This window comes from Podarcis liolepis, assembly GCF_965112155.1.
Source record: "Podarcis liolepis genome assembly, chromosome: 2".
Lineage (NCBI taxonomy): Eukaryota > Metazoa > Chordata > Lepidosauria > Squamata > Lacertidae > Podarcis > Podarcis liolepis.
The window spans coordinates 45372221-45494116 of NC_139555.1; the positions used below are offsets into that span (position 1 = coordinate 45372221).

At 41.5% G+C, this 121896-nt stretch overlaps 1 protein-coding gene and 2 long non-coding RNA genes across 7 annotated transcripts in view; all 3 read left to right on the plus strand.

Annotated features, from left to right (window-relative positions):
- Positions 1-26098, plus strand: part of GABRG2 (gamma-aminobutyric acid type A receptor subunit gamma2) — a 161989-nt gene extending 135891 nt beyond the window's left edge. For 3 of the 4 annotated variants that reach the window (XM_083482382.1, XM_083482381.1, XM_083482379.1), the window contains 4 exons: positions 19318-19470; positions 20474-20679; positions 22413-22436; positions 23883-26098. In XM_083482382.1, coding sequence (XP_083338508.1) covers positions 19318-19470; positions 20474-20679; positions 22413-22436; positions 23883-24158 — 659 coding nt within the window. In that variant the 3' untranslated portion in view covers positions 24159-26098. The remainder of the gene's footprint in view (positions 1-19317; positions 19471-20473; positions 20680-22412; positions 22437-23882) is intronic. The other variant, XM_083482380.1, reaches the window with a different exon arrangement.
- Positions 26099-57672: 31574 nt separating this feature from the next.
- Positions 57673-66354, plus strand: LOC310699216. The gene is made up of 3 exons (XR_014522006.1): positions 57673-57978; positions 63512-63638; positions 64889-66354. It is a non-coding gene; the product is annotated as an uncharacterized lncRNA (long non-coding RNA).
- A 17578-nt stretch (positions 66355-83932) lies between these two features.
- LOC310697072 lies at positions 83933-116538 on the plus strand. Of its 2 annotated transcripts, none has more exons than XR_014520916.1 (3): positions 83933-84281; positions 84783-84862; positions 116490-116538. It is a non-coding gene; the product is annotated as an uncharacterized lncRNA (long non-coding RNA). The 2 variants fall into 2 exon arrangements; XR_014520917.1 differs by lacking the exon at positions 116490-116538 and adding an exon at positions 97345-97570.
- Positions 116539-121896: the final 5358 nt, after the last annotated feature.

Consider the following 121896-nt stretch of genomic DNA (forward strand, 5'->3'; position numbering starts at 1 on the left):
ATAATATGCTTTCCAGAGACAATTTAGTCCTGACGAATTTAGCCTGCTAGGGATGTACTTGAAGCCTCAGAAGAACTGTGCAGAGTGCACATCTTTCTCCTCTCTCTCTCTCTCTCTCTCTCTCTCTCTCTGTGTGTGTGTGTGTGTGTGAAAATGGACACTTCAGCTTTGCACAGGCTCAAAGGACCCTGCATATAAACTTCAAATGGATATCACCAAGTGCAAAGGGTAGTCACTTCTTAGCTCTCTGTGCAACTCAAGTGCTCTCTGTGGTCAAAGAGAACACAGAGGGAACAAGTGTTCTGTTGTCATAATTTGGAACTGTTTCAGGTGGCACTTTACAAATCTGAGGAGCCAGAGGATCTGGAATTGGCTCAGTTTGGTGCTGCAACTGTGCCCTGAAATGAGTAGCTCTGCAGACTGCCGTATGAGCACTGAACTGACTTAAAAACAAGCACTCCGACTGCATTGCTTTATGGACTAAACTGGTCTGTGTCACTCCCTAATACTGCAACTTTTATAAAATAGCTAACGGGGGATATTTCATCCCACATTCAATTTTCCTAGGGATCTGCACAAACTGGTCTGTTTCTGGTCCATATAGCATTTGTATGTTTTCACCCGTAAGTCTAGCCAATCCTGTTTCCATATTTATTCCATAGCTTAAACTGAATATCCATTTTCAATGTATTTGAATGTGTTTGGTTGTTGTTTTTAAGCAGAGAACTTATCAGAATATTTGCTATGTGTGAAATATAGCTATATGCTTGAAAGACATTAATTATATACATTTTTATCCTGCCAAAAAATGCTCCCTGAGTGACTCACAAATGGCAATAACATTACCTTCAGGCTTACAATGGGAAGACGTGAAATAAAACAGGCATAGGCAAACTCTGCCCTCCAGATGTTTTGGAACTACAACTCCCATCATCACTGACCACTGGTCCTGTTAGCTATGGGTGATGGGAGCTGTAGTCCCAAAACATCTGGAGGGCAGAGTTTGCCTATGCCTGGAATAAAAGGAAAAAGTCTTTGGAGGGAGGAGGGGAGAAAAAAGCAAACTCAGGTGAGGCAACTGCCTCAAGTGGCAAGAGCCACAGGGTCAGGAGGATTGTGGGTTTGAGCCCCACGTTGGGCAAAATATTCCTGCATTGCAGGGGGTTGGACTAGATAACCCTCCTGGTCCCTTCCAACTCTACAGCTCTATGATTGCTTTCATTCTGCCTCATCTTCTGTTTCATGTATGTAGAGTGTATCAAATCTGCACATGGTTCTCCTTTGAATGTATATTTAGCTTCCATTTTGTGGCCAAGCTCCTACTGCTGAGATCCTCAAGATGTTTGTGTAATAGTACACATTATTTTCCTAATTCGTATAGCCCAACGATCAACTAGAGTTTCACCTGATCGTTTCAGTAGTTAATGAGTCTGCAATGATGGGTTATTTGACCCAACTTTGCGTCCTCCCTCCAGTTAGCTGAATTGATAAATGACTGCACTGACCAGGGAGAGCATTATAGCTGAAAAGGTAAACAGGCTGCAGTTAAAAACAACAACCAAAAAAACCCCAAAACACAAGGCTGCAATCCTATGCATACTTGACCTGGAGGTAAACTCCACTGAACATAATGAGACTGAACCTCTGACTAAATATGCAGAGGATTGCCACGTGAGTTTGTGGGTCACTTCTCTAGAAAATTGTAAAGATATTTATAGCGCATGCTGAAAAAATCATGACCATGTCCTCATTTTGGATGCTCCTGACATACTTAGAGGGTCCAGGCATTCAATCCCGTATTTAAAGCTGCATGCAAATATAGTGTGGTAAGAAGGTTAATGTATTAGAGTAGGAAACCTTTGACAGGAGAAAAAACATCATTTGAAGCTTTCTGTCACAAATGTTGCTTTAGTTTGGTCATTTTCATTTCTTGCAATAAAATGTTCACCAATGTCGCATTATGAACAGTAAGATATATTTATTTCCTGGAGAGTATGTGGATTCTTTGCATCTTGTGGTCTTTTGTCGGGAGTATTCTCATATAATTGATCACATACCAGTATGTGTATCCATGTAGTCAAAATATAGGGTGTTAGTCAACTACGTTTTAACCTTGAAATGAATGACCCTAACTTAGTCATGTTCATTAATTTCAGTGGATCTGCTCTGAGTGAAACATTGTTGAATTCCACACATAATATTGAAATAGAATAATGGAATAAAATCCAGTAAATCCTGGGTAGGACCCAATAGGTATTCTTCCACTGAGAGAAAGCATTTATTAGTGGAATGAGAGTCTTTCTCATGAAATGGCTGCTATATGGGCATAATGCAAAATGGCTGACACAATTGAAAGAGCAGAAGAGAGATAGGACCACAAAATGGTGTAGGCATGCCTCCCTGTATCAGTCACTCCCACCAATGAAGAAAAAAGGATCTACGTCAGCCACCACTAAGCCAACTCACAGAAATAAGCTCTTTGTACCTCTCCTCCATTCAGAACAGAAGGGGGGATGGGTGCAGAATCATGACATCCAAAGAAATATGACATATTGCATTTTAATACTACTGAGTGATAGCAATAGACTGAATTGTTTGATACTATTGCTTTTGTGAATTTGCATTTTGAATTTGGTTTAACGTGATTCTTACTCTGTGAGCCATCATGAGAGAAATAAATGGGAAGAACCATCTCCCTTGAATTATGGGAATAGTTATATCTAGAGGAGCAGTTAATTTTACCTATCCACTGCAGTCCACTGCACGTATTCTACCAAATGAGTCAACATCTTTCTATATTTTGCTGACAAAATAGAGAAGGTGACTCTGCAAATGCTCTTAATGAAGTTAATGTCACAGGGACAGAAACGTGTCTGGGTAACTATTATTATGTGCATTTGTCATATAGGAAAGTGAGGCATGAAGGAACACATTATTGAAAGTAATATAGGTAGCTATAAGTGGAACAGACATCAAACCAGATATCGGCAAATCAGCGGGCTGTGCTTCCAGTCATAAAATAAGAATTAATTCCCCTTTGTTGAGCTAGCTGTTCTGAATGGGTTCTACTTCCACTTCTTGCTCTTATTTCTCTTTTAGTTCTTTTCAGGGAATGAACAGGGTAGAGTGACTGAGTGGAAGGGAGAAGTTTGTGGTGACAAATCCCCATCCCCATCCCCATCCTGCTGACCTCCATGTTCTTGGTGGAAGGTCAAAAGAAAGTCTTCACATTAACAACTTGAATGTGCACAGCCTTCTTTTCTTTTCACATGATCGGGGACTCTGATCTGTTCTGACCTTCTGCAGAAGGTCAGGGATGGGTCCTGCCATTGCAAGTTCTCTTCCTACAGTCCCTATTTTAAATCCAAACACTATTAAATATCTCTTATTCGCATATATCACAAAGATAAATTGAAAGTGCAAACTAATGCACAGCAGGTCTTGCTGTGTTCGGGGGGGGGGGATTACTCCTCAGTAACTTCTTTCTTTCTTTCTTTCTTTCTTTCTTTCTTTCTTTCTTCCCTCTGCATAACTATAAATCCCCTCCTAATCAACCAGCAACTTGAGTAGATTAAAGATAAATGTGGGGTAGGGGTGGAGAGGGGATCCAATATCTCTAGTATATAATAACAGTCCACAAATCCATGAAAATAAAGTATCCTGTAGCTGGATTATTTACGGTACGTACTAAGACTCCATGGCCAAGCTATATTCATGCTAGCTACCTTGACAATTAAATTACAAGATTAGTAGTTCAATTACCAGATTGTAATAATGCCTAATACCTGCCTCCAAATGAGGTGAGGGCTTCTCCTAAGGCTGAAACACCCTCACATAGTACCATTTCTCTGGCAGGCTGGTACAGACAGTGGTAAAGTTCACTCAGTAGGGATAAGGGAGAAATTTGGTTTGGCAACTGAACTTCCTGCAAAATATGTATGCAAATTGAAACCCAACTTCTCTTAATTTTGTGTTGTCGATTTTCCATGGAAAAACTGTACAAAATGCACATATTAGGCATAGTGTTCATGAAAATACAATATTAATAAAAATAACATACAAAGCTGCATTATATTATGCAATTATGTAAAATTGCCTGCAAATATGTGCATATTGGGAGAAATGTTCACTAAAATACTGATGGATTTTTTAGGGAAGTATTAAAATGTATTAATTTTATTTAAAATGAATGCTGAAATATAGCCAACTGTACTTAGGGCAGGGAGAATGAGAAGCTGAAATTGACATATTTGTCCATCTCTATTACTTGGGTAATTACTCAGAAAGCTTTGGTGGCCATAGTTTAACATGGGCTCTACTAAGGTCAAGTGAGAATATAACAGATCAGCATTATGACTATGTATCTGATAAAGCTGTCAGATTTTGTAAACATTTTCCTTTCTTTCCAATGCAAGTGTATTTATGAAATACAGTTAGTGAAGACCACCAATGTTTCTCCCTAGTTAATGCACTTTTCTGCAGTACAGAAAAGGACTTCATGGCTGGAGTGGGAAAATTTACAAAAATCATTTAAAGAGTCAAAATATAATTTAGTGTCACACAAGCAAAAAGAAGACATTTGAGCTATAACAAAATACAGAGCTATAAGCATTTCTGTATTGACTGCTTTATCCTTTAATTTGTATTTTTAAAGCAATTTTCAAGCTGAGCATGCATTAAGAATATCTTACCCTAAAGCAAGGAACTGTTATAAGTACTAATGACACTTTGTGACACATTCATCAAATTACATGTTGTGCAAATTGCATTTCTCACGGCCCACACTCCTGTTTTTATTGAAATCACTGAATCTAATGATCTATTTTCATTAAACTGTTGTGATATCAGGAAAGAAATACATTGTAATTTCATTACCAAAGTCTGCAACTGGAGATAGATGTAATAAAAACAAATTTTGATAAAAAACATTTTTCCTAAAAAGATTAGAAAGTTAAAACATGCACATCTACAACAATAATGCTACAATCCACTGATGGAGATCAGTGGGACTTATTCCCAGGTAAGGGTTTGCTTTCAAAAGTGCTATTGCACAGCCTCTGCAAGACCCACCAATCAGCTGACCATTTGGTCTCATGTAGCCCAATGCTCAGGGCTTTGCTGGCACCACCGATCAGCTGATTGGTGGTGCCTGCAAACCTCCTTTCAGCTGAGCCAGGTCTTGGCCTGTCCCTCATTGGATCTCATATAGGGCAGGTGGACACAGCTTGGCCAAAATGGCCTCACAGGCCAAATAGGGAGGACCAGCATGCACACTTTATTTTCATGGACCAGAGGTTCCCCACTGCTGACTTAATCATGTGAGGGAGAGTAGGGGTGTGCTGGCAAGCTCTTCTGCCCTTGGCATATCAGCTCTCTTGTTTTTCAGTTCTCATTGAATCACAGAAGTGTAGGACTGAAGGGTGTATTTATGGAGAGTCCCTACATGATCTAAAACTTTGGCCATGCAGGTTCTCTATTGCAGAGGGAGCTTCAGTGAGCAGCTTCTCTGTTTTAGAGGACTTCACTCGAACTCATGGAGGGATTAAAAAAGGGAACTGAAGATTACGCAGCAGATGGGACAGGCCTTACCAGCTCCCTCATGTGATTTTGATTGCCCCAAGAAAGAGAGCATCTAAATAAGTCTTTCCTTATTTTGGGTAACACAGTGTGTAACCAACTCGTGAGAGGTGAGGGCAAGCCACAGGGCACCCCTACCCCTTACTTGACAGCCTGGATGGAGCACCCCCTCCACCATTTGTACATCTGAACACAGGGAATCTGTCCAGACATTAAAAGTTTCTGAGCAGAATTGGGTTTTCCTGTGTGCATTAATTGAATATGCTTTGAACAGCTGGACAGGGCTCAGGTCGGAACCAAAATGTCACATTTTGATTTGGAACAGAAAATCAGCTGGAATACTTCTAGGCAGTTCAGGGTGAAGAGATACTGCTGGAATGAAGGTGGGGGGGGGCAGAAAGAGAGAGAGATTGGCTTCTGGCATATATATGTCCTCAATAATAAACACAGATGCCTCCAAGGCTGTTCTTGCCCAATTAAATCCTTTCACAATGTAACTGCAGTTGCCGGCTTCTCAACTTCATGTTGTTACATAGCATTTTGGTAACCTACTTAGCTAATACGCCAAGGCCCTTCTTGCTGCCCATCAACTGTAATGAGGAGCTTTAATTGAGAACAAGGCTGAATGGGAAGCAGAGGAATAGGATCCTCAGTTACATGAACAACCTAGTCTACAATCTAGTTAAATCAATGGTGTGTGTGTGTGTGTGTGTGCGCGCGCGCAAGGGTGATCTAGTCCAAGACCCTGCAATGCAGTACAGTGGTCCCTCGGGTTAAGTACTTAATTCATTCCGGAGGTCCGTTCTTAACCTGAAACTGTTCTTAACCTGAAGCACCACTTTAGCTAATGTGGCCTCCTGCTGCCGCTGTGCTGCCGGAGAACGATTTCTCTTCTCATCCTGAAGCAAAGTTCTTAACCCGAGGTACTATTTCTGGGTTAGCGGAGTCTGTAACCTGATGCATATGTAACTTGAAGTGTATGTAACCCGAGGTACCATTGTAATCTTTTGCCCAACATAGTACTTGAATCCATAACTCAGAGATTATGAGGATTATGCTCTACCAACTGAGCTATCCGAGATTCAGTTTATTTAAGGGACTAGAACCAAAACGTTTTCAGTACTTTTACACTGGCATAACTAGGTTGCAGGTTGAGCTGTCACTATTAATATTATCATCATTATTACTAGTTCAGGCCACGTATATGACTGGATGAAACAGAATGCTGTGAAAAATCTGTTGTCAGGTGAACTAGGGCTATTGAAAGACCCAGACTATAAATTACTGAATGTTAAATGGGCTTCATGAGGGAGGGGAGCTGCAGAAGGGTTAATTGAAACCCAAATAGGTATGTAGTGTGCAGACAGACTATATCCCCAGGTGCTTGCTTTCCCTTTAGGTCTGCCCCTGCTTGTGCTGTTACCTTCCATTCTTGGGAGATGTGTTGCAAAATTCCGCACAGCAGCTGGCTTTGCTTTTGGAACATTTTAATTTCCAGACTTAAAAAAGAGAATGCCATGCAGTAGACACCCCTTGCAATAAGATTTTTGCGTGCTCTATTCTCAACTTACATTTAGGAGATGGTTCTTCTTGCTTTGGTTAAATGAATTATTTGCAGCACATGGCACTTTCCCTAAAGTGATCGTAAAAAGGCTTTTTCATATTTTGATATCTTTAAATCTGCTATATAAGATGTGAACCATTAGATAATGTGTTTTCTTATCATTCCAGGCAAAGAGCATCACAGTTAGAGTCAAATGGCAGCTATATAGGATTGTTATAAAGTCCTTGAGGGGTTTTACATATTAATAACATTTTACCTGTTTGAGTTAAGCTGAAATACTACCGCTTGTGTCACAAAGGGAGCATAAGAAGCTGTCTTATGCTGCCTAGCCTAGAGAAACTAGTTGGATGGGATGGAGGATAGAACTGCTACACTACTTCACAGCAGGTATTTTTGGCCTCCTCAATATTTGTTGGAAGGAGCCTGCCCCCCTAAGTGATGATGAAGATAGTGGTGATATTGACAAGACAGGTGGGGGAAACCCATGATGCGATGAGTGTCACAGCTTCAGTGGCCAGCTCCTCCAGAATGCTTGACTTCCTCCAGATCACATGATGTCTTGCATGCATCGCATGCAAGACATCACACACACATATGACATGTGCTGGGCCTCCTCAGTTTTGGGGGCAACCTGGTACCTCTCCACACTTAGTTGAAGCATTCCATTTCTTCTTTTCATTTGTGTCTTTATCACATCTACATTAAATATCTACTGATAAACTATGTAAAAGGCTTGATGTGATTGTACACATGATTTCCATCAATATTCTCTTTGTGCAATGTTTTACTGGTGTACCCCAGGGCTGTATTTACTTATTACGGGTAGAGGATATAAAAGAGCCTCGTTTGTATCTAATTCAGACGTAAGAAATACAAATAAAATGAATTAAAAGTAATTTCTATTTCTATTAATTCAGATAACATAGTATTAATATTACTGAAATTATAAAATTATTTCTTTCGGAATTATTTTGTATCTGTTTTAAGATTTGCACTGCACTGTATTTCTTGGCAGTTTTTGAAAGCTGAAACACTGCATCAAAGTTCGCGTGGGAATGGGGAAGACATTTGGCCAGCTCTAAAACTGACAGGGAAGTTGTCCTCCACTTTGCACCAGCAATGCATTTGTCTCATTTATACCCATAAGTCTCCCATCATCTGATTAGTGCTCTTCTACATCCCCCACCTCAGAACCTTTCTCCCTGTTCCTTGCCCCTATATCAACTTTCTTGGAAATACGGTACCAGTCTTATGAGCAAAGGAACACAACGAAGAAGAGTTTTCTTTTTAAAAGCATAAAAGCACTATATTTAACAAGAGACCTAAGATTGGTTCCCTATTTCCAGTCTTTTCAAAACATGGCAGGTCAGATACCCAAAGGAAGTACTAGAATCCCTAAAATTGTCATGCATTTGAATGCAAAACTCCAAAGTTACACACGTTGTAAGTTCAAAGAACATTTCAAAGGATTATAAGCAGACTAATTAATGATCTTTGGACCCCAGAATCCTAGTTCGGAGAATTTTAAAGGTGTTATTTTTTCCTAGTCTTTGACATGGATGACTCTTGTCTTAGCTTCTTGAAACATGGCAAGTGTTATGCCCCTATGGAGTAATATAATGTGTTCAATTTTCATGGTAGTTGAGCACAGAACTCCAAAGTTACAGGCAGCATTAATCTGGTTTAGACTCCATTGAATGTAATAGAAAGCTTATTGGAAGTCTCCCCATTTTAAATTGCACCTCAAATGGAGACTCTTTATCTAATCTCTCTTTAAAAAATTGCAGGTGTGATGCCCTGAAGTAATCTAAATCCTTCAAATGTAGCTTTGAAATGCCATGAATAAAAAAAAATGCTGTGTGTGTGTTCCCTTGAAAATAATGATGTCCAAAAAATGAATTCCAAATTAGCTAAATACAAGTGAAAGCTTTACAAAAGGAACAAATTTAAAATAATAATTTTAAAGCCAAAATCACAAAAGGAAAACAATCATTTCCCCCAGTACACATCTTTAAGATATATATGCAGGTTTGCATCGATAAAACAACGCCAAATCCAGTCCTGATGTGTTTGTATGTATAGTTCAGTCAATATGGATTTTGTTTGAGCACTTGTGTGCATTCCTAAAACAAAACACAAACTTCATAGTTGTGCGTATGGCCACATGAGCATTGCAGGGTAGCTTTCTAAAAAATGAACGTCTACGTGCATATTAGCAACAGTGGGGAATGCAAATGCCTGAAATAACTTAGATGAATTGTTCATGCTTCCATTCTGAAATTAGTTATATATATTATCTTAATGGAATAAGAATTCAAGAGCAGCGGAGCACATGGCAGAGACCACACATAGTAAAGGGATAGAACTGGGAAAATCTGCTCATCTCTTGGTAGGACATCCCTCCTGTTAAACTACTCTAAATCAGGTGTCTTCTCCTCAAAGCTCGTCTTCGAGTCAAAATGTTGTTCCATTACCTTCTAGTTAACAGAATATTCTGGATATTTGGAATTCCACAAAATAGTTGGCTGTTTTGTGCAACTCTATCTTCTGTAATAGAGAATGAAAAATGGTGCTCTGCATTCATAAGGCCATTTGCTAGTTTGACAAAATGAACAAAATAATGTAAAATGTAAGCATTAACTATGATTTGCAGCTGAGAGTACAGACAATATGTAATCATTTACTGTCTGAAATGGTATTTTGGAATGAGCTGGGATTACGCTTTTGTAAAATGCAAGATGTTTTCTAGCTTCATTAGAGCTCTGTGAGATTAACTAACTAGTTCACCAGATGCATCCCAGAAAATCTCTATGGGCTGTGCCCTATATTTGTAAGCTATTATGTGAAAACTATTATTAGGCTGGTTATTGGCAGAGTTATTATGAGAATGGAGATGGTTAGGGAATGCGGCTTCAAAACAGAGTGAACATATAGGCTAAGTATCCAGTTTGGTACATCATACCCCAAATGGAACCCATAATCAATGCAGGCAGTTTGTAGAGGAGAAATATGCAGCTTTACTTACTTACTTACTTACTTACTTACTTACTTACTTACTGCAGAGACTCCAGGGAGCTGCCCTGAAAGTTGTGTTTCTGTTGCAGCGATTTGCACAGCAAATTACGTTATCTAAGGATAGTTAGAAAGTACCTTCCCAATCTCACAAGCCCATTCCTGTGATGATCAGAAGACAGTGGGCAATAGTCAGCTTTGTTTTACCTGGTGTAGAACTACTGAAATGAATGGACCTAGCTTAGTCAAGGTTCATTCATTTCAAAGGGTCAACTCTGAATAAAAGTTAGCTGACTAGCATCCACTTTCTACACAACCTGGTGCAGGAGGAAGAAATTCATAGGACTTTCAGGGGCACTTTGTGGGGTGGGAGAGTAATGGTTTTAACTGTGGGAAGTGGGAGAGTAATGGAGTCAGCTGTGGTGACTTCTCTGCATTTTTCATTTTTAAACAAACAAACTTTTTTATAATTAAAGTTAATGCTTTTCCAGACAGGTAGCCTTGGTAGTCTTTTGCAGTAAAAGCAACAAAGAATATTGTGGCAATTAAATTGCAAAACAGCCCAACTCAAAGCCATCTATGGCTGCAATTCTAACCATACCTACTCAGAAGTAAGTCCCATGTAAGTGGTGTTAGACTTGCAGCCAAGCTTGATTTCACAGTTTAGTATAAACTTGTTATCCTGCCTTAGGCATCAGGGTGGGACAATTTAGGACCCTGAAGATACTTTGCTCTTTGTTTCCTGGATTGTATTGCTTACTCCTTCACTCAGCTGTAATGCTACTTAACCACATATAAGTCCTTTTTATTGTAACATTTTATTTCACAAATGCATATTCCATACAAAAAAAATAGACATCTGTATCTGTCTACTGAAACATAATACTCAAGCAAATGTGTGTTTCAAATGTGAAGATTTGGCTGGGAATGGGGCAAAACTTTTAAAGCAAATATTCAGGGGGTGGATGGTGAAAACTGAGCAGTCAAATTCAGATGTTTCTCTCTCCTTTCTCCCCCAAGAGCCTTGGACTTTAATGGAGGAGCACAGATAAAGTCTACAGATTACAAAAGAGATTGCTTCTTCTAATGTGATAAGAAACACGATACAGTAAAGATACATTTCATGGGTTTTTAAAATTCGCAAAAAGAAATGTATTAAGTCTCCAAAACATGTTTGTTCGTTTTTTAAGCTTTTTGTTGCAGAGCACTTGTATTTCTCTAAGACCTGTCCAGGGTCCTGAAATATCTATCGCTGACTGCTCTCATTCTCTGACTTGTTAAGTTGCTAAACAGTCACTGCCGGCCCTTGTTGTTTGCTTGGACTGCTGCCCAGGGGCTCAGCCACATCAGTCAGTACAGGATAGTTGCTTATTTGTGCATGAAGCAAGAGGCAAGTTTATTTGGTGGCCCAAATGTTAGCCGTACCTGAAATAAGCAAGAGGGAAAATGTTCTCCAATAATTTTTATCATGTATATGGGGTGCTTCCCCTACCTATCTGTGTATATAATTAGTAAAATAATCAAGACATGTCTCTGTATCCTGAACACCAGAATGGGACTGGGAGACCATAGGGAGGCTTATTTTTGCACAGTCATTGGGTTTGTCTGCTTTCCATTTATAGACTTTCATTCTGCAGTTAGATTGGGTCTAGTTTAGGTTCCGAAAGTTCGTGTATTTTCTTTTATTAGTATAACATGCAATGTAAGGCTGTGGTACCCAATTATAGCTGCTTTCCTCCAGCTGCACACCAGCAAGCATCTGCTAGACCTTAAAGGAGCTGCAAATGGCTTGCCTGGAATTACTCCAGTTCAGCAAAGCTGTATCTTGCTGCATTTGTGCTTTTCTCTTGAAGGGACATTGTGCATAGTCACCTCCTTTCCAGCCTCCACCCACCCAAACACCCCATCTCTCTATAGTTGGTCTGAAATGCCACTTCTTTTGAAGCTGAACTGCCCTGAAATACATATGCCATTAGCCTGACTGATCATACTGAGCTTCCAAGAGAGTCTGCTTTTGATCTGCACTGCTTTTGTTTTGCCCTCCAGAATCTTGTAGTGAGATAAGTTTTTCTCGTTGCTTACTTGCTTAGATCACTTTCCTAAGGGGAATTTAAAACAAAATGTTCCAGCAAAAATGGTGATGCAGTCTTCTGAAATATTTAAAGGATGGAAGTTGAAAAAACATGGAATTTGTGTGTGTGTGTGTGTGTGTGTGTTTGTGAGGGGGAAGAACTTGAGCAATAAAACAGCTTTTCATCTTGTCTGCATCCCAGAATCCCTCTGGCTTTTTCCTTATGAGACCTTCTTACCAGCTTGATGGCAGTGTACTTTCTAATGGCACTTCCTTGTAGAAGTATTTCTCCTGGTGTGGGTTCAGGCAGAATGAATCTGTTAACATCTGTAGCCTCTCCGAGGATCAGTGCCCTGAGCTAGAAGGGTTTTGTTCCAGTTTTATTATGCAGCACTGTCCCTTGACTTTGAAAGTAGCTGGAAATATAAGCATCAAAGATTAAATGCATAGGAGCCTTGCCTTTCCCAACTCCCTGGGAATGGAAGGCTTTTAGAGGAGTGTTGAGCTGGCTTTTATCCTACCTCTGGCAATCTAAAGAGACTTGAAAGAGAGTTGACGAAGTAGAATCCTAAGCATTAACCTGCTTCTGTAATTTGTGTCTGTGCCATTGGCCTTTTACATGGCTCTTCTCACTCTGTGGTGACATTAATTCTAGGGATCTTTGCTGCCACAAGCTGTGAGTTGGGCAGAAGCTGGAGCTCATGGGTTTCTCCCACCAGTCTTGCCAATAAAATCTTCATCAAATATCTTTAGTACATTTGATTTGACACTCCATTTTGCCAGGGAGTTCAAAAGTGTGTTTGGTCAAATAGGTCTTCTGTACTCTGTGTATCCCACAATTAGCAAATTGACATGAAGAACGAAAAAGAAATGGGGACAAACTTACACTGCCTCCCTGATAAGCAGGCATGGTACTCTTAGGATTGAAGGAGAGCTGAAAAACCAAAGGCAGTTCTTCCACCTCATTCAGAGCTGCCAGGGTGGAACAGCAGGTGGAGGGGAGCTCTTACACTATTAAGAGAAGAGGAAAAGGTGGAGGAATATAACAAAAAGGGGGAAACCCCAGGCAATGGGGGTAGGAGTGGGAGCAAGGAGCAACATGACAGAGTAAGAGCTTAACATCCAAGGCACTTGGGACCTCTCTGGTCTTCCATCAGGGAGTTTCAATACAGAATGTTCAACCTCTTATTCTACTGTTTCCTCTTTCCTTCCACTGAGTACAAGAGACTTAACTTCTGTATTTGAAATTCTCTGATGGAGGATCTGAGAGGCCAAAAACACACTGGATATTTCCCTCCCTTTACCCCTTTGCTCTTTCTTTCTTTCTTTCTTTCTTTCTTTCTTTCTTTCTCAAGCAGCAACAAATCTGCCTCCCACTGGGCACAAAGGGAATAAGCTACAGCAGCTCTTGTAGTTCTCTCTCTCTCTCTCTCTCTCTCTCTCTCTGTGTGTGTGTGTGTGTGTGTGTGTGTGTTTAAGGCATTGGATCTTTCAGGTTCATTTGCCAGAATGATCCATTTTCAGCCTTACCAGTGTTTATGCTCCAGCATCAGTAGGACAAGGGCCATAAATTTTCTACAGTAGTGGAGAGGTGGAATCTGATTTTGGATTACTCTTTCCAAGATGCATCCCATGGTACTAATCCTAATGGACCACAGAAGTGAAAGTCCAATGAGAGGATATGGAGGGTGTGGGAGTCAGATGGAGTACATGCTTTTCCAGAGCATTTACAAGATACAAGAACTGAGAGTTTGAACTGTCAGAACTTTGGCTCCAGTTTTGGAAGACGTTTTTGCATCCTAGGTTGCATGCAGAGGAAATGCTTCTGTTCTAAAATCTCATTTATTCACAACCGCAGAGCAATTTCCTTGAATATTATTGGTATAATAGTGAACTCTGCAGGTTAATTGGAAAGCCAATCTTTCAACCAGTCTGAACAGCTCAAATGAAAAAACATATTGCTCTCCTCCACAGTGGTAGCTTACTGAGGAGGAAATAAAAGGAAAAGGAAGCAGATGCATCTTCATTTGCAGATTATTTACACTTTGGTGTGTAATGGTACCTCCTGAGGTACTTCAGTCTACTCCATCAGTGCTTTTTCCTCACATAGATGCTAATCCCAAATACCAAACATCTTCCTGACAAGTCTCTGCTAATCCCCAGATAGGCACTGTGCTACTTTTCTAAATGACAACGGCTTACTTATTTTAATTATGTCCCAGTTAACTACATTATATGCTAAAAGTTTTGGTAAAATATAAAAGCTGTATTTTGCATAGCAGCCATTTTATAAGCCTTTCAGAACTAAAATGACAAAAACATTTAAAGAGTGCGTGCACACACACTCACACCCACACACCCCTACACCCCTACACCTACTCTTGGGAATTGTGTGTATGTATGTTTACTGTTCACATTTACATTACAAAGATTCACAAGTGGTGTCTTACATAGGCATATATAGAAAGCTAAAGTGAGCAAGTCTCCCAGTACACTTTCATATATTCCCTTCCAAGGATCATGTGCAAAGAGAAAACATTAATTCACTCATTGAAGTGGATTTAGAAGATATGCTGAGATGTCCTAGACCTTGTGAACATGTAAAGAGCTGCTGACTGTATTGTACTCTTTGGTAATAGATGTAAGGTTGCATTTTAACTGTAGGTCTCTAGCTGTCAGCTTACGTCTAAAGGATAACTAGAGGTGAGTTATAACTTGCTAAAGAATGGTACCAGCATAATGTCAGAACAGATAGCATTTACTTTTGGAATAAAATGCACAGACATACATTGCTCCTTAATTTCAATAGGATGGAGCTACAAACAATGGTGAAATGCCAAATGCTTAATTGCACTTAAGCAGTAAAAGTCACACTAATTTTAAAAAATGAAATGTCATTTCATATCAGAGTGATTCTCTGGAATAACCCCTGCCCACCAAGTCTTATGTACAAAGCATTGCACTGCCCCCATTGGATTCCACAGCAATTTGATTTGTGATTCTGTGACCATAGGATGAACCAAGATTGGGACATGCACTTCCCACTCATGAATTGAACATGTTTGATCATCTCTGACTCATTCACTAGCACGATACACATACAGAATTAGTCATAAAATATAGTTGGGATTTCTGGGTTCCTAGCAGGTAGCTTGATCCCAAAGAGAATCTGACATAAATGAACTCTGGAGCAAGCGTTGTTAAAGATGCAATTGTGCTTGACTTCATTATGTAGTGAAACTCTAATTGTGGCATGGAAATGAATGTTTGGAAAGGACAGAGTAAATAGAGCTAATTCATGATGCTATACATGGGGCCTGTGCTAACTGTGGGCAGATTTCTTACTTATACAGCTGATAAGATGTGCCATCACTTGCCAGTTGTACAATTTCAGAGGCGCTGTGTGCCTTACTATTATCGAGTGTTTATATAAAGCACCACAGCAGGTTCAAATACTGAAGATGCATCATTTGAAATATAGACTTGCTCAAATTCTTAGCAGATACTGCAAGATACAGTAATGAAAGAGGAAAGGATACTAATCCTGCACCCCCCTAAATAAGAATAATTTGCCACAACACATTTAATTCAGCCAATCCTGAATTTAAGCAGAATGTCCACTCTAAATCATTCCCTTTTCGTCCCTGTAAAGAGCATGGTTTGTTAGGACAGCTGGTGTATATCTGGGTTTCTACATGCCATGTGGCCATTGTCAACTGTGCCAATAACATTGTGTCTACTAGTTATCATCTAAACAGTGACCCATGTTTACTCCAGCTGTTAAACATTTGATCAGTCCTTAAGGAACAGTTGATAAACCACACGGGAAACTTTGAACCAATTTAGGTCATGCATCACAGATTTCTCTTCATTCCTTTCCCCATCCATCTGTTGTCCTGGCACCATTTATTCCTGAAGCAAACAAGGGAAACTCCTAACCCATGAAAAGCAGTTTGTGCTGCGCAAACTCCTGTTGCCTTTGAACAGAGCCCATCTAAATAGCTTGATTCCAGATTTTTATTCATGTTTGTACACATTAGCTAAATTAACATTTAAGATGCTAGTCTTGCTATTAGAAGCAAAATTCATTGGTTAACTCTAATTGGTTATTTTCTTTTAACAGTGGAGGTGGTGGTTTGATGCCCATAAATTTTTGATGTGTATTTTTCTTCCAGGGTTGCAGATATATGGGCATTGCTGTGCAGCAGCCTCTCAGGGCTACATCTATACTACACTCAGCCTTCCACCACAAAGCCCCCTTTAGATAGTGGGAGCTTCTGGTAGGAGCTCCTAGGACTGTTTCTCTCTCAGGGCCCTTCAAGGAATCACTGGGAGAGAATGGCCACTTCCTCCTTCTCCCGGGGGGCCGACTGTTGCAGCCCCTCATGGATTGGCCACTGTCCCTGGCAGCTGTCACACACAATCTCAACCAGCCATTGGGAATTTCCTCAGCTGGCTGAACTGCAGGGCAGGACTGCCTGCCAAAATTCTGTATTTAAATGAGCCAGTCAGGATCATCCCACTAGTGGGCGGAGCCTTGTGAGTTGGTTTCTCCTGCTCTGGTCCACCAGTGACACTGACTCCTTCAGCACAATCATCAGAAGAGCAAACCCTCCCATGCTCCTGTAATTTTACCCTTTTACCCTTTTTGTTACATTCTAGGTCATTTGTTTTATCATGTATATTCACTATAACTTGCTTCTCAGGTTTCTGGTTTAACCATATTGGTTTCCTAGGTTTCTTGTTTAACCATGTTTTTGCCTCCTTGTACCATCTGACTTTGCTCTGGTTGCTAATGGTTGCCATATCTGGAGCCAGGAAGGAATTTGCCTGCAGAGAGATTGGCCTAGCTGGAGGTTTTGCCTTCTCCAAAGCAAAATGTCACAACTTTTGGTGGTTAAGGCATTGGGTGGAATCCTAGTCATCAAGCTTTTGGGTGAAGTGGTGCATCACCCAGACCTTATCCAGTGGCGTATTCAGTGTACCCCATTAGAGGAGTCTTGATGCAAATCCCTGTCCAGAAGCCAAATGTGGGGTAGATGGGCCATAGAGCTTCCAGTGGCAGCCTGAGGATGGCCACGTCCATAGACTGCTATTTTGGGGAGCCCATAATCCTTGGCACAACACTGTTAAAAGCTTCAGCCCTCTGGCAGGAGGCTGGAATGGATATTCACCCAATGCCTGAGCAAAAATCCACCTACAATTGGAATCAATAAGGTTGTGGCCATTTTTAATCCAGATTGTTGTCCGCTTGAGTTTGTTCAATAACACCATAGCTATAGCCACTCCATGGATGGCACTGGGACCACAATGTCCTGTGACTCTCCCATCTTGGGTTCTGCAGAATATCCCAGATTTTTTTACACAGTCTGCATGTGCTAATGACACATCTTCGGATGTCATATACCTGTGCCGTAATGTATATGAGTATAAGAAAGCACACACACATCCCCACACACATACAAAATCAGTCTGGGGGAGGGACCTTTAACACTAAAAAGCAAAGAAGTCTGACGTGAAGAAGGCACAGCAGTTTGTTAAGAAGTATGCCAGCACTGCCAAATTATGGGGGGTCTTGGGGGGGCATTAAAAACCTTGGGGACATATCGATATATATATATATATATCCATAGAGCCACTTTAGCACAAGTACTGAAAGGGGTTACAACCTGGAACTAATACCACATCAGGTGGCCAAAGGGAGACATTTAGAGATAGCATTCTGAAATAGGTCTCAATATCACCATATAAAGTGGTAACTAAGTCCCATTGAAATCCACAAGAAAAATTAATGTGAGTTAATTGAATTAACCTTAAGTGTGACTCACATTCTCTGTATTGCACTATGCTCTATCTTGGGGGTTGGCAGATTTCAGGCTTGTGGGATCTACTTCATGTTTTACTAGAGCCTTAAGATCCACCAATGGCAGCCAGGTTGGGGAGGGGGGAGAAGAAAGATACACAGACTTAGAATGAATCCCTGGGTTCTGAACTTTCTGAGTACCAAAAAATAATTTGAGTTTACATGGCTCCCACATATTTTTGTTTAGTCCTGGTTACTCTCCCCATCCTGCATTTCTTTGTGCCTTTCTTTATATCTATTCCCTACCTATCTCCATTTTCTTCATTTAAACATTTCATCCACTTAGAGTCAGAAATTCCCGTCAATCTACTTCAGACCACCCAGAGAGCTATTAGTAGATCCCAATCAACCTTTGGGCAACCCCCTACTCAGTCTCTTTCCCTTTCACTCATATATCCATGAATTAACTGTGTAATCCTCTAAATGTTGGCTTAAATATAAGTTTAGTAGACTTCCTCAGAGTCCTTTGGGAAAAGCCCAGTGGTGGAAAGCAACGGCAGAACATTTTTAAGTAAACAAAAATCAAGCAGTGGCATGCACTGAACAAAGTTAAATGCAAATATTTTGTTGTAGTAAATTTGGACTATGATTGCTTATGGTGGTATGCAATTATCTGGGTTGCTTCTATAGTCGAACAATAGGCACGCCAAATGTCAGTGCTCAAAGCCGGGAAGTTTATTATTAAAATAATTCTAATGAATTAACATTTGCTGTGTGTTCTGACATGAGGCAAGCATGTTGCTTTATTGTGCTGTGCTGTGTTGTATTGTACCAAGCACAGCACAGTAACCTCAAAGAAGTTTCACTGCATTCCTTCCAGGCAATAAAGCACTACCTTTAGTTTTAAAGAGACACCTGTTCAATTCTTTGCCTTGAAGAAAGCATGAGTTGTGAATCTTTTCTGTGGTGTTCAACAGTAGGGTCTTTCCTGGGGTGAGCAGAGGAACAGTCTAGTGCCTTATTTACTGACCTTTAGACGGCAGATTAAGATTGAACACCTTTGCAGATTTAATTGGGAATAACCCTCACTGAACACAATGGGTGGCATTAAACCAGGCTATACTCCATTGGATTTAATGAACATGATTAATTAGGTTCATCAATTTCGATATGTTTACTCTGAATAAAACTTAATTGAATACCATCCAGCGAAAATTACAGAAAAATTATGACTGAGGAATGACTATTACACCTTAAGCCCTATCACCTTGCATAACATATATTTTACAGGAGATTATGTGGTCATGGCAGTCTACTTTGATCTAAGCAGAAGGATGGGCTACTTCACCATTCAGACTTACATCCCTTGCACACTCATAGTAGTGCTATCTTGGGTCTCTTTCTGGATTAATAAGGATGCCGTCCCAGCCAGAACATCTTTGGGTAGGTCATGGCTTCTCTTTATTCTGATTGTTTGTGTTCCTATACTGAATTATGACCATTCCCTGTGCACATGGATCCAAACTGTCAGGATCTGGGGCCAATTCATACATAAATTGGGCATCCCACTGTGTGACTGGAATGCCTGCTTTATTTCATGTTATTGTAGTGAACAAAATTATTTCCATGGTGTTTCAGTAGAATTAAAATGACCTTTAGAGAATCCCAGAGTGTTTCTAGGCCTAGTTTTTCCATTCATGAAATTGGGCCCTCTGCTTTGTCTATGGATACGTTAGCTCCGTGTCATGAAAACACAGCCAACATTTGATACTTAGCAGGAGTAATGGAACAGTTGAAGCTGATGTAACTACATCCTTCTGTGCAACTGAAATGGAAAAATCCAGCACTTTTAGTTCAATCACTGCTATGCGCAAATGCTACCCAGTGTGATAAACATTGCCATTCACAATATTGTGACACTCCTTATCCCTTGAAGCACACTCGAGTGAGATGTTTACATGGACTAGTGGTCCTACATAGATCTTAAGTGAAAGAGGCCTATTTGTAAGCTCAGTTAATCAATATCTGTAAACACTTTGGAGATGCCCGAGGAGAGAGGCAGCATGCAACCCAAGGGTATTATTATGATGCATTGCTCACCCCATCCTGAAGCACTGAGACCTTTGCTTGCATTTCTCAGGGGAACCTCACAGTTTATTGGTTTATATAAGCACATTTCTGACCATATTGAGGCAAGCTGATTGTTCTAATCCCACAGAAACCAGGAGCATTCCATAGGGACTCACAATGAGGGAGCTGAATGTTAATGTGGAGTTAAGCAGTACAAGGAATGCCTCATGTGTTGAAGCATATGGGAGAGGATTGTGGTGTTGTGCATTCAGCAGCAGTGTGAAAGGGCCTTCTGCTCATGCCAGCATATGCCGCACAGCTCCTCTACGCAAGGGAGAACCCTGAAGTAGTACTGTATTTTCTCTTCCCTTCCTAGGTATCACAACTGTCCTGACAATGACCACCCTCAGCACGATCGCTCGCAAATCCCTCCCCAAGGTCTCTTATGTGACAGCAATGGATCTTTTTGTATCAGTTTGCTTTATTTTTGTTTTTTCTGCCCTGGTGGAGTATGGGACTCTTCACTATTTTGTCAGTAACAGAAAGCCAAGCAAGGATAAAGACAAAAAGAAGAAAAACCCTGTATGTATTTTTATTACTACACCAACTGATAACCCACATTTTAATTATGTTTCCCAGAAATGAGCATTTTGTTGTCCTGTAGGTGTATTAGAAGTGGAAACCATAGAAGGTTTGCTTGATGACCAGGGAAGGGAAAGAAAGGAAATGACTGATCAGGTTCACATGATCCTTTTTTATACCGGGGTTGGCTTTGATAGCCAGATTCCAGAAGAGTACCAGAATACCAGAGTACCAGATTCCAGAAGAGTATCAAGACTGAGTGACAAAATCTGACAAATAGCTATACATCAAATCTCACAGTTAAAGGAAACTTAACAGTTAGTGACAGGAAAATTGACCACTTTTATTTGGTCCATTTTCTGTTCATATGCATATCTTCTATTGTGTTTAATTGCTGTAACCACGGGAACAAACTAAATCCTAGGTACACTTTGTGGGAGCAAGCTGCATTGAATTCCAGCACAGGATTGGGCTGCATGTAACATTTAAAATTAATCTGCCTGGAATTATGGTCCCTCTCTTTTGGAGCATGTATTTTCATCAACTAGCTCATTTGGTGATGGCTTGTGAACTCTGAGGCTGTGGTCAAACTGCTTCGTAGCCCAGGCACAGAGAACAGTTCTGGTTGATTGAAAATAACAGGGCAAATCAAGACTATAGATGTGTGTTTGTATTGTTCCAGTTCCCACCAAGGCACACCACAGTTTCTGATAGGAGTAGCCTTTTGGAATTGTGTTTACAGTTATTTGGGTGGTAGAGGTTAGAAGGCAGGCCTGTAACGTGGGGCATCTGAGAAATGTGACCCACTGCCTTTATGGGTGTCCTTGGACTCCTTGCTAATATTGAAAGATGGCAGCAGGGAAGTTACCTCAAGATGATCTACCTGTACCCATAGAAGTCTCCTCGCTGATCCTATAAACCTGTTGAGTCCTAGAAGCATTGTATTAAGGACAGAAGGAAGGTTGAGAGTATGGACATTACTAATCTAATTTCAAAATATGAATGATTTCTTCTTGTATCTCTTCCCCCTGCCACTTTATTCCCATCTCTTTTCTTTTCACTGCCTGTATTTTCTCCCTTCTCTCTTTTCTACCACTTACTATTATAAGTTATTTATTTTATAGGGTGTTCTATTAGCACAGTGCTGTCCCTCCTCCCTTTTAATGCTGTTGTATTAATTTGTGTAATCTGCATTGAAATCATTGATAAAAAGGCAATATATAAATCTCTTAAACAAATAGTTTAAGAACCAAGAGATACTTCTACAATCTGCAATCCTTGTTCACCATATTGTGAACAAGGAAGGTAAAAGGGTAGAAACTAATGCCTATAGACCTTGAGGAAGAACATTATCTACTCAAGACTAGTGGGTCTTTCCCCTTAGTTAGAGAAGCAGAAAAGAAAATGGTAGTATTTGATTGTCTTACTCACAGTATGTTTGCCTATCCATAGAAATAACTCAGAACAAACCACAGAACCCTGAACTGTCAATCTATTTTAAATTGGATTTCCAAGTTTTGTTAACTCAGATCCTTCTTTACATGTTAATCGCTTTTAAAGTTCTTATAGAAAATTCTATCTTAAATCCTTTTTCTATTTCTATTTCTTTTGACTTGCTATAGTTTAGAAAAGTAACTTTAATTTATGCTACTTTTTGTCTCCTTTCCCCCCTCTCTACCTTTCTTTAATTTAAAAACCTCTGATTCTTTCTTTTTCTGTCTACAAAACCAAAGCTTCTTCGGATGTTTTCATTCAAGGTATAATATTTTTGGTATAGAAATCCACTGCATGTGACTGCTGAATTGAACAACTATAGCTTCAGTAAAGGCTTGTTAGATATTTATGCATTCTACTTGAAGCAACCTTGCAGTGAAGTAGAATGGCTAATATGTAGATATTAACATGAAGTTGATTCAGCAGCCCAAACACTAATTCACTACTGTTTTGAACTTATGATAAGTTCAATGGATTTTAACATGTTTGGATCGCATGCATGAAGAGAGCCTAGTAGTAAAACCAAAGCATTTGTGCTGCTCTCTTTTTTAGTTTTCATGGGATCCAATCCACTAGCTACACCAAGAATCCACAAAAACCCTTTTAGAACTCAGTTGTGACTCTTAATGATCTCATTTAAAGATATGCAAGCTTCAAATCTCTCAAAGATCTGCAATGAACAATCAGATGCTATTGGAATGGTGCCAATATTGTTCTTACACAAACTCTCAGAGTTTTGAAAGGGTATAAATTGCTTACATTCGATGCTGTCCCCAGCTCTTCAGATCGTTTGCTATCCAAAATGGCAAATATAGGTAGCTGTATAACAACTTCAAATATCCCTCATTCTGAAATGCAGATACTTAGTTCTTCTGGGAGATTCCACCCCCCCCAAAAAAAAAGCAGGTGGGAGCCAAAATCAGAGCTTTATTAAAATTATAATTTTACTTTGTTTCAAACAATTTTTCTGACTCCAGCCTTAATTTTAACAATTCACTCTTTTTGATCATTTGTGTGCCAGCTGCTGCTTTTTGTGCAGTATGTTCACCAAAGGATCAAAAGAGATTGTCAGTAAAACATGATTCAAGTGATTCTACATGTACAGCTGCTGTATACCGTGTTGACATTATGAAGCTTTTAGTCAATGGACCATTGTTAATCAAGAGCTGCATGTTGTCAGGAGTGCTTCATAGCAGAGATCATTATAGAGCCCCACCTAACCTATATTCAAATAATTCTTATGTGGCATCCTCTTCCCCTTAACCAAATTAAGTTACCTAGCCATGCAGGAACATAATGCATTCTTTTTCAAGAATTCTGCATTTAAATTATCTCTCACCCCCCCCCAAACTTAATAGTGATATGGGGTGGGGGAGGGAGAATTGTGATTGCCTTCTTATATGAAGCAGTCACTTAAACAAATCTCAGCACTTTTTATTCTGCATTCCTATTTGGAATTAAACCCTACCAAACTGATGCTGTTAAGTAAAATGGGAATTTAAAGACTAAGTGTTGAATTGCTGCTTTGAGAAAGTTCCAGATTAAAGGTTCATCATTGTAACATATCTAAGCATCATGGCTCCCTCATTCTGACATTATGTAGAGCAACCGAGTTTGATGGATCAAATGTTAGTTGAAACAGAACATTGTAGCAACGAGCAAATCACTCATTCTCCTCTCTGCCCTTTCTTGCTGCTCGTTTGTCCTAGGCACCTACAATCGATATCCGCCCCAGGTCAGCTACTATCCAAATGAACAATGCCACACACCTCCAAGAACGGGACGAAGAATATGGATATGAATGTCTTGATGGCAAGGACTGCGCAAGTTTCTTCTGCTGCTTTGAGGATTGCCGAACGGGAGCCTGGCGGCATGGCAGAATACACATCCGCATTGCCAAAATGGACTCATACGCCCGTATATTTTTCCCAACTGCATTCTGTTTGTTTAATCTGGTCTACTGGGTGTCCTACCTTTACCTTTAAACAAGTAGAAAAGAAATAGGGTGAGAAGAGCCTTACTCCTGGAATTTATTAGAGAGATGGGTAACCTGTATAAATCCAAGCTGACGCCCCGCTCCAATGGCTGTAGTGCACTTGAGGGGAATTTTTAACATACTCGTGGGCTTTCCTGCAAGTAGAAGCATCCCATTCTCTTCAGTGCCTGGGAATACTCTACGCACGCTCCTTCATGCACACAGAGCATTCCCTGACATGTGCAGGAGGTGGATCAGCCCTGCGTCACTTAGGAATCCATTGCACATCATGGAACTCTGAACTTCTAAAGTGGTCTGAATTCTTTAGTGCCATAGCCCAGTAAATATCATATCATATATATTGTCTAAGGCTACCATGAAATTGTTGTAGTTTGAATGCTATCAGTCAACGTTTTAAGAAATTCGATAAGCAAAAAAAGAAACAAGTATTACATACGATACCAATGAATCTGAGAGGCACCGTAGGGAGAGGACCCACAGACCATTAAATTTTGGGCATTATGCAGTGGCAGCAGTTCAAAGGTAAAAATACCATTCAGTTTGTGAGCATTCACTATAAATATGTGATATCTTTGTCCTCTGTGGGCTTTTCCTTTTGGAAGAGTCATCTCTCACTTCAGATCGATGTAACTAGTCTAGGGGGAAATAGCTTTTCTTTATATCCAAATAAAAATAGAACTTTTGGGTGACCTCCCTAAAAGCACATGTACAAATGTTGTAAATATTTCACTACCTTGTAGTACTTGGGTCTAGTGCATGGAGAATTATTATTTTTTGGGGGGGGGGAATAAATGGAGCGAAGATACCATATACAATATTGTATTTTATTTCATATCCCTGGCTTTGCTGTTATAGCAGAAAAAAACATGGATTAAAATCATCCTTTTCTTTCCTGGCAGAAATGCCTTCTCCCTCATGCATGGAAGATTTGAACAGACAGCACTTTCTGTAAGAAGTTAGACAAGCCTTAAGACGTTGAACAGAACATGATCCATAGACAGAGCACATCAGTAAGACCAATATAAATAATACCTTAGTCTATAGATTAGCTCCAGGTGTTTGCTGCTGTTTTATTCCTCATTTCTCCATAGCAACTGAAACTACAATTATTATGTACTACAAGATTGGCTGCGGTATTCTGAAGCATTTGTTTGCAGTCAACTGATCATTCCCTACTCTGAATGCCGATCATTTGCACCTAGAATATTTTGCTGAGATGCATGATCCATCTGAAGAAACCAGAGCCAAATATAGCTCTTGCTATATTTGCTTTTTCACAAATGCAGCAAACATTTGTTTTCCAAGCAGATGTTGGGACATTTTCATTTTTGCCAGTATATAGTCCCACTGTTCACCATGCATTTGTGTGGCGTCAGTGGTATTCCTCTACCCCAGTTGGTTGATGATGATATAGAGTATATCCACAGCTAAAACATGATTTAGAGGTAAATGAACAGCAAAAACACAAAGGTGGTGATGGTGGGAGTGAGAGAGAGGGTGTCTTTAATAAACCATATCTGTGTAGCACATGTGTATTCAAATAACAACCAAACCCACTTGGGTCAATCTTGAAATTCATTTAGCAGTAGCTAATGGTTTTAAAACACCTGTACAATGGTCAATTATGCAACGTTAAGCACATGTTAATATAACCAACTTTTTTTTATTGTCACAAACTGAAAACACCAGTTCATATCAAATAGGTTTGCAACTGGGAATGAGGAATATAAAATCACTGCAGAATTAACAATAACCAATACAGAGACCTAAGGACAATTTTCCAATGTCTGTATAGTTTTGGAAATAAACATGTATAGAAAGCTATAACTAACTCCTGATCATCAATTGCTCCTTGTCTAATGTGTTTTAAAGAAAGAAATGCACATACCCATAGTTTTTTTTCCAATAAAATGGCTGCACTCAACCTCACAGTAGTTTTTAGTTCCTGACTTCATTAAAAGTGTTTTAGTGTGTGTGAGAGAGAGAGCAATGGTGTTTCTGAATTCAAAGTACTTGTAAAAAGCTATATTTTTTTAGTTAGGCAACTCCCCCATTAAGTTATGTATATCCACTTTTGTTCAGCGCATACCAAAACTTATGCATGCACAAATTGCCATTTAATTCACAGCAGAGCTCTTTAGGTGCAGGAGTGTTTGTGAGACTAAATGCCCTGCAAACGCCATTGCCCAGTGGAGGGTCATAGTGAAAACAGAGTGCTTGTCATAACAGGTAGTGTCTGTAAAGGAAATATGGAAGAACCCAACCAAGTTCTAAAGGGAATGAGTGTGAAGTGACTTCAGTATGTGGTTTTACCTTATCTCCATCACATGCCACTATTTACATATGGTTGATGGTTTCATAGCCACTAAAGATAAATGGACACCTTAGCTAGTGCTCTAATATCATGTATGGCATACAAATGCATTGTCATTCCTCTCTCTCCTATGTTTCGTTGAATCTCTTGTGCTCTCCCTGCCTCAAAAGAATGATTTTCAGACTTTTTTTTTCAAAGCAACAGTGCTTCTTGGAAACCTAACAGTGATTCTTAACAAGATCATTAATGCTGGACAGCTTCCCTAAGGGAAATTACCAAATCTTCCCCTGCAATGTGCACAGGAAATGGCAATGTCATATCCTAGACTGTATTCTCAGTTTGTGAAAGGCAACACCAGAACCCAACAGATTTTGCTATTTCCTCAAGGTACCAGAGAATGCTCCCTCAGAGTCTTCTGTGCAATGCACAGAAGTTTAATGGCCAACTCACATTGGTGCAGGCATATCAAGAGGGAGAGCTCACTGAAGATCAGAAGTTTGATGGGCAGCAAACCAATGGGAAACTTGGAAAGGTGAATTTCCACCATGACAGTTCAGCTTCTCCATTGGAGGGAAGGAAATGTTTGGAACTAGCCATACCAGCACACTTCAGTCCATTTAAAAAGGAATCTGCAACACTTGCCTTCCTAACAACATTTCCCTTTAACTACATAATCCAGGTGCATTTATGAGTATGGTGCAGTATTTTCTTTGATAACTCCCTCCTAGAAAGAATCTGACTGTGAAACATCTCATTGCTGGCCAACACACATTCACCATTGAGTCCCCTCCTGTTGCATTTATGTAATATATTGATGGCAGCCTACATATACAAATTATATGAAGGGGAAAAGCCAGTCCCCTTCCAATGAATTTCTAAAATCTGCAAGACCCTTAGACTAACTTAACAGCCACGACCATTTTCTTATTTAACAAAATCTATGTGTTAGAACTATGATTAGCCACAAATGGGTTCACACCAATTTGTTGAATGGGATGTAACACAACAACAATCTTCACATTTAGAAAGAGAGAAAGATCATCTCAAGGTGTTACCATGTCTGTGATGTCAACAAGTTGCAACACTTACATGTTCTCTACAACAGCAAAATTTGGAACAGGGAACCATCAAGGAACTAAGAACTATCAGGGAGATCTGGAAAACGTAGCTGTATAATCAGAAAATGCTGCAAGTTTCAGAAAATCCAAGGCAAGGTCAAAGAAGGGCAAGTGAGTGAAAGAGAAGTAATGTGTGCGTATAGAACAGTCAAAAGCATGGATTATGGAAGAACAGAGTCCACAGCGTTTGGAGACAGATACTTTTTTGGCATCTTGAGTTCCAGAGCCTTTTGAATGTGCCTAACCCACCAGAAACTGCCACTCAGAGGAGATTTCAGTGGATGTTATTAATATGACAGAAGGCTGAACCTAGACTGAGTTCCTTCAAGACACCCAGCAGAATTGAACATAATCTGTAGAGGCACCCAACATTAAATATTCCACTTTTTCAGTGGTTCACCTGGATTTCAGATGTCTTTCCTCTGAGACATCCCCTGTTTTTAGAAACCCCACTGCTCAAATCTGGAACTTTAATGTGCTTTTCCTGCTGACAAGTATGATCTATTATGTGTCAGATCAATTATTCCTATAGCTCATTCTATCAAAACTTGTAGGCAGCTGTTTCTAAGACTTCCCAGCACACCCACTGACCCTTCATAATATGACTGAATATGGGTCTTCCTACATACAAAACATGCTCCCTACCACTCCAGATTCAATTTTCTTTCTTCCCTCGAGTACAGCTCCACTTGGGCTGAAAGTAGGTTATTTGTTATTTTAATCTGTAGACAAAGTACAAGGTATGGTTATGATCCCACACTTTTGCAGAGCTCCTGCTGTTCTTTTGTTCCTGCTGTTGCACACAGCCTGCTCTCTAACTCTGTGCAGAAAATAATCTAGGGAGGATGAACTATCTAGGAGAACATGCACTTTCTGGCCTTGCGTATGGTCTTTGCACACTGATCTGGCCTTCTGTACAGAGGGTACTTCTACAAATGCATGTTCTAGTCCCTCCACCCTCCATTATTTCAAGAGACTGCATAGAGAGTGCTGACATGAGTTCCACCTATATAGATGTAGGCTACGTGCAGAGGTTTGAATAAATGTGTGGCACAGGGCAAATGGGCAGCATGACAATCCATCTATGTTTGTTGCTAGAATGTATGGGGGCTTCTGGATTTTCATTGTCATACATAGCTCAGTTGGTAGAGCAAGGGACTTTTAATCTCAAAGCCATGGGTTTGAGACCCACATTGGGCAAAAGATCCCTGCATTGCACAGTGATGACCCTCATGATCCCTTCCAACTCTTGAATTCTATGACCCTATGCTTTGATGGAGGAGAATTTCATTTAGTCCACATTACAAAGTGGTCCAGACTAATTTTCCAAGTGTGGATTAGAACACAGTTAACAATGGGACTGTTGAAACTGCAGTGCAGTTTTGGTTAAAAAGTGAATGCAAGTGTGCATATTGTACAGGGAAAATGAGTGCAGAATGCATACAAAATTGTGTTTTAGGGGGGGAATTGATAGAAAAATATACAAAATGTGCATTTTAAACGAAAAAAATGCATATCATTTAAATGAATTTGCTTTGTGTGTGTGTTTTAAAAAATAAAACAAAAATCTGCAGGATATGGGCCAGAACAGACTTATGATTAGACACACGTAAAACTGAAATGAAAGAGAAATATTCTCAGCTATCTACCCTAGTTGAGGCTGGATTATGACAACAGAAATTCCTGTTGCATCTGACAGTATGTACTGGCCCTAAGGCTCAACTACCTACCACATGTAGCCTAATTTGTTATTGGAACAACCTTTTCTATGGCAATGGAATTTTCATTGTGCCATTTTCCCATTCTTTTCCTTTCCCGTCTCACTCAGGGAAGCCCATTGTTCAGCTTGTTATCTATATCCTTATCTGTCCTTTTTCATATCTGCCCATTGTCTGCTAGCAAAACCAGCTCTTTTGAAAATCACTACCCTGACTAGAATTCAGAATCTTTTTCTTGTTCCCATTCTGAGGGGGAAAGCAATTATTGTGGAGAAACTTAAAGGAACAAATGGGCTTTCAGAGTTGCAGGTTTCTATACCTTTGTAGGAGCATGTACAGCTTATAAAGCCATACTAGGCTCAGATGCTACAATGTCTGGCACCGATAGATGTGAAATCTGCTCTTCCTCCTAGGTTTGCAAATGCCATAACATGGCTTCAGATGTACCCCTCTAGCTTGGTCTTGTGAGAATGTGTTTCTTTCTACAAAGGAACAGCACATGTTTATATGCCAAAAATCCTAAACTGATTTCTTGTTATGGGGCTGGGAGGGACTCCCTATCTTAAACCCCAGAGCACCAGTGTCAGTAACAATAGAGAGCTAGATGGAGACATGTTCTGACTCTGTTGAAGACAACTTTCTACAATATTTGTTGTTTCGTTAATAAAGTACACATGATGACCAAGGCCAGCATGCAGTAAACTCATCTTGAAATAGGATTAGAATCATGAGCTGGAAGTGGCCTCTAAGGTAATATTTGTCTTCCAATGTAGGAAACCCACTGTCAACAACATTTTGTCATCTTCTCTCATTTAAGTAGGCTGTTCACACCACAAAGTCTCTTAGGAGGCGGCAGGGGTTCTTTGGTAGGCATTCATTAGAACAGACTGTGCTTCTAAGACTCTCTAGGGACTTTAGTTTGTTAGCATATCGTTAAAAGGTAGAAGTTCAGTCATCTGACAGGTAATAGAAAGCAATGTAAGTAACAAAACCTTTGCTAAACTGGCCTTCCACTCAGCCTAAGGTAATGAGGGTTTGCTTAAAATGTGGATTTGTGACAAAACCCTCAGGATATAAAATGAATCTTATTAATGGGCACACAATCATACATTGCTCAGCAAAGTGGTACTTTCCCCCACTTTTTTACCAAGTTTGTATTAGAGGTGCACACAAACAAGGTTTAGTTTGGATCAGGATTTGGGCTTTGGAAAAAGGCTGTCTCAGTCTGTGGTGCAGCCCATTTCAACTTCAGACCATCCTACTCTATTTCATCCCTCCATTCACTATTGGAAATAAAAAAAAAATGTCAAGAATTCCCCCCACCTTTTGACAGATGTGAACGAAATGTATAGGAAAAATACATTGATGAAGCCTGCCAAATTACAGGATTTTTTTGCTGGTGACATTTAAAATGTAGGCTTTGTTATTTTAAAGTCCATGGCTTTATTTTATTTGGGGGCATGACTGAATGAAATTTGCAGGCATCTCTCCTTCTTAGGACATGAATCATGTCAAATTCCAGAAGGATAGCTGCTGTAGTTTTGCGCACAAGAGTAGCTATTAGAATTTTAAGATGGATAAGAAAATCACTTAATCTCCGAGCACAATTCAAAGTGTTGGTGCTGACTTTTAAAGCCCTAAATGGCCTTGGCCCAGTATACCTGAAGGAGTGTCTCCACCTCCATCATTCAGCCCGGACACTGACATCCAGCGCCGTGTGCCTTCTGGCAGTTCCCTCTTTGTGAGAAGTGAGGTTGCAGGGAAACAGGCAGAGGGCCTTCTCAGTAGTGGCACCTGCCCTGTGGCACACCCTCCCGTCAGATGTCAAGGAAATAAACAACTATCTGACTTTTAGAAGACATCTGAAGGCAGCCCTGTTTAGGGAGGTTTTTAATGTTTGGTGCTTTATTATGCTTTTAATTCTGTTGGGAGCCGCCCAGAGTGGCTGGGGAAACCTAGCCAGATGGTCTGGGTATAAATAATTTTATTATTATTATTATTATTTTATATGCCTTTATTTTAAAAATTGCATCAAGTAGGAATGAACTCCACACATCAAAAGAGTAATTCTATAAAAGGGCAAAACAAGAATAACAACTGGCAGGGTGGTAAAAATTAATAGCTCAAGTACTTTAAAAATATTTCCAGTTTAATAAGGCTGCATTCTTATGTGTATTTACTTGGATTCAGAGGCATTTGCATCTGAACACAAAAGCTTTAGATTCTTACTAAGAGTTGCCAACTTCTTACAAACTGCTGTTCATGTGCCTTTGACAACAGCTTCTTTGGCGCACATTAACACAACCCTCACCATCTTGGTGCCATCCATACATTTTGAATGAAAACTCTAATAGTTGGCCATTCTGGCTGCAACTGATGGGATTGGAGGTCACAGGTTGGGAAAGTCTACACTAGTGGGTAATGATTGTCATCTACATGTAACATGCCATAAAAAGTTTCCCCAGTTGATTCTTGAAGTTCAAGGTGCTCTAAAAGGCAAAGGAGCAGGACAGTTCAAAGTCATTTGGCAACACTGCGGTGCTTGAGGTCTTGAAAAACCTCTTAGCATAAATGATTGTAGGAAACCCCACTACAGTATTATCTCCACTCCAATAGCAATATTATGTATGATTTATCAAGCTTGTTCACATAGAATGGCAGCTTATAGTTGTATGGCTTAGAAAATATATGTTCTTCCATAACACTTTGCAGAACCCATTCAGATTCTTACTATTTTTCAGTTATGTCAAATAAAAAAAGTACTATAAACATTTATAGGGCTATTTACTAGTTTATGAGACAATACTACTAGTATATAGCAGCTATTCTGTTCATAATGATAAATCAGAATTCATGGGCAGCTGAATTATGCTTGAGTTATGAGGCAACATTAACACAAGAATGCCATAAATAACTGTGCTATATAAACAAAATGCACGATATAGATTGCATCTCATTTGCTATTGTGTTTCTCATTCAGCTAGTTGAGAGGGGTCCTCTTTATGGTCTGCTTGGGTTTTTACCATTCTGAAAAACATAGCGTTCCTCCACAAAGTTGTCTAACTTAGTGCTCATCCCTGACTCCAAATCACTTATTAATAAATCATCCTTGGGAGACACTTACTTCCCTCCATTATGAAGTTGAAAATAAAGGAGGGCATCAAATGAAATAGATTGTGAATTCAGGTGAATTCTCCTGCAATCCCTGTTTTCTCCCTCCTGTCCTCTTCCTTCAGGTTATTTTGATTTCTTTTTCTTGGTTATCTGCCTACCTGACCTCTACTGTTGCAATGTCTTGTTAAATAAAGAGAAAGGAATCTTTTGTGACAGACAGAGGTGAAGAATGTTGGGATGCTCTGTTGTACATTTATACACACACACATACACACTGGTATTTCTAAATTGACTAGGACATGAACAAATATCAACACAATCCAGTGTTATTCTCATCAGTGAGGTTTCTTCAGTCCTCTGCAGCATTCTTATTTAGGAGATGATGATGAGAAAAGTCTAAAAATAGAGGGTGGATTGCTGAAGGGAGCAACTAGCTTGCTCTATTTAGTTAAACCTTATTTGCAAGGCAGACTCTGAAGGCTCCTTATAGAACCCTTCCTTTAATACGTTACAGAAGGCACCTCTTTTCTGTATAGATGCCGGGTCATTTCTTCTTATAGCAAACGTAGGGTGGGTCTGCTGCCTACCATTTTAGTATTGAAATGGAGCCATCCCAAAATAAGATAGCAGTCTCTATTCCACCCCCCTTCCATCTACTATTTAGAAAATAGGCATCTCCCCACAAATGCAGAAATATAGAAATTTGTAAATTAGAAGGAAAAGAATTGCTAGGTTGTTTTAATAACAACAACAACAAAAAACCGCATAAGAAGGACCTTGACGAAAAGCCAGGATTTAAAAAAACTTGAAGGCAGTTGAGGTAAGAAATAGTTTACACCTTGGATAGATTATACAACCAAAGTCAGCTACCTGAGGCACGCTGCCTAATGGTAGAGCCAGACCTCACAACAGAGAAATGCCTCATGGGTGGAAAGAACAAAATAGTGCCTACCCTCCAAGATTTCTCCAATGAAATGGGGACTTCCCATTTCATAATGATAGTTTTACTATTTATAGCCCACACATTTTATTGGGTTGCCCCAGCACTCTGGGCAGCTTCCAACGTATATAAAAACATAATAAAACATTAAACATTTGAAAAACTTCCCTATACAGGATTGCCTTCAGACAGCTTGGGGGGGGGGGAGTCAGATAACTCCATAACCTCTTACCTTTCTTCAATGAAAATAGGGACATCCTAAGGAAAAGCGGGACGTTCTGGCATCAAATCAGAAACTGGGACGGCTTCTCTAAATCAGAGATGTCCCTGGAAAATAGGGGCACTAGGAGGGTCTGAAAGTGGCCTGGCCCACACTTTCTTTTCTTTTTTTTGACACACACACACACACACACACGGCCTGAACAAGGCTTCCAGCTAGCTAGAAGAATTATTCATATGGGGTGGACATGCACTATAAAAATGTTGCTTGTTGCAGGTTTTTTTTTTGTGTGTGTGCATGCACAAGTACAAACAAATACACACACAAACATGTTTGTGTGCATGCATACTTGTGTCCATGCTTATCAGTTGATTAAGAGCTTTGAGAGTATTTATTGTGAGAAAAGCTTTGCAATTATGCCAAGACATAGCACAACCAAACTAGTTCCATACCGTCCACTTACGCTGACAACAGCTGTCAAGGGTCTCCAGTCCTGCCACTTGAGAGCCTTTCTTGAACCATCTGCATAGAACCTTTGTGGTGTAATGGTTACAGTGTTTGACTAGGACCTGGGAGAGCAGGGTTCCAATCCCTGCTCAGCAATCCAACTCACTAGGTGACCTTGGGACAGCCAATCACTCTCAGCCTAACCTACTTCACAGGGGTTTTGTGAGGATAAAATGGTGAGAAAGAGAACTATGCACACCACCCTTGAGCTCCTTGGAGGAATGCTAAGATATAAATGCAATAAACAAATAAACAAACACCCAGCACAAGTACAAAATAAAGAATATAGGTTCCACGTTGCCCACTGATGCATCAGGAATGTGCCATTCATTACTTGACTTTCCAGAATAACCAGGGTCTATTTGACATGTTTGTTTATTTCACGTTGCATGCATTGCTCCCTCGCACCATATGATACCCTTGATTGTGGGTTGCTTTGTACATTTTGATCAAACTTCTACAACAATTTAATAAGCTGAAGCTGAGTCATTTTTGTTCAATCTCCATTCTTGACAGAAATGACATAATTTGATTTCTTAATGAAAACAGCTCAATGTGCAGACCCAAAGATGTGTTCTTTAATGGAGAATAAAGAACAGGCATTATGGCAATGTAGACAGGGACTTAATTTTTTAAAAAAATAATGTAATGTTCTCAAGGCTCATTTCCTTCCATGACTGGATCTTCGAATCCTTTCAGTTGGCTCTTATGCCCTAATTAAATGAATTAGTCTTAACTATGGTTTAAAGTTTATTTTTTTATTAACACATCTGCTGAAGAAACACTCAGAAAACATCAGTAAAGTTATCACTACAAAGCAACAAAAGCAGCAGCAGCAGCAGCGTCTTCAATTAGAGCTACCATATAATGCTACCCTTACAAATCAAACAATAGATATTAAGACCACAGCAGACAGCAAGGTGTGGAATGGCTTCAGTCCATTTAAAACCAATGAATTATCCACAAACACCATGTTACCATAAGCATCAGGCAATCTCTCTGAGACCACAGAATCACAGAGCTGGAAGGGACCACAAGGGTTATCTAGTCCAACCCGCTGCAATGCAGGAATGGTTTTGCCCAATGTGGGGCTCGAACCCATGACTCTGAGTTCTACCAACTGAACTATCCTTTGTACAGATGAGTACTGAATTCCAAGTGAAGCCTCCTCATGCTTCATGTTGTTGTTGTTTAGTCATTTAGTCGTGCTGGTACCTTCAAGAACACCGTCCAACCATCTTGTCCTCTGTCGTCCCCTTCTCCTTGTGCCCTCCATCTTTCCCAGCATCAGAGTCTTTTCCAGGGAGTCTTCTCTTCTCATTAGGTGGCCAAAGTATTGGAGCCTCAGCTTCAGAATCTGTCCTTCCACTGAGCACTCAGGGCTGATTTCCTTAAGAATGGAGAGGTTTGATCTTCTTGCAGTCCATGGGACTCTCAAGAGTCTCCTCCAGCACCATAATTCAAAAGCATCAATTCTTTGGCAATCAGCCTTCTTTATGGTCCAACTTTATGGTCCATGCTTCATGCCAAGGCTAAACAGGAGTAGACTCACAAGTGGCAAGTGCTGAATATTTCAGTGTGAGGCCCAAGAAAGCCTGGCCTTGGTAAAAATTCTAGCTGTGTCAGAGTATGCTAGAGCCCCATCTGAACTATACTTTCAGAGCATTTCCAACATGGCTTCCATAAAAGAATCTTGGGGCCTGTCGTTTGTTGAGGGTGCTGAGAGTCATTAGGAGGCCCCTATTCCCCTTCAGAGCTACAATTCCCAGAGTGCTTTAAAAATCATTCCCTCTGCGAGGGAACTCTGGAAATTGTAGATCAGTGGTGTGAGCAGGGGTCTCTTAACTCTCAGCCTCCTAAACACTCTACAGTCCCCACAATTCTTTAGGGGAAGCCATGACTGTTTCAGGAGGCATGACACTGCTTTAGGTGTACAGATGGAGCCTAGGAAGAAGGGTTGGGGTAATGAGGGTTTCTGGTGGATCCAACCTAGCTCATTGGTACAGGCTTGTGTCCCTGGGAACCAATACTAAAAGTTAAAAGGAGAGTGAGGGACCACTGGAAAGTTTTTTAAGCTGGGAAGATGAGAAGAGCTCCACCTAGCAACCTTTTACAGTTTGAGGTCTTTATTCCCATCTGAGCAACTTTCTGAGAGCCACATGCCATTTTGGGGGTGGGGGGAGGTAGAGGCAAAAGCAGGCAGAACATTAAACATATATTTCATCTTTGTATAGCAGGCTAGTTTTGACACAAAACCCTCTTTTCCATCCACACAACCAAGAAGCATTGTCAGATGTCAAGGCCATATTCCAGTCAGGCAAAAACACTCTGGATGCAAAGCATGGCCAGTGAGGGATGTGCCCCTGGGCAGAGGGCATGTGGCAATCTGTGGAGAGTTCCAAGGGCCAGATAGAGAGACATTGAGTACCATATTTGGCCTCTGGTCAGGGCCTGAAGTTCCTCATCTCCTAAGGTTGCCACCAAGGTTCATCTAATACACGATTTGAAGCAGACTCTGTGACTCTGCTAATGTCCAATTGTGTTGTGAAATGCAGTCCCTTGTAGATTGCAAAGTCGCCAGAAATATTTCACACAAATATGTTTGTTCTCATTAGTCATCTATCTCTGCTGAGCAGAGGGTTCATTTGCTCAATGTAATGGCATCTACCACATAGCCTCATTATTTTATTGCTACCAGACCTTTGTTTCTATATCAACGTGGAACCTATTCTTTCTGAGAGAAAGGACAGTCACTAGATACCTCACATTCTTAATAAATCAAATGACTGGCTTCAGTTGAAAGAATGCCCTTTTTCATAGTGTCAGGATGATTTAAAGCAGCTTGTCGGATGCCCATGAATGAACTCTGCTACCCTCAGAAAAGAAGATGATCCTATTAAGACCAAAATGAAGTGTGTGGGGAGGGGAGGGGGAAGCAGTCTGGAAGGAATAGGTTCAGTTTTGTACAATGGTTATTGTATGAAAATGGCAATGCAATCTCCCCTTTTCAATGGGTAGGAGACAGCCACCTTTCCATCTCTATGCCAGATTCCTTTATATCAGGCATAGGCAAACTTGGCCCTCCACATGTTTCGGGACTACAACTCCCACCATCCCTAGCTAACAGGACCAGTGGTCAGGGATGATGGGAATTGTAGTCCCAAAACATCTGGAGGGCCGAGTTTGGGGATGCTTGCTTTATATTATGTCACTGCAGCTAAACCATGCATGCCAAGCCTGGCTTACTGAGCACAAGGTATATCTGCTGTGTAGAAGGGCCCTTCAATGGCAAAAAATGGAACAGTAGCTATGATGTCACTTGTTATTGTCAAGTGTTACACAGCCTGCAAAGGGGTGTGATGGAAAAGTCTGAGCTGCTCAAGTAAAAAACCAAAACCTGTTGTCCTCTAGTGTCCTTAACCCTAAGCAAGGTTCTTTGGGACACCACCAGTGTAGCTCACAGCTGTCTCTGACTCTTCCAGTAGCAGACTTAGTGCTCTCAAATTTCAGTGGCACCCTGTGCCAGCCAAAATTTGACACTCCCCTACCTTTCGCCTTCTGCTCTACATCGTTGTTTTGGCACCCTCTTGGTATGGTGCCCAGTGTGGGTGAACCAGTTGTGCTCCACTAAAAATGCCTCGGGACGCGGGTGGCGCTGTGGTCTAAACCACTGAGCCTAGGACTTGCCAGTCAGAAGGTCGGCGGTTCGAATCCCCAAAACGGGGTGAGCTCCCGTTGCTCTGTCCCAGCTCCAGCCAACCTAGCAGTTCGAAAGCACGTCAAAGTGCAAGTAGATAAATAGGTACCGCTCCAGCGGGAAAGTAAACGCGTTTCCGTGCGCTGCTCTGGTTCACCAGAAGCGGCTTAGTCATGCTGGCCACATGACCCGGAAGCTGTACACCGGCTCCCTCGGCCAGTAAAGCGAGATGAGCGCCGCAACCCCAGAATCGGTCACGACTGGACCTAATGGTCAGGGGTCCCTTTACCTTTACCTTTTAAAAATGCCTCTGTCTCTTTCCATTTGTACTTTGTAGTCATAGCCACAAAGGAAGTTTCTGGTGAAGTAGGTGAGAAAACATAGCTCTCTCTTACCATAGCAAATAGTAGTGCTTTTTTCAGGGGGTACCCAAGGGTACACAGTACCAGCACCTTTGGGGGGAGGGGGGAAATGTGACACTTACTGTAACAACTTCTCAGTGAGTACCATCACCTATTTTTTCTAGGAAAAAAGAAAGCACTGGTAAATAGTAGGCGACCATGCACAAAAAATTGGGTCACAATTCAAAATAGCAAAACAAGGCATGTTGCCTAACTCAAATCATCCCAAAGGCCATTGGACTGAGAGAGGAATAAATACCGTATGTCTTGTATCTTAGATAATAGTTGGTTTAACTCTAAGGTGGGGAAACCTCAGTTTTCCGGTCAGATGCACATCCAAATTTCATGCAACCCTCTGGATTCTTTCCCAACTATCCTGTGGGAAAGAAAAGGGGCTTTGATCTTGTTAAACATCCATTGCATCTACTTCCTGTGTAAGACAATCAGCTAAAAGCAGAAAGGTAATTGTCTCGGCAGGCTTGCGTTCCTTGCAAAAACTAGTTCATGCATTTTGCAATTAAATGCATGCAAGTTTCAGGGTGAAATTGCATTTTGAAGTCTGAGAATTAAATAGCCGTAAGGCAGGCTCTGCATTTCAGCTGTGCATTGACTTAAGTCTGGGTGCTTCTTCTGGGACTACTGAGCTCTTTTTGCCTCCCCCCCCCCCCCAGTCAGAACAGATAAAACAGAGTTTGAAGAAAATAGAGGTTGAGATATAAGATTGTGTATGGGTCTGCCCACACCCACTTTGGGATTTGACCTTCCCCATGGCTGGAATGTCATTGAGCCCATGGATTTGACATTAATGGCTTGCACTTCCTGCTTCCTTTTTGGTCAGCTCACATTCTGGAACCTCCTATTTTGAAAATTAAATCCAGCCTACGGAGTACAGACATGCCTAGTCTGATTCTCACAAAAATTCAGTGTCATGCTCTCCTACAGCATGTTCAGTAATCTAAATTCACGTCTGTAAAGAATGCTTTTCTTGGTCAGGGATGAATCTTCTCACCTTTCAATTCAACTTCACACCTCCCTCTATATGCTGTGTTCTTGATGCCATTCACCAAAGCTTTTGGGAAGAATGGCTTGGAAGAATCTCATCTGGACTGCAACTTCAAGCGACACTGTCTCGAAACCAAACAAAACCCATCATCAAATATTTGTCATATTTTCTCTTCGTACCCCCTCAGCAGATTCTGACAGTCTGCCAGGCTAAATCTCAGAATGCGTCAAATGAAATATAAATTAATACTCCTTGACTATTGCCATTCAGAGAGCAAGGAGAAATTCAGGCAGGTGATGCCAGCTTGTCAGTTATTCCTTCAGAAAGTGTGGAGCTAGAGATACACGCTTGGGGTTTCAGTTTGCCTGTGTATCCTCTTGTCAGTGTGTAGCTGTGTGGAAAAAGCCTTTTGGGTGTTTGGGGTGTGTGGAGGCGGGGGACGCTCCAGCTCTCCTAATGCTAGAAACAAGCTAGGGCTGCACATCATTAAGACCTTCACATGTTCCTTTGGGGAACATATACTGAGGATCTTTTTAAGAAATCTTACTGGCATTCCCCATATAGCTGCTCTTCACACATCCTAGGTATCCAGGCTTTGTTAGTTTGGGAAATGCACATTAAGGTTAGGAAACCGCACTCAAAAGATGCACATGACCCCTTTTTGTTCCCTGCACCTTTTTGCATGCAATACATCACTGCACATTTGGTCATCTGGCTGTGGCCAAAATGGCCTTGATTTCAGCAACTGCCCATAGAATGTTCTAGAACAAAAATTCTCCAATTAATAATCCACAGCGCTGGCCGCCACCATCCCTTACTCCTAACCAACATGGAAAAGCTGAAAGATTCTTCAGATCCCCTTTATCCAGCCTCTGAAGGAGACCTATGACCCATGAGGATGGCAGTAGCGTATTCACATCCTGAGAGCTTGCTCCCTATGAAATGAAAATGTTTCAAGTGAACAGTAGAGATTGTGGGTCTAATTGGTCCTCAAATACTTCTATCACACAGGGAAATAAAGCCATACAGTAGTACCTTGGGTTACATGCGCTTCAGGTTACATACACTGCAGGTTACAGACTCCGCTAACCCAGAAATAGTACCTCGGGTTAAGAACTTTGCTTCAGAATGAGAACAGAAATCGGGCTCCAGCGGCGCGGCGGCAGCAGGAGGCCCCATTAGCTAAAGTGGTGCTTCAGGTTAAGAACAGTTTCAGGTTAAGAACGGACCTCCGGAACAAATTAAGTACTTAACGCGGAGGTACCACTGTAATATGTTTTCCATACAGATGTACTGTGGATGGCCAGGGTTATCAATTGTATATTACCAGCCCACTCCAGAACAGCTGCTTACGAATTGTCATTAACACTGAGCTTCTGCTATCCTGGCATCAAAAGGCATCATAGAAAAGCTACAGACATATGGTTCTACCCTTATTTTAGAGAACCTTTTCTAATTTCTACCAACTTAGTTTAGTTTAGGTTTTTTTGGAGGGGGTGTTGATTCCTATTCAACCAGGTGCATAACAATATGAGACATTACATTCAATGTAATTTATTCATGCTCATTCAGGCATTCCGCAGTGTTTTGTTCCTTCGTTCAGGTGCCGGTTGGGTTCTTTTCAGGATCACAAAGCATTTTTTATCTTTCTCGTTATACAGCTCAAAATTGGATTACAAATGAAGAGCCATTGACCAATCTCAGCCCTTTATTAATGTTTGTGAATATCTATTTTTTCTGAGCAGCAAGCTGTAAAATGAAAACTTATTCAGCGTGTGAGCCCACCTGCCAGGTCAGGGCCTGTTGGCACCAAATCCCATACCTCTCTCATGCTTACTGTGACTAGATTATGCAAATGAAGCAGTGTTTGCTATTGAATTAAAATCAGATTCATTCAGTTAACAACTCTGTACCTCAGCAAGAGTTGTGGATTTAATGTTTCCAGGCTTTTGAATAGTCTCTGGAACTGTCTCTGCATGTTCAAGTTTAAGAGCTTTCTTCAACTTGGATCTCCATAAGTACACCTGGAGATTTACTTCCTTCATCTTTTCAGCATCACTGCCACCATTACAGTGGTCACAGAATTGTAGAATTGATGATTGGTAGAAAAGAAATGTGAAAAAAGCAACCCACAGGAAAACATGAAAAAGTTATGGATTCTCAACACTTGCATGTTTGTCTCTTTGTTTTACTCATTCCTTCTGTCTCCCCCCCCCCCCCCCAGGAGCAAAGGTTCACATTGCATCCATTGGTTGCCATTAGCTTCACTATGGCCCAAGCTTGTATTTAATGTCTTCATTTAGAGTTAACAAAAAGCTATGTTCCCTAAATTCCACTACATCTTCTGTCTGGCAGACAGAGAGAATAACTTGATTCCTAACCCAAACCTACTGCCTTGTGTTAAAGATATAAGTTTAATTTGCATAAAATGTAATGTTTGTACACACTGAAGTTTGGGGGGGAAAAAACTTTGTAAAGGGTAGCATTTACAAAGGGAGAGAAGTTTGCATTAGGCAGGGAACAGACCTAGCTCAGAGTGTTGGCAGAAAGAACTCCCAGCACGCTGGAGGAGAGACTAGGCTCCATGTTGAGTATCAAGCAAGATGCTTTCATAGGATCTCTCTCTGGGATCAGAGAGAGGAAAGACACTGAACCATTTTAAGGACTTAAATAAGACAGGACTGCATTGCTTTCTTGTTTAAGAGCAATGTGTTAACTTCGTATTTTTGCAGTTTATTTGTAACTAATTTATTTATTATTATTTTTTATAAGATTTTTATTAAGATTTTTACATTACAAAAAAAGGGATAAAACAAACAGAAAAGAAAAAAAGAAAAAATACAGCCATTATTTTTCGTTTACTTGTTTCTTGGACCCCCTCATACCTCTCTTTTTTGTATTCCAATTCAGTTTATTAGCTCAGCAATTTGTTTCCCTCTTTATCCTACCCAAATCTTTATTCTTAAATTTTTATGATCTTGAAATTTTACTTCTATAAACCCATTTTTTCATACTCTTTTATATTTGTAACTAATTTAAAACCATTTCCTGCAAAGCTTTGAAACTCATTCTTATGATGGAGAGCAAATTCATATCTACTCTGCACAAGGTCTGGATCAGGGATTCTGCTTGCAGCAACTCTTAACACTTTGGACTAGGGATTAAACACTTGGAAATCTTCCAAGGGTCATATGCCAATGATGGGTGGGACCAAAAGTGAAAGTGGGCAGAGAAATGGATGTGGCCTTTACGTTTGTATAGTAGACTTCACATTCCAGCTATGCAAAAACCAGAGGTTTCTACATGCACAAACATTTCCCTATCCTACAGCCTTCCAAACAAGCAAGAGAGATTATCACAATTCAAAGACACGTTCCAGTCAGACATAAGCCTTTGAGGGCATGGAGTGGGGTCAGTGAGACATGTGGTCTGGGTAGAGAGCTGTGATCAGGAGAGGGGATGTGAACCAGACAGAGTCTCAAGTACCAGAGAGAGAGAGAGAGGAGCTTGAGGAGATACATTAGGTCCCTGGAACACCCCCACTGTATAAGATGACTTCCTATGTTCTCATGTTACCTTCACCTTACAAAGAGCTAACCGAATGGATGCCCAGTTCATTTACCAGCCTAAGTTGCTGTTGGACTCTAGTTTCCACCAGCAACATTTCAGCAGCGACTAAGTCCTCTTTGGCACAACATAACTTCCACACTGTACAATAAATGTAACAGCTAAGGATGCACTTCTAATACATTCATGTCCAGCCAATGGAAGGTAATTATTTCATTTAAAATAGATGAGAATCATTAGGATGAAGCTGAATCCAGACAAGACAGAAATGAGTTTTGTGGGGAATCCAACTGTTTTGGGACAAGTGATTTATGGAGTAAATGTGACCCTATTGGATTAGGTGTGCAATCTGGACATGCTTCTTGGTCTGACTATGCTGCTTGAGAAAAAAGGTGTTTGGGGTGGGGTCAATGTTGCCATTGTCCAGCTAAGCAGTATTATTATAACAACAACAACAACAACAACAACAACAACAACAACAACAACAACAACAACAATTTATTTATACCCCGCCCATCTAGCTGGGTTTCCCCAGTTTGTGCTGAGCCAGTGTGATGTAGGGGACTACCAGATTAGGATCAGGGAAACCACTGTTATTGAAATAAATGACCTTGGGCCTGTCATGATCTTTCAGCCTAACATAGACACCTGGGTTGTTGAGAGGTCAAGAATGGAGAGCATAGTTATTCTACTTTGAGTTCCTTGCACAAATAAAAAGAAATGCAGGTTAGGTGTACAATAAGTAAGACTAAATTTATAAACTATCATAAAAGCAGAGCCCATAATAAAATCATAGAGCTGGAAGAGACCACAAGGGTCATCTAGTCCAACTCCCTGCAATGCAGGAATCTTTTGCCCAATGTGCTCAAACCCACAACCCTGAGATTGAGAATCTTGAGCTCTTCCAACTGAGCTAAACCAATGGGATTGATTGATGTGGTCAGTCTTTGATACTTTTCAATACGGCTTGTGAAATTTAGCTGGGCCTGGTTCCTGATTGCTACTTCCTGGTTGGGGCACAGAGATTGAATCATACTCTGCCATTGCTGTGAAAACCACACTGGCTTCACATTAGTTGCCAGCCCAATTAAAGGAGACAGTCTTAAACTCCAGTGGTCCTTATAACAGGCACTTTTCTATATTTTATTGGATTAGATCCAGTTTTCCCATTACTCAGGATGCCCTCACTGAAAAAAGTGCTCATTTTTTTCCTGATTCCTCCTACCTGTGCCAAATGAATATCTGCTCTGGATAATTGTGAGCAGAGTGTGGAAGGGGGGCAAAAAAGGCAAAAAAAAATGGCTTCCTCCTTTTGTTTGTACATAGGCAGCTCAGTGCACAACCCAACAGGAAATTTTAGGTTAAAACATTTTGCAAATGTTGTACAGAGTGGGCGATTCCTGTGCAACACATACCCTCACTTGGCAGAAAGAGGGTTCTTTCATATATAATGCAGCCATGATACAGTCAATTATGAAGATATACTAATTTATATGTTAATATATACTGCCATATAATCTGTTCCTACTATTGCAAATGTGACTTTGCCAGAGTTGTTGAATCCTTGGACAGTTAATAATAGACTTTAGCCATACACCATTACAAATCCATCTCCGATGTCAAAAAGAAAATTAAACAATGCAAAATTATAGTAGATAAAAATATATACATAAAACATAACTAGCTTCAGTCCTATCCGTCAAACTGTACAAAAATACACAATAAAAAACATAAACAGTCTCTACATCAGCATCTCAGAAACATTAAAAATTAATTTAGAACAACATTAGCTTCCACAAACTGTTGCCTGCTTCTGCCAGCGGCGCAAGTACTGGATCCTGCAGCCTGAGGAGGAAGCTGGTGTAAGGCTAAGCATGTTTATTCAGTCTACCAAGTTCAGCAGGACTTACCCTCTGGTAAGGAATGCAGCATCAGTATATTTGTCTACTAGCAAATAATTCAGTAAGTGGGGATATTTAAAAATTATAGTACTGTGGCTGCCCTAATCTTAGGAAGAGTGTCTTAACATATAAGGCAGGAATTTGATGTTCATCAGCAAACACGGGGTTCAAAGTTCTGTGCTTGCCTCTAATGTGTGGAGCAGAGCAGGAGAACGGGTTGGCCCAGGGCTTCCCAATGTGACACCTACGATTGCCACAGCACCACAGAGGTCTTTCCCTGGTCCACCTGTGACTCCCTCCACTCAGTGCCTCCTTGGTCATCAGTTGGTGAGGGTGGCTATCTCTTGAAAAATGCACCCATGGTTAATGACCCATGGGTTAATCAGTTCCTCCCCCCTAACACACACACAAATGGTTTCCCACAATGATCCATGCATTGGGAACATCAAGAGTAAGTTATTGCAATGAGCTCCATGTGGGGCTACACTTGGGCCTCGTCTGGAGGCTCCAGGTGGTTCAAAATGCTGTAGCTAGGTGGTTGGTGGGGACAGCCTATCACCTGCTGGCGCTCAAAAACCTGCACAGGCTACTCATATGCTACTGGGCCATATCCAAGGTTCTTGTATTACTTTACAATGCCCTTCACAATTTGGATCAAGGGTACCTCAAGGACTGCCAAATTCTTTGCAGGGGTTCCAACATGAACAATTGTTGGAGGGGGAGAACAGAAAAGTCCCTCCCGCATAATCAATCACATTACGTAGTTCATGCACACCATTTGAATAGCAATGCCCATTATCTGGGGTGTCCCCTCAAATATTTTATTTGGGGAATGAAGACCCTTCAGCCCCTAGGAGTTGGCTCCTATGATCCTTTAAAGCCCTGCCCTTTAAAGCCCTGCCCTGCCACTTCAGGGGAGTTGCTATTAGTGGTCTCCCATGACTTATGTCCACCAGGTGCCATGCATTTAGTATGGTGGACCTAATTTTGTGGAGTCCCATTCCAACCCGATCCAGCACTTACTATAGACTTTTTTTAAAAAAATTCCAGCTGGCATTTTAATTGAAGTTTGATTTTATAGTTTTTATTTTTATTTTATTTTTTAGTTTTTGAACTGTATCTTTATAAACTGCTTAGAGACTATTGCAGTGAAGTGGTATGTAAATCATTTAAATAAGAAATATTCTATTTAATGATCACAATAATACCAGAATCACGGGGAACAGTTAGGAAAAAGAGTTGACACTGGCAACTAATGCCAGATTTAAGGCAGGGAGCACCCCAGTTTTGGGCTGCGTTCACAAGTAAATAACCCCCAGGTGCATTTTAAACTGCTGCTGCAGCAGTTCATGGTTCTGTAGAGATCAATTTACTGTGAAACACAAGCCAAAGCACTTCCCACAGCAAAACTAGCAGTGACTATTTGGCAGCAATCTCTCCTAGCTACAAATCAGTTCGGATGCTATTGTGCTGATCACTGTACAATGCCATCCAGAACAGATCTCATACCTCAGGTTCTGGATAGCATCACAAGGCAGACCAGGGCTTTCTTCCACCGCTGAGAGCATGCTATAAATGGGAAATAGCTTTATTCACTTACAAGCTCTGCACCAAGCACAAATCTGCTAAAAACATGCTCACAATCCTTCATTGCAGACCTTTCAGCTGAGAGCCGGGAATATACCTGTCCAATTGTTTAGTAGTTGGTTTTCAGAGCCAAACCCCCTATAAAGTAGCATACAAAGAGAAACAGAACTGCAGAATCTCAGGGTATGGGGCACTGAGGCCAAATCTCAAACATCATTGGGTTGACCCAGGATTTGGCTGGAGCAAGTTCAGGCAGCTCTGAGTTGGATCAAGTCCACCCAGCACTCTCCAGAACTGTCAAGCAGCAGGGGTGATGGTGACTGTCCATTAGCAAGGAGTGGAGGAGAGAGAAAAAGACACTGGCAACCTGCCTACATCTCCTCCTTCCTCCCTTTCCAAACATATATTTAACTAAGATTTAAAATTCTCATTAAACACTGGGCAAGTCCCTCCATACAGTTTGGGCCACAGATCTGGGTCAGATTCGTCCCCCAAATCCAATTGGGAGCAGGGTATCAGCTCATTCCTAATGGATATATACTAGGGCTATGCAAGCAATTTGACAAAGGCCTGAACTGAATCGGATCAAAGAAACTTCAAATCAGTCTGAACCAAATCAGATGGATCCTCATTGCTCTAGGAAGTATAATACCCACACTCTTGTTTCCCTCTTTTCTACTCCATTTCTCTTTCTGTCTCTCTAATTCTCAAGCAAGGTAGGCATGTCGTTGCTTGCCAGAGCTCTTTGTGTTTTATCTCCCCTCTCAAACCTATTTGGAATCAGCGTCTTCTTTTGTCTATGGTCTCCTGACGTTAATTCATTGCTCCTGGTCTGATTTAAATACTGCTTATATTGTTAATAGTTTGCTTTTACAGCGACTTGTCCATTGATAATATTTTCTGGTTTTGTAAGGCATTTTATTCTTAGCTTTGGTTTGCTGCCTAATTCTCCTTGGTACAAGTGCAACTTGTGCACTGTGACTCTGAGCTCCAGACCCCAAAATGCGATGGATCCACGTGTGCATGGACATCTGTGCACATAGGGCGAAAATGATATAAAGTGATGCTATGAATGAGAGGCGTGAACCTCCTCTACAGGTGGAGGGAAGCGTGTGCCCTGACAGATCACTTGTAGTTGTCTGCCCTTGTAGCAAAATCATAATGGTATCTTTTAGCAAAAACAGGAGAATGGCCTCCCTCTTGAATGCTACATTCAAGGATGAAAAGAGAGGCAAATTGCTGGCTCAGATAACGTATTGCTGGCTGGGACCAGCGCCGCGTATTGAAAGGGAATCGAGCTTTGCTGGTGGAAGGCAGCAGGCTATCTTCGGCTTCCAGCTGCTAAGACAGGTTACCACTGTGATCACTCCCTGCATTCTCCTGGGAGGCGCTTCTGTGCTTCAGTTAAATCACACAAGAGAGAAGAATACCAAGGCTAATCCCCAGAGCTGCCTATCCAGGATGACAACCCTGGCATCCTACCCTTCTCTTTCCACAGTGTGTAAGCATGTCGTGCTTGCCTTTCCCCAAAGGACAGCACAGGCAGCTGTGAGGAGGGAAGAGTGAAAGCAAGAAGTCCTTCTTTGTTGGCAAGCAGGAATAATTAACTACTAGGTAAAGGTAAAGGAGCCCTGGATGGTTGAGTCCAGTCAAAGGCAACTATGGGGTGTGGAGCTCATCTTGCTTCAGGCCAAGGGATCTGGCATTAGTCTGCAGGCAGCTTTCCAGGTCGTGTGGCCAGCATCACTAAACTGCTTCTGGTGCAACGGGACACCGTGATAAGTGCCAGAGCACATGGAAACACTGTTTGCCTTCCTGCCACAGCGGTACCTATTTATCTACTCTCACAAGTATGCTTTCGAACTGCCACTGCATTGACTTGCAAAACAGTACTGGAGTAAGAATCGACAAGTGTGGTGCTAACGCAGATTTAACTATTGCTGGTGCCCCTGTAACCTTAGAGATGCTAAATGCTGACCCCTTTCCACATATTATCATAAAGCAGGAGGAGGCAGTTGCTTCCCTGTTGCTTCTTTCCAGAGATCTGATTTAGGGATACACAAGAAATTTGGACTTTGTGAATTCGGATACAAAGAGAACAGCTACAGACTCTTCTTTCCCTGTTGCTGTGCCAGCTTACAATCTGTTTTACATGAAAGGCAAATACATTTATTTAGATAAGCACTCACAAATACAGTATGTTCCACATGGAGTGTACAAATAGTTCATTGGCTATTTAACCATCCATGAACATTGATATTTGTCAGAGTGCCAGGCAGCCAGGCATCTCCAATCCCAGGTAGTGAGAATGGATTTGGTATAACACAGGGCTAATAAATGCCACCATTTGGGAAGCATTAATTATTGTCAGAGGCAATAGAAAGTACAACTGTGTGGAACAAAACAACTTGAAGGAGAAGTAGCAATTGTGGAGAGATACCAATTCAAAAATCACTGGCTTTTTTCCTTTTAAAGTTCTTGACTATCGCCATACGTCCAGAAGCAATTTTTCAGAACTGTAGCTTCTCTTTTATTTTGCAGAGGAGATAAATAATTTTTCTAATCACAGCCATGAAATAAAGAGGTGTGACACATTTGTTTAGGTAACACATAGGGCCATGTTTATTTAAATTCATGTAAATTAACTGCAGTGTGACTGTGTGGAAACCTGTTAACAAATCAGACGAGACCCACCTTGCCACGTAAAAGGGCATGGCTCAATCTCCACACTCTTCTGTCAGTCCCATCACCTTCCTGACTCACCCCCTGTTGGGGTTCCACAACTGAGCCACAAGTCAGCCCCATAGGTGAGCCTTACTCTGACAACAGGTCCCACAAACCCAAAAGGTACGCCTTGGGTGTCACTTTAAAACATGGCCAAATTAACCTGGGAAGCAAAGCCAACCCGACAGACTAGAAACCAAATTAACAATGACAAATAAACACTGAGTGAAACAGTGCAGAGGGGGCCTAGGGTGTGTGAGTGTGTGAAGCCAACCACCCAAAAAGAATGGGCAAAATCTTTTAGGGCGGAGGTCATTCTTGGCTCCCAGAGATGGTCAGATGACCCTGCACTGCATGCAAGGTAGAGTGGGCAGGCACCAAGAAGAACTAAAGAGGTCAGCCTGGGAGGTGGAGTGAGCTTAAATAGCCATTGCTTAGCCCCGTCCCTCTGCACTGATGCGGTATACGTTGGCACAGTGTGCATCAGTACCCTGCATGGTTGAAGCCATGACCATGAAGACCCATTGCCGCCAGATCGCTTTGAGCCCAGCAGCTGATCAGGGACAGGAGAGGGGAGGGGGGTTAGCAGTGCTGTTGTTTGCAATTAGGTTGCAGAAAGGTTCAGCATGTTGTGAAGCTGAAGATATACAAGGCAGATTAATCAAATCTGACCTACTGGTTTTTGCTAAAAAGCTCTGCTAGCTTGCAGTTCCAATTCCTGGTTGATCCCTCGCCCAGTTTCACTCCATCAGGAGATTGTAAAAAGTCACTCCACTGACTGTTAGGGCCATTTTAATATTCATTAGAAAACTCCTTTGTAGATAAAGTTTCTCAGTCAACATATTTGAGTTTTCCTCCCCATCTAACCCGTTTCATTTGGAAGAGTTTTTTCTGCGTAGTCATTGCCTCTTTGAAGTCCTCAGTGATTAATGAGGGCAGACCTTCATCAGAAATCTACCATTTGGAGGGTAAAGTGCCACAATGTACCTTAAACTCTTCCTACAGTGCACTGTGCAATACTGCGATTATCGTTAAGTGTCTCTGTAAAGCGACTGCAGTGCTTTATTGAACAGTATTAAATGTAGCACTGTTATCAATTCTTGCTACTTTACAGATGAAACTTCAAAACTATAAAGTCAAAATTCAGGATCTTTTCCTGACAAAGTGAGAGTAGTACATTCTGGACGAATGGGTAACAGCCATCACATGTCAGTATTCTTATTGTAACATATATATTATTTACTCAGTGCTAAGTAGAGCAATGCTAATTCTGTCAGTGCATTCTGATTTTTTTAAAACTGTAGTCTCCAAACGGTGTTATCGTTATCACAACACTATTCCATTTTAATTTTTCATCCGTTATAGTTTCACACATTCCCAGAGCCAGACATTCCTCACTTGCGGTCCACCAAGGCAAATAAAATGCTGTCACCCATATTTGTATTTTGGCCTACCAGGTATGTAGCAAAAACAGATTTATCCAGTGCCTGTTAAGCTACCAAATAATGTCAAATTTAATTCCTCATTTTTCCAGTTCTCCACATTTTAACATCAGTTTGAAATGCCTTTTTTAACAAAGGGACTCCTCATTCTCCTAATACACCACATTTTTGCATAGCAGTTTTTCCAAATATAATGCATCTAGCCTATTTTCTCTTATTAACAATCACAGGTATTTCTCCCTCACAAAAGTAGGCTTCCAGGCCTCATGATGGTAGCATTAAACCTGAAAACCTGAGATTCAAAATCCAAACAGAGGCAAGAAGTGGAGCAAATTTTATATCCAAGACTTCCTGACTACAAGCTTTTCCAAATCTGGTGCACTAGACAAATACAGTCTGCACAACAAATAGAAGACCCAAATTATATTCAAATGTCACCCACATACAAAAATAAATAAATATTATAGATTACCAGTAAAACACGAGTTTCTCCAAAGGGCATTTTCTCAAGTTCCCAGGATAACTGATAACTTCTAATTCCTTGGTATGTGTGTAGTGGGGTGGTATTCTGAACAGATTCCACCTTGAATTGTAACATTTACTAGCCTTAAGGATGTTACAAATTTTCCAACTTGATGAATCTTTCTTAGGAAAATTACTTCCTATAAAATACACATAATCCCAGCTTTATCACATACTATATGACATTAAAATATCAAAACAAAGTTACTTACACTTATTGGTTTCCAACTGACCTGCAGTGTACTCACAAGAGGCCCAAAATTCTATCTTCCTTGACCAGAGGAGGGGAAAAAACTCAACCTAGGTCGCTATTTATATCAGCTGGGTCAACCTTCACCCACTTCCTTAAAGGGGCAGTGATACATTTGAATAACACCAATGGCCATCAAACTATCATATTCAAAGTGGAAATAAATGTTAAAAGAATTAACCTTATTATTACAGAACCACTGTTAAATCAAATCTCTCAGTTAAACCACTGGAAGTAACTGCCTGCAATGTAGGAATCCAATATGCTTTGTGTTGAGAATAATAAATAATTTATTGATATATACAATTGCTTACATTGGGGAAGCAGTCCAGCTAACATGCTCATGCAAATAATGCTCAAACTGCATTTACTAAATACAGATAAACATTCAAACTATTTGTATATAAATAGGCTGCCCACCCTGCATTCATTTTTGATTGGTGATAATTTCACAGCCTAATTATTAGAGCTATTATTAGACTTCATTTTTAAATGAAGTCTTTTAATTCATTTTGAAACTGTAGTCTTCTGAGCTAAATGAAATTATATTAAGCTTTAACTAGATCTGCATTCAAACCCCTATTCATTAATATTATTGTTTTAATTGCCCCCTTTTCCTATTGAAAGAACATTTTCAGCAAGAATTTACTTTTCTCGGGCATTTCTGAGTCATCAATAATTTTATTCTCATCAACAGAGCTACGTCTTTCTCCCTTTGGCTAATGCTGACTCATTTTGCTTCATGGTTGTTCTGCTTCTGAATGTTGTTCTTTTCTTTTCCATGTAAATATACACCGTTAAGCTGTCCTGTATAAAGGAACACTATTTTCTTTCTCTTGTACGCTTTCTTTATATGAACAGTATGTGATCTATCTATCTATCTATCTATCTATCTATCTATCTATAGAGATTCAATAAGTTCAAATGCTGGGCAGCTTGAATTTACTCATTGCTGAACTTTATGAGTGCGTGGGCACATTCAATTAATTCTTCTGCATCTAGTGGAAATACCTGGTACAGTAGTGATTTGTGGTGGTGCTCATTGCTGATGTACTTACATAAAGCATATGACAAAAATGGTCCCTGATTCACAGGTTTTATATGAGGACAGTGACGTTTTCTGGGTACCATTTCCCTCCAAGAGTCATAGAACAACAAGTCTATCTTTCTCTGAGGGTGGAGGGAGGCTGCTACATAGTACTCAAGAAGCCCCATGCAGGCCTTGGTGGCTGTTTTACCCATTTTAACAATTTAACAAAATGAAGTATCTTTAGATGAACAGAAGAGGCACTGCTGCCCTTAGACTACCTCTCAAGTCCTTTTTTTTTTTTTTTACCTTCCTGTTTCCATGTAGATTTTTAACTACCTTTCCTTTAAAATTAGCATGGAAATGGGCTGAGACTGACTTAGCCCTGGCCCCATGCAGAACTGGGATGGACTGGACGTCAATGGACTCATAAATCCCTCCATCCTAAAGCTACAATCTCAGAGACAGATGTTCCTAGCACTTTTCCAACTTAAGTATCTGATGGTTTTGCAGCAATGCTCTAACAACAGTTATTGCTCAATTGGCAGATATCAGGGACACCGTGAGTTGTTTCCATGCGTACATGAAACCAGGTTACAAGAATCTCACTATTAATATTCATTCCGGTGGACAAACGATGACACTGAACCTGTATAATCACTGTGCAGCTTATGTTAGATATTTTTAGACATCTCTTTAAAATGCCTGAAGGCACACATCTGGCATGACAGTTATGGCTGGCCCACATTGTGTCAGGCCAACCACAGATCTACCTGGAAACAGTAAAGTGCAGCAGGATCCAATAGGTTTTATTAATCTATCGTTTGATAAGAACCCTATGTGATATGTGAGTATCATTTTCTGTGTCCTGCAGTGACTTGGATCAGCGGAAGTATAGATGCAAGCTTCATCTGCTTCATCATCAAGCTTCCACAAAGATATCCAGTAGCCATTCAGATGCCTCTGTGAAGCCCCCAAGCCATGCTCAAAGGCAATAGCCCGTGCTCTGTTGCTGTTCCCTGAAAACTAGAATTCCCTGGCATGCTGCTCTGGAAGCTCCATTTAAGCCAGGGTTGGTGGATAATTTTTTCAACCCAAGGACCAAGGGAAAGGTTCATTGTTGCACTTGTCATCTTGAACCATGTTACCCCCAGCCTACATAATATTTGTCTACATCCAATCATCTCCTTTGCCAGCTGCACAAATAGACTGCATCAATGCTGCTTCACACACCAAGGAGAATATGACTTTCCCTGGGTCCTCATTTACCTCACTACACTCTCTAGTACAGCTGATTCTTCCTATTAACTGGCTACATCACTGCCCAGCAAATATGACAGTAGCCTAGCCTAACAAATTGTATCCAACAAACTTGTTCCACTTGGAAAAAGGAAACACAATTTAGGAAGGAAAAACAAATTTCCCCTTTTTATAACAACATTATGCACTTCAGAACGAAATCTAAAATTGTGGCAACCATTCAAATGTTCTTAAAACAACAAAACCTTTAGCCCATGTTTCTAGGGATTCAAGTTGGCAATGAAAGAAATAATCATGCTATCATGGAGAATGCTTGCCACCAGGGGGAGTCGAAACCTACAGTCAACAGTTAATAGACAGGAGGGAGCTGTCTATGAAGTCGTGCAGAGAGAGCATGGTGTAACATCTTGATGTCAGGCCACCTGTCTAGACGCGTAATGAGCCAGCCCTTCTTGACTCGGTTTGGAAGTGATTTGATGGAAAGCTTTCCCAGCAAGCTTTCACACAAACACAAGCACTTGTGTCACCTTTCTGAGAGTTCTCCCCAGATTTGTAATGTTGGCACAAGCACAGAGTTTCGCACCTCTGCACATTATTCACTGCTCCCTGGGAACTGTGGATGTGTTCCAATTGCCTTGCACCAACCCCAAACGCTAGGTATAGCACAGAGCTATCTGTAACTTCAAATCTCCATAAATATGTAAGAGAATATTTTAGTTACGGAGAGGTAACAATATTCATGTAAAATACAGTGGTACATCCAGTTACGAACGGAATCCATTCTGGAGACCCGGCCACATCCTGAAAACTTCATAACTGGAGGCGCCCTTCTGCACATGCACGCAGCGCGATTGCACGCTTCTGTGCATGTGCGTGCGGCGAAACCCAGAAGTATACACTTCTGGGTTTGCCATGTTCACAACCTGAAGTTTATGTATCCAGAGGGATATGTAAGCAGAGTATGACTGTATATACAAGAAACAGTCAAGAGAATTGAATGGCCAAATAGACAAAGGCTCACGGTTCAGGTGGGTTGATCACAAAGTTCACAGCAATCAAGAGCGAAGGGGTAATATTAAAGAGCACATGTACCTACAATGTGGCTGGTTTTCAGTGCCAGTTCTGGACCATAAATGCTCAGCATTGGGGTTAGTTAGGTAGAGAAGTGCTTTTGGATTAAGCGGGGTTTGCGACAAAAAACGGCACAAAACCAGCACACCAGTTTGGCACTAGTTTGGAGACCAGTGCTGGCATTAAATTAAACAGTAAGGGAAAGAACTGGGAGGAGGTGCAGTACCCTTCCCACTTCTTGCTATTAACCAAGTACTTTGCTATTGGTGCACTTAGCCGTGGGCCTGAAGCAGTGCTGCATCTGTTGTGGGACAACCCACTGAAATGTGTGCTGTGCAGCCTGGGAAGCAGCAGGGCTTCTTCTTATTTATTTGTTTGGAATTATAAAACCACAAGGGGTGATAAACTGGCCCTATAGGCATCTCTGATAATTAGTTAAAAACACAATTTAAATAAGCAGAACATAACCAGCAGCATAGTCACAAAGTTAAATACACTGTTGGGAACAAGTAAACAAAATTTAAGCACCACTTCAGAGCAAGAGGTCCCTCTATTAAAAAAGGAACCTGAAAAGCAAGCAGGTAAGTCCAGGGCCTTTTTTTAAGCCAGAACTCACCAGAACTATGTTCTGGCACCTCTTTTTCTAGAAGAATAGCACAGGGTACATCTACAACCAACATGTTCAATCAAGACTGGAGCAGACTGGTCATGGCTTAAGGAGGATCATATAAACCAGTATTTGCACCAACATGATACAGTTTCCATGTTTCCATCTTTAAACTTCCTGTCAGCTTGTGTTATGCTGTGTTATTGTGTTATTGAGGATTAGATGCATTTTGGACCCTTGTCCTCCCCCCCCCCATGGCTTTTCCATTTGTGGACATGTGGGTGTGTTTTTCTGGGACATCTCTCAATCCTCAGGAACTGCTTTTCAGGGAACACAGAATATTAAAGGGAGGAAGGAGAAATGTAAAAAAACAAAACAAAAACCTTGTTCCATCCTTCCTCCAGCACAGCCAAACTCAAAGTTGGTGGTGTTGCTGTTTTTAAAAAATAAATTAATATAGCATAACCTTTAATAGAAGGAAAAAGAGATGCAGCATCAAACACATTTGACAAGCTACATATAATCACTTTTAAATTTTACAGACCTTACAGGAGTGGCTGTATTTCCTAGACCTTAGGAAAACAGAATCCACACAAGGAGTATCCCGACTTCTCCTATTATTATGTTTGTTTGGTTTTTAGGCTCCAAGTGCTGGGCCAAGGTTAGACAGTAGTGGTAATGAGGAAGTAATTCCTGTTTCTTCAGGGAAATAATAATGTGTAAAATCAAGCCTTTGTATCATGTATGAAAACATCCCTCATATAATCTTATAAGTAAACCACTTTCTCCCACATCAGCCTGTTGGTATTTTTAAAAAAGGTTTCACTTGTACATCTTGTCAGGGGTCCCCCCCCCCCTTAATGAAAGAATAGCACAAGTCTTCACAAGAAAATCTGCCTGCCTTGTGGTTCTCTCTAATTGGCAAGTGCCTCATTCAGTCATCAGCCTTCTGGCAAAGTAGGACAAAACATTTATGTAAAACACTGTCAAAACTTTTATGAGCAACACCAAACAAAGAGCTTAAGCTTGTGTTCTTGTTAACATGGCTGCACTTCCAATATACAAATCAAAGGCCTCTTTTAGATCTCCTTCTCTGACAGAGAACAGGGTGCCACCTCATGATAGTTTCACAACAGTAGCTGTGGCTATAGCTCCAATATAACATTATCACTTTGGTGATTATTAATAGCAGCGGTGCTTGTGGGGTCAGCAAAGGAGGGATGGTGTTGTACACCTGGCTTCTGAACAGGCAGCACCACTTCCTGGGTGGTGGCACGGGAGAGCGCAAAGCAGTGCATCGCCATTGCAACATCAGGAGCACTGATCTGATGCCGCCACCTATGCTTGCACCACACGGAGCTCCCTGTGTCATCCCTCCCCCCGTAAGTAGCAGCAGTGCTTGCCCCTTTGGTAGCCGGGAGCCCAAAACACCCTGCCTTCACTGCCCCACCAAGAATAACTGAATTACAGACCTCTTTGGTGCATGATGGTACAGCGCATCCCTTCAGGACTAAGGAACTGCTTTGTATTCTACTATTGCTTGTCACACATGTAGCAGTAAGAGGTGTTTATAGGGCCAGCTCAGGGCTGGATTTCGGTTTGATGAGGCCCTAAGCTACTGAAGGTAATGGAGCTCTTTATATGTCCAGCTGTCCTTTCTCAACAACAAATTGTCGCTGTTTTGTGTGTTGAATATATGCTATGTGGTAATTTATGGACCTAACAAGTATCTAAAGCCATTTGCACATGTTGCTATGCAACCAGTCCATGCAGAATGTAGGCACCCTAGATATAGAAATGAGCAAACCAGTAATATTTTAGGGAGCAGACTAGCAGGCGGGGCCCATTACTTACATCATAGGAGCCTACACAACACAAAACACTGTTGCTGTATGTAGGTTTTATTTTATTTGTTTTTATCTTACATTTTGGAAATGTACATCCAGTTTTTCTCCCTTCAATTATTATTTTTTTTGGGGGGTGCGCCAAGAGAGTGGGGCCATAAGCTATAGCTTGTTTAAAAGGTAAATGGACCCCTGGCCATTAGGTCCAGTCGTGACCAACTCTGGGGTTGCGGCGCTCATCTCGCTTTATTGGCCAGCATGACTAAGCCGCTTCTGGTGAACCAGAGCAGTGCACGGAAACGCCATTTACCTTCCCGCCAGAGCGATACCTATTTATCTGCTTGCACTTTGACGTGCTTTCGAACTGCTAGGTTGGCAGGAGCAGGAACCAAGCAACAGGAGCTCACCCCGTCAGGGGGATTCGAACCGCCGACCTTCTGATCAGCAAGTCCTAGGCTCTGTGGTTTAACCCACAGCACCACCCGCGTCCCATAGCTTGTTTAGCTTGTACATAAACCTGGCACTGGGCCAGCTCAATACATTTTGTTGCCTGAGGCAATGGCCAACATGGCACTCCTTGTCTGCCCCTTCCTGGTTTGGAGGCTGAGCGTACTGCCTGTTGAATCTTAGCTCAAAATAGGCAATGCCAGGGCACTTAAAAAACACAAATCTAAAGTAATGGTGAAATCCCTCTCTAGTTAAACCCCAAACTTCCTGACCACTAAAGGTACCATTTTCACTTCACTTAGCTTCTTACTTCAGTATGAGGACATGGATCCCTTTGCTCCTCTGCTTCTACCAGTAAGCTACCCGAGTGCCTCTCACATTGCCCTCTCCAAAATGTATTGTTCGGCGCACCAAAGAGACTAAAACAAATGGCAAGCATGCCCCCTGAAAACAAGGCGACCTTATGACCCAGCTGAAGGCCCAGATGGGAACTATGAATGCCAGTGGAAATGTTAGGGCTCCAGTAAGGTAAAAGCGGTACTAATTGCTCACTTGAATAACTTTCTGTTTTAGAAAGTGCTAAATTTCTTTGAACAACATTTAGAGTGGAAGACACAGGGATTCCACTGAAAGGCTTCATTAGGCGAATCCCCCTCTTAACATTGAAATACTTTTTGTGGAGTGGGTGTGTCACTGGAAGCTACCACTGCCCTCACAGCATGTCCTGCCTGAGGCAGCTACCTCCCTCTGCCTAATGGTGGGTGATCGGGTCTTCCTAGAACAACCTGCAGCGGCTACCAGACAAAAACAAAAACAAACCCCCTTGTTCATTAATGTTTCCATTTAGGATAAAAGCCAGAGTTAATTGAACAGTTTCCAGTAGATGCTCAATTAAATAATGAATGCGTAAGCAATTCTTTTCCTTAATGCAAACAAAGGGCTTATTTGACCCATATCATTACTCTATTTGTAAAACTCGCTTTGATGTTGTATGGTTGTTTGATTTTCAGGAGGTTCTAGCAGAATTGTTCTCCAGTCTGGCAAATCAATTAATCAGATCTTATTACTGGATGATTTTGGCCACTGCAGCTGATGTAATTTTGTATTGTTTGCCTTTTATTTTTGACCTCTCGGAGACTTGCAGTCCCATTTAGCTAGACTTGAGTTGGCCGTGTGCAAATTGTTGATTGGCTTTGGTGCTCTCTTGACTCTGACTTCACAGTAACATCTTTCTGAATGCCCAACTAATTTTTTTTTAATTCTCTGTCTCCCTGTCTAACCCAGTCTGTCTGTCTGTTGGTCTGTCTGTCTGTCTTGTCTGCCACTTTCTCTTTCCTCCCATTGCCTACATTCATTTATTCCTGATTTGATGACCTCTGCTGGTTTGTTCTTGGTATTACACTACTTACTATGCACTTCTCTGAATCTTATATCACAAGCAGTTACAGGTTCATTCTCATTCCTTTCAATGACAGATTGCTCCAGCAGGAGGGCTGGTTCTTTTTATATATTATAAACAGTTTTAAAATTTCAAAAGTTTATGCTCAGTCAATTTGTGCATTAAAAATCTATGTGGGTAATTTATTAAGGAGGTATGCAGCAAACATAGCTTTAATAAATAGTTCTGTTTGTACTTTTTTATAGGCAGCTTGGTGAAAAGGCTATTATTAGTATTTGAATTTTTTAGTGTTTTCTTATTGTTGTTTTGATTTGTTTTGTGCTGCATGTGTGCTTTTTTATTTTGTACTGTATTTGCAAGCTGCTAAAAGAAGATACTATTGACTTTACTGATGGGGTATTAATGTTAGAAATAAATAATTTCAGTCCTACATTACTATGCCAAATCCACTACTCCCCACCATAGCTTTATAAAGTCAATGTTCATGTGTTAAATGAAGAATGAAATTCATGTCTTGGCAAAGCACAGGTAAGGAAATTTTGTCATCAACACACAGCACAATGTATTATGGTTGCCATATTTCAAAAAGTGAAAATCCAGTGGTTGAGCTTTTTTTGCCAAAAGTTGTTAAGCTATTTTTAAGGAAATTCACCAAAACTCACATGGGTTGCCCAGCAATTTCCAGCAAGTTTCCAGCGGCGAAATTTGTAGCAAAATGTGCTATGGATTAACAGAGAGATAGAGACAGACAGACAGGCAGGCAGACAGATTATATTTTGAAGAACTACACTATCAAATCCAGAATTATGAACATTTTCATAACATTTCCACTTCTTTTCCCCTTATGTACATGCAGCTAATTATAATATATACAACTCTTGGGTTAACTTACAGCTTTAGAGATGCAAATGTGATTAGAGGTTTTCATTTCTCATCAGTGCAAGGCATAGGTAGTGAGCATACTGTTTTCCAAATGTTGTGGGCTCCAGCTCCCTGCCCATATTCCCCAGACAGAGGTGAAAGAAGTTGTAGTCCACAAAAGTGTTAGCTTCCCAGGATTTAAGATCCACTGAACCTAATAGGAGAGAAACTCTATTGGCCACAGCCTGGTAAGGAAACTCTTGTGTAAAAAAAAAGGGGGGGGCTTCCCCCTGGCCCACTATGAGAAGGAAAAGCACCACATTGCTGGAAAACTACACCGCAAAATTAAAAGTAGTGCAGTTTTTGAAGGCTGCCATATTGTTTTGGAAAGCATGAATGTGGTAAGTTTGCGTTCATCATAAACAGTTTGACATACCAGAGGAGTCATTCCATCGGTTGCCTTGACCCTATAGTCTCTGGGCTCTCCCCTCTTATTTCTCTTCAGAAGGAGGGGGAGAAAGGCCTTCTCCTTTGGTGTACTTTGACCCATTTCAGTTTCACGTCTTCCTTTTCGTTACCTCTTAGGAAAGAGCTGTGGGATATGAGTGTAACTGATAAATAAACAAATGCAGTTTATTAATGGATGAACTGCAAGTAATAATATACAAATATATAACCCTCAGCTGCCAATCTGCCATCATAATATCTAGTTTGACTTTGGCGTGTAGCGCCAAGGTTTAACGCACCTGAGAACTGAGAGCAAAAGCAGTCACGTTACCTTCTAAAGACTCTCTGGACACAACAATTTGTTTCTCTGCTTGCCTGAATTGCAATTGCAGAATTTTATATTGAGGTCTCCCATGTACACACATCTGCTGTATGTCTATTAGCATATGGTGTTTCACTAATTAATTGCTAGCTTTCAGCCAGCTTCCTACTGTTCACATCAAATGGGAAATGTTTTCTAGGGTACTCATGGTAATGAGCATTACACAAATTATGCAATATAGGTTGCAGGAAGTGAAAGGCACCTCTCCCTCCCCACCCCACCCCATCATGCAATGGGCTTTCTGCTGGCATTTGGCTCAGGTCTAAGAAAAAAATGGGAAGGTCCAATGCACCTTAACTTCATTCTTTCCTTGTAGCCTCTTTGAAGAGCCTGGCAAAAACTAGTTGCGTGTCGAGACCTTGAAACCACCCCCTCGTTGAAGAATAACACACACACAAGGACACATATTAGGTTAATGTTATTGGGCAAATTTTGGCCACAACTTTATTGATTAGAGAATGTAAGCGGTATTGGCTTAGGCATTGAATGGATCCAACTATATTTGACTCCTGCCCGTTGGGCAGGGAGTCCAATAAGGGGAAACCATCGGAAGGGGGAGCCCCGTTGATGCAGACCAACTCGAGCTCCCCCGGGTGTTCCTCTTGGGGTCGTGTCATGGCCCTGGCCCCGCCCCGGGCTTCAGACAAGATCCACACCCCCAGATTCCTTTAACAGAATACCCTTAAACTTGGAGGGGCAGGTGATGGCTACACCTCCCCTTCCCCCTCATAAGGTCAAACAATGCCTAACCGCCAACCTAACAAAGTTGTGACAATTGCTATGAGGTAGGCGAAAACCAAACGTCCTGTGCTAATTTTGCCAAGTGGGAAAATTCCTACCAGGCCCCTCAACGGCGACCAACCACGGTCCATAGCAAGACCAATGAAGAAAACCTGCAAAATAGGGACGGAGGGTGGGAGATTGAGGAAGCAAGCCAAAAGGAAGCCCTCTGGCTCGCGCCTCTGCTTAAATGGTCCCGGCCATGCCCCCACCAGCCAGCGGATTGGCTGGCCAGTCACTGACGTGGCTGGGATCCCCTGGGCAACGTGGGACTTCGCCCCCCACCCCCCGGGGGAGAGTGGGTAGCCACGTGGTCCACCGCAACTCCTCCCCACAGTGAAGTGGTGCTGACTTCTGGAAAGACTCGCACAGAAAGTACCTGGAATGCTCATTGGCTTGAGCAGTATCTAGCTTTGCTTCTGAGATTCTTCCCTCTGCCCAAGAACAAGCAATGTCTTACCCAAAATGGATAACTGAGGTCTCTATGAAGCAGCTACGCCTTTAACTGAGGCAAAAGGGAAAACAAAGCTTCATGCATTTTGTTTCGGCAACTTCGACTGATGGCCAAGATGCAAAAGTGAGTGGGGGGAGGGGAGAAGAGTCCCAACAGAAAGCAACCAAAGAAAGGCATGTTTGGAAACATGCATTAGCTCAATAAATGCCTCCTTCAGGGAAAACAAGGCTAGCAATGAACCGGGTAAGATGATGACTTTCCTTTCTCAGATGCAGTGGCCCAGTTAGAGTAAATCCCAGTTCCCAACTCTGCATTTTGACAGGGGATGTGAATTCATGTGCCTCTTTGTGTGGGGGAGAGAGACTTTTTAATGCTGCGTTTGTTCTCATTGTTTTTCTTTCTACTTATAAAAATAAAATGTGAAAAGTAGAAATCAGTAATGAAGTGAAATAAGAAGCTTTACTTGAGGAGAACACAAGATCTTGAAAGAAGCAAGGGGGCAGGCCCAGGCAGAGACCTGGGGCAGTGGTTCGAATAAAGTTATAGATTCAAACAAAAAAGCAGCTGGTCCCTGCTCACCCCTCAGTCCAGCTCTGTAAAGGGGTGACCCTTGGTGACTTGGAGGCTGTAGTGTGAAGATAGCAGTGGCTCTGCAGGCTGGAAGGCTCCTTGCAGGTTCCTTGAACCAATGAACCATAGAATGGGCAGAAAACCTAAAGACAGGAGTACAGTGGTACCTTGGGTTAAGTACTTAATTCGTTCTGGAGGTCTGTTCTTAACCTGAAACTGTTCTTAACCTGAAGCACCCCTTTAGCTAATGGGGCCTGCCGCTGCTGCCGTGCCACCAGAGCACGATTTCTGTTCTCATCCTGAAGCAAAGTTCTTAACCTGAAGCACTATTTCTGGGTTAGCGGAGTCTGTAACCTGACGCGTATGTAACCTGAAGCGTATGTAACCCGAGGTACCACTGTATACAGTTTTCATTCTCCTGCTCCAAGGAGACATTGCTTGTTGGGTTCTGTGTGTGTGTGTGTGTTTGGCCCAATACGTGTGCCATACATCATACTTCTAGCCCAAAGTACACAATTTTAGGTTTAGCTGCTCTGCTAAAATGTCTAACAGCGAACCTATGTGGGAAAACATGGTGTAATCATGCTGTAGAGCAGCAGAAGCCAATACAATGCCCTTCAGATGTTTTCAAACTACAACTGCCATCATCCTGGACCACTGGCGATGCTGACTGGGCCTGAAGGGAACTGCAGTCCCACTGTCATTTAGAGGGCACCACGTTAATTATCCCTGATACACAATGTGTTTGATAAAGTTCCACCCCTGTTGTAGAAAGTCACGGCATTTCAGCCAAGGAAGAAATGACTAAAAACTCATGCCTTGGAAATGGTGCTCTGAGCACCAATTTCTACTTCCCATGTTGCTTAAGCTAAATTACAACCCATCTCAGTCTGGAATGTAAGAGCTAGTTAATGAAACATTAACACTGCTTTAACTGTCCTAGTGCAAATAGCCCAGCTGTAAATTGCAGTTGCATTTCACCACAAGACTTTCCACTGGATAACGAGATATCTGATGTGTCTCTCTCTCTGTGTGTGAAATAAATGTACAAGTGACCTTCCCCCAAAGCAAAAGAATTTCCTTTCAATTTGAAATGTAGTTAATGAGTCCGATTAGAAAAACCTCTGCAGTCTCATTACGGCTTTAAAATTCCAGTGTTGTCTTCTAGACAAAATAAATTCTTTGGCATCGACGCAAAAAAAGAGCAGTAGCCTATGAAAGAAAGATACAGGGAATAGTCACCTTGAAAACGAGTCTGAAAATTGAACGGAGGTGTTGCTTAGACTGTAAAGAAGGTAGGTGCACGTTTATTTATTTATTTATTTATTTATTTTCTTCCAAATGAAACATTCTGCTTCAATTGAGCTCCTTTGCTGATAAGGTTAACAACAACAACAACAGCCCCTGCTGCACAGAGGCACAGAGTATGATATCATGGTGGGGGCGGGGGCTTATACACTTGCTTTCTGGATCAGAGACATGCCTCAGTGGTGCCATTAATTGAGATTTTAACAGATTAGAATATGGGACGTTTCAACAGATTTGCTTTGGGTGTGTAGATTCTGAAATCACCCCGAATGAATGCATTTAGTGAAACAGTACCCCTGGATTTATTAGCCTTGATTTCATGGCACAAATCAAGGAATAGTGGCAGGAAGCTGGCATAATCAGTGTTAAGGAGGATGCAACAAAGGCTCAGTTTATGGTAGTTTGGCAATATGTCTGCCACCAAACCCCAATTCCATTTGGTCTGGGTTTTGCGTCACAACCATAATGCACCTAAGTCACAACCAAGTAGACCCATGGGATTGCATGGTTAGTTCACATACTAGCGCCACACATCAATAGGCTGTTCCTTGTGGTTGCTTTCACATGCTATGGCTGCAACGAGTCAGAGCTGCAGGATTATTTTTTGCAGCAGTCAAGTCACCACCTGTCAGGAACTGGCTGGATGAGGAAGAGTGGTGGGCACCACCTGCCCAAGAGTCCCCCAGGGAGGACACAAAAGAAGAAGACTTAGACCCCGGATGATGGCACTGTGACACTGGGCAGCAGTCTGAGGAAAGGATGAGCTGGGAGGTGCTAGAAGCAGGAGGTTTGAGTGATCAGTGGGGGGGGGGGTCAGAAGAAAGAGACCCGCCCATGACAGGCCTTGAGGCTTAGAGTCTCAGTGTGAGCCCAGACTAAGACAGAGAGGAGTCAGAGGTGGCCCCTCTACCCAGCAGCAGGACAGTCCCAGTCCTGCTGGCTCTTCTCTTCCCCAACACCCCACTTCAGGTGAGTCCTACACGTTGCTGAGCAATGGGCCAGACAGGCCCAGGTAGGCTTGGAAGGGAGTGAGAGGTTAGAGGGGAAAGGCAGAGCCAGTGGTCAGCTTCAGCAATGTCTCCAGCTAGATGGGACAACCTAGAGGACCTCTTGCTGTGTTGTTACTTTCTGTGAATAAAAGCGAATTGCCTCATGGTCTTTCCTGCCCCGTGGATGACCTGTGCTTGCCTAACAGCTCCTTGACACTAACCGACTTCTTTTGTTTTGCTTTCCCTAGAGAGTCCAAGACCTTGCCCAAGATCCCTACGGTGCTATTCAAAGTTCTTCAAACACAAAACCACTTTGATGATGTTTTCCACAAGAGCTGCTGAAAGAACAAATATACCCTCAGGCCCAATTTGTAAGACTAGGCTCAGAAAGAGATCAAATACAACAACACAAATAGTTTGGCTTTATTACCACTACCATCCATGTACATGGGAACATAAGAAGCTGCCTCAGACTGTGTCCCATCACTTGTCCACCTAATTCAATATTGTCCACACTGACTGACACTGAATCTCCAGGATTTCAGACAAGTCTTCCATACCTCCCTGAAGATGCCAGGCATTAAGCCTGGGACAGTCTGCATACAAAGCAACTGCTCTACCATTGAGCTATGGCCCTTCCCCATTTATGCTGAGTAACAGAGTGGTACAAGCAAAGCAAACCAAAGAAGTCAGAGACCCTTCTTTTTAAATCCCTTCCTTTATCATATTGTGAATCTGCTTTCTACACCTAAGCCCTTGCATGCTGCAAAAACACTTTCCATGAGGAAAGCTATGCGAGAGTTAATCAAGCCTCATAGGATTAGCTCCCCACGAATAGGAGTTATAACGGTGCACTATGAGCAGAGTTCACAGGCTCTGCGAATATCAATAATGATTTTCTCAAAATATAATTAGAAAACAACAGGTATCCTACCAATGACAACTTAAAGTCACAAGGCAGATTAAATCCATTGATTGAGAAAGGTTGGACACTCAACAGCAGAGACAGAAAAATGTTGAATTCCTCCTTCACAAGACCATTCCTTCAGATGTGACACTCTTCCACGACTCCTGTTCCTCTTGCCAAGCAACTGAGAACTAGTGTACCACTAACTCCCACAACAACCCCTCCAGAACCTTCCATGAACCCACCAGATCACTTTTAGAGATTGTTATTCAGCTCTTGCTCATCATTAGAACAACAAAGCATGTGCCTCCTAGGTCATCTCAGGGTAGCCTGGTCTGCAGAATAAGGCTGCAGAATTCTGAGAACAGAAAAGGCATTGTACCGCTTCTTGTGGAAGGAATGCCATTTTTAATTATCCCTGTGTAAAAATCTACCTAGCTGGTGGGTTATTGGGTCAATATCAAAGATCATCTAAAATGTGACACCCCACACTTCTTTAGTCTAAAGTAGTATAGTACATTTGGCACCCCATAATTTCATCACTTGCATCTCACCTCATTCTGCCACATGTGATCAGCCCAGTTTTAATGCTGCCAAAGAGGGGTGGGATGTGAACATGGCATATGTAAACCACACCATCCTTATGATATGGATCCAATCCTTACTATATCACATTATAGTTCCTAAATCTATGGTCTATCCTTTGCCCTGTTTGAGTTCATTCATTTCATTAGACTCCATTCTAATGTGTTCATCTACCGTCTAATGCTATAAGTACGCCTCTAAAATAAAGTAATGAGAAACCTAGTCTCTAATATACCGTAATTCAAGAATTGCGATGAATAATATAGGGAGCAGGGGATTGATGACTTTCTTGTAAACATGGCTGAATTCAGAGCAAGAAGAGTAATATATTCAAATCTTTTATCTGTAAGGTGACTTTCTGTATTTTATCTCCTTCACCCTCTCTTATTAACTATCTTTCTCTCTCTGCCTTCCTTTTATCTCATAAAATTGCCCATCCTCCTTTATCCTCCAAATACGCTTAGCTGTATTTTGCCTCACTCTCAGGAAGGAAAAAAGACGAAAACTGTGCTCTTGTAACAAATAATATATGAAAGAAAGAGAAGTTCTAAAGCCTTCAGCACCTTTCCTCAGGAAACTACCCTCACCATTAACACCTAGTTTCAGCCAGTGAATTTGGTGCTAGAATATTTGGGACAAAATATACCTGTTCTTGGTGCTAAGCTCATTAGCTCTTGTTGTTGGAAGAGGATTGCAAGTTCCCAAAAGCTATTGCTCTAGAGAATTATACTTATATCCTTGTGATAGATACCAGCAACCTCTGAGTACCTAGATAGACACAGTGGATGATAGCCAATGTTTTGCAAGTGAACTTTCACTTCCTCTCCTCCACCAGCAGACCACTATCCCACCCTCCAGATCTCTTTCAGAGAGTCCCCCAACCTTAACAAAACAGATTTGGTGGGCAAGTAGGAGGCTACAGGGTGAGGTAAGGAAGAAGTCCTATTGCATGAGTGGAAGTCCATTCTGCTAGTGGATGGGCTCAGATGGATATCATTTATTAGTTTCAAATTCATGTATGAAGGGCTGATGCCATTGTCCATGGGGTGGGGGGTTTACTTTTATAATGCTATTTGTATTTTTAAATGGAACTCAGAGCTGTGCTGAAAATAATAATACAGAACCAGTAGAAACATTTAATAGGGGTGTGGATTAGCTCTGCATGGAGGGCAAATAAAGAGGAGAATCAGGGTGATTTGAGGAAAGTTTCTTTTTGAAAAATTCCCTATTTTAGAGAATGGGGAACACAGACTCTCATTTTATAGACAGTGGCTCAGAACGAGCATGGACTTGACTTAGAAAAAGATGCATTTAAAAATAATAATACACAGATACTAAGCAAATATTGCGTACTGTGCAAGATGCTTATTGTTGGGAATTGAAAAATTAAAAACATAACAACTGTAAAGGAATAACTTTCCAATTATGGAAGGTAATGTTGAAGAGCAATATTGCTGCTTTGGCCAGATATTCATTCCGCAAAAGTTAATGCTGCATGGCACTTTGTGTAAAGATGGCAGCCATTTATTACTGGAAGACAGAAATGCATTGGATGGTATTTGTTTGCCAATTTTTTTTTTTACTGTTTTTATTTAAATGATAAATCTAATGTTATGGACAGTTTAGAAGGGCATAAGCTGAAATGTAATTAGGAGGAAAGGAGCACAGGAAAGAAGAGAGAGAAAAGGGGAAAGGAGGTTGTGCTTTATAAGATTATCAAGGATAATATGTGATGATACATTTCTCTATGTCATCCTTATACACAAATTGTGATGTTTTGCAAATTTTAAAGTGTTCTAGTTGCATCTTTTTTAATATAAAAAAATGTTATAATTGAAAGGGATATACAGGGGGGAAATCTGTTTGGCAACCATGTTATTTCCACATCCAGTTCACTCATATGCAACATATTTCCCACCACCAACACCACTCCTCCTTTTCTTTCTTCCTTTTCTTTTTCTCTCCTCTTTCACATTTTTCTTTAAACTATGATGTCCAAGATGGTAACCATTCTGGGGATTTGGGGCTATATCCAGCATTTTGGTTGTATCCAATGTTAGAGCAGACCCATCATATTGAACGGACACGACTAATTTAGCACCATTCACTTCAATAGAGAGCCAGTGTGGTGTAGTGGTTAAGAGCGGTGGACTCGTAATCTGGTGAACCGGGTTCACTTCCCCACTCCTCCACATGCAGCTGCTGGGTGACCTTGGGCTAGTCACACTTCTCTGAAGTCTCTCAGCCTCACTCACCTCACAGAGTGCTTGTTGTGGGGGAGGGAGGGAAAGGAGATTGTGAGCTGCTTTGAGACTCCTCAGGGTAGTGATAAAGCGGGATATCAAATCCAAATTCCTCCTCCTCCTCCTCCTCTTCTTCTTCTTCAATGAGTCAACTCTGAGCAGAACATAGTTGGTTACAAGCTTTGTTTATTCAGATAATTTGTTGATGCTGTTCTTTTCATTGGATAATTACATTTTAATTGTTATACATTTCCATTAAAATATGGTGTTAATGCATTAGACGAACAAAGGGTGGGGAAGGGGGAATGAAATCTACTGTTGACTACATTAGCTAACATTACTTATTGGTATGGATTTATATCTAGTACCTAAATGATTCTGCAGATTGATCTGAAAAGGATCTCTATTTGACAGGAAAAAGAATGCATGTTTTCAGAATACAAGGTAATCATAACTTGTTTTTGTAAGGATAATGACCTGTTTGTGGAGCACATTTGGGTCATCAGCAGAGGCATGGGATTTATTTTTGATGAAGAAGTAGGTCCATTTTCAATGATGCAGACCTCATGCTTCTAGTCACCAAATTTTCTGTAGTTTAAAAGGCTGTTTTCTGTTTCAGTAAGTATAAATTAAGGAAGACACACTGGAAGTAGGTGAGAGATTAGTCATACTTCTTTATTTAGTGTGAAATGCCAATAAAATTTCACCTTTGCAATCAGAGTTCAAAGAAGTTAAAATTAAACTTTTGTTAGCAGTATTGAAGAACTGCCTGCCTTATGTCATTGTGACCTCTAACTGTCCTTGACTGCTGCTGAATTGCTACGGTCAATTGATTCAGAAACAAGGAGGGCAATAGCCTTTTACCAGACTGTTCCCAGCAGTTATCTTCAGTGTGCTCACTGACATTTAGTGTTGGATTTTGTCTATAAAAGCTGTTGTCAAGTAGGCACTGAAGTAGGGAAGTTACAGGTATGTTAGCAGCTAGATGAAAGCATGTGGAATGGATGTTGCTATCTTAAATATATTTGGATGTAGTATGCAGTTTTGGAAAAGCAGGAAAGAAAAACATATTGGAGCTGAAGCCTTTTAGAAGCCACACTCAGGCTTGGTTCATAAAACTCTGAGAATGAGCAAGCAGCCAGAAAGGATTTCCTAGCCACTTTGCTTCTTCCCAGTTGACCTGCATTGACCTAAGCCAAGGTTTGGCTTAGCATGTTGTCTGAGTCAAGGCCTGTGATTAAGTTCTCTTCTCACAAACCACAAGCTGTAACAAGGTTAGACCCAGTGCTTTTTTCTGGGGGTACACAGGGATACACATACTCCTAAATGTTTTATGAATCTTTGTACTTTTGTCCATTTACTGTATTTATTTTTCCCAATTTGAACTACAAAATGGTGATATTCTTGAGTCAAAATGAGAGTACCCCTAAACATTTTTTTTTAGAAAAAAAGCACTGGTTAGACCAGAGAGAGGGGGGGGGGGACAGAGAGAGAGAGAGATGGGTGAGTTTTCCACAGCTGTGTTCAGGTCAGCACAGATATGTCCCTGATAAAATCAGAAAAGTCCAGTGTTGTTGTTTTTCTGAGCTAGTCTAGGGCATTCGACCAGCCCTTCCCATCCCCCAAAGCCTTCCTAGCCCATGCCCCAATATATTTCGCCCCTTTTCCTCACATGTAAATTGCACGGTGAAGAAACCCTCAAAAGAATTACATAACTATGGTCCTTTATTGTGCCATGTTGCTACCCAGAAAAGGAGAGAAATAGGGGGAAATCCTCCCCCTTCCCCATGCAAATGCTGATTGTGCTTCCACTTACCTCCCTTGCGAGCTACCTGAAGGGAAGAGAGCAAATACGTTGGGTCGGAATAGCTGGGATGGGGACAGTGAAGGCTAGGAGGAATGAATGATGATGGGGAGGAATTGCTTTGATCTTCATTGACTAAGAATTTAGGAGGCTTTAAAAGCTTACTTCTCATTTGAGCTGGGCTTTCACAAGCCCCCAAAGTTCGCATCCAAGCCAGGCTCTGGAGAATTTTGCCGGCGTTTTTACATTTTTATAATAGAAGCCTGGAAGGAAAAGATGCTAGAAGGAGTTAGGAGATTATTCTGCTTATCAGAAAATATACATGCCTTAACATCCCAGGCCATGTCTTTGGGGGTTGAGTACTAGCATTGAAAATGGGTGCTGGAGCTAAGCTCTTCTGAAGCCTGGCTCAAATTCAGCTTTGCATTAAGGGCTTTTGAAAGAAAGAAAAAAGTCTCATGCATACTCTTTGAGTTTCATCCTTTTGCCTTGCCAGTTATCACTCCTCTTATACTTGTGCATTTCATTTCTCTCTGCTGTGTGTGTAATGCGTGACATTTGTTTGTATCAGGGGCGCCAACTTGAATAAAATATTGGTAAGCCCAAGACACAGCACACACACACCATTTGAATGGCAATACCCATCAACTGGGGGGGGGGTAGCTCCCTAAGTATTTTATTTGGGGAGCGGCTGGAGGGACATCAGCCACTAGGAGTTGGCTGCTATGGTTTGTACTGGAATGTACCTTATTGTTTTCAGCTCAGTCATCCAATTTAATTAAAAAAGTAAACTGCTTCAATGGGAAGTGTGGGATTGTGTTTTTCTCTGCCAATTCAAAGTTTCAGATTTTTTCCTTTCTATGAAATGCCACAATATTTGGATGTCAAATTACAACCTGGCACAGAACCTAATTACTGCATGTCAGTATTTCTTCCAGAACAAATATCTATCCATTTTTTTAAATAAAAAAAGTCCTAGTACAGTATACTAAAGCCAATGAGAATTTTACAGTTCTCATTTAACAGGGAGATGAATGAATAATCTCCCTCTGACTTTAATAAGCAGTGTTCATATTTAAATATACAGCCTATTTCCCCTTCCCTTTCTTTTTCTGGGCACTCCCTACTCCATTCCCCCACTCCAGTTAGGCCACAATGGGTATCCTAGTTTTATGAATATATATATATATATATATATATATATATATATATATATATATGCTTTCGTAGAAATATATATATATTTCAAATTCCCCTGAACTGAGGGTTATTGGGTAGTATTGCTCTCATGTCCTCTCTGCCATTTTCCTCTTATTACCCTAATCACGGTACTAGGGAATTGTTGTTGTTGTTGTTTAGTCGTTTAGTCGTTTAGTCGTGTCCGACTCTTCGTGACCCCATGGACCAGAGCACGCCAGGCACTCCTGTCTTCCACTGCCTCCCGCAGTTTGATCAAACTCATGCTGGAAGCTTTAAGAACACCATCCAACCATCTCATCCTCTGTCGTCCCCTTCTCCTTGTGCCCTCCATCTTTCCCAGCATCAGGGTCTTTTCCAGGGAGTCTTCTCTTCTCATGAGGTGGCCAAAGTATTGGAGCCTCAGCTTCAGGATCTGTCCTTCCAGTGAGCACTCAGGGCTGATTTCCTTAAGAATGGATATGGTTGATCTTCTTGCAGTCCATGGGACTCTCAAGAGTCTCCTCCAGCACCATAATTCAAAAGCATCCATTCTTCGGCGATCAGCCTTCTTTATGGTCCAGCTCTCACTTCCATACATCACTACTGGGAAAACCATTGCTTTAACTATACGGACCTTGGTTGGCAAGGTGATGTCTCTGCTTTTTAAGATGCTGTCTAGGTTTGCCATCGCCTTTCTCCCAAGGAGCAGGCGTCTTTTAATTTCATGACTGCTGTCACTATCTGCAGTGATCATGGAGCCCAAGAAAGTAAAATCTCTTTCTGCCTCCATTTCTTCCCCTTCTGTTTGCCAGGAGGTGATGGGCCCAGTGGCCATGATCTTCGTTTTTTTGATGTTGAGCTTCAGACCATATTTTGCGCTCTCCTCTTTCACTCTCAATAAAAGGTTCTTTAATTCCGCCTCACTTTCTGCCATCAAGGTTGTACTAGGGAATTATTTTCTGTCATAACCTACAAGCTTCATATTTTCTACTTTTCAAACTGGTGGAACTAATAACACTTATACTATGAATATATATTTATTGGGAGAAGCCTGATGATAACTGAGGAGGAAAAATGCTCCAGGACAGGCCAACCATATAACTTGCTTAAACAGCTTTGACAATGCTGCCATAAAATTCATACCAAGCTTGTTTTTCTTCCATTTCATGCTACTTTATATATAATAACCAAACGCTGCACTTTCTCTAAACCTTTCCTAAGTGCAAACAGAAGTCAAGGTCAGCCAGGCAAAGTCGCTTGTCTGAAGCCCTGTGATAAAAAGTGGCATGATTGTTTTAGGTGACAAGCTGTCAGAGGTTACACAGATATATGTCCTTGGAATCGAGTAGATTTATGACTGTCAAATGACAGGATATGCACACAAAGATCACAGAGGAAAACAGGATCTGGATTTAGAGGCTAACATATGCTGTGGTTGCTAGGTAAGTAAGTGCTGTCAGTAACTGAATTCCTAGAATTCTTGATCTTCTCCCACCATTTGCCACCATAGGATAAATTTTCAAGGCCGAGAAACCTTGGTTAGTAGCATGTGAGAGTGAAGAGAAGCCATTTGCAAAACGTTTTCTTCTTCAAAACAATAGCCCGATGTGTTGTTTTGATCTGGGTGGGTCATAAGCTGTGAAGGCTTGATGTGCAGAGAAAAACAGCAGTGTGTCATTCCTTGTAAAAGAGTTATTTGTTGAAAACATACCATTTGCTAGGCTCAGCTGTGTGAAGCGTCATCCAAGAATGTGAACCCCAGCTCATAAAGTGGTGGCACTGATCCCATGGAACTTGCCTGCCTGCTGAGAGCATAACATATAATTAAGTTCAGTCTCTCTGATACAGAATTATGGTGCAAGCTGCATCATTTAGAAATTAGTGAAACTCAGCAACTCTGCTCTGGAAAAGGCTTTTTCATTCATTGTGTGGACCTCGGCTAAGAATATGGCTCATATAGCAAGGATTGGATCACCTGAGTGCTATTCTCCACCTCTCTGAAGGCATGTTCTATTTGAACAGCAACAGCAAAACTAATGTGCGTAGTCCTTCTTGCAAATACCATGGACTAGAGTAGAGAAAGGGGCATCCATACATTACATTCAGTGGGTGTACATTCCCTGTACTTGTGTACACAAATAGACAAGCTGTATATCCATACTGAAATTCACATGTAATAGTCAAGAAGTGTACAGTCAGTGTACCTGTGTACACAGATGAACAAGTGTGCACTCGTTCACATAAGCTGTACCCATGTCCAGTGTAATGTGTGAACAGCCTTTGAGAAACACTAAAAATATATAGATCTATAGTGTATGGAAAAGTAAGAGTACAGAAAAAGAGTGATATGAGATTTTTCTGAGGGTCCTGATCTAGTTGTGCTCTGCTGGCAGTGTGGTTCAAATCAGGGAGGTGTAAAATCATGCAAATTCACCCTATAATTTGGCCTCAACTAGAACTGTTGCACATTCCAAGACATGCTCAAGACGCCGCTGCAGCTTCTGCTAAGCCCCATTCAGCAGCAAAACATGCCATCCAAAAACTGAAGCTGATTCTGGTAGGGGTGGAACTTGACACCCACCCTAGATGTGAACATACAATAGAGTGTGGTTCTTCATTATTTTTTTATCGTTTTCATGCAAACAAAAAGCGAGAGGTTAGAGCATTAATAAGTAACAGAATCACACAAAGAAAGGTGTTCACTGTGATACTGTGAGTATGAAAGCATCAGTAGATGAGAGACAAATATTGGCAGGAGTCATCATTATGAATAACCTTAAACAGAGATGGGTCAGTATCCAAAAGTTCTCCTTGGACTTACTTTGCAATTACCTAAGCTCTTCTTTGAAAAAGTGAAAGAATTTGGGGAATATTTCTAAGCTAGTAAGAGGTTTCAAAAAATTAATGCCAATCTCAGAATCCTTTTTTCTATCCCAGATAGCAACTGATTGAGCCATTAGTGTCCACAGAGGTGAGAAAAATACGCTGCAGGGACCAAATCAGGAGGTAGACGTCAAAGGCCACCCCTGACACGGATGAACCCAAGGGGTCAGCCTTTGGCCTTATCCTCCAACTGAACATCTACAGTATCTTTTTCCTATAGAGGAAATAGTCCTCAGGGGGAAAGCAAGAGAACAGTAGGAACATAGGTAGGATGGGATTCTTCATTATCAAGTAGATCGAAAGGAATTTCACCCGTGCATCCTTTGAAATAGGCCGTGTATAATGTAATGGAGTTACCTAGGCCTATTCTATTCCACAGGGCCAATTTCAAGAGGCTTTGGGGGACTTTGGCAGCCCAAATGATGTGGCTTTAGCTGTCAAAGCCCCATGATCCTGGGCTGACAAAAGTTTTGCTCAGGCCATGGAAACCATTTGTCAGCCGGGGAAACCAGCAATTTCTCTCCCATGTGAACTTCAATCCATGGAGTAGAAGAATATAGGGGATTAAATCCTCACCTTTCCTTTAAGGCAGGCTGTTATGAGTTCCTGAAGCTCTTTTCCACATCTGGCACTGGATAGCTTCAGCATCCCTTGTCTCAAAGTGCTGAACAAATTGCGACTACAATGAGTGGTCCTCCTGTTTGTGTGACATGGGAAGGGGCACAGTAGACCAAGGATGAATGGGCAACCATTTGGCTACTCTGAGCATATCAGTGTGGCTTTCTGCTGGCACCATTTCTGCTGCCTTTTCCCTAAAATGAGCATTGTGGCATAGCTCTGCTTTGCAAATAGCATATGGGCATTATTCCCAGACTGGAGGAAGATTTTACAAAGGAAATGTAATCAAATGAGATGGTGCTTTTATCATCCAAAGCAAAAACATATTGATCTGCAAAAACAAAGCACACTTTATACTGTTAGCAAGACAAGAAAAGAGACACCAGCCCAGGAGAGGCAAAAATATCAAAAAGGAAAGAAAAGAAAAATATTTTTTTCAAAAAAAGAAATGTGAGGGAATTAAAACAGTGAGTTGAGCAGTGTATGCCTCAAAAACAAAAGAAAAACCGGCAGCAAATACAGGGTGCCAGCAACATTGCCATTTTCTGCAGGGAACCTCCTTAAGTGCCAGCCAGAAGAGGTGATTTCTGCTGAGAGCTGTCAGAATAACTAAACTGAACCATTGGGAGGAGCTGATTCCCTTATCACCAGAAAGAGCTGATTTCTTGAAAAAATGACATATGAAATTCTCAGGTGCCAGTTGGTTCTGCAATTTGTTGCTCTAGTGTCTGAATATGTAGAGAGTGCTTCCCCTTCACATTCATCTCTGGGTGACTACAACCAACTTCCATACATTTGGGGTCATAGGAGGAGGGAGGGTTTTATTTGTTAGTTAGTTTGTTTGATGTTTATTTATTTAGTTTCTCCTCGGGTGCTCAGGGTGGCTACTTAGGCATTACCGAGATAGAGGAAACACATTACCCAAGAAAGAGGGCACTGATTTGCATACACTAACACATACTCCCAATGTAGCTCAGTTGGTGGAGCATGAGACTCTTAATATCAGGGTTCGAGCCCCATGTTAATCAAAAGATTCCTGCATTTCAGGGGGTTGGACTACATGGCCCACATGGCTCCTTCCAATTCTATGATTCTATGATATCGTGGGTGAAGAGACAATGACCTGCTCAGCCTGCTTGTGCTCTCAGTTTTTATATTTTAATTACATTTGAACCAGCCCTCTAAATGAAATAAAGGTGGGGAAATCAATCTCATCAGTGAGTCGGATCTTTATCTGCCTCCACCCACTGAGTTTGAGAGTTGAGGAGGATATGCCAAATAGGGGGCCATTTTTGCTGTGGAAGCAATGGAGGAAGGTAGCAGTTTTTCATTGGCTCTGTTTTATGCCAAGGATGTTACCACATGTGTGTGTGTGGCGGGGGAATTCCCCTGTAGATCTATTGAGCTTTTCACGCAAGCACACTAAATGGCTCTAATGTGGTAATGAGGATAAATACAGAGTCTGCTTCAGAATGAAAGTCCAATGGGATGAGACTTTGGAGTTCTGACCATGAATTACTAGCTTCTGGTCTAATTTGGCCCTGAGAGTAAAATGAGCCATTTTTTATTTTCAAAACCAAACTAGACTAGAATCTAGAAATCTGTCACCAGCTCTTCAGTCTCTGTTTGACCTTTACTTTGAACAAAACCAGGCTTTTCTTTCATCTGCTGGGATTAAACCAGGCTACTGAGGGAAGAAATAATGACTGCTCCAGTTAAAGCAGAACAGCTTGGCCGTTGGCAACAACAATCCGATCGTAACACAGGTGTATCCTTGCCATATCCATTGTCCACTGGCTGCCCATCTGCTACTGGGCCCAGCTGAGGGTTTGGTACTTGTGTGATGGATATCAATGGCTCAGAATCCAAGTACTGAGAGGAGCAGCTTCCCCAGTATCAATCATCTGGAGCTTTAACACCTGGAGACCCAAGTCGGGAGACTGCTTACAACACTAAGCTCAACCAGCAGAGAATGGTTTTGGTCAGAAGTTCAAATAGTAGAAGACAGAAGGATCACCTTAGCTACCCATTGCAGTTCCCATCACCCTCCAAATTCTGGAAGGTGAACTTCTGAAGTAGGGAGCCTTCTGAACTGTGGACGCTCTCCACAAATTTTAGAAGTTTGCAACAATCAGGGTTTTAAAACACATGGGGAGCCTCTATGGGGTCAGAAGTCTCCCACTTCAGAAGCTCACCGTTCACAAGTTGGAAGCAACAACAATGGGGGGCAGAGCTAGCATGTTCACTGCTGCTTCTCCCCATGTGTTTACTCAACACATTGCAGATTGCTGTAGAGAGTCCCCAGCTTCCATGGCAGAAACAGTTTTGCAGCACCTTAAGGACTAAGAAATTTATTATGGTAGTAGCTTCTTGCATCAAAGTCCAATCATCAGAATGGCACAAAAGTACTTTCATGTGAAAATACTAGTCTGTAGAATATTGATGTTCTGTAGAATACTAGTCTGTAGAATATTGATGACTGACTGCTACTCTCCCTAGCAGCAGTCACAGTCAACAGCATTTTGGAGACTTCGGCTCAAAAACAAAGCAAACCAATGATAGCGTAATGCCCTGAAGAAAAAACAATCTCGCTAACCAAATAGAAGGCTTCAAATTTCTCTATAATTAATGACTATTCCCCTTAATTTTGGTACCGTGGCCTTGGTTATTTTTAATGCCTCCTGCATAGAGGCATTTTGTGCAATTTATAGCACAATTCTGTGCATGTCAACTCAGAAGTCAGCCCCACTATATTCAGTGGGACTTATTCCCAGGAAAATGGATATAGGCTTGCAGACTTTCAAAGGGTGCGACACTATTCTTTATACTTGACACTACTTTTGCCAAAGGAATGACGATGACAAACGATGCACTTTAAAGATCAATTACTCCAGATTGGGCCAATAGTTGTTTTGCCATCAAAATATAAATCAAACTCATGGTGAGTAATGCAGCCTCAATGTTCGTCCAGATAGTGCCATGATCTTTGAGAAATTGGTAGCACTGACTCTAGTTGAAAGAGACCAGTGAAAATATTTGACAGGTGGCATCTGAGTCTAAGGTCATAAAATATGTGGCACCCTGAGCATGAGATGAGCCAGCTGCTCCACACTCAACTTTCCCTTTTAGTACATCTGTTCTCCTTTTGTGGCCAATGCCTAGGCAATGTGGAGGAAGGCAGTTGGAAGCTGTAGATCTTACAAAAGAGGGCTCACCCACAGGGTCTTTGACCAAATAGAATGTAAGCATTTATCAGGTGCATTTTCATAATTGTGGCCTTGGTAATTATTCTCCCAACAACAAAAACATTGCATAAGCACAATGTAGTTGTCCCTTATTTGTTCTTTCAACACAGTATTTGCTTCTTTTGTGGAATTAGGTGTGTTTGTGTGTGTGTCTGTAAGAGAAAAGTCAGTGCATACTGAGCCAGCAAGAGAGATCCATACATGGAATGAAACGAACTTTCATGATTTGCATATCCCTTGATAGTTGAAGAGGTACTTGTGCAAACTCATTCTGCATCCATGATTTGCAGGAACTGCAGTCATTTTGTTCCATCCAAAACACTACCAAACTTTACGTCATATAAATACAAAACTAAACAATGTGACAGGCTGTATGTAACTATATAAATTCTTTTTTAAAAATTCTTTTTAATTCTTTTTAAAAAATACGATTCAACATATTATATCAAAATATGTGGTTCTGTAGACCGACTTATCATATAAACAAAACATATTATAAGAAATTAGAGTCCAGCAGATTGACCAGGGGATACAATTTATTTAGTTCTTACGTTAGCAATATCCACAAGATGGAATTCTTATATCATTCTTGTAATGTTCCACATGAAGATGCTTTTAAGAATTCTGGCATTCCTTGTATGCAGGTTACAGACGAAAGACTTAGAAGTTTAGTTTTGTTCCACCCAACATCAAGTACTATGCATGTTCACCCTCTGAATGAGACTGCTGATTGGGAATGGGGAACAAACAGGGAGAGGGATTGATGCAAAGCCCACCAAGGTCTTGGGTGCTGCTGTGTATGCATCCTGAATACTTGAGCATCCCATGTGGCCACTGGACTTCCTATGAAACCTAAGCATCTTGGATGTGTGGGATTTGCCAAACGTGTACAGGAGCATCTGAAGTAGGGTGGCCACTTACACTTCAACAAAAAGGGCAAAAGACACATTTGCATGTGGTAATTTTTATGTACTAGAGGTGCAAATTTAGAAATAATTGCTATAATTTACATATAGCCACAATACATCTCTCTAGCTCAGCCTGGGTGCTTGATCAGTCTGCTAATGTTCAGCAGGAGCTTTAAAGCCCCTGTTCTCCTTTCCAAGGAATCTTTTTCTTCAAATTGAAATTAGACTAGGTAGCCCATCAAACAGAAGACTCATTCAAATAGAGGACTGACAGCCCTTCAAATCAGAAGCCTGGCATCTGTGATATACAGCATGTGGCCATCCTAAACAGACGCCCTTCTTGGCTGGTCCATGTGCAGCAAGGAAGAGGGAGAAGACTTTGTTTGATCTCAGAGGAGTAGAATGCTCAAGGAGATATTTAGGGACCCTTTTCCGGATGTGCAGATTTTAGACATAATACAAAAAAGGGGGGAATATAAAAGACCCTCAAATGTGAAGGAAAGATCCAAGTGAATCTGGAATCCTGAAAATCTCCACAGATTGACCAGATTTATTACACCTTCACTCTACCCTGTTGGCATTCTGATGTGTTAAAAACAAACAAACAAACAAACTACTAAACTTCACCAAAGTATGATATAGCACTCCTCTTACAAATCATTCATGTCATTTATATTTTGAGTTCAATAATATAATAGGCTCAATTTGCTCCTTTTTAATGCTGCAAATCAACATTCTTTATGAATATTTATTTATTCTCTTCACAAACTTTAATAAATCCTGTGATTAATCCATTAGTTTGAGCTGGCCTTTGCCTCACTTTCACACCTCACTAGGCATATTTTCATTTTTCATTTTTCTTTCTCTTGTCTCTTCTGATGTGCCACAAACACACTATGTGACATTCATACTGAGCAGGGGTCTAAATAATATGGACCAACTGGGCAATTCGCTCTTCAGTATATTTTAGAAATTAAATAATGCACAAGTGCACATATTTGTGTGCATCTATGTCTTTTGCAGTGATCCTAGGTTTGTTTGCCATGCATTTACAGTTTTGCTAGGCATTTGTAAAAGATCAAAGGGAACAGAAAGGAACATAAAAACTTCCAGAAAAAAGATGTATGATTACAAACTGCCCTTTACTATACTTTCAGATCACCTCATCAAGAAAAAAACAGAATCACTTGTGTAGTCCCTGAGTACCTATATGCGTCTAACTTCCTCTGATTAATCATAATCAGGATTATTGATTTCAAAGGAAAAGGAGGAGGGGGGAAATCACAAGATCCAGTAGCATGTTACTGGTCAACATGTGAGGCCTGCAGCAAAATGTTTCACACCAAACTGTGCCCATGTGCATATGTTGTTAAAGTGAATGATATCTCTAGACCTAAGCTGCACACAAAGAAACATACAGTCAAGTAAGCATGCCTATGATTGGCTGGGTCCATGAACAGGCTCTCTTCTTCTGTTCCTCCTTATTTTGACATTTATTTGCCACCTGCACATAGGCATGGAAATCAGGGGACTCTGGGGCACCCAACCTAGTTATTTACTTAGGGTCACAATATTTAATTTTTTATTTGTGTTAGGACAGGCTTCCTCAGACTCAGCGCTCCAGGTGTTTTGAGACTACAGTTCCTATCATCCCTGACCACTGGTCCTGCTAGCTAGGGATCATGGGAGTTGTAGGCCAAAAACATCTGGAGGGCTGAGTTTGAGGAAGCCTGTGTTAGGATAACAAAAAGCAGTAGACCTTTATTTCATTTTTAGGAAATCAACTTTCAATTTCTTTTTATTTTATTCAAAAAAATGACACACACAGAAACACCACTGCTACAGTAGACTTCAGGATACCTCATATTGGCTGGTGTTGTTGCTGCTGTTGCTGTGTGTTTGTTTCATTTACTCTTGGCCTGGGTGCTTAATGCTGTGACAATCCACAATTCAATGAAATGTGCTGGGTGTGCCATATCATCTGTCAAGACTTATCTTCTCAAGCCACATTTCTACCCATTCTTGTCCAGGACAAGCACTTTCTTCCTGGAACAAGGGAGGCAGCCTGGCTGCCCATGGTCCTCCTGCAGCTCACATCCATGTGGCCTGTGCATGCAGGGCAGCCAAGTGATGCTCACCTTATGCCCTGTTGAGGTGCCACCATTCTGTTTCCCTCTGGTGTGCTCTCCACAGCAACATTGTGGGGCTGAGAGAAGAGGTTCCCAGGAGAGAACGATCCTTGGTCAATGGGAATCCAGCATTGTCAGTGCAAAACAGAAAAGCTGCTTTCATCACTTCCCTCTGACATGCTCTGTATCTCAATATTGCCTCTACCAAGGCTGAATGGAACATAACCACAGCCCTGCCCCACGGGCCCAGATCATGATCCTGCAACAAACTGAGGTCCCACTTCAGGTATTGAAACTGGGGGAGTTTCACTTTGGGAAGCAGAGTGAGGTATCCATTTCATTACACACACACACACACACACACACACATTATAAAATGTACCACAAAACTTATCACTTATACAATCTTTTTTAGACTTCTATCAGCACCTCTGATGATCCACCGTTTTAACCACTTCTTATGCATTTCTTAACTTTATATTGCCTTTACATCTCTTAACAAATCATCCTTCCCCTTCTCCATTTTTGCAATATTTCCAATAATACTCCTCACAAAACTTCTTGCAAACCTACAAACGCTGTCTGATCTTCACAAATACTTTTCAAATATCTGTAAATTTACTCCAGTCTTCCGTGAATTTATGGTCCCGCTGGTTTCAAATCCTTCCTGTTAGTTTATCTAGTTCTGCATAGTCCATTAACTTCATTCTCCATTCTTCAATCGTCGGTAATTCTTCTTGCTTCCATTTTTGGGCAGTAATATTCTTGCTGCTGTTATTGCATATAAAAAAAGCTTACATTCCTTTCTATTTATATCACTCTCCACAATGCCCAGTAAAAATGCTTCTGGTTTCTTTATGAATGTATATTTCAACATTTTTTTCATCTCATTATATATCATCTCCCAGAAGCATTTCAGAGTGAGGTATCCATTTCAGGTGTCCATTATAGGGGAGGCATTCTTGCTGAACTTGGGAGAGGTTTTTATAATATTATGAATTCCAGCTGATCTTGATATTCCCCCGAATCTGCTGATACTTCTCTCTTGTTCATGGGCAGTGCTATTTTGGTTACATCAGCAATTCTCTCCCTGCAGATTGAAAACAGAAAGGATTATTTTTACTGCAGAAGTCTGGTTGACAATTGCATACAAATACCACAAGCACAGTCTCTGGGATTGTTTTTATTGCTTTCCCACTTGTTAGTTGCTGGGCTCCTTTAGGAAGAAGTTCTTGTTGTTGTTGTTTAGTCGTTTAGTCGTGTCCGACTCTTTGCGTGGGGCATTAATTAATTAATTAATTAATACTCAGGCTAGAGCCCAGCGTCACAGTAGCTTAGAAAGCTGATGGGTATTCTAGAGTGCCTGGTGTTAGTACAAGCTTGTTCAAGCATCTTTTCCAGGAATGGAAGACTGGGAAGAGAGCAATTGGTAACTAGCTGCTACAGTTTTAAGGCAATCCAGCAACCTGGCTTTCCTGAATGAGGAATTAATAACTGAGCAAGCATCCAATTTCTCCTGATCTGCCTACACTATGAGCATGCAACTGTTTCATCCTTCTCCTTACATAACATAACATAAAAATGTATTGATGTTATAGTTTATTAACTTTGTGGGTCGTGCTATGTAAAACAGCTTTTTGGTTGCTTTTAGGCTTTTGAAGGACTTTACAGTTTAGTTCTTTCTTATAATGAGGAATAACATTTATCTTTTAATCATGCTCTGTATGTTAAAAAGAAATGAAAAAACCCTTTAAACCAGCTCCTTACACAGTGTTTGTTTGCAGGCTTCACACCCACATCTATGAAACAATGACAGCCGTTTGAAGAAAAAAGCAGCATACTTTTTTATCTTGTGTAGGAGTCTTCCACAGGTAATTGGAGAATTTCCAAACGTTTCTGTATTGTGACTTTGCAGCAGATCCACCGCTTATTTGTGGGTGCTATACTTCAGAGTCCCTAATCAACAGTTGTTAGGGTGGCCACTTGCATGCTGTCAAAAAAAAAGAGAGAACAAAAGAGGGCACAGAATGACAGCTCGTATGTGCCGATTTATCCAGATGGATGCAAATTTACAAATAACCGCTATAATTTAAAAAGAGAAGAAATACAGTGCATCTCACCATACTGGCAGAGGCTGTAGCCTGGTGACCTGTGAGCCAGTTCAGTCTGCGGTCCAGGTGCTGCTAACAGGAAACTTTAAGGCCTCTGTTCTCCCTCTGTATGGCTCTTACCTTTAACAGACATGCCAATGGGGTGGCACAGGCAAGGCAGAGTAGCATGTCTCTTTTCCTGTTGGCAAGTGTCACTGCTCTTTATGGAGATGGGAAGGTGGGAGGTGCAGGGAGCTGAGTGGGACAAAGGAGCAGCACATTGTCTCTTTCGTGCCAGCAGCACACTGAACTTTGTATTGGGATTTCAGCTCCGTTCGCCCGAGCTGATAAGGCTCATCTTCCTCCGAGCCCTCCCAGCAGAGCATTAAAACAACAAAGTCCACAACGGAAGGATGAGATAGGTATGGGCTACATTGGTATACTTTATTACTAAGCTATACAGAGAGTGAAGAAAAATACATCTTCTCTCTATGAGAAGCAGAGAGCAACTGAACAAAGGAAAAACAGAACAAAGGAAACAGGAAAGCAGTAACGTCACATCCCGTCTCCCTTTCCCGTGAGACTCCAACAGTATCTGGACTCTGTGGAATGTAAACAGAGTCCTGTGACTGCAAGCAGCTGCACAGTGAGGAAACAGAAACTAACACTTTGCACCCCTCTGCGTCTTGGTAATGCTCAGTGTTTGGAAGCGAGGTTTGATGATTTGTGATGGTTCCCCCTTCCTTCTGCAGCAACCCTATTCTCCTCCCTCATCTGTTTCCACATAGGAGCTGCAGAGGAAAGGGGGAAATTGGCAAAAGTTGTCCTCTCATCCTGCTGCATTCACAAAAACCTTCACTGGATCAAAGAGCAGTGGAAGGACAGTGCTGGATATAGTCCAATATTACTCTGATCTTTTCTCCTTTGCTGCTGTCGGGGATGACAAGTGACACCAGAACCTTACAACAAAATAACAAGTCACTGTATTCCTGTTCCCCATTCTAAACTGGTGATTCCATCCAGAACATATGGGCCAGTGATTTTGTAGAGGTAAGGATATTTTGCTTGTTAAAATGAACGTAGGCCTCATATTGCTCATATTGGACTTTTATTCTATAACCAGCAAAATGATTGTTGTTCAGATAGGCTGCAGTTACTTTCTGTTAAGAGAGTCAATGGAAATCTGCTGTCCTGGTGTTAAGTGATGAGGGACAACTTTAAGGCTCCTGCTAGTTGGACCAGACAGCCTGTCAAGTAGACTTTCAAATAGAGGACTGTTTTCATGTACTTTGGCCTTAGGTTCCCTGAATCAAGCCCCAACAAGGAAGTGAAATAGGGAAGGAACAATCTCCGTGGAGCAGGTTCTTTGCAGAGATGAGTGGAGGAGACAAGGCATCTGTTCTCCTCACAGAGCTGCAATTGTCAGAGTGGTTTAACAATAAGTCCCTCTTCCCAGTGAACTCTAGAAATTGTAGGTCTATGGGGATAATGGGGGTCTTTTAACAACTTGCAGAACCCTTAACAAACTGCTGCTCCCATGATTCTTTGCAGGAAGCCATGACTGTTTAAAGTGGTATAATACTGCTTCAAGTGTATAGTGCAGATGGAGTCTAAGCCAGCAACTATTTTTCGTACGTATGATGCTTTGCAACTCGAAAATTCTTTTAAGTTATAAGAAATGTGTGATAATTTTCCAAGTGTGGTCTCTAATCTTTTCGTTTTTGTTTTAGCCTGCTACTATCACAATCACAATCTGAAGCCTGGTGTGATGGCCTGGGAATCCAATTCAGAGGCTGAACCGGAGGGATCCCAGCCTGCACAGGAGTCCCCGCCTCCAGGGCCAGCTGAGCTGGGGCAGGGCCTTGTATCTGAAGCGCCTGCACCTGTGCCAGATCCTCAGGAGCAGGCACCAGGTGAATCCACTCTGGCTCCGGAGGTGATTGAGGACACATTGCCTACAGGTGCGCCTCTCCCAGCCCTGTCAGGGGAAGGTGAGTCTCCCCCTGGGTCCAGTAACCCTCTAGCCTCTCCTGAGCTGCAGAGGCTCAGGGCAGAGAGGCAGAGGGAACTGGTTTCTCCCAGGAGGAGTGCTCGCCTTAAGGCCAGGAGAGGCGGGTCACCTGGGGGCCGGGACCGCCCCTGGCCTCAGAGAAGATAAAGGCCAGTCAGCCCGGTCCCAGGTTGCAGGAGCAACGTCGTTGAAGACCTGTTTCGGCCAGCACCCAGACCTGTTCTTCCAGAGTTCCCGTCCTTGCCCGGCTCCTCGCTTTGGACCCTGCTTCGCCCTTGGAGGACAGTCTACAGACCCTCGACCCAGGTCCCTGAGGGTAATCTCCCCCTGGGACCAGCACAGCTTGTTTATATAGCACTATCTTACTTTTACTGGGGTGATGATTATGTGAGAGATACAATTCTATGAGTCTATGACTGCTTCCTGAGTTAAGTATTGTTTCCCAGTCACCCGCTCAGCAAAGTTCCTACCTAGCTTCCCGCTTGTGCGGAATCCCTTTTCCAAATGCTTATCCAGACATAAGCATGTGACAATAAAAACCTGTTCCCTTGGTAACTGTGTCAATTTTGCTCTACCCGCAGCACCTTTTAATTGCCTAACTGGCATGGGTGCTATCGTTTTCTCCTTGACTCTATAAATAGAGAGGGTCTTTAAAATTGCTTAAAATGGTAGGCTGCTCAGAAAATGTTGTAGCAATGTCGGAAACATTTCTCCAATGTAATTTTTCTGCCACTCAGTCCTCCTGTGGACATAGTCAGGAGTAGCTTAATTCATTGCCGCCACCAATATTTATAAATAGACCAATGCAGCAAGTGCCATCATTATCTAGCAGGTGCACTGCAATTCAGGGAATGTTTAAAAATACTCAAGAGGCACTTTAAAGAGAGACTCTGTGTACATTTCCATTCAGGAGCCATTTTAAACTTCTGGGGTGCAACCATGCAAATTATAATGGAAAAGCGAGAGAAGTTTGGGGGGGCGGGTGTGAGATGATGGTAGATTGATGAAGATAAAGGTGGAAGGGTGGGAATGTGAACAGAGAGGATGGGGAAATATGTACAGAGAAGACAGGAAGGTGATCTCCACACCAAACTCCTGACGCTTATATGATTAACAAATTAATTCACTCCCTACATAGCCCTAATAACACCAGTTTACAGGCAACTCTCCATTTATGTACATTCTATTTGCACATGACCGGGCACATGACCTGGAAATGTTACCCAGAAATGGAGAGCACCTGCTCAGCCAAGTCCCAAGGGAAAGCACAGCTTCCTCAGTTGAGGTGTGGGAAAGCTTCTTCCCACAGGCATCTCCCCATTTTATGTCATTTCACTGATGCCTGTGGGGGTCCATAACGTAACCCCCATGTAAATGGGGAGTTGTCTGTGAAGTGTAGGTGGGTTCAGGCATGACCCAAGACCAAGATTCAGCTCAGAAATGATTTATTGGAACATCAGGAACAAGAAGAACAAGAAAAACAAACGGGCACTTGGCGCAGTATATATACCTTAAGCCGGCCCAGGCAAAACACACACACTGTCTGCAATAGGTTGCCTTAATGCTGCAATTAGCGAATCACAACACTGGCCCTATCTCAGCAGGGACTGCCAGCCTGCCAGCTACTAACAATGTCATTGGAAGGTCATAACAGCCCGTATAGTGTAAGCAACCAACAAGCTAATATACTCAAACTTCAGTAACTTTTCCATTATTTCCTAAAATTTATACACTGAATGATTGTAAAAGGCCTCAGAGCAATATCTGTGTAAATGAACACCATACATGCAACATGAGTACTGCACAGAATATAAATAAAAAATATCATATTTTATTTCTTCACTGATTTTACTCATAGGACTTGCATATGTGTTATATGTCTAATTTATAACAGTTATAAGAACTGGCAAAAGAGCTTTTTCTGTAATGGTGAAATAAAAAAATTCCACATTGAGGATATGTTTTAAAGCTATTTGTAGACTAAAGCTCACACATCTTTCCATGGGTAATATCCCTAGGTTCTCACTTTGCACACTGCAGTGGAAGTGCAAGTCATCCACATATCCTGATATGTGCAGCTTTACAGCAGTAAGGAAATATGAACTCTATGGATGTTTAGAGGTCAGTATATAGCACTAGTGGGACGCGGGTGATGCTGTGGGTTAAACCACAGAGCCTAGGACTTGCTGATCAGAAGGTCGGCAGTTTAAATCCCCATGACGGGGTGAGCTCCCGTTGCTCAGTCCTTGCTCCTGCCAACCTAGCAGTTCAAAAGCACATCAAAGTGCAAGTAGATAAATAGGGACCACTCCGGTGGGAAGGTAAACGGCATTTCCGTGCACTGCTCTGGTTCACCAGAAGAGGCTTAGTCATGCTGGCCACATGACCTGGAAGCTGTATGCCTGCTCCCTCGGCCAATAAAGCGAAATGAGCGCCGCAACCCCAGAGTCGGCCACGACTGGACCTAATGATCAGGGGTACCTTTAACTTTATATAGCATAGTGGTTCTACTTAGTATGTTTGTTCTGCAGCCTAGTGAATCCAATAGGAAATATTTAAAGAAAACCTGGGAAGTTGCCCATTCATGAGCAGTTCTACCTTTGCCTTTTGGGACTCTTTGGTTGCAATCCTATGCACAGTTAAAGTCACTTCTAGGAGCATAGGATTGCACTGTTTTGAGGAGCTCAATCTGCAGATGCTCTATTTGCCAAGGGAGCTTCAGTGATAATGTACAACTGCACAAATATAAGGGGGAAAGGTATATACTGTAGATAAAGGTTCACATTTGTTTTTCTTTAACAAGGCAGCTGAACTGCAAAATTTTGAAAGGATCACTGGCTTTTGCCCCTTGGGAAGAGGAGGTGTTCAATTACAATCCACTGTTTTCTAAATGGGCATTACTCCGACCCTTTCCTACCATGGATCAGCAAATTTAACAATTAACTCTAGCATGGCAGCATTCCAATTGGGTTAAATACAAAGGTCACTGCACTGTGGGTTAAAGGTAAATGAAGTTATAATTGGCTCTAATTGGTGTTCCCATAAGCTTCACTTGATAAAATAGAAAATGGCCTTCTGAAACCAGAGAAAACTGAAACAAGATATTTCTTGCAGCCAAAACTGGAGTCAAGAAGAAAAGTATAAAAGAAACACATAAACACACATAGTTATACCCAATTTTACAAACAAACAAAAAACGATTAACACAAATAGCATACGGTAGAAATATCAGCTTGGTATTATACTCTTTGGAAACAGATTAGAACTTGAATTGCAAATGGACTCCTTGAGTCCAACTTTTTGCATGTTTCTACAACTCTTCCAGCATCTTCATGTCATGCTTGCAGACATCTTTATAACACAGAGTTAGTGCACCAACAGGCCTGGTACCTGAAGCCAGCTCCCTGTAAATCACATCCTTAGGGATCCTGTCATCTTCCATTCTGTGTATGTGAAGAAGCCAGCATAGATGCCACTGAGACAAAGTGTGAACATGCTGGGGATGTGGGCTTGGAAAAGTACATCTTTCTTTGAGACTCTGTCCTGCCATGTGGTACCCAAAATCTTCCTGAGACAGCGCATATGGAAGGCATCGAGGCATCGCTCCTGACAGTTGTAAGTTGTCCATGACTCACTGCCATAAAGCAGTGTGTTCAACACACAAGCCTGGGGGGCCTTCATCTTAGTATTGCCATTGCCATAGCTGCCCTGCCAATACATTTGTCCAGCTCAGCATCAGAGAGGTTGCTGGTTATGGTGTCCATGTGCATTCACACTGAGATTTGTGTGTATCTATATGAAGGCAAACGGCATCCCAGATGGCAAGACTGATAAGTGAATCATTATTGTATGTCTTTCAACTATGGTATGAAGATGGGAGAAATGCTAGCTCACCCCATGAGGGAAAAATCTTCTGTATTTCCATCCTGTTTTAGCATTGTTGCTGTTCTGAAAGTAATATTCATTTGTGCCATAAATTTTTATATTCTGACTTCTTCTCCCCACCCACTTCAAGAACAATGCAACAGGATAAAAAAATACCTGTACTTACAAAAAACAGACAAGTTATAGTCCTTACATTGGGAGTGGGAAAACTTTTGGAACCTGAGAGCCACATTCTCTTCTAGGTAACCTTCCAGGCATCACATGACAGTGGCGGGCAAGGCCAAAGGCAAAGTAGGCTCCTCAGATACCCTCCTGATAAGTGTAGAAAGTCTCCATTAGATTACTTAAAGACACACACAAAAAGGGCCGATCAAATGGGGTGAACTTAGATGAGCCTTCAGTAGGAAGATAAAAATAGGAACTGGCATATTTGTTGGTTAAAATCCACAGATTACTTGCAGTCCAGAAAGGGCTGCCAGTCTGTACTGTTGAAACACTATATTTCTGAAAATGACTGAGTGGAAATTGAAACTCTCTTCTGCCAGATATCAAGCTTTGTGCTGAGCTAGTGTACTGCAGTCCTCCTGAATCGATGAACTTGTATTGGCCTGCAATTATGGAAAGAACAATGTATCTGTAGCTATTGTCTTAGCAATAGTTTGGCAATTCTAAAGTTAGTAAAGGCACAATTGCAAACAATTCCAAGGAGAAAGAAAAATAGGAGACATTTTTAAAAGCCTGTTATGCACAACAGGCATAACAAGGAACTACAAACACACACACACACACACACACACACACACACACACACACATTTAAGAAAAGGAAGGAAGGAGAACTTGCCAAAGTCCAATATAGATGAGCAGCGCAGACTTCTGGGACTGTGTCCGGAAAGCTAATCAGGATCATGCTGAGAGCAACAAAAGCATCTTTTTCAGATATGTTCAGAAGAAGAGGAAGGAAATGATAGGCTCACTGTTCAGTAATTAATGTGAAATTTTAATGTATGACAAAGAAAGGCAGAACTGCTTAATTCCTGTTTTTGCCCCTTCTCCTGAAAAGGGAACTGTGGTTAAATCCACACTACACAGTTTCTTTGAGGGAAGCCATGGTATATTAGCGCTTTAAATGCCTGGTGTGGATGTGGCTTGTGTCCCAGCTTTCATATGTCATGTGACTGGTGTTAGGGGTAGGGATTGGAGTTCAGACTGGTAAGGAATTGGTCAGGAAATAGCTAGCTACCTGAAAAGTCTTTGGGGCTGAAATGAATTCCGTGGTACTAAAATAATTTGCTGATGTGCTCTCAGAATCTAATGGAGAATGAATGAGATGTCAGAGAAGTAGAGACTTGGCATTTCAGTATCAGATTACTGAATCTATCTATCAGATTACTGAGACTATCCCCTCAAACTGAGTGTTCAAAGACTGGATCTGCTCTTCTGTTGGTGCATTGGATGAGACTTTGTAGATGGGATCAAACAAATGTTAAGCTCTTTCAAGTTCCGTCCATTTCAGTAGGGCCATACTGTATATCCCATTGGATTCAGGTGGGTTTACTTCTCAGTACGTATGCATGTGAATGGACTGCACATCTTTTGAAATAATTGGCTGAGAAGATCCGTGTTGCAATTTTCCGGAATCATGTCCCATGAAGGGATCCAAGGGTCACCTGGTCCAACCCCCTTCAATGCAGGAATCTGAACTAAAGCATCCATGACAGATGGCCTTCCAACCTCATACTAGAGATCACTGTGAATGTCCTATAACTCTTACTGCCATGACTATGCTTTCTTGAAGGATACACTGTATCCTTTTGTATTCATTTACTCCAAAAGCCTGTCCTCCACTGATTTAAAAGCCGAGAAGGTGTTCTTTGGGTTAAATGTCTGTTAGGAAAGAAAACATACTACATTATTATCATATCAGTATCAGCTGCCTTCAGCTTTAGAGTACGAAATTACAGGTTGTGCAAGTGCATTCACAGGTGCAGTAAAGACACGTTGTGTTGTCTTCAGAGATCTAATTGCTAAAGAGGGGCTGAACTCCCAAGAATGGCAACTCTAGCAACTTACATTTACATTTTCTTTTTAATCAAGCACTTTCCAAAAGGAAAGGAAAGGAATTGGGTGCAAAACGAGGATACCGGTTTGCCAAACACAAGGTCACTTCCACATACAGTATTTGAAAGGCGGGATAGAGTGAGTTGTGAGGCAACGTGGGCAGTCCCCACATCCTCAGGCACCTGCCTGCTCAAAGCACATGGGGTAGAGTTCTCTGCATGTTTCAATGCACATGCATAGAGTTCTTCCACATCAGGAAGGAATTTGATTGGGCCGGGATCCCTCCTCATCTTTGTTCTATGCACACACAGGTTGAACTCCTTCTTGCTCTCTCAGAACACACAAATGTCAGAGGAGTTTGGCTGCCAGTACAACCCATTTATCCCTTCTTTCATTGTATGGATGGTATTAGGTGAACTACCCTATGAAACAAAGATTGCCCCTTATAAATAGGGTTAGTTGGAACATATGACATGTGACTCCTCTTTGGCCACATACACACCATACATTTAAAACACTATTATTCTTATTTTCCATATAATTTGTATTGAAGTTTTAAAATTACAAGAAAATGAAAAAAAAATGCAGGAGGAAAATAAGAAAGAGAAAAAAGAGATAAGATACCAGGGGTGGGGAAGCACACTGCAGCACCAATGCAGACATGGAACATGAGTACAGCAGAATTTTATTGAGGTTGATCAAATACTTGTAGATATTTGGAAAAGAAAATACCACAGTAATTACCAATACGTTGAATGCAAGGTGAGTCAAACAAAAATGTTAATCTTAATTCCCTTGCTTTCTTATTATGTGAAGACCATATAAATAGAGATATAATAAGAATAAAATATAAGCTATAATAAAAGAGCATGGGTGTGCTGTATCTTCTTGACTGTATTTTCATCTAGCTCATACTTCAGCATAAGCTGGATAAAATATCCATCTTTATTAATAAGTGATATGAAATTGAACCATCTTTTTTTACTAGACCCCCATAGAGACTTTCAGTTTGAGGGAATATGGGTCTCCTAACAACTCTCAGCACCGCTGACAAACTTCACTTCCTATAATTATTGGGGCGGGGGGACTATGTCTGTTTAAAGAGGTATGATACTGTTTTAAATGAATGGTATGAATGTGATCTTTCTCTTGTCCTATTTCCAACTTAGGCTATTGCTGATGCAGAGCAGATCCTAAAGGAAAGTCCTTTCCTAAGCTTGGTAGAGTGCCACTGAAACATTGGATAAAACTCCATTCCAAATCCTTCATAAATGTATTAAACCCAAGATAAAGCTAATTGGGTACATTGTCTGAAACTCTTGATTCTTGTTCCTAGCCATTCTTCAGGTTCAAAGGCACATATTGATTCTGCCTGATCTCAAAAGTTAACAAAATTAAAAAGCAATGGTACCAAGTTAGTGTGATACTAGAATTCAATTTCTTCACTTTATCCTGCCCACTAATCAGCAAAAATTTATTTTTTGCCTGAATGACTTTTCAAGGCTAAGAATTAAGAACATAAACTTTCTTCCATCATTGCCTATGGCAAAAACATTGCAGGGTTTATGAACTGAAATCTTTGCAAGCAATATATATGGAGCAATGATTGGTATATTGGATCTGCTGTAGCCATTTACTCAAAGCATGGGCCAGAAACCACACAATGTATTTTTCTCATGCTGTGTATGTTTTAGGTGCAACTCATTCTGGTACCCTTCCCCCCTCAAATTCTACAAATCTGTCTACATCTACATCTATGTAAGACTCAGGAACTAACTTCAGAAGCTCTGTAATTGAGCTCTGTCTGTCATTGGCTCAGGCTTCACCTCCTAATGGCTTCCATTCTTTCATCCTACCAGTCCCAATGGGCATTAGCTACTACTGTGTCTCTGAATACCAGTTTCTGGAGAATGAAAGTGGGGAGAGTGGTTTTGCACTCATGTCCAGCTTGTGGGCTTCTCATGGGCATCTGGTTGGCCACTGTGAAAATGGGATGCTGGACATAGAGTAGATGAGCCTCTGGTCTGATCCAGCAGTGCTCGTTATGCATTCAAAAGCAATGATTCTGTTCTAAAGCAGAACTGGTCCAACTGAAGAAGGCTGAAACTAAAGGTTGCTTGGTTAGATAGCCCCTAGTCAAGGGCAATCAATGAGATTTGTGCAAAACAAGGAGTTAAAAATTAGTTACTTATGGATCACCTGGCTTGCTTGCTCCACTACATCCAACTATTGATTATTTTTGCAAACGAATGTACCACTTGAGTAAAATAGTGCCTGCACCATCAAGCTCATTTCTATATGATCTGTTAAAGGGAAGTTCTCTTTCTGCACATAACTGTTGCATTATGTATGCATTATGTCACTGAAAATATCCAAGATCATGCCTATTCATAATCTGATTTTCATAATGAGGCAAAGCTCTGAGTAATTTTAGTTTTGCATGGTACCTCCTTGGGGATTCATAAGGACTGTCTGTAACCCCCCCCCCCTTTATAGAACAGGAAAGTCCCCCCCCCTCAGAGGTCTCTGCAGTTTCACAGTCCTCCCTCCCCCCCCCCCCGGCTTTGCTGACACCAGCATTTTGTGGACTTTTCCTCCCCCACATTTCACACGATGTGACATTCCTGGCTGAAATACAAACTGAACTCAGCAGATCACATTGGACATGGGCTGACACCAAGCATATTGGCAACACTGACAACGAGGGGTAAACGTAATAGGGAAAGACTTCCAATGACTTCCCTAAATATGTATCTTTTATACAGACAAAATGAAGAGGAGACAGAAAATAATACTGTGATGGTGAAACATCCCCAGGCACATAAAAAGCAAGCTCTGTGCTTGTTCAGCTTTGTCAGAGTGGAAATGTTTATAAGAAGGGGGACAATAACAGCCTACATCATGCTCTTGGCATTTTGGACAGGCTCTCTAAACCCGGTGGAGGTTGGTGCCCATTGGAACTAGTAGGGAGGGAGGCAGGGAGCCCAACAGTAGGGGGTGCCAAAACCAATGACAGGAAGAGCCAACAAATTCTAGTCTTGCTCCCAACCTCTTCCCTGCTGAGTTCTACAGGGGGCAGTGCTGAGGCTGAGGAGCAGGAAGAAGCTGACAGCCAATTCACCCCCTAGACTGGTTGTAAGGTTGGTATCCACCAAGTTTTACTCAAGAGTAGCCCAGGGCTTTTTTCACTCCCTCTGTGTGGCACTTTAACCATGCAAACTGGTGTTGTTAATCTTCATTTTATATATATAAATAAATAACACATTGAAACGTATTTTAATAGTAAATTATTTTTATCTTAAAACACCTGTCATTTAACATGTTATTAAAAATGTCCATGACATCCTCCCCCCCTTTTACAAAATTCCAATCAGCATAAATCTCTGCAACAGGCTGACATTGTCTCGTGTCCCTGTCTAAAAGAATGGGGACAATGGCAGGCCAGGGATCATAATAGGCTGCACCAATCCCATTCAGGGCTATTTTAGTTTAGCTTAGCTTAGTTTACCTTAAAAAGGTAAAGGTACCCCTGCCTGTACGGGCCAGTCGTGACCGACTCTAGGGTTGCGCGCTCATCTCGCTCAAGAGGCTGGGAGCTGGCGCCATCCGAAGACACTTCCGGGTCACGTGGCCAGCGTGACGAAGCTGCACTGGCGAGCCAGCACCACTGCCACGCACGGAAACGCCGTTTACCTTCCCACTATAAAGCGGTACCTATTTATCTACTTGCACTTAGAGGTGCTTTCGAACTGCTAGGTGGGCAGGAGCTGGGACCGAACGACGGAAGCTCACCCCGCCGCGGGGATTCGAACCGCCGACCTTGCGATCAGCAAGTCCTAGGCACTGAGGTTTTACCCACAGCACCACCCGCGTCCCTCAGCTTAGCTTAGTTTAGTTTAGTTTAGCTTAGTTTAGCTTAGTTTATATTTCTATACCACTTTATATTTTTACCAAAAAAAATCTCCAAGTGGTTTACAACACATTAAAACATCAAATAAAACAATCCAGGACACAATATTATTGAAGGGAATCAAATAAGTAAGCATTCAAAGTAACATACTTAACATGAAAATAAAATACCAGTATTATCAAAACCATAGAACGTATCTACTGCTGCTAATCCTGCCAATGGTGGTTCGTGTTGGACGGTGGCTATGGAAATTCAGGCTCAACAACCTGGACCTGCAGTAAGTGACAGCCAAGATGGCCTCTGGCCTCTTCAGCAGACTCAGCTTCTGTTGCTGTCCTTCCAGGACAGACAGAAAAAGGCCTTCAAGGCTGTGAGCGGGTCTTCCAGGACTCATAGTCAAGATGGCTTGCATTACCAAGTCACCATGTGTTCTCTGGGACAGAACTTAAGTCCTGCCTTTAGGTGCTCAGATGTTTAGCTGTTTTTAACAGTTTGTGCTGTCGTACTGGTTCATGTGTCACCCACTATAAGTTTATGCAGAGACACAGTTTTTTCAGTTTGCAACCAGTGTGGTGAGAGAACTGCGACTGCTGCCATAAGTTTTTGCACTGTGCCAGAAATTATGAGCAACAGCTGACGAAGATGCACAGATATTGAACATCCTAAATCACTCCTGTGTGGAAGACGGGGCACTTCAGAAATTATTTACTATCGCTCATATGCTTCCTTCCTTATTTAGGTTTAAAGGTGCTAACATAAATTTCCAGACCAATGGGAAGATATTGTTCCTCTCCCCCAGCTTGTTGACTTCTACATATTTTTTATAGAATGTGCAATAAGGTGGAGAGCTTTTAAGGGGATTAGGACCCAGGAGACCAGTATTTAATTTACCATGAAACTCATGGAGAGATCCTGGGTCAATCGCTGTCTCTCAGCCTAACTAGAGGGTTGATGTAAAGAGAACATGGTGAGAGGAAGAGCCATGAGTGCCACAATGAGCTTCTTGGAAGCAAGGAATTTAATTTAATAGTGAATGCCTAATATATCCAGACTAATTGGTTTTGTCCCTTGGTTTTGCCTACCTCATAGCAATTGTCATAACTTTTGCAGTTTAGGCTTTGGATAAATTTTAGTCTTTGGTGGTGTTTCTGCCTGCCCTTCCAGACTGCAGGAGTATCCCATTAAAGTTGCTCCTGTCCAGACACCCAGGCAGGGCAAAGGCCATAGCATCCCTCAAGGCAGCAGTCCCGTGAAGGCTTTCCTACTTGTCCTAGCACCCTTTTGCCCTGGGCTGACCCCAAAAAGGGATACCCCAGCAGGTGGGTCATGGTTCAATTGTTATACCCAATGCCTATGTAAAACCTCTACATTTGTAATCAATAAATCTGTGGTCTGATTTGACCCAGAGTAATGTTGTCCTAAACTAAGATCATGGCCACTGGCCCCATCACCTCCTGGCAAATAGAAGGGGAAGAAATGGAGGCACTGAGAGATTTTACTTTCTTGGGTTCCATGATCAGTCTGAGCAGACATACGCAGGATTGCATGGCTGAGAATTCATTTTTCAGCTTAAATTGGCTCAGTTTAGATGCTTCCACACTACACCATTTGAATGCTGGTTTTTCCATTAGTGATTGTCTCTGCTGCCAAGGCATTCATCTCATTCATCTGAAGCCAGGAGTTTCTGCAGAAGCCCTGCAGCTCTGGAGGGTAATGATGAATTTGTCCTAAATGTCATATCTGGGTTTCATGAAATGTGCACTTCTGTGTTAAGGGAATAACGGAATGGCATGACAACGCAATGATGTATGCAGAGAGAGCTCTGTTTCTGCCCAGGGATTTTGAATAAGTGTGCTTGCATCACCCATATATCGTATTAGCAATAAAAAAAGACTACCAATCTACATCTCAAATTGAGACCTTGAGTAATCAAAGCGAGAGGATTTCCTGAGGCTTCATTTGGGAACTTCTTCAGTTAATGTGCTTCTGGGGTGACTGTGTAATTGGTTGACATTTACAAATTGATGTGGGTTTCTGTTGTAAGGCTTGAGTGGCCTGAGATCCTTCAGTACCTGTGTAAGCAAACAGAAACATTAAGATGACCTTGACCTCCCAATTGGAGGGAAGCAGGAGAGACCTTTATTGCTGGCATTTGTGCTCACGCTGGGCAACAGCAACTCCTGATGTGAAAAGATCACACTGAACGTTTGCTGAGGTAAGCATATGTAGAAAGTTTGTGCATCTTAGTTCACAGCTGCCTTCCTTGGCCTTGATCTGGAGCTGATGTTTGATCATTGCAGCAGGGCCGAGCATCGCGCAGAAGAAGAAGAAGAAAATGATCACAAAGGGGAGATCACAGGATTGGGCTGCAGAGCTGCTATATTTGCATTGTGTGTAAAATGGCTGCTGAAGGGACACCAGCAGCTTCTCTTCGAGCAGTGGTTGATGTATGTTCACAGAGGACCAGCCAATCACACCAGAGGTAGCTTCAAAGCTCAAACAAATAAATCCGCCCATGCCCTTTCACAAATGAGCCTCCTAGCTTTTTTTAAAAAATGTGTGTTATGTCTCTCCATGGCAATGATATCTGTGATCAACTTGACAGAACAACAAGGAAGGAATAAATGTCACCCAAGCATCATGCCAAATGGGCCTTTGTTTTTGTATTACGACAGCTGAAAACATGTGCTGAATATTGGAGCAAGCATGAGCATGGATTTTTGCATCATGAGCTCTGGCCTCAGCCAAAATAACCTGGGGGAGGTGGGAATCACACTGTTGGATGCGGGAGTATTCAGCTTTTATTTTATTTTCTTAGTTTACAGCAGGCATAGGCAAACTCGGCCCTCCAGATGTTTTGAAACTACAATTCCCATCATCCCTGACCACTGGTCCTGTTAGCTAGAGATGATGGGAGTTGTAGTCCCAAAACATCTGGAGGGCCGAGTTTGCCTATGCCCGGTTTGCAGAATGAAGCTATGGGCTTCATTGTCTGACTCTGTAGCTGCGCTCATGAGACAATTTGCAACCTGTTGTCATGATTTTTTTGTGGGGATAAATGCTCACCCACCATTATTTTTCCATCTCTGTACCATAGCTTTCAGGCTGAACACTAAACCAACTATATTCTACCAAGAGTAGACCCACTGAAATTAATGGACCCAAGTTAGTTTTGTGCATTAATTTCAGTAGTGGTGTAGTGGTTAAGAGCGGTAGTCACGTAATCTGGGAAACCGGGTTCGTGTCTCCGCTCCTCCGCATGCAGCTGCTGGGTGACCTTGGGCCAGTCACACTTCTGTGAAGTCTCTCAGCCCCACTCACCTCACAGAGTGCTTGTTGTGGGGGAGGAAGGGAAAGGAGAATGTTAGCCGCTTTGAGACTCCTGAAGGGGAGTGAAAGGCGGGATATCAAATCCAAACTCTTCTTCTTCTTCTTCTAGTATGCACAACAGGCATGCCATATGGAATCCTTGGCACATGCTTGTTTTAATGCTGGGTACATATTTCAACCAGCATTAAATTTGGTAATATACAGAGAAGGAGGTGATTAGAAACAACACCAGTAGATGCATGGGAGAAGTTTGAGAAATTCATGGGATGAGCAATGGCTCACCAAATATGACAGATAATGTGATAGAAGGCAGGAATTTAGTTCATTTCATTTATAGATCACCTCCTATGAAGTATCCCAAAGCAACTTCAATATATATATATATATATATATACACACACACACACACACAATTCCATATATAACAACAGTTAAAACAACTGCATATATTAAAAATCACGAAAAACCATAACATATATGAGAACAATTTCAAATCCAGTAAAGATGCCGAGTGGGATAAAAATCAGGTGCTCCTTGAAAATAGCCGCATTGTACTCAAAGTACAATGCAGCACTCAAAGAGAATCACTCTTAAAATAGTTTAAACCTTCACTTTCAGCACATTAATAACTTACCATCACTGTCAGGGTTGTCTCATTCATCACGCTGAGTTGTGAAAAGATGCCGTTGTCAATGTGTTAAATTTCACAGGGATCTTCCAGATTTTGGGGAGGCAGGGTGAAGAAGAGGGGAGGCTCAAACCTGGTAGTGTTAGAAGTCTTCCTGGAACATCAACGCACTCACACAAACACACAGAGCAGATCCTTCTAACATATGCAGAGTCCATTGCCCTCCCTTCTCATGAACTCCATTCTATGTCCAAAAACCTGGGATCTGAAGGAATGCCAAAAGGTTTGACTTTTACAGACTTGCAACTTGACATTTCTGATGGTGCCACTGAGGGACTACACAAGCCATGTCCTACCGTTTATAAAAATGAAATGAAATAAATCACAGACAACTTGCAGAATCCATGAAATAGCCCTGCCCAATTTTTGCCACCCACAAGTGGAGCAGCAAAATTCAAAGTCAAAGCACATTTGTACTGTAATGCAGCTGAAAAGATTGAGCCAACGACATAGTCTGAGATGCAATGTTTAAAGGCCTGCCCAGATTAGAATACAAGAAAACAGCAGTCAGTTAAATGAGGTTTTATATTTATACATTGGTGGGTAAAGTAAAAACGGGAGGAAGACTGCACAAACTTGAGAAGATCAGCACAGGCCAGGCTTTGCAACCCTTCTCACACTCTGCATTTCAATCACAGATGCTGGGATTTGAACAGGTGGAATCCACCTGTCAATCATGTGACACCATGATTGCAACATCAACAGTTATGTAACATTGCAGTTGGCCCTTAGGGAGGGACCCAAAAAGGTTCTCCATCCCTGGTCTAATGGGTTAGTATGTGGAGGTGAGGTCTAGAGGGTAGCTGTCTGGCTGGTGGGGCAGGTTTTTGGTGAGGTTGGTGAGCAATGCGAGCTTGGGCAGAACCCTGAGTAAATACATATATGGCAGGTAGTTCATCTCTGAAATGGATGTTTTGCAACATGTAAAAGAGAAATAACTGAGCCAAGAACAAAATGTTCCTGTAGGTACACAGCATGGGAGGAGCTGTTCAGCAATGAAGCAGATGACCTCTGAAGGTGGCAAATTCTCCTTCGTTGGAGGTTTTTAAGCAGAGGTTGGATGGCCATCTATCAGGGATTATTTAATGGAAATTCCTACATGGCAAGGGGTTGGACTAGATGGCCCTTGGGGTGCCTTCAAACCCTGCAATTCTACTCTTCTATGACTTCCGGGAGCATGGCTACCTAACTTCAGCTGATGACTATTCAACCAAAACCGTATGTTTTATGTTTATAGCACCTTGCCTGTGAACTGGATACACTGGGATGACCTACTTTGGGACAGGTCCACCAATATGTACTATTGCTTTTCTAGAAGAAAAGGAGACAAGTTTGGTGCAAGTGTCAAACATGGGTCGGACACACTCTTCCAAATCATCTAAAACTTACACAGTTTCACCGCTTACATCCCAAACTTTCCATGGCATAGTTAAAGAGGACAGCTTCAATGTATGTTCTTCCTAGGATATATGTTGTTTTTCATCTTAGCCACACAAGGTAAAAACTAGATCAGTGCCCCCATGTGTCAGTGGTCAAACAGGAGCACGTGCACAGCTACAGACTCCTGTAGAATATTTGCACATGCTGTTCAAGCTCTGGGCCATCTCTTTGTCAATGCTCTGGTGACAACCCATGCTTTCCTCCTTATATTTTGACAGCGAAGGGCATAATCACTCTGTTTTAGCATAGCCAATAAGGTTAGTATTTCAAAGAGAATATTTACATTGTTATCAAGACAATCAATTATGTAAGAAAGGAGGGGGGGGGGAGATAGACAGCCATGGCTGAGCCCTTCTTTTGTGCTGCTTCAGTCTTCAAGCTTTAGTGCCTTAAGTTTTCTGTAAAGGGGCCAACACTTCTAAAAATGAAGATGGAAAGGATAAGCCTCCATGATTGCTCTAAAGGGCCCAGAGGACAATACCAGACAGTTGTGTTCTCTCATAGCTGGCTGTTTGATTCTGACTCATTCTGCTCTTTTCCCTGTGGAGGCAAGTTTGACAGCTCAGCCGTTCCTATCAGCAGGAGGACAAGGCTCTGGAAAAAGAATCCATAACTATATACAATTATCTTCTCTTTCATCCTTGCTCATCTCTTGCTTTAGTTTACACAAGTTTTGTTAAACCTCCATCTATTTTCCGAAATTATTTGCTTACTATTTTTTTGTGGGGAACTACTTCAGCTGAATCTTTCCTTCCAACAGATCCGAGAAGATTTGCAATTTAACAATTTGTGCATGCTCCATTAGGGTTTTGCCAAATGCAAGAGATCTTTTGGATTCAGCAGCAATGGCACCACCAGTGGAGAGAAGTTCAGTGCTTCTATTAAGTAATACAGAATTCAAAACAGAGATACAGTCAATAAGTAGAATAACATAACATAATCAAGATTTGATTATCAGAGCTCCAGGGAATAGCAACAGAATGACTCCAGCTGACCAGCAGACAGAACTCTGTCAGTCTGGGGCTTCAGTGGCTTCACCATCTGAGAGATTTTTATCTTTCAGACCCTTAGTGACTACTTGCTGTCCTGATACCTAAATTCCTCCCACCTGTTCCACAAATCATTCTTGGGATGGAGTGAGGGATGTTACATAACCTGTCAGGTAGGTCAACATCCTCTCAACACTTATCCCTGAAACACGAACAGTAAATCAAGACAATAAAGCAAACAAAAAACCCTCAACAGTCCTAAAGAGTATAGCCAATAAGCAAGGAGGAATAATGGTACAGACCACTTAAGCTATTTCTCTGAAATACAAAGTTCTTCTGCAATGGGTCTCTCCCATAATTACCCAAATATTTCATTAGGGTAATATCATATCACTTTGCTTGATAGAAGTACCTCAGTGAACAGCCACCATATCCTTAGCAGCTGGTGTGGTGGTGCTGTGGGTGGGACTTTGTTGCAAACCTAGCTTCCCAACATGCCGCTACCCGTTACTGATAGGGAGGAGGCAACAGGGAGCTCAGCACAGTGCCGGCACAGCATTAAGAGTGTTGAACTGGCTCCATTGTTGTTGTATCAGTTAGTGTGCAGCGTTTGGAAGCCAGGTCAGCCATGCAGCCATGTACTGCCATGACAGCTGTTCTTGTCCTATAACAAGACATGGCAGCTGTTGTTGTTTTTTAAAAAAACAACAACAAAAAAACACACAGTTCTATAACAAATAAATCCCAGTGAGTTAAATGCTAAGGGTGTGCATAAGACTGCAGCATAAATGTTTAAATGCTGGAAAATATTCATTACACTCTTCTTTCATTTTTAAAATAATATTCACTCTGCTCTATTTCTTTCCTCTGAAATGTAGCTAAATAGTATTGAAAGTTGTCTCATTAAGATTCAGGCTGAAATCTCAGCTAGGCCTAATTGCATTGGTTTCAAGGTAAAGGATCATTCATACAGTGTTAGGGCTTTTAAAACAGGAAGGGGAAACCTCAGGACAGCAGCCCAAAGCAGCTACCCAGCCCTCTCTGTCTGCTCCTCAGGATACACTTCTGGCTCTAGGTCTTCTGCCTTGCCAGCCCTGTTCCACACCTTCCATGAGAGTGTTTGCCTGGCTGGAATGTGTCCTTGAACTTTTGATTGCCTGGATGGAGGATAGAGAGGTGTGTGTGTATGTGTATGTGTATACAAACTAACCTGCTATGAAAAGGTAAAATTTACATTAATCACTCCACCCACTTGGCCTCTGGTCCTGTCCACCACTCGCATGTGGCCCCTGAAAGCGTTGCACAGAAGGGAATGTGGCCCTCGGGCTGAAAAAAATACCCCCCCAATTCCTTTTTTTAAATCATAATGATGGAGGACTCTTTCTGGCAGACTGCTATCAGGCCATGTCTACCTGGAGTAGATCTGAAGTCAGGACACAAAGAGTAAAGTAAGCCAAGAGTACTGTATAAGTGCCTACTGTTACCATGTAGACACAAGTTCTTGAGCGTGATCATTCTTTTCCAGTCGAAACTTACAGCTCTTATATATTATTTGCCTCGTATTTTTAAAAACATTTAAAACCTTCTCTGTGACTAATGTACTTCCATATGCCAAGGATTAAAGAGTCATTTGGTGCAATACAATTGGTCTCTGCTGCATTCCAATTAATCTTTTATAACTAATTCTTCTCTGGGTTTAAAGATTTGCATTAGCTTGGATCATGTTTAAGGTTTTGCAGGTAGCTTGCTCTAATATATAGGCCATCATCTCAATTTGTTTGACTGGATCAACGAGACATATTTCCAGTATGTTTATATGTTGTTTCATTTGGCTTTCCTCTGTAAAAGCCACTGCATGAGATTTTGCGGTCACTGATATTCCAGTGTCTTTTTTTTTTTTTTTAGGATAAAGTGTGATTTAGATTGACGAATAATTTCAGGTGGGAAAGCTTGTGTAATTTCTGAGTGGAGCACCACACTTTAAACTTTAATTCTTCAGAAACAGGTGCCAGTATCCCAAATCTGTAATTGGGTCATCTAAAAAGCATTGCAACAGCAGATATGACTAAGCATCTTGCTCTTCTGTTATTATTTTACCAGGCCAACTATTCTTATTATTTTTCTGTGGCCTTCACATTTGATTGCCTAGTTGAAAACTGAACACTGAAGACACAAGTAAAATATTCTGGCCTCTCTATTGACTGCTTGGCTGCTCTTTCAAAGTCATTGATTATTTTGACAGGAAAATTAACACTGGGTTGTGGTTCGAGGACCCGACCCCCGCAATGTGAAATAAAGGACACATGATATAAGGTTAATGGGCAAGAAAAGGCCACAACTTTATTGATTACAGCAGTGAAAAGGTATTGGCTTAGGCATTAGATGTCTAAAACAAGGGGGTTTATTCACCAGTAGGTGGAGCCTGTTGATGCTAATCCAACTATAGGCTCTCCCCTGATGTCACCGGGGGTCGTGCCATGGTCTCCCGCCAAGCAGGCATCGGACAGAGTACACGACCGCCAGATTCCTTTAACGGAATACCCAAAAATTGAAGGCATAGGCGATGGCCACACCCAGCCCTTCGACACACCACAGCACATTATTCCAATGCCTAACCTACCCACCAATACCACAAAAAGTTGTGACGATTGCTACGAGGTAGGCGAAAAAACCAAAAAGCCTAATGCCAAATGGAAAAATTCCTACCAGGCCCCCTAGACAACCAGGGCGACCAACCTAAGGTCCATAGCAAGGCCAAAGAACAAAGACCCTGAGCTAAAAGGGAGTGGAGGGTGGGTGACTCGCGATGAGAGGACGGAGAAGAATGAGGCCGAGGAGAGGCTGGCGCTGCCAGCCACAAAAGGCTGCTGAACACGCCCCCTCGAAGGCACCTGGTTGGATGCCTGCCGAGGGGGCGTGGGCGCCAGCCAGGTGAGAGGAGGAGGCAGGGGGCTAATGCCCCCTGCTAGGGGTGGTGCTCAGGCTCCCGCCCACAACCACTCCCCTCTCTTCCAGGGAGGAGAGTCTTTTCCTTTCATATCTCATAAGTGAGGTACCTTGTAAAAATTACTCTTCTGCTATGAACCCATGGAAAAGTGGTCTTTCTGATACTACGGTTAAGTTTTAAAAGGTACCTAAGACAGCTTGATTTTCAGTGCCCCGACCACCAGCTTTACCTCTGGAATGGATTTTTTAGAAACATAATTTTCTTTCTATTTGCATTAATAATATGTATTCATTTTTGGTAGCAGTTTCAAAAACTATGAAAAGCTAATGAGCGTTTGCTTTTCTTGGGGGCATCTCTCTGCTATAATACCCCAACCCTGCCATGTACTTTGTGGGCCTAGAACACAATTGTAAAAATCTTATTCACTCCCATTCTTTTGCACTTAGCTTCTGAATATGTGAATGATTAAACCAGGCCTATGGAACTTGTGCCCCACCATGATGAACATAGCCTGTCAGTCCTGTATCCCAAGCCACCAGAGCTGGACAAGAATCCTGTTTTTGCCACTTGCCTAAAACTGTAAAGTTGGGAAGTGAGATTGTCAACCATAACCAGGATGTGTAGCTGGTGGAGTGTTGCAATTTGTGCAGGCCTGTTATAAATGTATTTACATTCACCTATCTATGAAGGCTCTGGTACACAGAACTCTGGGTTGTGTGAAAAGATCTGTTGAAGACTGATGGAAATATGAAACTGCCATTCAACTCTGAGCCTTTCAGCACTAATTCTCTAAACAAGAAGGCAGCAGATAATAAATGTGGTAAACTGTATCCATTTCATCATCAACTAAATGTAGTCTACACAAAAAATGTCTTCAAGCTTAAAAAGACTTTAGCAGCTTTCTACATACCCTCTGAAAATTAAATATGATATAAGGTATATATAAATGCTATTTTGCTATCATAACTCTAGTCCATGTTTAGGTTTATGGCTGCAATCCAGAATGTATTAGGTGATTACTGGGATAATTGTGCCCTAGACGCAGCCAGACCCATCTGAGTCAATGGAAATGTTGCCTCTCTTTTGAGAACGGATAGAATATGAAGCCAGTTCATTTTGACAAGATGTGGAAACTGAAAAGTGAAGTTGGTTTTAATTGCATTCTCATGTAGTTTTCAAGTGGGTAATCTTTCATATTCATGATTAAATACCTTTGCACTCAGGTCTACAGACAAGTTAATTAAATATATATAACAAAATATGGTAAGGTCAGGAAGACATGGGAAGCATAAAAAGAAAAATACATTTATGAGATTAATATTTTAAAAGAAGATAGATGCTTTTCTTTCCTCTTTTAGACACAGTGACACTTCAGCAGACAGGATGGATAGAAAGCAATGATTTTTAAAACAACAACAGGTATAAATGGATTTTAAATATTTTATTGGACTTCTTTTGGGGGGCAAATCAGTTATATTACCCATCCCTTTAAAATGACCTGGTTTAAAATCACATCTTAATACAAACTAACTAGTTAAAGTCTTCCCCTTTGAATTTCATTAAAATCTAATCCATAACTAGTGGGCATAAGGGGAAAAGGAGGCTTTTTTCTTTTTCTTTTTCTTTTTTTTTTGCAGATTTTGGTTTGGTACTGTAGGCTCCCAGGGCCCTCATAAAATCTGGAGACCTGGAGGAACAACAGGGCAACACAGAAGACAGGGGCATTGCTTGGGGGGGGGCAGGGGGACTGTAGTCCCAGGTACACGATTTTAAGGGGGCATGAACCAGCCCCCCCCCACAGGGATCACCATCTTGCCCTGCCTGCTGTTGGGGGGTCTCTAAGTTCCCTTAAATATGCAGGGACAATATAAAGTTATATGCATGATCAAATTTGCATTTTCCCAAACAATATGCAAACTGAAACATAGCTGTCCTTCAAAACTCACAATCTGAATTTTGTGACACAGTTCTCCAACTGAACAACAAATGTTTATATTTAGGGGGAAAGTGTGCATTAAAATGTCTATATCAGTGAAAATAACAAGCAAAAATGAATTCTATTAGGAGAAACTGCTTGCAAAAATGTGAACAATTTGGCAAACTGCATAAAAATGCATTTATTAAGAAAAGTTCACACTAAAATGCTGAAGAATTTTCCTGAGGGTTGTTTGTTTGTTTGTTTGTTTGTTTTGCAAATTGCTGCAGAAATGTGGACAACATAATTTAAGTTTGGGAGGGAAATGAGAAACAAAGAACTGACATAGGCAGATCCTTCCATTTCTAGTTAAGACATTTCTAGTTAAGGCTTTCGGGCAGAAGAATGTTTCCATTTCAAGATGTTGTGAAAATTGTCTTTTTAAAAGTTTGCCAAATCTGCCACTTGTTCCTTAATTATTAATTAAGTCAGCTAATTGTTCTCAGAGAGACTGCTAAGTTAATAACATTAGAAAACAAGATTTCAAAGTATGGGATTTGACTGATAACTTATTTTTGAAGAAAAATATTTACTACTGTAGATTTTTTGAGACTATGTTTCACTGACTCTGGGCTTGGATCAATTTTGCTGTTGTTATGAATGGAATATTGATGCACTAAATTTACCCCATGGCAACAAAAGCTCCCATTTGAGGTTCTCAATAACTAGGAGCGTTTAGAAAAACCTATTTGTCATCTCTCATTCTTGTGAAGCAACTTTGCAATAGTTGGTAAATTTCCACAGGAAAGGCCAATTGAAATCACATTAATCCAGATGCTTGGAATTATAAACGGTGAATCCAATTCCTGCAGTGAAAGGGATGTGTATTCACACACACTCCCTATCAGTTCAAGGCTTCATTCTGAGTGATTTCCAATGCAATTCGTTCCAGACCAAAGAGTTTAAGGCCAGAAGCAAATGTCTTTTAAATTTCGTTTGATTAATGTCCCTTGCAAAACTATTTGTCACCTCCACAGGCATCCACATGTTTTTCTTGTAGGCACATTTTCTCTGTAGTGTATTTGGAAACAGCTGGTGCCAGTCAAGCCATTCCCCACAAATGCTATTGGGCCGTTATGTGGCTACCATTCAGCAAGTTACTTTGTTTAACCGGAATTAAATGTCAGACTTCTAGATAATGTAGGTTTTCCTTTTATTTTAAAAATTTAACTAACTCTCATATATTACAGCAGGGAGTCCTGATTTAATTGGACTACTTTTCTCCAAAGGAAAGTCAAAAATTAACAAGGTTATAGGAGACTTTTCAAAATCAACTCCCTATTTTCCCAATTACCCATTTTCTTCTTGAAGTTTGTCAAAAGATGCTTCCTGTCCAATATATGTTTCATGGAAAGAAACAAGCCAAACTGCAAATCATATTGGATACTAGGGGCTGCACCCTTGCTTATGCTGTTCTCCAACTCCACCTGCTCCCCAGTCCTCCTATAGCAGGCATCCCCAAACTCGGTCGTCCAGATGTTTTGGGACTACAATTCCCATCATCCCTGACCACTGGTCCTGTTAGCTAGGGATGATGGGAGTTGTAGTCCCAAAACATCTGGAGGGCTGAGTTTCGGGGTGCCTGCCCTATAGTAACATCATAAGCCTTTCCCTTCCCACTACTAAGCCTCCTTTTCGCCTTTCCAACCCCATGTCTGAAACTCCTTATCACTTCTATTCTGCAGCCCCCTTACACCCTCGTATTCAGTTTCACCCCAATTTCTATGCATGTTCCTCCCCCATCTTTTTATGCCATCTTCCCATGCACACAGATATCATAAGTTCCTGGATATTTCTCATCTCACACATTGCAACACCTCAGCTCCCTTTTCACCTTCCCCCAATTCTGAGGCACCCACTCCTTCTCATTTTGCAGTTCCCTTTCTATTTCTGTTTTTATCTTCAGCCCCATTCCCACCCCTCCTCTTCTTCTCTTCCCGCTGCATCAAGAAAGCCAGCATAATCCTAGCTCACATCACCCCTCCTGCCAGCTCCCTCTGTTATCACTCTGATAGCCCCACCCCTTCCTTTTCATAGAAACATGGAGATCTCTCTGTCCCCCACAGCCCCCTTCAGGAAACCCACTTTAATCCCACTCCCCACACTTCCACCAGCCGTGTGGTCTGTGCAGAAGCATGTGTGTCCCAAGAGGTAGCCTTCAAGAGAGCTATTCAGCCAAAAGACAGTGGGGTTGCTGATTGCTTGAGCCAATAGAGCTTACTGGACTAGAGTGAAGACCACAGCAGAAGTCCTTCTAGAAGCATGTGAGTTTCAACCGTGAAGGCTGCATACTGAGTCCTCAGAACCTAGTTGATGAGTGTTCACTGGTAGAAGTGGTTGAGGGAAATTGGCTATAGGGTTTAAACAGACGAGGAACTGAATTTCTCACAACCATCTCCTTAAAAGAAACAGTAACCTTAAAGTGTACAGCAGTACCTCGGGTTACATATGCTTCAGGTTACATACGCTTCAGGTTACAGACTCCGCTAACCCAGAAATATTACCTCGGGTTAAGAACTTTGCTTCAGGATGAGAACAGAAATCGTGCAGCGGTGGTGTGGTGGCAGCAGGAGGCCCATTAGCTAAAGTGGTGCTTCAGGTTAAGAACAGTTTCAGGTTAAGAACAGACCTCCGGAACGAATTAAGTTCTTAACCTGAGGTACCACTGTAACTATTCTCAACAGTCGCCAAGTGAAGTTCAGTGGTAACTAAGTGAAAGTCAACACTCAAACGTAATCATCTGTTTATAAGAACAGTTATTTTAAAATAAAATATAATTAATTTTGTTTTCACTTCAAAGTGGAGTCTATGCTGTTTTGCCCCATGATTATCCATAGCTCCAAGTAGGTAAATTGAGGTATAAAATTGATCTGGCATTTAGATTCATAGGGGCAGCAGGAAAAGGATTTGAAGGATAAGTAAAAGGTTATAGCTTTAGGAAAGATGCAAACACTGCTTTACAAGACACCCCTCCATAAATAATAGCAAAATAAATATAGTTAATGAAGGACAGGTGGGGTCACCAAAACATGGTAGTAATGGGGTGGGATGACCACAAATTTTGGTGGAATCAGATTCTCCACATACTGCAACTCCCATCAGCCAACCTGTGAAATAATCAGGGCTGATTGTAGTTGTAGTCCAACAATATATGAGAGATGACAGATTAGCCACCCCTGCTTTACAGTAGACTGATTTGCATCCTATTGTCACAGTCTTCACTGATTAGTTTCCCCATGCCTACCTTTTGCCTGTTGTGACTGACCAGGGGTGTGGTCAGTATGAAAGTCTGTTTCTGTTACCAGTGGATATGAGACATCCTAAAACAAAGGTACTAACCCCATATGTTGCTCTTTCTTTTCTTTCTTCATTTTCCCAAGAGCAAAATAAGGCACATGGTTGAGCCTCAGAGCCAAGCCAGTACGTGACTGACTCCATTTTGAAATAACCTGAGACAAAGTGTTTTTGGAACTTAGGTAACTTTATGGGACTCTGCTAGCAATAGCACCTTAGCCAATCAGTGCAGAAAGTCAATTTTGGCAAAATAAGCTTGCACTTTGTTATTTTTTGTCTGCCTTTTTCTTTCTCTAGAAACTGCTTCTGTACCGATAGGAATTATCTCTCTTTGGGTGTCAGAATGTTGAAGCCGCATTTGAAGATAAGAGCCTGCCTTAGACTGCACAGTCAGTTAGACTTTTTCTTGAAAGGACTTCATGACCAAAGTGCCAAAGTTGAAGGAAAGAACAATGTAGTCCTAATCCTTAAAGCAGTTTTTCCCCACCCTGTGTGTTTATTTGGGGGCATCAATATTGGCCATAACAAATATGGTGGTGGAAGATCACCATTGTCCCTTTAAATTTATTTTTATTATTGTTATCTTAAGGGGAATGGCTTTGAGAGCAAATGCAGAACATTAGGAAATGCTGCTGTTTGGCTCTGTGCCTAACACATTGGAGGTGGAGGTAGAATATGGCCATTGTGGCCAGTAGGCACTGATAGTCTTATTCTCCATAATTTTCCCCATCCTCTTTTAAAGCTCCTTTCAAAGCCCATTAGCTGTTCCTGACACCTTGCCCATGCAAAGTCTTTGTGCTGCAACTGAGTGGTGGTCCTCCCCAGCAGTCAAATTAAAATATAAGGCAGTGTCATATGTTCCTTAAGAATAATTACCACAAATTATGCATGTGATTTAAGCACCACTACTCTGTCTCTCTTCTGACCAAATCATCACCATCATCATCAGTTTGGGTTACCTCTGATAAACAAATGTTGAAATAAAATCCCTGTCTATCTGAAGATTACAGATCAGGAGGAATATCTTGGTAAAACCCTACGGCTCCATTTGCTATTAGCAGAGAACGATGCTCACCCAATATATCTCCGTTATTCATTTCCATGGTAATTGAGGTGTTGTGTATTTGTTTAACGTTTGTTTAGTGGCAATAAAATTAAAAATCACATAACTGCTAACTAATTGGGAAGAAAGTGAAATGGAAATTAAGGTTTTTAAAAAAGGTGTTCCTTTACCTACCCACCAAAGTTTGAATCTTTCTTTCTTTTTTATAAAACCTGCCATGGACTATTTTTTCATGCTCTTGAGCTAATGAATAGGGAGCGCAGAGGAAGATCAAGCTCTGCCATAAAATAATGAGGTTGTTTCATCCAAGAAGGCACTCCCCCCCCCCCGAAGCTGCTGTCTACCTCCTGCTATGTGATGTATGGAGCAAAGCTGGCACTGGTGCTACGCTGAGAAGCAGAAGAAATGAAATTGTTTTAATCTTGTGGACCATTCCTTTTAATCATCTCCTCATCTCTTTCCCTTTTGTCAGACAGGACTTAAACTGGGGGTAATTTGTTTGGTTGGCTTATCTGCATCGTAAGCTAACCTAGCAAGCACAAGACAAATGTCCCGTAAAACAGCTGGATTCGTCTTTGCTTTGAAAGTCGACACCCCCATTTTATGAAGTAAACGTTCCCTGATCCTACTGCCAACTTTGTTTGTGGACATTGATCACAAGGCAAGGAGAGTCTTCTTCCGTGGCTTTCCATAGCATTTTTAAAAACAAAAAATGGCAACCTTCGGCCGTATCAGTGGTGCATCATTATGCACAGTGCTGAGAAAGTGTATACAGTGAAGTTTTTCACCTGCTGTCATAATACTAGAACCCAGGGTCATTCGATGAAGCTGAATGGTGGGAGATTTATAATAGATCAGGAATTTCTGCCAGAATTGTGTTGCTTCCCAGTGTGATGTACTGCGGAGGTGGCAAAAAGGATTTGGCCCAAGGGTTTCAATCACTTTCTAGGGGTCACAAGCCAGTGTGATCACCCGCACTCTTGCAAACACCCACATGCATGCATCACCCCTCCAGACTCCTTGAACAGTATGATAACCAGGGCTTTTTTTCAGCTGGAACCCACCAGAACTCAGTTCTGGCACCTCTCAGGTGAGCTCCATTGCCATTCCAAGAGAACAAAGAAGAGTTCTGGCACCTCTTTCCCCAGAAAAATAACACTGTTGATAACTAAGGAAGGGATAATTTGCATCCAAATCAGGGTTCTGGCTGGGCCATCTATAGCACTACGTATAATTTAATGCCCCCCCTTTTGCTATGAAAACCAGTGGGGTCTGGGGGGCAGCCAAATTTGCTTGCGGACATAGCTGTCAACTTTTCCCTTTTTAAAGGGAAATCCCCTTATTCCGAATAGGATTCCTCGTAAGAAAAGGGGAAAGTTTACAGCTATGCTTGGGGATCTGAATTGAACCCTTGGGTCAGGGTTAGCCACCCCTGTTATACAAGAATGGCTGTAAAGACAGCACTAATCACCAGTGAGTAGCACCAATGAAGCTTCATGGCCCATCTCAGCAGAAGATGAAATTGCAAGGTTTCAAAGATTTATGTAAGAATTAGGTGCCATGTGCATTTTGAATGGAGCAATATATCAGTGGCAGAATTTGTACCAATTCTTCTGCAAGTCTAAATTGAAGTGATATTCTGTGGTGAATTTATGATCAGAGAGGCGTTTCGACATCCCGTCAGGCATTTGAAAACATATCCTGATGTTATGGATCATTCAAGTACCTGAGAAATTTCACTATCTATAGCTTTCCTCCCATATTTTGAATACAGACATAAAAGCATATTGAAGAATAAATAGCGTGACATTGAGGAAAGGTCATATAGTGAGCTTCATGGCCTATTGAACCCTAGTTTTTCCAGGTCTTAAGTCTGGCACCTTAACTATGACACCACATTGCCTCTAGACGTTGTTCTTTATATACAGTTTTTCATATGGGACACACACAGGTGATGCTTAATTTTGAGAGGGAAAGTATCTTTTTTTGTTTTACAAGTTACAAAGATGTCAGGTTAAAATTCAGGACTGTGCTGCATTTCAACACAGTTGTTTTCGTGGTTTTCAAAATGCACAGAGATACAGAATCATTTCATCTCTTCAAGCAACAATCTCTTGTCCCTTTTTGCCTTGTGTTATCCACACACACACACACACACACACACATTATTCTATACATCCCATCTATACATTATTATTATTTCCCCCCTATTGGCTATCTTTTCCTCTCTCTGGGATGATTCTATTCAAACACCAACACAATGAAGTCTCTTGTACCAAGTGTTATCAGAGTTAGCTTGCTGAGCTGTGTAGATAATCGTTTCTCAATAGAACACTCCCAAATAACAAGGGGACATAGACTTTTGTGTTTAAAACTCAAGCTGGGGGGGGGGGGCTTGGCTAGTTTTGTCAGTAATTTACAGTGTGATTTTATACGAGGGTTTTCAATCTCAAACGAGCCTCCAGAACCTGGAAACAAAGTTTTATGTTTTTTGTTAAAGTCAAACTATTCACATTTATTAACTTAATTAGTTAAGCTTACCGTAATTAAACTTTTTGTTTGAAATGCTCCTGTTCAGGGTTCTAGCCAGAGAGTCTCTTCCAGACAGTCTACTCTATTCTCCCTCAGCAATCAGTTGCCATTCTGTGTCCACTGAAGATCCTCACTCCTCCCAGAGTTGTGTTTGGGCTTCTCTTAGTCCCCCCATCCCCCGCTGTACTTGGGGTTCCTGCGAGCCTCTAATATTTCCCTTGTGTGTATGGGTGGTGCTGTTAGGGCTCACAGTGTGCCAGATATATTCCCTGGCCACATCTGCATTGACATTCATCCCCTGCAAAAGTGTGGTTTCAGTGGTTATTTGATGGCATTTGGGGTGGTGATGGTTGAATTTCAAGAAATCTCACCTTTTTAAATTTGTGGTGATCAAAGGTTCTAAAGAATGAAGGTGGGGAAGCCGTGTCCATACAGCACAGCATCATTTGGGGCGGACGATTGCTGCATTTGTCATGAGCCCTGAGGAGATGTCAGATCAAGATGAGAGGAGCTCAGTGGGTTACTGGCTGGTGATCTAGGAGGTGGGGGAACTCAGTGGATTGGGATAGGAGAAACTGAGAACCATTAGAGCTTTCTGAGGGAGATACAGCAGGTGAGGAATCTGATCACATGGAGGGTGTCAGGAGCTTGTCCTACACTCGAGTAGGACCCTGGCAGAGACACATGCCCGACTGGCATGTTCTCTCCCTCTGTTGGGATACTGCCAGGGAGATAACGTCCATCTGAGCCCCCAAGCCGGCTGCCGGACGATCCATCGGCCTCCCGTAGACAGGCAGATCCAGCAGTTAGCGACACGAAACCTCAGAAATAGATTGCCACATTCCAGGCTTGGTGCACACTGTTTATCAGCAGAAACACAGGCAGAAAGCTTGCACCGCAGAAGAGCAGAAGAGCATAATTTACAGACTTTATTTAGCGTTGAACAGAACAAAGAAAAACATGTCCGTTCTGAGTCAGCGTTCTCTGTCCGACTGAGAAAACGAAAGGAATACCAAACATAAACATCCTGTGAACAGGACGTGCGCAGACTCTGTGACTTACAAAGCCTGCTCCCTTTTAAGGTGGAACGGAAATATCCTAACATCCTCCCCCTTTCCGTGTAACCTGTAGTACCTGTGGTTCAACCCAATTGCAACCTTTGTGTGTAAACCTTAAGTTGTTCTTTGTTAACAACCTTAGACAACAGATCAGCAGGAATTTCATTTCCTGCCATGTAGGACACCCGAATCAGTCCCTTTTGAATACACTCTCTTGCACGATGTAGCTTAATCTGCAAGTACTTGGTTCTTTGCTTGCAACTCTCCGAGTTCAGCAAAGCCAAACAAGATCTATTGTCTTGATACACTTGTATAGGACATTTCACAGACACCCTGATGTCAATCGTTCGGGAGCTTCAAAAGCTTTCTTCAGCCTGAACATCGCAGTGACCAATGCCAACAGACACCGGCACACTTAGGGATCTGCAGAGTCTGTGCAGTTCATGTGACAGACCTCAGCAACTCAGCATTTTGGCTAATCTACTTTATTTACATATAAATACACACGGAGTACTGCAACATGGCTCCCTCTCTCTCTAGCATCAGACAGCAAAGAGAAAAAGAATAAAGGACAATAGTCCCACTTCACGGAACACAGTAACACAAACATCCTGTTTCTGTCACTTCCCAGTTTGTGGAGTCAAAACATACCACGCCATGTGAAAGACAACAATCCAAGGACTGCAATCATGGAGCAGGAATTCTAACATTGGGACCCAGTGGCTTGCCATCCCTTTGTCCCTTGCCAGTCCCACCTGCCATCCCAGCTCCAAGTCACCCCATACCAATCATGTCTCTAGCCTCAGCACTGCCTCCTGCATTGTCAACACCTGTCCTTCCATCAGTTCCTACAGATGAGCCTCTGCCCACACAGGAGACATGATACACTCTGGCTGGATCCGAGCTGCCACCTTCTCCATCGCCTAGGACAAAGAGACACCAACACTGGTGCAAAACACAGCTCAAGCCCCACCCATCTGGAGGAGTTTGCCCAATGCAAACAAACACCACAGAAACCTAGGAGTCGTGTCACTTATCAGATCCATGTCATAACCCGCTTAGCCACTTGCTGAACATTTGACCCTTTCTTTGCTTATGTACTGCACTAATCTGAGCATTTAAGGTTCTGGCAGAAAACCTAATCAGAGTTCAAGTTTTTCATCAAGTACAGCACCCATTTGTCACATCTACTGCATTTTGGATCTCATTCGAGATGCTCTTCGTGCATTTTTAAATCCTTAATGGACTACGCCCTGCATGACTTTGGAAACACTGCTTCCTATATAACACTGTGCATAGGACTGTTATCTTAGGAATGACCCACAGCAAGTATTTGGCAAATATTTATTAAAAATCAGAGGCACAGATAATTTCCCGTGGAAGATTGCTAAGAGGCCTTGTCAACACACTTCTGTGTGTTCAAAGATATTTCTAGCAGTGAGTTTAAGGAGAAAGTCAGAGGACATCTAAGCCCTTTGTGGCTTAGGGTCCTCATATTTACAGGACTGCCTCTCTTGGTATGCCCCACAGAGGACCTTAAGGTCCGTGAATAACCATAGTTTAGAGGTCCCGGGCCCTAAGGAAGTCAGACTATCCTCCACCAGGGCCAGGGCCTACTCAGTGATGGCTCCGACCTGGTGGAATGCTCTGTCCTATGAGACTAGGGCCCTGCAGGATTTAACCTCCTTCCACAGGGCCTGTAAGACAGAGCTATTCCGCCTGGCTTTCAATTTGAACTTAGCCTGATCTTTTATTCCCTTCTCCCCTTTTTATGAAGATTACTCGCTCTGGGACCCCACAGCTAATTCTCCCCTGGCCTCCTCTCTGGCCCAAATAGGACTAATTTAGCCAGCTAGCCCTGCTGACCATCTAATGTTTATTGGACGGATTTCCCCCCCAGATTGATTTTTGAACTTTGAATTCATTGTTATTCATGCTTTTATACTGTGTTTTATGCTGTTTTTTGTTGTATCACAATTAAGTGTTTTAAATTTGTTGTTAGGTACCCTGAGCCCGGTTTTCTGAACTGGGAAGGGTGGGATATAAATAAAAATATATTATTATTATTATTTATAGGGACGAGGAATGTGGAAAGAGGAAAGGAAGCACACAGACCTGAAGGAAACATGGAAGATGTACATCCTCAATTCTCTTTCATAGTAGAAAAACATAAAATAAAGCTAAACGTTCCCTCAGTTTTCTTAAAATGTGCCTGCCATTTGTATTAAGATACATTTTTAATGAGGCATGAAAATACATCTTGCCTGAGCTGTTTTCCTGTTTATACAAAGGAATGCTTTATCAGCACTTTCCTGGCTATGCATAAAACATTGACTTGAGAGCACACTAGGTATACAGTTTCAAACAACCAAGAAGTGTATTTGGGTCCACTTGGGAAATTTCATTTTGTACAAATAGGGGTGTTTTTTTTAAAGAAAAAGAAAAAGAAAGAAAGAAAGAAATGTTGATGCATTAGCCTGGAACAGGCTGTGTGAAACATTATCCATGGTACTGATAGTGAAAAAAGAGAATTTCAAATACTGGAACTGAATGGAAGTACCAATAGTATTGGTTTGAATACGGCATTTTTGAAAAGCAATAATAAGTTTATTTATGGTGCTCTGAGGAGAGAGTCACTCAATTCCTTGGATCAATACAGTCTGGGGAAATAGTTACAAAATGTCAATTTGACACCACAAAGGAAATATCCAGGAAGCTCCTCTGACTTTCTCCCCCACCTCATGGATGGGCACCTAAGTGATGGATGAGCACTTCGGCGTACTGAAACAAATTGTTTTGATCCTTCCATTTTACTGAAAATATTCTTTGTCCTTCATGGTGTGTCTTGATTCCTTCTGTGCCCCATTTGATTGATTCAGAGACCATCCCCACCACCCACAATTGGCTTTATTTGCTTTTGAAGATGATGTCACAGGACCCAATTGGACTGGCCTTGTGGACATGTATAATGGCCTTCTGTTCAGTTTGTGATTTCCTGATAGCCTTAGGTCACCCACAGTTCTAATCCAGAAGAAATGACACAAAATGAGTAGTTGACAGGGAAAACTGGTGGTGTACAGTGGTACCTCAGGTTAAGTACTTAATTCGTTCTGGAGGTCTGTTCTTAACCTGAAACAGTTCTTAACCTGAAGCACCACTTTAGCTAATGGGGCCTCCTGCTATCGCTGTGCCGCTGGAGCACGATTTCTGGTCTCATCCTGAAGCAAAGTTCTTAACCTGAAGCACTATATCTGGGTTAGCAGAGTCTGTAACCTGAAGCGTTTGTAACCTGAAGCATATGTAACCCGAGGTACCACTGTACTGAAATCTGTATCACAATTTATCAAAAGTTTTCTTCCCCTATAAAAAATATATATAAAAACTGCTTCATCTGCCAGATTAGCCAGCTTCTGTACATGGAATTGGCAGGGGGAAGGCTCTCATCTGCCTCAGGTAGCAAAATCTCCTGGGCCAGCCCTGGTAATGCTCAGGCAAAGAGACAGTGTGCTCCCCTTTTAAGCCCAATGGCTTTACGCATTTGGTATCTGATTTCTAAAAAGAACATCCAGTTCAGAACAAAATACTGTGTTATTCAAAAACTCTCCGCCATCCTTTCAACCACCCACAGTTTGCTAAGCTGTAGCACCCTGCTTGTGGTTAACGCTTAGCTGGAATGAAATATTCAATGCAGCAATAGAGAAATTAAAATAATAATTTATTTGTCAGACAAATAAATGAGAGACACAGTGGTATATGGTTACCAAAGCTCTGCCCACTCCAGCCCTGATGGCCAGCGCTTATATTTCCTCAGCCCAGCCCCCTTGCTCCTCCTTTGGCTGCCTCTGTCCAATCAGCCTGGTTGAAATTCCTATTGGCTGTTTGCTAGAACCAATCATAAAAGATATACCCATTTCCTATTACCTTTTATGGGAGACAAAGAGCTATATTTCCTTCTATCCATAAATGGCAGACAAGTAGCCATATATCTTACATTTGCCTCGACCAGGCACCTTAATTATCAGGTCATCTTTGCCCTATTGCCCTATTCACTGCAAAACAGATGGCTAAAACAGATGGTGCATGGTTTTTAATTTTTATCTTAAACAGAGATCTTGGGTTCACCTTCTCACACACCATCAATGAAATAAGAATCTAACATTTCTTACTTTCTAAATCCTTTGCATAATTACATTTAAGCCAATATATTTCATACATAACATAGATAGATTTTTAGAGGGAAAGGCCTTTTCAAAGAGAAGCCTCTTCAGTTTACAACTCCCTTTCCTAGCCAGCTGCTGTTTCTATTAGCTCTTGCCCTTTTTAACCTTATGAAAATATGGCTTGAGTCTTCTGTTAAACAATAAAACTTACTATTTACCAACTCTTAATTTGGGTTTTTGCAGCTTGATTGTATTCTGTAATTTGTATGGTCAGTGTGACCTTTTGCTCCCAGCCTGTAATTTCCTTTTACAACCCTGAGGCACTGCTTATAGATCAGTGGGGCCCTGTTTAGGAAGATAAACATCTGCCAAAGCGCCCAGCTGGTTTCTGCCTGGCATGAGAGATACAAAACATTTACAAATATATATTTTTTAAGCTCATTTTAAAATGCAGGTCTTGATCAGATGCCTCAAAGCTACATCCTCAAGGTCTACCTCAGTAAAAGCATTTTAGGCAAAAAGGATATACAGTTTGCATTTGCTCATATAGAATCATTCTGCTTAATGTGGAATCTGTTGTTCACAGGGGATACCTTAGAAAACATTAATATCACACAAATAGCTTTGAAAAGGCAACATGTAAAAAAAGAGAGGGGTAATATATTCTTGGTTGAATAGCTAACTATTATCTTTTAACTGTAGAAAATAGTATAAAAAGACCACTGATAGAACAAAATTTTGTCATAACTTCTCATAAACAAGCTTTCTGCTTGGGTGTTAAACCAGCATGTTGTTTGTCTATGTACAAGAATGTATATAAGGAGCAAACTACATGTACAATGGCGACCTGTCAGTTTTTTGCTGTTGAGAGCAGCTTTCATTTTGAGCAATGAAGTGATGTTGGTGTATGTACTTACCCTGTGCCTGCTGTTTGACGTATCTGGATTATCTTCCCAAGTTACTTTTCACCTGTGGTGTTCCCAATGCACAAAAAAATTACTGGTATTCACTTCCTGGTTCTGGTTACCAACATAGTTCATTTAGAAATGGGGGATATTTTAATATCTGTAAATGATATAGTTTAATATAATTTTACATAAACAATATTGTGCCTAGACTTGGTGATGGGACGGATGAGTGTTAATACACTGACTCTGAAACCTAGCAAGATGGAGACACTGTGGATGAGCAGTTCCCAGGTCCAGCTAACTAATCAATTGTCTACTTTGGATTGGGCTATATTCCCACTGAAGGTACAGGTTTGTAGTCCAGCAGTGCTCCTGGATCCATCTATTACCAAAGGCCCAGGTGACCTCATTGGCTGTGAGTACTTTTTACCAGAATCAGCTGGTAAGACAGCTGTAGCCATTTCTTTACCGGGATTTTCTGACTGCTATCATTCATGCACTGGTAACCTCTAAACTGGATTCCTGCAGTGCACTCTGTGTGGGGCTACCCTTGAGATTAACTCAGAAGCTGCAGCTAGTGCAAAATGTGGAGGCTCAGCTGCTTACTGGGGCAGGATATCATCAGTGCACAATGTTGAATGAGTTGCACTGGCTGCCACTTAGCTGCCTACTTGCACGATGAAACTGCTATTGTGCAATGAGACTTACAGTTTCTGGTCTCCCCTCACTCTAGCCCCTGCACATCCCCTGAGTTGTGAAAGTGAACCATCAAAGCATATCAAATCCAAATGTTCTTAAAAGAGTATTGGCAAATCGTAATACATAAATCCAACACATCTACCTCCAAAATGATATACAACATGCAAATTTATCTGAAAGAATTGCTGGTTTTTCTAAATATGTAACTGTGATTTTTGGCAACAGTGCATGAATATGAGGAGCAGCCTCATATTTATGTACATTTTTAAAGCAGTGAAGAGAGATATTTTGAAAAAGAAAGAAAGAGGTGGCTGGCTAATCTTCAATTAGCCTTTCTTTTCTCGGCAAAGTTGCTTAATAGAGACTGTTCAGCTCAGTTCCAAATATAAAATTGTATATATCTACACACACACACACACATGCACGCATACACACCCAGAGGATAGTATTTAGTTATCTTCAGTGAGTCCAGAGAACCTAAGAAATGAAGTAGGGCAGCAAATTCTGGCTAGTGTATATTTACAGCAACACAAGGAAATTGAAGACTAGTGTTATTTAAAGGCTCTCAATTTAAAGAACATCCTTTCCAAAGCAATTCTCTAACTCAAAGATGCACAGCTGTAATTTCCATGCCATTCATTGCTACTGCTCTTTGAACCAGATAGGGAGGCAGTTTGTTCATATTATTTAGCCAGCTGGTGCAGGTGTGGTGGCAAAGAAGTTGGTGGAAGGCATGAATGGCAGATCAGAAGAAAAACCCATGTCTCTAAATGGGATATTCTGAGTTTTAATTATTCCAGTAAGAAGCAGCCATCAGCCAACAAAACAGATGGCAGTCTTACTGCCCACTAGATTTAAAAATATCTCTGGGGATTTGAAACAATGAGCAGGCTTTCTGCAATTAATCTAGCAACTAAGGATTGTATCTGGAGCACTAATTAAAAGCCTAGCTTTGAATAAATGAGTTTTCTAAAAAGGAAGCCTGGGTTCTGAAATTGTGTTAACTTTTTGTCTCCTAATAGAGATTATATTATAAACAATTTTCCAGAGAAAGTGGTGGAGTTCTGTTTCACTTTTTTAATCATCTTTAATGAGCAATGTAGCAACTTTTGAGCATTCAGTCCTTTGGGATTAAACAAATGGCCCTGACATTGCTTATCAAAAATTTCCAGTTTCCATAGCACAATTAATAAATAATATTAAACCCAGAGTTATGGGATAACTCCAGAGCTATGGGGTTGGACCAGATGACCCTTAGGGTCCCTTGCAACTCTTATAATTCTCTTACAAATAATAGTAATAATAAATCATACTGGAATAGGACACCCCTATTTTCACTAGAGAAATGTTGGAGGGTATGCAAATACTGTTTCAAGAGCACAAGGATTTCTGCATGTGCAACAGAACTTCTTCTCATGCACCAGTGTGTCACATGTTGTCTCCTAGTTTGCCCCAGAGGATTGTGGGAACACCAAGAACAGATTTAGGGGACAAGCAGGAGGAAGAGAGGGGGAAGAATGTTCTGTTGCACAAGCAGTGATCCCTGAGCTGACAGAACATTCGTGGAATGCTTTGTTGGCTACAATTCATGGCAGTCAATATGGTTGCCTCTATATGATTTTGGACTACAACTTCCATCAGCCCCAGTCACCTGTAGTACAGCAATAACTGGAGGCCACCCCCTTGACTGCCTTTGGTCTACACCAGGCATGGCCA